Source organism: Boleophthalmus pectinirostris, unplaced genomic scaffold (genome assembly GCF_026225935.1).
Source record: "Boleophthalmus pectinirostris isolate CB_2022bp ecotype Guang Dong unplaced genomic scaffold, ASM2622593v1 HiC_scaffold_22, whole genome shotgun sequence".
In the NCBI taxonomy this organism is placed as follows: domain Eukaryota; kingdom Metazoa; phylum Chordata; class Actinopteri; order Gobiiformes; family Gobiidae; genus Boleophthalmus; species Boleophthalmus pectinirostris.
This window is the reverse complement of record NW_026571190.1, coordinates 13,529,966-13,674,144: the sequence shown is the minus strand read 5'-3', so window position 1 is coordinate 13,674,144 and position 144,179 is coordinate 13,529,966. Positions and strand designations below refer to the sequence as shown.

At 36.9% G+C, this 144,179-nt stretch overlaps 2 protein-coding genes across 2 annotated transcripts; one reads left to right on the top strand and one right to left on the bottom strand.

Moving 5' to 3' along the window:
• Window positions 1–3,002: 3,002 nt before the first annotated feature.
• On the bottom strand, window positions 3,003–34,049 carry LOC110156001 (MORN repeat-containing protein 4-like). The gene is made up of 5 exons (XM_020920181.2): window positions 33,914–34,049; window positions 32,960–33,031; window positions 17,281–17,395; window positions 15,638–15,747; window positions 3,003–10,740 (listed from the first exon to the last, which is right to left on the bottom strand). Exons 2-5 carry the CDS (start codon window positions 33,024–33,026, stop codon window positions 10,595–10,597), a joined length of 438 nt encoding a protein of 145 aa, XP_020775840.1. The 5' UTR covers window positions 33,027–33,031; window positions 33,914–34,049; the 3' UTR covers window positions 3,003–10,594.
• Window positions 34,050–39,425: 5,376 nt separating this feature from the next.
• lcor (ligand dependent nuclear receptor corepressor) lies at window positions 39,426–130,260 on the top strand. The gene is made up of 7 exons (XM_055158390.1): window positions 39,426–39,534; window positions 91,081–91,146; window positions 96,248–96,327; window positions 103,013–103,127; window positions 111,586–111,942; window positions 117,720–117,816; window positions 126,829–130,260. Exons 1-7 carry the CDS (start codon window positions 39,438–39,440, stop codon window positions 127,988–127,990), a joined length of 1,974 nt encoding a protein of 657 aa, XP_055014365.1. The 5' UTR covers window positions 39,426–39,437; the 3' UTR covers window positions 127,991–130,260.
• Window positions 130,261–144,179: the final 13,919 nt, after the last annotated feature.

Sequence of the window (144,179 nt, the reverse complement as noted above, 5' to 3'; positions counted from 1 at the left end):
CCTTCACCAGAAAAGTTACGCAGTGTACCTTTATATTTTATAAGGTAAATGCCTGAGCGATGAATCTCATAGTAATACACTTAAGTTTGACATTAAGCCCCTGTGTCTTTGTATAAATATTACTTTGCCAATTAAAGGCACACTGTGTATTTTTTCTGATAGAGGGTTCATCACCTGCTTGGATGTGATTGTTTTGCCTGGAATGTTCCTCAGTATGGCATCAAACTCATCTATTTTGCATTGATCCTGTTACAGGTGTTTTTATTGCTTAAAAATACTATGCATACCTGTATCTTGACCTATAGTTTCATTTCCGCTTATCTTAACGGAGACGGATGAGTTTAATGCGTCACTGCGGAACATTCCAAGCAAAGCAATGAAGACAAGCAGCCGGCGGACCCTCCACAAGAAAAGTTCAAATAAAAATATCCTCGTGTTCATTTCATTTCCTGCATGAACAAAGCGTGAGAGAGTGGACACTTGTTGAGATGATGCTCCTCTGATACGTTCATAAATTCTCTATGGAAACAGACACCAGGAAGTACATACTCTTACATGACCCTTATGACGAGCTTTAGGACAATACAAATACACAAAATCAACTTAAATTCAAATGATTTGGAATATAATCATGTCATAGTCATGGTTTTCTACAGTGAGCCGGCCTCTGAAATCTTGTTTTCTAGATAGGTCTTCTTCATCTTCTAAATGATTGTAAGCTGTAAATGAATTTCTGCTTGAAAGAATTAAAGTTGTGATAATATTTCATTTGTTTAACGTCCCAGCCCTTATGTTGTTCTATAGGCTTTACCGCTGTACAGCTTTACACGGCATAGGGGTTGAGGCAAATTGCAGGAAGTCGGTCTGGTTGCCATGGGATACGGTTAAAGTCCAACCGAAACACATTAAAGCTATTTTAGACAGAGAGGCGAGAGAGAGGGACGCCGAGAAAGAGAGAGAGAGAAACAGGGAGGGAGAGAAATGAGGAGGGTGCGTGAGAGAGAGAGAAGAGAATTTGATGTAGAAGAGAAGGAGAGAGGGAGAGAAAGAAGAAAGTGAGAGGGGGGAGAGAAAAGAGAGGAAGAGAGAAGGGGGAGTTGCAAAGAAGAGAAGGAGGAGGCAGAGAAGAGAGGAAGAGAGAGGAGATGGAGAGACGGAGAGGGACGAGAAGAGAGGGAGAGAAAGGAGAGGGAGGAGGTAGAGAAGAGAGAGGGAAGAGAGGTGGAAAGAGAGGGGGACAAAGCAAAGAGGGAGAGAGAGGAGATGGAGAGAGGGAGAGGGCAAAGAAGAGAAAAGGAGGGAGGAGGCAGAGAAGATGGAGAGAAGGAGAGGGCAAAGAAGAGAGGGAGAGAGGAGGTGGAGAGAGGGAGGGGACAGAGAAGAGAGGAAGAGAGAAGAAGGGGGAGAGAGGGAGGTTGAAAAGAAGAGAGAGGAGATGGAGAGAGGGAGAGGGAAAAGAAGAGAGGGAGAGAGAGAACATGGAGAGAGGGAGAGGGCAAAGAAGAAAGGGAGAGAAAGGAGGAGGAGAGAGGGGGGGCATAGAAGAGAGGGGAAAGAGAGAGAGGGACAAAGGAGAGAGGAAGAGAGAGGAGGCAGAGAAGAGGGAGAGGGGAGGGAAGGGGCAAAGAAGAGAGGGAGAGAGAAGATGAGAGAGGAGGAGGAGGAGAGAGGGGGCATAGAAGAGGGAGAGAGAGGAAGAAGGCAGAGAAGAGGGAGAGGAGAGGGAGCAATGAAGAGAGGGAGAAGAGAAGAGAGGGAGAGAGGAGGAGGAAAAAGAGAGAGGGGGGCATAGAAGAAAGGGAGAGAGAGGAAGAGAGGGAGGGGCAAAGAAGAGAGGAAGAGAGAAGAGAGAGAGAGAGAGAGGAGGAGGAGAAAGAGTGGGGACAGGGAAGAGAGGGAGAGGAGAAATAAAGAATGAGAGATAGACGGAGATGAAAAGAGGGAGAAGGGAGAGAGAAAGGAAAGGAAATGGAGAGAGAGGAGAAAAGGGGGAGAAAGAGAAAGAGAGATGCTACATGTTCTATTCACACTGTTCCTCTGTACCATTCATCTTTGCTTGTGCTTTAATTAATGTGTAGTGCTAAAGTGATGGAAAAAACGCTCACACGCATCGGTCCATTTCATGCATTTCCTGTTTTATTCTTCTTCACTGGACTTATTTACAACATTTTTTTTTTTTTAGTTTATTCATTTATTTCTTTATTTGACGGCACAAACAGTTGTATGGCTTTGACACAGGCTGCAGGTTTAAAGGTGCTCAATGGGACCAACCCCAAAAACTTCAAATCTCCACTACTCTCAAGAAAGAAACTTAAAAAAACAATGAATGACATCTTTTCTCATGAACTTAAAACAAGAGCAAAAGTTCATATATTTTTTGACAAATTACATAACCGTTATGTCTGTCTCAACAAGGTGTTCTGAGTGTAAATTCTGAATAAACACAAATAAATCTGCAATAAAGGGGGGTTTAAAAATCGCTATCTTGCTTGAATCGATCATTTGGTCTTGTCAGGTGTATCTTTTCTGGTGGAGGGTACGACACCTGCTGGAATGTTCCACAGTATGGCATTAAAAGCAGAGCCACTAGGTCAAGCTTGCAGTATAACAATGGATGTCTTATTTTCTGATCTATGTTATAATATCTCGTCACAAACATACCTTGAGTTGCGTCTTGTTTCATTCAATATATGACCTTGAAATGCTATACTGTGGAATATTTCACACAAAGCAATAAATAAAGGAGACAAGCACAGCCCCCACCAGAAAAGTTACACAGTGCATCTTTACGGAGGCTCGGGCCCTTTGACCTTTGATCCTGGATTTGATTTAAGTAGTTTTTCCTTCAATGTCCCAAAAGGAACTTATAAGACAGAAATATTTCCCAGCATGCAACACAACACTGATGAAGCAATTACTTCATTGTACAACAATAAAATGTAATATTTCAGGCACTCTCTCTGTTTAGTTATGAAGAATATACCAAATAAAAGGGATATCTATTAGCTTTAAATAGTTTTATTTTCATAAATTTATATGAAGAAACCTGTAGAGTTTCTTTCACATGTTCTTTCCTTATTCAGAAATATTAGTTGCTAAAGTAACTGCAAGTAGAAACTGTAATTATTTCCAACTCAAAACAAACAAATGGATTAATAAAAAAGGTTGTAGTTTTGAAACTATTTAAAGACCTGTCTGATTACAGTAAATAAAAGGACACACACTTTAGACTACATAATATAAAGAGTATTTTTAAAAAAATACACGAATAAGCCAGAGGTGAGTGTTAAACAGTCTGTGTCACTGCTGATTCGTTTAAAGGCATCAAGCGTTAAATAAAAACAAAAAAACACAAACACACAGATAGGAGTGAATGATAGTGACAAAAATACCATGGTAGTGTTTTTGTAATCTCTTCATGAAGAAAATCTGATAATTTTATATTATAAGAAATGTGCTCAAACCTGTATGTAATATCTTGGAGCTTATAATGCATGTCAAAAATATGCAAATTTTTTAATATGATCACAATTCATGTCAGATTCTTTTGAGAGTTTACACTTCACTGTGATTGGTTGAATCCACCTGTCACTCACTCAGAGCCCGACATAGAAGTGGGTGGGAAAAGTGTCAGTGTTTTAACCAGTGGTGGAAAGTAACAAAGTGCAACTAGTAAAGTACAGAACGTAAGTCACAATTGTAGGCATAAGTACATTTTGCAGTGATTCTTTTTACTTTTGCTTCACCACATTTGAAAGCAGGTATCTGTACTTTCTACTCCGTGACATTTTTGAACAGGGCTGAAAAGTAAAAGTATTTTTTATTATTGTTTAAACCCTCAACCTTTTCAGCAGGATTAATTTTTAACATGTATTTTTAACAGGCAGAAGTAGAAGTTTTTTTTGTATTTTTTTGTTCTGATATCTATATTTGTACAGAAGTAGCAAAATTGAGTTATTCTTCCACCACTATTTTTAACGTAGAGCTGCAATCAATAAAGAAGCATCAATATGAAGATATCACCCAAAGAAACATATTAACAGGAATGAGAAAAAAGATTAGATGTTTATCACCATATTGCCCAGCCCTTGAAAGAACTGTCAAATGAAACACAAACGTGCGGTCGATTTTTAGATTAAACCACAACTTCCTTAATTTTCAACTGACACCATTCTCCTTACAATAATATACTTTTTGCCAAACAACAATTTTGACATCATCAACAGTGAAATTTAAAACACGCCTAATGTTAACATGCATGGAATCAAATTAACAATGTAAAGGTCATAGCATTTTTGGTCATTCCATCTATTTCCATTTTAAATATGTTTTTTTTTCCCTAAAATCTTTAAAATTCTTTCAACTTTTTACAATTTTCAAAATATTTATGGCACTTACGACACAGACACAAGCAGCACTTACAGAGACAAGGTGCACCAAAAATTCACAAAATCAAAAATAATTTCACAAAATCACAAAAGTAACGTTAGCAAAAAGAGGAAACTGGTGTTAATCTCAAATGCATTTTTTAAAATAATTTCACAGTGAAACATTTACAGAAAAAATGTCAAAGTCACATTAAGTTTTAAGTGCAGTTTAAGGTGCGTTAAAGGGATTTTTACATGAAGTGATGAAGAACGGTACGGATAAGTACAACTACACAATAAAGCCACAGTCTTGAAATGAACGGAGGACCTGAATGCATCGTGATACATTCACAGTAACAGGTCTTCTTCTGGATTAAGTGCAGTAAAAGTAAATGTTTTCGTGGTTTAAAGTGGTCAGGACCAGATGACTCTATAATAGATCTGTGCAGGTTTTAGATTGATGGGTGAAAGAGCATCGAAAGGAAACCCACTGAGACACAGGGAGAACATGCAGACTTACAAATTAGTCAGGGAGTTGAACCCAAGACCATGTGGATGTAAAGCGACTCTGTGCCACATATAACTGCAACAAACCAAAAATGTTTGACAGTTTAACTAGCGGAGTGCACTGCAAGGCTAGTCAAGGCGCGGTGTCTCAGAGCTGGCAGTCACTTTCATTAAAATCAGAAAACATAAAATAAAGAACCTATCAGAATTAAAATGAATTAAAATAATTATTCATTTTTATTTGTAGAATATTTCAGGTTGTGGCATTGTTTTCTTACGTTTCAGACTTTGCGTTAGCGTTAGCATTAGCATTGAGACACGAACATCTGTCTTTCTAAACACAGAAGTATCCTTTGATTTGATTAGTGTTATTATTTTAACATGCTGTCAGTGACATCCACCCACAGCTCCCTGCTCACGGCCTTATCCTTAAATATTTATTAATTTTAACATGAATCTGCAAAAAACCCATAGAGATAAAATTAGACAGGAAGTAGTGCGGCTAACAGTGAGGCTACCGACCGCTAAATCCACAGAGCCTTGGAATTACAATGCATGTTTTCAGGTAATAAACAAATGAGATACGAGGGAATTTCAAAAACAATAGCCCACAAAAATGATAAATCATTTTGAAAAACAGCATTCCAATGGCAAAACTGTAGTCCAATGTTGCCATTAACCATTTTAGCTTTCAAAAATCTTTAACTCTAGCTTTCAAAACAACATTTGATCTCAATTGTAAAACCCTTCAAAGTAATCTCTTGTGAATTCCTTTGTGCTCAAACTGATTTGAATATTTTCCTTTCAGTCTAAAATTGCACGTCATTTTGAAATTGCCTGACGTGATGGTAAATGCACTCTTTAGTGTGTCTCTGCCCCTCCCCCTTCACTTTTGTGTCAAGTGTGGAGCTAGTATGTGCCAATTTGAGTATTTCTGTAACAATGAGCAGTATAGTGCTAGTAGTATTGGTACCACTTTATAACAACAAACACCTCATAGTCCTAATAAAGTATGAACACAGAAGACTTAATTTATAATGAATAAATAGTTTATCAAGGATGATTCAGGCATCGTAACTACTTAAAGGCGCTGTATCTGATTTTTACTGTCTTAAAATGTGAAAAACAAGACATTTTTTTGCTAAAATGGGGGGGGGGGCCTTTAAGTCTTTATTCATGCTTTATTGCAGCTACTAAAAGTGTAGTTGTTATAAAGTGTTACAGAAGTATTTGTAGATTAAGTAGTAGTAGTATTCCCATAGTACTGAATCTGGACGGAGCGCGGCCGTTTGGCACTGAGGTTGGCACTGAGTAAAAGGCAAAGATTAAAAATACAAGTTGAATTATTGATGAAGGCAGATGATCCAGTGAGCAGATAGGAGAGGTTTGTACCAAAGATATTTAGATCCTCTTTTGTTCAATATTTCATACATTGTGAATAGGCCTGTGTTATTTAACATTAGATAGGCTGCTGTTACTATGGAGAATGATCAGTAAAATAATGTCTGATTTGTTCTAATATGTGTTTCTATGGCAGTGGTATTTACTGTAAACTTTTCAATTTAGACAGATCATGTATTTTGATGTAGATGGCAATACTGTTCCAGAGGTTATGGAGGTAGTTTTTAAAGACAGAACAATTTGGGGGAGAAAAAAGTGTGATTTTCAATTTTTACAGACAAATTTTGCAAAATAGAAAGATAAATGCTTGTCCATGGTATATTTTTATTTTATGTTTTACATTTGAAGTATAAGGAGGTGGACTAAGGAAGTGTGATGTCACCTGTAGCATTCGGCTTTTGTATTTCCATGGTGACAGCTTATGGGTCAAATCTGTGGAGGGGCGAACTCACTCTCAGTAAGAATACAAGTTTTTAAAGGTATTTTTTTTAGCAAGAAAATACTCACAATTAAAGTTGCACTTCGTAACTTTTTCACACCATCTGCTTGAACATGTCATTGCTTTGCCAGAAATATTCCACAGTATAGCATTAAACTTATCTATCTTCATTAAGACAAGCAGATGACGCAACCAGGCCAAGTGACAGGTCAAATCTGCGGAGTGGCGACTTTGATCACAATAAGAATGTTTTTCAAAGTGTCTTTTAGCAATAAAAACTGCCATATGCAATAAGCTTAATGTCATACTGTGGAATATTTTAGTTATGTACCCACCACCAGAAAAGCTGCAGTGGGCCTTTAAATAAATGCTAGACAGACATTTCAGGCAAGGTAATAGCATCTCATCATCAGACAAGCTAATGGCCAGAAAAGTTACACAGTGCACCTTAAAATAAATAGAAGCATGACATGTCCCTCAAATCTATAATACTGCGGCTCAATGCTCTCTCAGCGCCTTCCCTTTAATAGACTGAGCCTTTATAAATCTTAATTAACAGATCCACAGTCTACTTCTTTTTCTTTAATCAACTTTTAATTTCTTTCTTTCAAATAAACACTTTTTTCAGCTCCTTTCTCTCACACATCTGAATATAATTACTCCTTTGAATCTAGACCTTAATTAATTAGTTACAAAAGTATTTTCTTACAGCCGTCAAGTGAGAAACTTGTGTCTGCAGTATTGTCTTTACCTTTATAAGTACAGGCTTTTCATAGTATACAAGATGAGAATTAGACAAGGCTGGTTGAAAATGCATAAGTATTCGTCAAAATGCTCTCCAGTAAATGCATGCGGATAGCTGTTTGTGTCTATTAGGGCTGCCAAAAATGAATACCTAGAAATTAATCCTAAAACTAGTACTGAAACTAGATAAATAAATAAATAAATACTGATACTGGGGAAAACAAATGCAAAGCAAAAAATAGGACAACATTTGCCCTCCTGAACAGATTTAGAGTGCCCTGATCTAATAGTAATAAGAAACTATATTTTGTTATGAAATTTACACTAAAATGTGAAAAATGTGAGTTTTTATCATCATTGTAGTTAGTGCTGTCATGCGATTAAAAAAATTGAGAGATTAATTAATTATGATCTGTAATTAATTAATCTAATTAATCTCATTTTAATCTCACCTAAAAATTACTGAGAAAAGCCTTCAATTTGAGTTATTTTCATTTAAATTCATTATTACATTATTGTGGCAGATCAAAAGACTGATATAGATTAAAAAAAGTGACTTTATAAAGTCATTTATTGTTTAACAAATCTCTCCAAATTGGCTGTTGAGCCCAAGTCTCCATGAATAAGAAACTGTTTGCTGTAAAGCAGCAAAGATGAGGAAATGAGGAAAAATGAACATAATAACTTTTGTCTACTTAAAGACAATAAAAAGTCCAGTCTTTCCTTAACCATATTAAAAATATTACTGATAGAGAAATGCTTTATATATGAGATCACTGGTTTTAGTTCTTGTTTTAGACCTGCTTTAGTCCCACTTTAGTCCTAGTTTAGTCCTGGAATGGATTAATCCTGGTTTTAGTCCTGGTGTTAGTTCTGGTTTAGTCCTGGTTTAGACCTGGTTTTAGTCTTGGTGTTAGTTCTGGTTTAGAGGCGCACAGGACGAAGCACGGTTTACGCAGCCTATGCGAGAAAACACGATCCACACGCAGGCTCACGGGAGAGCACGTCGGTTTTCTGCGCAGTGTCTACGGAAGGAAATGTGGTCCGCGCGTTCTCAGGTTAATGACGATGATGAAGGTGTGTGTTTGTTTGTGTGTGTTTATGTTTGTGTGTGTTTGTGTGCGTGTCCCCTCATGTGGCAGGTCACTATAGGACAGTAGTGCAGACATCATGAGCCTATGCAGGTTGTTTTCACCAGTGACATTTAAGTTGTAGGCGATATTATATTTGTTATTTTGTTTTATATTTCACGTCGGGAGAATAATTTCCAAGACACGAATGCGTTTTTACCTGTGCACTGCTGCCTCTGTTCTACTGGCTCTTCGACCTCGTCCATTGTGCGACTGACGCCGCCAACGTTAACATGACCTTTACATCGCTCTTACTGCGCGCGTTTTGTGTGGGTTTCCGGCAATGAGTGGAAATACCGAAATAAAAAAATTTATAAATGTGTTTTTTTTGCGTGTGTGTGTTGTTGTCCCAACAACACATAAAAACAGGTTTTATAATAAAGCAACTCGCATACAGAAACAGTAAAATTAGAGATTAAAAATGAGATTAACGCGATTAAAAAACATAACGCGCTAAATATGACTGTAATTAATTCATCGCAATTAACGCGATAATTTGACACCCCTAATTGTAGTATTGACACTTGTATAGTTTTCTAGTATTGAAATCAAGTTAAAATTTTTTGCATCATGACAACACTAGTGTCTATTGAACAAGACAAGATTTCTCTCTATCAATCAATCACTAACTTATATTTGTCCAAAGAGGACATTTAAACCATATTAAAGTATCAGCATTACTATTACTTGTCTTTGAAGATATAAATGCATTATCTCTCCCCTCCTTCAATGTCTGCTTATGCTATGAGTCACAACTCTTCACCGCAGCAGTAAAACAGCCACCTAAGCCTCTTTCTTCCTATTTGTTACACCTAAATGTCTAATGATGTTAAAATACAAATTATTCCTTGAACTTGCAGAAGATAAAAAAGATTAATCTAATTCAAACAGAAATGACTACCTACAGTACAGTAAACTGTGTATTTCAAAAATTGTCTTACAGATTTGTTCCGGTTCTATGTCATTTTAGTTTTGATTATTTCTTTGTTAACTGAGATTTAAACTCACAACAATCGATGGGTTTTGGAGAGATGAAGGACTGGGACATTTATCAAACACAGTGAAACTCCAATTAAAACCGATTATTCTGTCTTTTCAATGGTCAAAAGTTCTCAAACAGTATTTGATACAAAACCTCCAGTCTTACTCACTGGAAAACAATTGTTATTTGTTCCATAAAATTGGACCCTGAAAAAGTTTAGCACCAATCTGACACGGCATGGCTGATCCAGAGTCAGTCTTCTGGGTTCACGCTGTGGCTGTGGTTCACAAGAAAACCGACAAACAGGTAATGAAAAATAAATAACATGGGTGCACTACAAAATGAATATGTGGTAAAATGGACTTCAATTCACAATATATATCTTGACTTGAGAAGTTGAGTTGTATCATACATGTATGTCATACTATATTACTATACATAGATCATTCGCTTGTTTGGTGAGTTTTTCAAATTGTACTATGGCTTAGATCAATGTAATTATCCTCCATCAGTATTTTCTCTTATATCAAGTAACTTATTTATCTTGCATGCTTATTGTCTCCCTTGGAATACTGTAGAAATTGGGTATATAAATATCCCACATGATTTTATTTAGTCTAAATCAAATTCTAGATCATATTCAGTCATTCATAATTGTGTAACATCAGTATTTTTTTTTCAGTGTCAAAACCATATCAGTGATCAATCAATTATGCTTGAAATGAGATTTAAATAAATGTATAAATCTTGAAAGCTAGAAATATCATATCAACAGGTTAATTATTCTAATTCTAATCAAGATTATTTTGAATTCAAGTCATTTTAATTACTGTAAATATTCATTTTTCATAGTGTGGTTCAAACCCAGGGCATATAGGAGGAGATGAGAGATCCAGGTGCATTGTGGGAGTTGTAGTTGTTCACATGGCTAAGACTCGTGGATTGGCTGCAGCAGCCTGAGCTCTCTGGACTACAGCGGGGCAGGAGGTGAGGGGCCCAGATGCACTGTGGGAGTTGTAGTTGTTCACATGGCTAGGACTCGTGCTTTGGCTGCAGCGGCCTGAGCTCTCTGGACTACAGTGGGGCAGGCCTCTCGTCGGGTCAGCTCACTGGACTCAAACAGACCCTCGTGGACCCCGGCTGGACCAGAGTCACAGAAAGTCAACGCTCCTGCAGGAAAACAAAAACTGATAAGAATGTAAATATGTACAAGATTTTCTATAATGCATGAAAAAAGCTTGAAATTTAGTTGGTGCCTTCACAAAATAATTGTGGATGATGACACTATGTAAGTTTTAGATGAAGAGTTCAAAACCTTTTATTCTCCAGGAGATGTTGTTTTGCCTGCAATGTTCCACAAAATGACAAAAATCTCCATGAAAACAAGCAGGTGAGGCCACAAATCCAAGTATTTTTGGCAATAAAAATGCATAATGGATGAATAAATAAAAGTTATTTAAGTTTATTATACCATACTGCTGAACATTCCAGGCAAAGCAATAACATTTTCATGAGACAATACAAGTAATGTCCACGTTTTCTGATGGAGGTACCAATAACTTTTCTGGCTGTGTGTCCACCACCTGCTTGTCTCCATGGAGATGCTATTACTTTGCCTGGAATGTTCCACAGTATGGCATTCAACCTTTGTTTCTATTGCATGGTTTGTATGGCACTCATTACATCAGGGGTCTCCAAACTGTAGCTTAGGAGCTACCGGTAGCTCTCCACCACCTCCAGAGAAGCTCGCCAAGGGATTTTTGACTTGCACGTATTGCGCAGATTAAGTAAAATCTAATGAATGCCTATTACCATTGCACATGTATCATTTATAAATAGATGTAACATCTAACTGTACTTCATCTAAGGTTTGCCGTGGCTCATATATATACTTAGTTTCTTGTGACCGCTAAAACTAGTAGCTCTCTGTCATTTTTGTTTTGTAATGATAGGTCACCGGAGAAAAAAGGTTAGAGACCCCTGCATTACATTATGACTTCTTTCAATGCAAGTTACTGAAATGTCCATTATCTACTTGATTATTTTGTTTTCCACAAATGAGCATAAACCCCTTGACAAGTTTCTACTACTCTTTACAAACTCTCTAATGCCTCTCTCTCCTTCTATCTGCCCATCTCCTTTATCCACTCTTTCTCTCGACTGTCCTATATTCTATTGTCTCTCTCTCTCCCTCACAACCCCTTTCTCCATTTCTCTCTCTCTTTGAAGAAGAAAGTGAAGATATCTCTATTTTTACAGCCATCTTCTGGTTGTCACAACGACACATAGTTCATCTCTTCTCTGACAGATTTACCAGAAAAAGGGTAAAAACGTGTTGATTACCGTCAGCGCAAGGAGGACACCGCGGGGGTGAGCAACCAAAAAAAAAACCCTCACAATTAACACTTGACTATGTTTAAAGTAATTACAGCATTTAGAAGCAGAACAAAGACGCAGCTCCACAGGACGCTAAATACCTGTACAGAGAAAGACTTTGTCATTCAAATTACAATTAAGATTTCAAAGGGACCATTATAGTCCTCAGTTTAAACCCAGGCCAGATTAGATTGCTTTTTGAACCTATTATTCCTTCACCTCTCATACTCAGTGGTAAGCTGTGGTTTCTTTGGCTAATTTTCTAATATTCTAAATGAAATTGACTGTTACATCACAATATGTTCTGTTACCCACTGCTGCACAAAGTCTTTGCTTTTAAAATAATTTTACATTTAGTGTAAAACGTGTTTCTGTTAGAGTTCTCTTTGCAGGGGGTCCAAAATGTTGCAGGTTCCATACTGACAGGCACAAGAAAACAGGAGCACACTCCAGTTGAGTCTTCCCTACAGTGGCTCCCATTTGCACTTAGAATACATTTCAAAATTGTATTGATGTTTTTTAAATGTTTGAATTGGCTGGCTCCACAGCATTAACTGTGCCCAAGTCCAGGCTTGTGTCTAGGGGAGAACCGTGGAAAGGCCTGCTCCTTCGCTCAGTCTGTGAATCAGTTTAAAATGAAGTTAAAAACACACGTATTTGCTTTGGATTTGACCATCATTTACAGCCACTATCTTTAATTTTATGGGTTTGTTTTATAACATCTAGCACTGTAATGTTTTAGTGTTCTGTGATTTAAATGTTAACATTTTCACTTTGTGTTCTGTTCGGTCAACTGACGTTTTAAATTTGACATTAATATAAACAATCCCTCTTAAATAAAATCACAACTGTAGGCTGCTAGTTATTTAAAGGTTGTATAGAGGATTTTCCAAGGAACGAAAAATCCAGCGACTGTTTGTCCTTTTTCAAATGTTGCGCATGCGTGAACCCCCCCCCAACTGTTGCGTTGGTGGAGTAAACAGCGTCTGTGCGTCTGTGGACTGCGTGACAGGCGTACGTAAACCACGTAATGGTAGCGCGCAGGCAAGTCAGTTACGCTAGAAACGTAGGGAGTTTGATTGACAGCCTATCAGCTAACAGATAACGAGGCAGTCTCGTTATCTATTGGCAAATGTTTAGCTGGCCCCACCACGTCCAGAGTTGATGAATTTTTATTCTCTTTTTTTGGTCATCATAATTACAAGGCTACTGCATCTTTATAATGCTATCATTGACAATTTGAAACAAAAAAAATCCTCCATACAACCTTTAACACCTTAAGAGGATCACAGAAGCACACTCACTGATAATACACTTTAATTTAGCCTTTTTTTAATTGTCAAAGCATCTAAAATGGTATGTGTCTATTGCTGTATTCCTGACATTTAGGAGGCCAGTTATACAGTATGTTCATTGTTTATTTATTTGGCTCCCTATTAACTGCCACCAAATTGACTGCCAGTGTTGTAATATGTCACAGTTAAAAGTTTGTCCTGTGTCCATGGCTCTGTTTGAGCGATATTCCTGAGCATTTTTACTAATCGCAACATTAGTGTTGCCATGGTAACTGAGCCGCCCAGAGCAACACAAAGTCACTGAAAACTGTCAGTGGATAACCACCGGTGCTTTGGTTCCATCAGTGATAGATTTAAGTGAAGTTGAGGAGGCAGATGTTTCTGCTGTTGTGGTGTAGGCCTTTCTAAGACTTTAGGTTGAATGGATTTACACATTCGATTTTGGATTTCACTGTTTGTTAGTTGGCGCTAAATGAGAATGGACTGTAAAATAAAACCAAAAAAGTGCATCACTTGAATCAAGGCAATTAAGTGACACTAGGTCACTATGGTTGTTTACATTTTCTCAAAGAAGTTTAATGTAGGCAACAATTAAAATGTACTTATATAATACACATCTATATATCTCCAGAGGCAGGGCTCTGCTATGTGAGCAACTGATTTTCTAAAAAAAATAAAAAATAATAATAATAATAAAATACCTGTCTAGAATTATACTTTTTAATCATATGACAAATTTCAAACTTGACTGAACACAGGCTCTGAGGGTTCACACTGGCCCAAGTGCACCTCTCTCGGAGCGAATGCTCTTTCACATCCACTTAATTTGTGGCAATGTGAAAACGGTCCTCTGTGTTATTTGTTACTTGTCAACAAACAAGAATGGACCATGGTTTCTCTAATTCTCTAATGGACTTGTCAATCACAGCCATCAGTACTGCAGGATAGAATAGTGGTTCTAAGCTGTACGTCTTTTTTAAGTATATGAATGTTGTTCTTTGTCATTGTAGAAGTAGAAGACTGCTTTTATTTTATTGTGTTCAGGTTTGGGCTCTATTCTTTTCCATTGTAAAGCAGGAATAGTGCTTTTGAGGAGGTCTCATTCTTTCTTTGTTCACAGACTTTCTTAAAACCTTCAAACCTTTGCACAGTGGCCTACATTATAATTAATACAGACTAGTAAATTGCTTATATATTCTATAGTTAGAATTTGCATGAAGTTCACCTCTATCCAAAACAAGCCCCTAAATCATGGTCAGAGCGGGGGATTGGTGAGTGATGATGATGATTAGAGAAGAAGGCTGCATCTCAAGTGATTTTGATGGAAGTTCACTGTGGAGGTCTGTTTCCTGGTTACGGACACATTAGAAAGACAAAAAATTCAAATGAAGATGAGCAGGAGGGGGGAGGGGCCCAATCAGAAAGACTGCAGTAATTCTATAGAAAAAATACAGCGTTTAAAGTCAATATGTATGTCTGTGTTATTGTTAAATTAAACTAGAATTTGTCTTAATCAAGATGTTTTTTGTTACTTTTAATTTTAAAAAGTGGGGAAGATTTACATGTGAAAGTGAAATGATACATTCATGTAATAAACGTAATATAATGTAATAATTTGTGTTACCCCAGTACAGATGTAAGGCAACTCTTGTGTCCACTGTGTGCATCTACAAAGCATTTTATTGCACGTGAACCAACAAGTAAGCCTGGTGCGTTGTTAGCATGCTAAGTGTTGTTAGCATTACTATGACAGCAAAACTCAGATTTCAGTGTCGCTTATAAACTCATTGCGAACAATAATTAGGATGCTCGGATACTTCTATTTTTCACATTTGTGGAATTATATTGCTAAAACTCACTTTGTTGTGTAGCCAGTTCGTGTTGCGCATTCCAAACACGATTAATAATACTACACATCCATTCGGGTGTCTTGCCTGTAGACTGTAGACTATAGACATAGCTAACTTGCTAGCCACTGGGTTTCAAATCGAAGTGGCGCTTCCGGCTCCATCGACTCTTTGACGTTACATTGGAATATTGTCAGCCCTCTCTCTGTAACTGCTGCAGTGAGCTTCATCATTTTGGTCCTAAAATGTTCATATTAACCCAATCTAGATGATCCTGGTGTTTTATTTTGCTATTTTTGTCCGTAAATAAATTTCTAATTCCAAATTTGCTCCTATAACTGCTAGCCTTGTGAGCTTCATTTGACTGGAGGCGAATGCTGTGGGTGATGCCACACTCCCTTGGTCCACTTCTTTATACATGTTATGGTGTGAACAGAGCATGTATGAAAGGGGCTCATTACTGTGTTCTGGAATTTTGCACCCGGTAATTTCCTGGGATCTATGTATGATTACATATGTATGTACATATGTAAAAGCACACATTCTCACCATATCCATCCACAGATCCTCCTTTGAATTCTCCTTCAAACTTCATGCCATCGAATCGAGTGAAGACACCAACGCCTTGAAATTTCCCCTGCACAAACTCGCCTTCGTATCTGCAATAAGAAATACTCAAAATGAACCACTGTGGTGGAGGAGAGAGGAATGCTTTTAGTTTCAACAAGTCTTGTCCTTGGCATTGACCCAATAAAATGCAAGGAATCTCAATTGTAAGAAAAGCAAATACATTTATATGGTTAAATAATGTGATTTTTTTTTTACTTAATTGAAGATGTTTTGAAGGGTTCAAGAGTCTCTGAAGTAATTTTCCTTTTATAAAAATTTACTCAAAGGAAAAAAAAATCTACAAGATCTAACCATGAAAATCATAAAATGTACACTCAAAAAAAAGCTGGAAAAAAGTTCAGATGGAAATAACAAATATATAAATTGATCTGTTTAATTGTTATTGCTGCTTTTTTTTTTACTACTCTTACTTTTTATTAGTTGTAGTCATTTTTGTGTCTATTCTAAGGAAATTTAATCTTATTTCACATTTTGTTTGTCCAATTACATTAACTCAAATATCATGTGAATGAAACAAAACACAGCTCCAGGTATGTTTTTGATGAGGAAACATTATAACACATCAGAAAATAGTGAAAAATGGGCCTTTTAACTCATATATTCAGTTTGTAGTGTACACTGTTAAAAGTTTGATCTTGTGTCCACTGTGTCCTTTGAGTGTGTATTTGATAAAAAAAGAAAATGACTTCAAAACATGTTAAACTACTTCAAAATGTCTTCAACCAAGGCTGAAAACATGGCAGCACTAAACGCACATCAAAAGGTGCAAATGCGATTGAAAACAGCGAGATGAAGACAAGAGTTATTTACGTCTTGTATTAATTGTTCAAAACTTAAATGTTTTTTTTTACAAGTTTATTCTCTGAAGGCGGCACCTGTCACCACTTTTTGGCACCTTTTTTAACTCTGAGTCTGACGCTAAAGAAGAAACAAAACATGATTTCATCGCTAAGAGGGAGGTGTTTACTGGAGGAGAAAGTTTGGAGAAGAATTAGAAAGAAATGCTAATTTACAAGCATGTTCAAACAAAGAAAGAGGTTATGTTCATTTTACAGAAAGTGCTGTCAAAATTTCAGATGCGGGCAGGGGCTATGCACGTTACTTTTAAAATGTTTATTATAGGACTTGGGTCCAAATGTAGTTTATTAATCTTGTGACAGAACAATTGGCAATCTAAATCTAGCAAATTTCAATGTTATTTTCATGCTATGAAGGTCTCGTGCAAAAATAGTTTCACCATTTTGGCTGGCAGAGCATGGTCACAGAGATATTGTCCATAAACAATCTACTGTAGAAAACAGACCTGCACTCCGGGTCAGTCCTATATTACGCAAAATTAACTCTTTTGATCTTTAAGCCATGTTAGAATGTTGTCACCTCCTCAAAAACATACGTGGAGTTGCGTTTTGTTTCATTCACATGTGTTTGGCTAACCCTAGCATGATTAGTCTGTCTACATCTCCAAATCTCAATATGCTCTGTTCCACCTTGTGATATGAAGTGGTATTTTTCAAGTCAACAGCTCCTTTGACTGTTAGTTAAAAAAAATGTGTATCTCAAACCTGGATCCATCTGGAAAGAGCAGAATGCCGCAGCCGTTGAAGAGGCCGTTCTCAAACTGTCCAGTGAAACAGGTCCCATCACTGAAGGTCAGCTGACCCAGACCATGACGCAGACCTGAGGGGCAGAGGACAAGTTTAGTCAGACAATTATAGGAAAATTAGTGAAGTGCAATGAAGAGCTTATAGAGAGTTTTGAGAAGTAACTGAATACATGTATCAAAAATACATATTCTGAATACTAATTTTGAGTAACTGTATTCCGGTACAGGTAAAAGGTAGCAGTTAAAATCTACTACTACATGACATCACAAGGTGGAACAGAGCATTTTGGAACAGAAAATGCGAAACTGCACATTGTTAAAGGAAATAAGATTGAAGCTCATGATTTGATTGTTATCACCACATTTCCCCAGTCCTATTATACATTTTGTTAATCACATCCTAAAAGTAGCCACGTGCTAATGCAAACATTATTTGTATAGCACATTTCAGAAATAATTTTACATTTTCATTTCATTTTGGAGATTAACATTTAGCTATAAAAATCAGTGGAGGTAAAATTTGGACAACTGGAACTAGATTGAATTGTAAAACAAATAAAAGTGATACATTAGATAAAAAACTATGAATAATAAAATAATAAAAATGCTGCAGGATATTAATGCTTGCATGCATGTATTCTGACAGACAGAACTGGCAACCAAAGAAAATAACTATTACAAATAACAGTCCAAAACAGAAAGATATATTTAGGATAAGAGGATAAAACAGTACTCAAGCCCATTCTTATGTGGTCGACAGGTAATCCCTAGAGGCCCCAAATGTCCAAATGTATTGTTTCAAAATGTGACATGCATGAAAATAGAGCAATAACAAAAATATAGACCAAAAATGTACATAAAAAGTTGACATGATGAAAACTGAGCTATTGTTTGTTGAAAATTCAGTTTGTCATTTGTTTGAAAAGTGATATAGCTGTTTTCGTAGAGACGCAAAGTTAAAACATACAAGAATTTCAAATGTACAACAACAAAAGAATATATAGGCCAGTGAAATCTGTCAAAAATACGTCAAAATATGACTTTACAGCTTCACAAAAAGAGCTGCATTGACAGGTATAAAAATACAAGATTTTTTTTCCTTTTCTTTAATTTACCTTGACAGCTTTAAATTTATGGTTAAAAACACTTGTCTGTGTAGTCCCTCATTCTTCCAGCTATGGGTCCATAGTAAAACAAGCTTGAATCTGTAAAGTTATCTTACCAGATTTGTTTCAGAAATGATGAAGCTACTTGGAGTGGCAAAATGTTGACTCTAAAGAACACAGAAGAAGAATTCAAATTTTTTATTTATTTTTTAAAAATATAAATAAAGTAAGTAAAATATCCAATAAAATATCCAATTTCTAAAATGAGTAAGTAGCCAGGCTGGGTATCATTAAGAAGTTGCCGATACAATACATATCTTGATACAGTGCACTTTCGATTCAATAAGATTTATTTCAAATCGATTCAATATGATTCAATATAAAATAATGGCCTAATGATGGCTGTGATACTAAAAGTCTTTGTCAAACCACTTCTTGAGCAAAGTTCATATGAGACACACCCATTTCAATCATGAAAACAGTGAATATGAAACAAAATAACCAAAAAATACTCTTACTTGATATATCGATACAGGAGTCCCCGATATTGACACTGTATCATCACATTAAATGATACGATATATCGATATTTTGATATCTTTGCACACCGCTAGTAGACAAATATCAAAGGACTTTACATTTACACTGTTTTATCTTGAGATCCCTAACTGAAAATTTAATTAACAAAGAAAAACAAAATCCTCCTCCTTCCCCCCAAAAGACATCTCACTTCTACCTACTGAAGAACAGATTTTGCGTTTTTCTCTGTTTCTTTGCGAAGGCGTCAAATGAAACAAATGAATCAGGATGTGAGCTGAGGTGTCAGAGGAACAGCAGAGGCTTCAAAAATTACATGAAATAATTACCAAATGACAGCACCCCACTGTGAGCAGGTGAAAAAGACCTGCTTAAACTCACCGTGTGGAATTCAGAAGGTGCATTTGACAAAAGGCAAATTGGCAAATCATTACTAAGTGAAATTATTTTGTCAATTAAAAATGTTAATAATTATCATTGGTGCTAAAAGCTGAGTTTCCTGTTCACTTCCATCAAAGAGAGAGGTGAGACTGAGATGCAGAGGGTTTTTTTGTGTTATGAGGGGAAAAAAAATCCATGTTCATTCCTACCCAGTTAAAGGGCCTGTAACAGATTTTTTATAGATAGTACAGATAGGCTATCTGAGCAGCTCTTGAGGTCAAAATAAATCAGCTTTGGCCTGTCTGCACCTAATTATAAAGCGTTTTATTGTCTGATAATCAGGAAGTGTAGGTTAGTATGCTAGTTGTTGTTAGCTTTACCGTGAGGGAAAAACTCTGGTCTGGTCTCTGAGAACTGTGAAAAATTAGGATGGATAAGGTAAGTGAGAAATAACTTTGGACCACTTGAACTAGTTCTGTTTTTCAGCTTTTTAAGAGAAGAATCAAGTACAGCGCCTTTAATAAAGATTGCAAATGAGATGCTGTAATGTTCTCTGTGTCTTGTATTTATTTTAATCTATTTAAATTATTTATTGCTATTTCATTGTTTTGCTCGATTTTACTGTTTTTCTTCTTTTAATGTTTTTTCTATTCATACCTTTTGTATTTATTGTCTGTGTCTCACTGCAACACTTTGAATGTCAAATACAGGTTCCCTAATCTTATGTTACCTCATTGTAAATTCCTTATTGAAATAAAAGATTGTCCCTTATGACAGTGATTATGACATTTTGTCTTTTAGCTGAAAAGGTCTAGTTTAAAATGTTCACAAAATGTCATGTATTGGAGCAGAGCAGGTCATTCTTGTCTCCTTTGGTCCCCTCTGGTCTCTTCTGGCCTCTCGGTATCAGATCACTTGACTCAGGCTCAAAGTAAATCCTCTAAACCTGTGTGAAACCCTCGGTCTTTGCACACCGCCCCATGTGCACATCGTTCTCTGTGCACACCACCCTGCTGCTTTCTCTGTAAACTGCAGCACTGCGTCTCAAAATGTGCAACGGGGACAATGGAGGTGTGATTCTGAGCTGTATAGGAGTCAAGTCTTGGTTTAGTCCTGCTTTCTCATTTAAGGTCTTAAGGGCGCTCTAACAGATTCTTACTGTCTTAAAAATGTGAAAAGCAGAACTATAATTCATTTTAAATGGTTTGCAGTGGTCCAATGCTCACTTCCCTAATGCATTCTGAGCATCCTAATTATTCACTGCCATGAGTTTATAAGTGCTTTTTACTGTCAGCTTTAGATGCAGGGAGTACACAGCTGACTTATTCTGACCTTCTTGTATCTGGGGCAAGACTAATTTTGCTCAAATGAAAAAAAAAGGATACAGGCAATTTAAAGCACACACACACACACACACACATATATATGTTTTTTTTGTTGTTGTTTTTTTAATTTTATTGCACTGTTTGCATCTTCACAAACCTGAATCTTACTTGGCTTGGAGGAGGACCTGCTCATCTCCATGGAAACGCTGTTCTTTTGGCTGTAATATTCCACAGTATGGCATAAAATGTATCACTGAGAACGAACCAAATTATGGTTTTAACCTTTTATTTCTATGGAACCCTGAGGCTGATGTGCCTCGCAGTGTCTCATCACAAGTGTAACACGGTTTTGATTGAAATTTGTCTTTATAAAATTTTTCCTGATTTGATTTGATCCAGTTTCTTTCTTTTTTTTTTTTTCCTTTTTAAAACCAAATTCAACAATACCGTACGTACAGGGCAACCATGGCACAGTGCTGCTCTGAGCTAATAAAGTAAATTAGGCAGTCCATCTGTCAGTGTGGGCTTACCGCTCTGTCTCCTAATCTCACCGGGGTTTTCACACCAGATTTGGACTACAGATTTGGCCCAAACCACTCCCCCCACCCTCCTCCTCCTCGCTCTCTTTCTCTCTCTCTCCCCGCAGCACCACAAGACTCTGAATATCCTCACTATTCCACGCTTTCAAATGAGCGCTATGGCATTAACTCGATACGGATGGACAAGTGAGCCAATCTGGGCTTAAATCCAACCAAAAACTGACAATTTGGCTGCATATAAAAGAGGCGGGACTGGGAAAAGCCCATGCAGGAATTTTAATAGATTCAACACATGAGAGTGTCAGAAAACAACAACAGTAATTTATTCATTTATTAGGTTTGTTATTTTTGTTATATTTATTTCTCCACACACATCACATGCACTGACAAGCCTCTACATGCTATTTGTTCATGATTATTGTTGTAACTTTCGTCTTGAATTTTTTGTGTGTCTTGTGTGTTCTATATTTAATTATTTACAACCCCCCCCCCAAAAAACAAAACAAAAACAAAACTGAAATAAGAAATAATATCTCATGATTGTTTACGTCTAAAACCTTGCCACACTTTTTGTTTCTCAAAAAAGGAATGCTGTTCTAGCACATGCACTGGATACATTGGTGCCACTAGTGCATTTATTCATCTGGTGACAGACATTTATAGTCACACCTGCATCTCTTTTTAAGGTTGTAAATGGACCTGTGCAGTTGTCATTGTTTTTTGTATTGTCTACTGTCTATTGACAGGGCGCTCATGAAAAAGACAGTCTGCTACTCTTGGAAATAAAGAATCAAGATAAATGAAGAAAATGAAAATACTCTTTGGCAGCACAGTGGCTGAGTAGCTAGCACTCACACTTCACAGCAAGAAGGGTTTTGCCTGGACCTTTCTGTGTGGAATTTGCATATTCTGCCTGTGTCTGGATGTGTTTCCTCTGGGCATTCCTGTTTCCCCTATCAACCCCAAAACTCCAAATCCAGTGAAGGTAGTCCAACAACACGATCATACCCCAGGTGTAGCACCGTGGTGCTCAGTGTACATGATGAGGTGCCCCCATGGGTCAAATGCAGAGGACATATTTCCCTTCGCGTACAGTAAAGTGTACCTTAACCTCTTTTTGCAGTGACACACAAGTTCTACAAGTTCCTTTTTGAGCTATCGTGGAGCCAGTTGTTTTGTTCTTTTTTTAAAGGCTTTGTTGCTTAATTGTTTCAATCAAAAAATCTGGCAACCCTGTTTCTCAGAGACACAAATATCTGCTTGGGAAGGGGCATGTCTTCTGCATGATTCAATGGAAATAGACATAAAAACCTCCAAAATAAAAAAAATTAAAATTTATGATAGTGGTATTTTTTGGCAATAAAAAGTTACACTGTTTAACAAAAATAACTTTTTCTCATATAGTTCTACTCAAAAAACAAACAAACAAGTGAATATTTACTGTCATGAGAAGCTGATTTTTCAAGGTCACCCTAAACACACGTTGTCCTTCCTATTTGGCTGGGTTAGACCCCACCCCCCGTTGAACTACATACAGTGGGTTACAGTAGGTACAGTTACAGTGAGGGGAGAGAGGGGGCAGTGGGATTGGGATTGTCTTCCTCAGACCGTCTGTAATCTGGCCCAATCCTGTGCCGGGGTCATGGTCTTGGGCTAATTACGGTTTAGCTGAATTTGTGATGGCGATCGATGGCGGTAATGCGTCCATGTTAAGAGACCGCAGTAGTAAACGTCCGGAGTGTTTGTGTGCACTTCCTGTAAGAGGATCTGGGCGGGCGGGACTGATCACTGCTGAATTATTGATGGAGACACACACATATACACACACCCCTGTATTTGTGTGCAAACAGTGATGCTGCAGCAGCACTGGACCATGGGTCAAACAAAATACAAGTACCAGTATGTCAGTGAAGAGCTTAGGTCAATAGAATAGAACCAGTTTGGTTTAGGCTTGTACAATATAATACAAAAATATTACAATATTCACAAAAATATCACAATATTGACAATCACTGTAATCAATATTGCAACCACACAAAAGCTCTCCATCTGACCGAAATGTACAGTTTTTTGTTTTGTAAAAAGAAACTGAGCTAAGTATATATATCGCTCCAATACACAGTATATATTGTAAAAGCTTATATTGTCCAAAAAACAGGAAGTGCACATTAGTATGCTAGTTGTTGGTAGCTTTACCATGACGGTAACACTCAGCTCTGATCCCTGAAAGTTGTTAAATGCGCTTACAAACTCACCATGAATAACTAAGATGCTCAAAATACATAAGGCAAGTGAGGAATAAATTTGGACCACTGCAAACCTTTACAATTACTAGTTTTGTTTTTCATATTTTTAAAATGGTAAAAATTAAGCCCTTATTTCACAAATACTAGCTTTTACTTACAACATTTTGCTCAACAAAAATGTATTTAAAATTGATACACTATAATTTCATGGCTAACATGAAATAACACACCTGCACAGGTATAACAAACCCCAACCAGGCTGTGTGTGTACCAAAACCCATAGTTACAGAGATTCAGTACTCACAAACCTTTATATGGGCTCAAACTGGGAATCTTCTGGTTCTAGGGTTAATGCTTGCACTAAACATAAAAACTCTGATCTATACAGCTTACAATTAATTGATGTTATTTAAATTCAATTCTCACTTCTTTTCACAGCAAAGTATCAAATGATGGGGCGAAGTCAGCAGTGATAATTTAACTTCTTTAAACTTGAAATAATGTATAGGTAAAAGATGTTAAGCGCTGTGTTCCCAGAGGAAAGCTGCTTGAGGCTAATGAAACAGACGGAGGATGCTACTGTTTATTTAACACACCCCAATTCCCCAAAGATCCCCACGCAAACAGAAAGACTGAATCCTAATAACTTAAGATTTTAGTTTTCTTATAAAAGCAGATGTTAAGGGTAAGGGCTAGATAGTACTTTGTATATAAAGTTTTTTGGTCTCAAGAAAACTTAAGAAATGGTTAATAATAATCTAGCAATACCAGCACCGAATCAGAAATAAATCGGATAACTAGCTAGAACTAAACCAATTTATTTCAGCCAACAAAATGTAAGCCTATGACTAATGCTTTACCATATAGCTCAGCTCCACTGATCTGAAGTTTAGCGGTTCAAATACTGCTCTCGATAGAAACATCACTGGTTGAGCAGTCAGATGCAGTGACCCACAGGTTGGCAGTGCAATTCCATCTCCCACAGAGGAATGCTGTTGCTGTGTCCTTGGGCAAGACACTTAACCCATCTTGCCCCCAGTGTCTGCGCACACTGGAGTTATGAATGTGTATGTAAATGGGTGAATGGTTCCTTGATGTAAAGCGCTTTGAGTTCCTTGAAAAGTGCTATATAAAAATGTGACCTATATGTCAATCTAATATCAAAGACACAATTCTAATGCATTATATGTATTCTTTGCTCACAATCCCACATGCAACACATCAAAACTGGGACTAAATCTGAAACTAAACCAGAACTACACTAGGACTAACCAGGACCCAGCCAATACTATGGCTGTGCTGTACTTTGACATTGCAATTTAAATTTGCACAATTACCACTGTAATTAATTAAAGAATCAGATGCCCTCTGCATTATTATCTGATCTATGTTATAATCTCGTTTCCTCATCACAAACACCACAACACCTGGAGTTGTGTTTTGTTTTATTCAGACATGATTAAAACACAAACCCTCTATATTTAGGCGAGTTCTTCTCTTGCTATGTCATGTGGTAATACAGGCTGTTATGTTGAAACTAAACACAATCTGATCCACCGCTCACACCCAGCCCCAACAACGTCAGCAAAACGACAATAAGAGGCTACGTTCACAACATGTACATATGGCATCAGCGCTGCTCCTGTAACAAACATGGCAGAACACCGGAGCAGCTCCGTCGCACCCACAAGCTTATTTACGCACTATTAACCTGTGGGTTTCCGTCCTCAGATTTGCCCAAAACAAAAACAAGCCTCTTACCTTCTCCAGAGGACTGAAGCAGAGTGTTGCCTCTATTCAATGTCCTGTTGGTTCTGTCTCCAAAAGTGTATTGCCAAGTGCACCACCTCGTTGTAAAACTAGTCTTAATCTCACTTTCCACTTAAATCTGAAAGTTACGACGAGTCCATATTAGCACCAGGGACTAGGGCAGGGTATCATTAAGAAGTTGCCGATACGATACATACCTCGATACACAGGCCACGATACGATACATATCTCGATACAGTGCGCTTTCGATTCGATATGATATATTTCAAATGGATTCGATACAGTTCAATAAAAAATAAAGGCTAAATCATGGCTGTGATACTAAAAGTCTTTGTTAAACCACTTCTTGTGCAAAGTTCATATGAAACACAAACATTTTAATCATCAAAACAGTGTCAAAATGTCAAATGTCTCACATAAACAAGTTTCCTTTCACTCCACAAGCAACAAAACTGTAGCTGTAACAAAATAATTTAGTAAAACACACGTAAAAATACTCTTGGTGATATATCGATACAGTAGCCCATGATATCGATACTGTATCATCACATTAAACGATACGATATAGCGATATTCCGATATGTTTGCACACCCCTACCAGGGACCCAGGTAGATTTACTGTAAGACCTTTGTGCGCTACGCCTAGGAGAAACCTTTCTGCCAAGAAATGATTGGGCAGAGGGTGACAGAGCAGTGATCAAGTGCCCCGGGTCCTGGAGGTGGGTTTATGTCTGTGTGTCTGCTGCTCAGGGTCTGATGAGTGGTGTCTCTCCCTTGCGCTCTCCAGTGTGGAGGTTTAGGCAAAAGTAACTAGTTGCCACTACCCAATGTGTGAATCAAAATAAGTGCTGTAGGATATCACCGCAGCCAGATAACTAGCTAGAACTACCAATTAATTTCAACCAACAAAATGTAAGCCTACGACTAATGCTTTACCATATAGCTCAGCTCCACTGATCCGAAGTTTAACGGTTCAAATACTGCTCTTGATAGAAACATCACTGGTTGAGCAGTCAGATCCACTGACCCACAGGTTGGCGGTGTAGTTCCATCTCCCACAAAGGAATGCTGTTGCTGTATCCTTGGGCAAGAAACATCTTGCCCCCAGTGTCTGCGCACACTGGAGTTATGAATGTGTATGTAAATGGGTGAATGGTTCCTTGATGTAAAGCGCTTTGAGTTCCTTGAAAAGTGCTATATAAAAATGTGACCATATATGTCAATCTAATATCAAAGACACAATTCTAATGCATTATATGTATTCTTTGCTCACAATCCCACATGCAACGCATCAAAACTGGGACTAAATCTGAAACTAAACCAGGACTAGAATAGGACTAACCAGGACCCAGCTAAGACTTAAGACTAGGGCTGTGCTGTACTTTGACATTGCAAATTAAATTTGCACAATTACCACTGCAATTAATTAACGAATCAGATGCCCTCTGCATTAAAGGCCCCATACTATACTATTATCTGATCTATGTTATAATGTCGTTTCCTCATCACAAACCCTGTATATTTAGGCTGAGTTCTTCTCTCAAACAGAAGTGGGGTGGGCGTTTGGCCAACACTATAAATATATATTAAAAAAAAAAAAAAAAAAAAAAAAAAAAAAATATATATATATATATATATATATATATATATATATATATATATATATATTATATATATATATATATATATATATATATATAGTATTATAAATTTTGATCACTATTGGCTGAACTACATCTTAACTGAATATAAATTGGTCTTATAATTCATCAGTCCCCTGTTCTACCCTTGCACTGTGTTTGGTTATCACAGTCAGAGCACAAAGCACAGTCAAAAGCAAAGTTTTCATAGCAACACAACCTGATCCACCACTCACAACCAGCCCCAATAACAGGCCCAAACAACCAGCCCCAACCACAACCTGATCCACCGCTCACACCCAGCCCCAACAACGTCAGCAAAACTACAATACAAGGCTACGTTCACAACATGTACATATGGCATCAGCGCCACTCTTGTAACTGACATGGCAGAACGCCGGAGCAGCCCCTTCGCACCCACAAGGGAGCAAGAGTAACTAGTTGCCACTAGCCAGTGTGTGAATCAAAATAAGTGTCATAGGATATCACCGCAGCCAGATGTACTCACTTCAGCTTAATGCTTCTTTTCTTGCTTGGCAAAAGGGTCCCGCTGAAGAGAAGACATATTACTCCCTAAACACTGTTCTTCAAACACACTTTGACTTTGAAGTTGAACTAGCCATAATATACTCTGTTGTATTTGACATTGTTGTTATCCATATTCATTAGCCTTTAATAGATCCATGGTTGGGACTGAGTGGGAGAGAGCTGTCAGGCTGAATCTCAGTAGTCAGGTATGTGATCACATTTATAATGACCAAACGCTTGATTTGAGTTTGCACCCACCCTGCACCCCTAAGACATACTTCAGGGCTGTAATGTAAAGTAATGAGCAGAAGCAACGTACTAACGTCAAATTTTCTGAAAACTTCAAGGTCTCCCATAGACCTCCATTGAGTTTGCTCTGGTCCAGTGAACTTAAAAGGCTAATGTATGAAACAAATAAAGTGACGTGCACATTTAACATGATAAAAATATGTCTATGCAGATACACGTTCGATTTTAAACAAAATATGAAACATACAGCCTAATACAAAATAACAATTTTATACATTCTACATCAAATTAGGGAGTGCGGTGCACTTGAGCCCTCTATTGACCAACCGCCACTGATGACATCACAAGGTGGAACAGAGCATTTTGAGCACACAAGACAAAATTACTCAAACGTGTGTGAATTAAACAAAACACAAAACCTGTTATGTTGTTGAAGAGGTAACAACATTCTAACATGACTAAAAGCTCACAAGAGTCAATTCTGCATACCAATATAGGACTTTAAAATCCAAAATATCTTTATATGGGGAAACATGGCAAACCGTACAGGCTAGTTTACCATGTTTACTCTCAAACGTTAACAAATGAATTTAAAATGACACTATGAACTGAATACTCATTTGAAATCCTGAATTTCAAAGTCTAATTTCATTACTATTTGATTTTTTTTTTTTTTTTACTGCTGCACTACACACACTCCAGTGGTTTAACTTTTTGCACATATGCGATTGATAGGTGGTTGTGTTGCCTTCCAATTACAGCCTTTTTGTCACCAAATGTCTCTGCTCTCTCTCCCCATTTCATGCTACTGGTGTCCTAAAATGTAAGAAAATAAATCAAAATGAAGCAGTGTCCTGCCTGCAATTTCATAAAGGACTAAATAAATGTCACAAAGCAGAAGAGCCATTTTCATAAAAGTAAGTCTTAGGGAAAAGGTTAGCAACCGCTGATAAAGGTATGAATAAAGTGCAGGTCCAGAATAACTGTGACATTCTGAGCGTTTGTTTTAGCGTTTGACTTCAGGAGGATTTAATTAAAGTGCTCTGTTTCTCACTCACACCGATCACTCATTTTCTCATCTGAGTTCAGCTCCAGGAGGTAAAAATAGAGCCAAATCTCCAGTGGATCACAGCCAAACCACTTTAACACCTATCACTAATGTAACCATGTGGGTAATTTGTATTCACGTTTTACGGCTTTCAAAAGTGTTGTTATAATGAATAGCTGTGATGTTGCTAATGCTAACCAACCAGAGTTAAGTATGGAAGAGAAAAGTATGTGTTTTTCTTGTAGTTGAAACTTTTTTTTTTTTTTTTTTTTTATAACACTACTCACTATATATTTTTGTAAACCTATGTCATTTGTTTACCTGGGATCCAGAATACACACTTCTCCAATACCTTACAAAAATGTGAGTCTGACCACTGGTAAATCTCCCTGAGTTCAGATGGGCATGAGTGACAGGTGGATTAGCCAATCAGTATCATGAATGCCCTGTCCATCAAAACAAATATGGTTGTTCATGAGAATGAAAAGAAAGGAAACAATCAAAGTGGACTGAAAAACAATAGGGATGCCCTGATCCATCTTTTTGGGTTTCGATACTGAGACTTTGACTTCAAGTACCTGCTGATACCTGATATTAACTGATACTAGTGTAGGGACAGAAAATGGCACTTATTTTCTTAAAACACAGACTTCTGTCATTTTTCCTTTAACTCAATATTCATCAGGTTTGTATGAATAAAAATTCAAACCTAAGCCAAAATCTCAGTCTTATTACATTTAATTAAAAGATATCAGCTGAACCAATATCATACAATACAATATTTCTGAAAAATCAGTGAGTGAAGCACTAAACTCTAATAGTCAGAAGTGAGATAAATTTTATTTTGTTGTAAGTGATAGGTGAACATTGACCAATGACCTATTTCGTGTAACATGAGTCACTGAAATAAACAAATGTGATTGCACATTCATGCTTAGTTCTGGCTTGAGGTATGACAGAGGGAGTGGGGAGGGAGATATTATTTTGGATGTACAAGGCAAAATACTTGTTAGGAAAAAAGCAATTAGGTTTAAAAAAAAAAAAAAAGTGCAATCCTAGCCTTTAAGATACAGTACAAAGGATTTCATTTGACTTTAGATGTTACCTCTAAAGTGCTTTCCATTATTAAGTCAAAATGCTTCAAAACAATCCACCTATTGTTAAAATCCAGCATCTTACTCCACTTACTGTTGTTCCATATGTCTGAGCAATAGTATTTGAGCCAAACCTGGTGTTTCTGCTCAATTCTCCTCTTGATTGTTGACTGAGAAGTGAGATTTCTTTTGTGCGGTGAAGCATATGGTCCCTGCTTTTGCTTCATGACTTTGCCGCATCTTTCTGCATATTAGTTCATTAAACACAATCTGTTTCAAAAGAATAGGCTGGTTTTAAACAGATTGTCACTCCCACTGGCTCTCCGCTGCTAAGGGTCTTTAACATAGTCTCTCATGAAATCACCTGTCACACCTTTTATATTGCATGTTTCTGTAAATCAGGTGCTAATAGCATCTCTCTGCGTTTGAAATAAGGTGAAAATAAGAAATGAAAACAAAAAAGAAAAAAGTTTTGTTGAATAGAAGTTCAGCATGAGTCACTTTTGTTGCCGACAGCGATTGTAGAAAACTTTAACTTGTAGTCAAAGATCGAGGTAGCCACGAGCAAAGAGCTACAGTGAATGAAAAACTGCATTTGTATGATAAAAAAGACTACGGTAAACATAGCACAATATACATTCATATATAATATGATATATATATATAATATACAATAATGGCCTTTATACACACATTACAATAGAAGGGTGATTTATTCCATTGAAAAAAGCATTAAGTGCTCTGTAGAACATGGTTTACCTCAAGGTAAAGAACTTCGTGCCATTTCATTTTAATCCCAAATTAGACTTCATTTAGTCCTGAGATAGACCTGGTTTACGTCCTTAGTTAGGCCTGATTTAGCATGAGTTTAGTCCTAAATTAGACTTGGGTTAGTCCTAAGATAAACCTGTTTTAGACTTAAACTGATTAAACAGATTTAGATCTTGTTTAGTCCTGGGTTAGATCTGGTTTAGTCCTGGGTTAGACCTAGTTTAGCCCCAGGTTAGATCTGATTTAGTCCCAGATTAGACCTGGTTTAGTAGTGATGAGGCTCGCTGATACTCAAATACTAACTTGATACTACCTATAATCAGTACTATACTCAATTTAACAGGTGTCAATATTGAAAAAATACATTAACAAGACAAAATTTGACCTCTCTGAAACAGATTTAGTATTCACATCAAGATTGAATATGGAGTATTTTCTCAAAATTGAATTTGAAATTTTAGTATTGTGCCAACAGTAAGTGAACTATGAACACTCATTTGAACAGGTATCAATATTGAAAACAATTACATATATAGGATAAAACTCAACCTTTTCTGAATAGTTTGAGAATTATCCCTCCATTATATAAAAAGTATGTCAAAATTAGTATGAAAAGATTTGGCCTTTTCTTAGTAATAAAGTCAAGTTTAAACATTTAGTTCAGTTAAGACATTTCTGATAATCGGTTTATTGTTGAATTTTCTATACAACACATACAGTATAGCATAATCCAATCACACATGTAGCATCTTTAAATTATTCATTATGATCTAAAGTGATAAAATATGCTGAACAATGCCACCCTCCACTTCACACAAGCGCCTTTTCTTATAAACAAAAATCAGATGAGTTGTGTAGGAGACAAAAGTTATTGTTTTTTTACCCACACTTCAGAAGCTGCTGAAGTTTAAGGTCAAACTTTATAAAGACTAAGTCACAACAATGAAAAGCAATGTCACCACACTCATCTACATACATTGTAAATAACTAGAGAAGTCAAGATTAAATGGTTGATCAATTAGCAAAATCATATGGATAAAAAGGGAAAAAAAAGTCATACTGCTGATCTACATGGGATACTAGAAGACTGGTAATGCATTGGATAAAACTTACGGCTTTCACTGCTGTTTGGTCATAGTGTCAATAATTGTGAATAATGGTTAAAATTTCTTCACATAATTTATTGCTATACTCTCCATACTCAACTTATTTCTGAGGTTGTGGATTTTGCTCATATAAATACAATCTCTCCCACTTCTGTAATCTTGCAGTTTCAGATACAACAGTGTTATTCCACACAAACTTCACCGCAGCAGCAAAACAACCAACCTTTTCAGTGACTCAATCACCTCCCCTTCGCCATCAGGGTCTACGCCCACAGAATGTGCTTTTCAGTTTATATTTTATCATACATGATGCTGCCCCTTACTTTCTTCATACTTCATATTTATGCCAGATGCTCTTCCTCATGTTACCCTGTACACTACATTATCTGGGTTATTTGATGTTTTTTCATTTCAATGAATTTTTGTTTCTGTAAAATTAGAAAAATAAACACTTAATTAGATGTTTATGACATGTAATACTTTAAAGTTGCAGTAATTGAATCCCATATGTGTTAACATTACATTTTATAACATCTATTTAGATGATTATATATAATAAGGTTGTAAACTTTGGTAATTGCTTAAACACATATGGCACAGTTAAGGGCAAAGAAAGCAAACTAAATCATAACTTACAACAACATATTTTTGTCTTCAATTTAAAATTTTATTATTAGCAATTCTTTTTGTCAGATTTGTTTATCTGCTTTTTATATGTTTTTTGGCTACTTCCAGTAGCCTTCCTCAGTCTGTCTGACAAAAACATTTGCTAATTCTCAGAATGTTTAAAATGTCATGTTTATTTATTATGCTGTTTTGATAAAACATGGGTGCATCTATATTATAAGTTAAAAGTACTTATAATTACCATCAACTGTATTTAAATACAAATTATCGCAACAATTATGAGTCATAATATGAACAAAGATATGTCCATGATGCTAGGAAGTAAAATTGCATTACCCAACTTTTCTCTTAATTATATCAGAAATTCATCAAATAAATGTGATTGTGATTGCAAATAAATGATAGGTTACACTGAAAAGTTCCTGTACTTTTCATTTTGAGTCAGCTCTAACTCCAGCTTTTTTTTACTGTACGAATTTATTCAAGAGCATTATTTCGTCTGCTTCCAAAACAACAACTTTGCCATGTTACCAATTTTTCTATCACACGCTCCCTTCGCTGTATAACTGAAGACGTTTGTATCAGCCACAATCTCAGTGCCACAGTTGATCACACATTTACAGCCTCCTCGCATTGAAATGTATTCATGTATGGATAAAAGTGAGCCGTACCTTCCTTCCATTCCCCATGATACTCCTCTCCGTTGGAGTAAGTGAATGATCCACGAGTCAGGGTCATGGGTCCTGTTCAACACAAAAAACATACGTTATAGCAGGCATAACAACGGTATGGTGTGTGTATGTTTAGATACACATAAAGAGGAGTTCAGCTGGTGAAAAGGATGCTATTCATTTATCTACTTTTTTATGGGATTCAGTATAGTATGGAATTAGGACTGTTGCCACTACTGTTTGAACAACTATTACATTTTTGAATAGCAAAAAGTCCTGAAAATATACCCTAAGAAGAAGCTAAAACATTCTGAAACAATGCTCATTCAGTCCCAGTTTAGTCCTACTTTTGTTGTTTTGTATGTTCAATGCATGTTTTATTACTATTATGTATAGCCTATATAAATGTATACATGTATATAAGAAATAATAATAAAAAAATCTAGACAAGCAAATTTATAAATGTGTGTGTAACCATACTGGTAAGATTTATTTTTTAAAGTTAAATTAGGTAGCATCACACAAATAATCATCTCAATTCTAAATTCTATATATTGCAACAGGAAAAAGACAAGTAAAAAAAATAAAAGCAACAACTATAGTACCCATTTTGACAATAATTTGTCAGTATCATCTACTAACAGTGGCCTAGTTCAATGTCAAGTTGACTTGACAGCTAACACGTGAAACGATTATTGTTTTGACAAAATTATGATCATGACAATACATAAATATTGCGTGTTATTCCTGGGCTTGAGTCATCTCAGTCAAATACTGTAAAAGTCATTGTTAAAATGTGTTATTCAGTTTATTTGATAGAAAAGATGCTCGTGGCCGCTGTCAGATGATGGAGAGGAGGAGATGTAATGTTGCCACAGTAACGACTCTGCCTTTTCCCTTTCATCCCACCGGCATGACGCTAACAGCCCTCAAAACGCTCACAAAACGTTTTACCTGTTATTTTCAGTCGCCAGCCCGCTCCCTTCCTCCCCGCATTCCCATAAACGCCACCACGGACCAACTATTTCTGCTCTTCTCAGCGATTATTTAGCCTTTTCGGTAACAGCTAGCCGTCCAAACATAACTTCCGGGTTGTCGAAATAAGATGGGACGCTCTCATTGGTTACTGTAGTTCCAGGTGCACGTAAGAGCAGTTCTGATAGGCTGTTGAAATCCGCTGTCCAGTCTTATAGCAGAAGACATGTTTGAAAGGGCACCAGGTTCAACGACTTAATTAGCCGGAGTGCTCCCCGCCTTACGGCACTCACCCTCGGCTTTTTATGAGTGCTCCACTGTCTCTGTAGGATTATAAAAACCACACCAGGGTGGCTTTTAATGATAGCGTGTCATTTCATGTTTCAATTTGGTGATTAGTCCTGCGTTTTGGCGAGTTTTATGGAAGTTGATTTATGGAACTGCCGTGCGCTAAAACAGCTGCACGGAGGCGACGATGGTTTGTAATGTGTTCAAATGGATTCTGAGGCAATAACCGTTTAATTCACTAAAAACCGACAGAAAAAAAGAGAAAAAGTGAAGGTGACCTATAAAGATTGGTTTGAACTCAGGTTTTCCTGTCACTTCTCAGAGGAAAGCTGTCAGTTTTCATCTGAGCAAATTAAAATTCACTAGCATAAATGTTACGCACACATGATGCAGAACGTCAAGAAATAATGGTTTGTAAGTGTGAAAGTTACCTATTCTCTTGCCATTTTGAATGAGCCTTTCAAACATCCTGGCATAGAATAATAAATAGGTAAGTCTGTTATTTCTTTATGATAAAACTTTTTAAGTAGCATGGTGTGGTCAATATCGAGTCTTAACATGATGAAGTAGCCTACATGTTCATGCCCATGTAAGGAAGAAGCAGCCCATGGCATAATATGCCAGACATGTGACTACTGCAGGCCATATTGGTTCTACTCCTAATCCAGAATGCTATCTGTATTTTTAATACACTGATATTAGTGTAGTCCCCTTATCCTGTGTTGCATCTTAAGCCCCTCCAAATGTTTGCTTCAGTTATGCATGTACGATGAAGGATCTCAGTGGTCACCTGTCATTTACAAATAAATTATCTAGTTTATTTATGTGTGCCCCTGATGGGCTAATCCACCTGTCAGTTACGCTGATCTGAAACCAGGAAGATTCCTCTGTCACATCATTGTGAAGTATTGAAAAAGTATGTATTAAAAATCTCATAAAGTGGATGTTTTAAATCCAAAAAGCACATTTAAAATCCAAAATTTGGCTAAATGCTTTCATTACTTCAGAAAAAAATGATAATGAATTGAAAATGATTCTATTCTAGTCATTAGTTTCCACATATGTGATTAGCACTGTGCAAGCTTTCAAACTTCTAACATCATTTTTAAAATTATGTTAAAAACATAATTAATTTAAGTTTGGTGAATTTACTTTGAAACTAGGGGGTAGGTTGTCCCTCTTGAGCTGTATAGGGTTGTTAAGAGATGATGGCATTTGCAACAGCAGCTGTTCTATTTTTTCTTCTTTTTTTGCCTCAATTCTATCTGTCTTGGGCCCATGACTCTCAACAACTCTACTAAGTACGTTACTCTCTCTACAGGAAAATCAGCTGTATTTGACCCATCCACAAACATCCTGGCATATCCTACTGGGAGCCATTGGTGACTGCAGTGCCGCAGACTAGAGCTGACCCTTCTCCGGATTTGAGCAAGGATTCTGGTCAAGAGTTATTATTAGCTGAAGGACGTTTAGGTAAGTTTGGCAACATTTCGCAAAAAGACGAACAACACAATCAAATGAGCATCTTTGAACTTGAGCCTTATAGCGTAAAAACCTCATACATAATGCAATCTGTTTATTAGATCACCCATAACAGCAACACATCTATTAATCCTATATGGTTTTGATCCATTTTGACAAATGCATTGGATTGTCACACAGTAGATTTTAATCATTGGTTTATGTACAATGGTGTTATTGAAATGGGTAGAAATCATATATGTGCAACAGCCTAAATACCATAAAGCCTATACGATTACTGTGTGTAGCTGCATCAAGCTGATTAATCCTTTATGGAATGCAAAATATACCAAATTTAGGGGAGCGCCACTAATCTACTTGGCTGGCATGTAAACAACATAAAAGATGTTTGTTACCTAAATGTTAAAAAGGGGTTATGTGTATGGTGTAGGGTTGAAAAAAATCGTATTTAGATTTTTCTGATAAGCATTGCGATTGAGAGTAGATTTACTAATTGTGTTTCAATAGTTCAAAGGTCATATTTTAAACATGTTCGGGAGCATTAACATTTGAACATTTGAGAAAATATCAACTGCTAAACATTGCTAAACTGCTAAGAACATTTTTGTTGAGGTGTTAACTAGAGCCCGACCGATATGAATTTTGCTGTGGCCGATATGAAACCGATATAATGGGAGTTGGAGCTGCCGATAGCCGATATAATCACCGATATATTTAGTGATGTAAAAATTCACTGTAAATGTTGAATTGTTTAAAAAACTTAGGTTTGGCTCTGGTGGATTTTAAATTGGGTTTATTTAGGCAACATTTATTGTTATTCTGCCTCTTTACATCATATTTACAGACAGTAGGTTGGCTTAATGGCATTTTTGCATCACATTCTAGACACTAGTGATGGGTATTCCAGTTCTTTTTAGAGAACCGGCTCTTTTGGCTCGGCTCACTAAAAGCTGCTGGTTCTTTTGGCTCCCAAGTGGCTCTTCAGATTGTTTTGTTGCAAGCAGGTCTAAAGCACGTCTAAAGCAGGACTGAATCAGGACCGAACCAGGTCTAAACCAGGACTGAAAAAGGACTAAACCGGGACTTATTTATTTTATGCTAAACTACAGTCAAATATGCTCTTTTTTTTTTTTTTTTTTTTTTTATCCTACGTACACGCAAATTTCTCAAAGTTTCGTTTTTAGCCGCTGCCGCTGTCAAACCACGAATCTGCACGCGGCGTGAATTGAAAAAAAGTGAGAGAAAGAGAAAACACGGCTCCCAATAAGGATCAGGCTCCCGTCGTTCCCTTCAAAGAGCCGGTTCTAAGAGTCATTTCATTCGCGACGGACCCATAACTAGTAAAGAAAGTAGCGCTATTAGCCTTTAGCCGTAAATACGTGCGCGCCGCGGTAATTAATTATATGCGCAAATGTCTTAATTCACACCTCTATTCACAGCTCATTTACATATCAGTGCAGGTCCAGTAGCAAATATACGGCCAATATAGTCACTTTAGAACAGACCAATAGAAAACAGTCTGTTTATGTGCGGGAGCTACAGCAGCTAACCCATAACAAATGACAAAAACTAGCTTCAAAGTCGACATATTTCCAACACTCACCGCTCATACAGGCTCCTCCTCACATCACAAATCTGCACTAATAAATGTCCTTTTAATCCAGACTCAAACCGATTGTCCGTAAAAAGAATATAATCTCAGTGTTTGGATATGTGTCTGCAGGTGTAAACAAACACACGTGAGTGACGCGACTCTGTGGTGTGTTCAGGGACAGTATGGACACACACAGACAAATGACTCCGTAGATAAATACTGATGTGGAGCCACATATTAGGACATTTATCTGTCTATAAATTGGATTAAATGAACAGAATGTAGAGTCTAAGCTTTATAACGAGGTATAACATGCCCACGTGAAATATCGGCCCCTATCAGCAAGCATATCGGCCGATAGCCGATATGCCTAAAGTTGCCCATATCAGCCGATAATATCGGCCAACCGATATATCGGTCGGGCTCTAGTGTTAACTACATGGTTTTTGCTTAATACAATGTGTTTGTGTAAATTATGTTTCTTTAATAATTGCAGCTGCTGCCACTTGCTAATTATGACCATTCAAATTGAGACTGTGATTAAATTACAATATATCGTGCAGTCCTACTATATATTGTAATTTAATCACAGTCTCAATATTGTGGGAGACATAATGCAAATAGAAAGTATTTCTAATAGTACTTTTGATCATACTTACTTTTTTTTTCTTTTCCATTTGATCCATGCATCAATTCTGAGGGGTCAACCTGTCAGGAGAAGTGGGCGACTGCATTCTAGCACCGGGCACCCTTTTCCACATCTGAGCCTGGCTCTTGGTGAGAGTGGCAGACTGGGCAATCTTATGGCCAGTAACGTGAGGAATTACATACATTTTTAATGAGTTCTAAAGTGTTATTGTATGTTTACAGAGCAGGTTTTGAGTTGATGTGGACTACTGGAAGCAACTCCTCAATAGCAATCAAACCTGTACAATATGGAATTATTGTTGAGAATTGTTACATACTGCCATATCAGGCTTCTCTAGAAAAAACTAACTCTGCACATTTCATCCACTTACCACCAAAAACCATGATCTAATAAGTTAAAATCAGTTAGTAGAGATTCAAATGTGATAGTAATTTTGTTTTCTGTGAAGCCCTGTTTTGGGCTAGTCTCGTGAGTCACAGTGTCTCTTTGTGCATAGATGGAAGTAAATGAGCTGGAACAATGCTGCTTCTGAGTTCCAGCATGTTAAAATCCTTCTAATGACCTTTGACCCACATCCAGATCTGAGCCTGGGTTGGGTCCATATAAAACAAGGATAAACCAGGACAATAAGGTTAAACCAAGACTACACTAGGACTAAACTGGAACTAACTCAAGTTAAACTGTCACTAATGGATTAACTGAGGATTAAAGGACGACTATACCAGGACTAAACCAAGACAAGACCAGCACTTGACCAGCACTTGACCAGGACTTGACTAAGACTAGACCTGGACTAGACAGTGTTAAATTTAGACTAAACTGGGACCAAACCACAACTAAATCAAGACTAAAGGATGTAACAGAGACTAAAGGAGGATTTGACTAAACCCAGGTATACAGAAAAAACTATTCAGATTTATTAATGGAGTCTATGGGGAGTGTCTAATATTATATGATACTACTACTATGTTAGTATTAACATATACAAATACAACAAAACTGGATGGAAAAGCATTGGATGTTGAAAAATCCCTTTAAAAGATTTCAGTAATTGAGAACTAAACTAGGATTTGACTAAACAAGGAAAACTAATCTCTTATTACAGAGACTTGAGGTCATAATAAAATAGTAGCCTAGTATTGGTGAAACTGTCATTCCACAATTAAACAAATTAATCTAATTAAATGGCACAAAAGGAGCAGTTTCAGTGTAAGACCTGTAATTAAATTAAGATAAATGCCCTCTTGTGCAGGTCTGTCCCGGGTCGGACCCTCTCCTGTCCTGTCACATCTCTCCAGCCGCTGCTCTGACGCTGGTGGGTGGGTGGGCTGAACGCTAAACGGGGGGCTTCGGTCTGCGTAAAGGGGGATGCTGCAGCCCCGTGCGCTCATATCTCACTCCACCCAGCCGTACAATAACACGCGCCGGTGACGTGCGCGCGGGGAAGCACCCAGCAGTATGTGCGCGCCCACGGGAGGGGCCGATAGAAAATGGCGAGTCTGTGCAAAAGGCAGCAATGCACGATAGAGAGGCGCGGCTTTCGGCAGGAACTTGACTCTTGGAGGCACAAACTCATTCACTGTGTAGGTAAGCCCGCTCTGCCTTGTGCGTGTGCGCGTGTGTGGGGGGTCCCCGGTGCTCGCGGGGAGCCCTGTCCGCTGTATTTTGGCTGTTTTTTGTCCGGACTTGAGCAGCTATAGGAATAAGGTCCAGTGGTAAAGCTATAGGCGCATACAGCTATAGAGCGGAGCTGTCATGTTTGGTTACGCCCGCCTCCCGCAGGACCGGGGCCGGGAAATTAGGTCTGGACCATCGCCTTGGGACATGTCCCGTTCACTGTCAAGTCCACTGTCCCGGATGAGTTCAAGATTTAGTTAAAACAAGTAAATTTGCGTTGGCAATGTCAAGCGAGATCCATGGCTGTATCTGACCAGCGTGCTCAGAGGGGATGGGCTTCTATTATTGTGGCACAGTGTTCCATAAACATACGCAATGGCAAAGTCTGTAGACTTTAACAATCAGCTCATACTTTTTCTGCGGTCATGTAGCGGCACTTTATTTGACCAATTAATACGTTTGTCATTTACGGCGATGTCATTATTTTGATGTAAATGATGGACTCTTTCGATCGTGTTATAATGTGTGCATTTGAGTTTGAAAAGGCAGCATTAAACATTTTATATCGCTTTTACACTTGTCAGATGACAGATGCACCTCTTTATGGATTTAAAGACGGCAGCCTAAATTTGAAGTATCGCGTTGTCGTTATGCGTAAAAGGGTTACGGCCCTAAAACCTAAACTCAAACGCCATTGATTTCATTACAATCTATGTAACCGGAGTGATTTGGCGATAGGCGCACGCTAAACTGCACATCGGGGTTGCATTGATATGTCAAAGGGCTGTAACTTTATTGGCATCGTGATTTTGTAACGATTTGGGTTCGGCCAAAAAGCAGGAAGGACCGCGGTGCCATCTCTGTACATTATCCCATAGCTGTTTATTTATTGTAAGCAGTGCGCGTCACGTGGTCGCATGGAGCTGCGCTGGAGCCAATCAGAGATGTCGCTATAGGCCGGCCCGTGCTCGTGCCAGTGTCTGTGGTGTGTGTGTACGCGCGCGCCTCAGGGTTTAGTTTTTTTGGTTGAAGCGAAAAAAGCGGAGGGGGTAGGGCAGTAATGTATGGAGTATGGCTGGAGCTATGCGGGAGCGCGCTCTGGATATGGGCTGAGAGTTTGAGAGCGCGCATTGCTGCATTGAGGGGGAAAGGCACCGGGGAGGCAGCAGGTTGTGTTTTGGGTTAAACATCGCGAGGTTTGGGAGGTGATTGGAGGAGAGAAGGAGGAGGGAGACTTGTTGAAACGCGCATCACAAGGAGCGCTCGGTGTCTGTTTGGAGCGCGCGCAGTGTCAGTCTTTGTCTCGTGTCATTGTGCCCCCCTCTTGTGTGTACAGTAAAGTATCTCCGCTGCCTCCCCAGAGCACACGCCCCCTTGTCCAAATCCAGTCATCTTTTGTGGCGCGTTTCATTAGCTCGCTTTAATCCGGTTACATCGCTCCATCTCGATGTTATGTCGAGATTATGGAGCACTCTTCGCCCATGAGCCGCTAACCTCCGCGTGCGCTCCTGTACACGTTTCCACAGTCACATTTAGGGCCCTAAACCGCTACAGATAACCAGGGCTCTGAAAGGAAACACTCCCAAAAGGAAGGCGTTCACCTGCCACGTTACAGTTGTGCAATTTGGACTTTTGGTACAGCATTTGCACATTGATCCTTCAGTCATGGTTTTAATAAGATCAGAACACTTTTGGTAAATTAGTTATTGTTCTTGCTCTCCCAGGTAAGCGTGATTACTATAATACATTTTCTTGCCTGTAATCTATTGACCTATATTGATTTGGTTGACTTGATCAGATTTTTAGTAATAAAATTATATTAGTCCGATAATATTGAACTCAAATCAAATGAAAAATCAGACATGTTTCCTTTACACCGTTAGCTGATTTCAGATGTTTACCGGTAGTTTTATGTTATTAGTAGCTGTTTCATTATTGGCCTTTACTTGCGCTGGTGGATCATTTTTCTTTTTTTATATATATAGCTTGGCTTTGCTCCAACAAAGATGGCAGCATCAACACAAAAGTCACATGACCAAACAATGGATTTTACATTTTCTTTTGTTTCTCTGTGGTTATTGATCAGGCAACCTACTTTTACATTTGAATCTTTTTTGACCCAGTTTTTGTAAATATATTATTCTAAATACTACACACACATTTTATTTGAATTTATTTAGTCTATTTAACACAACTGAGCTTCAAATAAGCTTGCATTTCAAAATTTGGGAAAATCATCTTTTGATCCTAAATAATATTGAAACTGTTTTGACAACCATTTTTTCATAACAACAAATTTAGCTGTGAAAGTATTTACCAGAATTACTTAAAATGGAGGCATATTTTTTACACCAGGGGTGTCCAAACTTTTTTCATCAAGGGCCACATATCTAAACACAGGGCCAATTGAGGGCCATAGACTGGTGCTCAGTACAGTGAATAATTGAAATATGTGCATGTTTAACATGTTAGAATGATCCATCAGTCTTTATTCATGCTAAGATCCTCAAAACCACACACAAAATATGAAATATCAGCTTTATCAAGGTAGATTTTCCAAAAACTTGCAGTAAAAAGTTATGTTTTAATTGATGCAAGGTAATTTGGGCCAATTTTCCAGGAAGCCTGAGGGCCAAGAAAAATTTGTCTGAGGGCCGCATTTGGCCCCCGGGCCATAGTTTGGACATGCCTGTTTTACACTATTCCTGCACCAATTAATGATTTTGATGCATGTTGTCAAAAGCAAAGCGCTTCCACAATTACAAATATCACTAGCTTCTTTGCATTAGTTTGTTTGTCTTTCAGATTTAACCCATGGATTTAGTCATCATTGAACTTTGGCTGCAGATTTAAGCATGCTCAAGTCGCCCTATCTGTCACTCTTAATCTTGCTTTTATCTCCTCCGTATACAGTTTATCCATCGCCGTGGTCTATATGTTATAAGGCTGTTTTGGGATGCGTTGCTTCGTCCAGATGTTGCGCGTTGGCTGCCCTCTCACCTACTTACCCACCCGAGCGCTTTATATGCAGGGGACAGCGCTGGCCTGGTTTCCTTATATGTGACCAATGAAAAACTGAGAATGCGCCAGGCATTTTAGTGAAAGAAGTCGTGATGTGTGTTTGGTAATCTGTGATCGGAGCAGAGGGGGAGTAGGAGACAGATTTAGACAGGATACAGTAGCATAAGGAGGACTGTCACAACCTTTTTACAAGAAGAAGATTTAGATCAATGGTTTTCAGTCAGCGCCATATGGTCGGACTCAGACTTAGGCTTTAAAAACTACAGTATATGGTAAAATTGACCTGGTACCATATGAATACTGGCTAAAATCTTTTCAAATTCAGAAAATTTTGTATGACATAGTTTTAAGTGCTGACAATATTCTACTTCAATTTGTCAAGAAAATAGAAAAACAGTAAGGCCCACTTCTTCACTAATTCCATACCTATGGGTAAGTGGATTATTAAAATGTTGGGCCTTCAGAAATTTTCAACAATACCTTACATTTTGTTCAAAAATAAAAATGTTATTACATTTAAGAATTTTGATCACAGAATCTTTTGGTCACTGATGTTTAGAGTCAAGTTGAAACACCCAAATATCAGTAATCATTTTGTTGTGCATAAGTGAGTTTTTTGGCAGTTAAGGAATCTTGAAATTTGTTAGTGCTCAGATTTGACTTCAAAGAGATTGTTCTAAAACTACTCAGAGAAGGTCAAATTTTGTCCTATTTATGTAATTTCTTCCAGTATTGATACTTGTTCTTATCTAGATACAAATTTTAGTATTAATTAATAGATTTTGACACACTTACGCAATATGTTCTCAGACATATATTGTGGATATTCGTGCCCTCTCTTTGCCCCTTCCCGATTATTATAACCCAGGTTCCATTTTCCTTAGTTGCACCTCTCCACATCTCTACATAAGGCGGCGAACAATACCAGATAAGAACATGTGCGTATGAGCCCTGTAGCAATAGCAGCAGTGGTTAATGATGGTAAAATCAATGAAAAAAGCGTGATTATGTTAAACGCGCACTAAGCCTTCTATTATGTGTTTTAAATCCACTGTATGGGGGCCACGGGGATAGCTCCGATTTCACTCGCAAATCATCGCATTTTTTTTATTTGTATTTCATGCAAATGAGCAGCTTTGAATGTTGTGTGAAAACTGGACCATGGTTTAATCTGTCAGCGGATCAAAAACTAAGGCTGAATATAAGGTTAAAGAGGGGATATTACACGTCTTTGGGGTATTACTTGTTAACATTTTGATTTTTGATTGTTTTGAAAATCTTATATTCGCCAAACACTGCATATTCAAATGTTTTATTTTTGACACTCCCCTTGCTCCCCTTCACAGCGGTATCACAACACAAACAGCATGCATCCTTTTAATGAAACTACTGCACATCACACCAAGTTTGTGAAGTTGTAGTGCATTGTTTTACATCCCGTTCTTGTATATTCATGAAAAATGGCTGTACAGGAGCATGGGTGACATAGGCTTGTGGGCAGGCGTATTGCTAGCCATAAGGAAGTTTGAATAGGGCCTGGATTACTCAAACATTCATGGATGACATAGAAAACCTTTTCAGGCATGCTTTGAATACGACTACAGGAGACTAGTGTTTCTCAACATGTGGACCTGGGTGAGTTTGACAGGAATTGTTTGAATTGCTCCCAACATCCTGTGTTAGGGGAATGAATTGGTGACTGGAAGATAAAGCAAAAAATGTATCACGATTCATATTGATCACCGTTTTCAATTTGATTTGATTAATTATACAGCCCTACTTGAAGTGTCCCTTGTACTGATTGAATGTGATACAAATCTGTCTATTAATTAAGCAACCTCTAGTGTGTACCCCACCTAAAATCCGTTGTTGTTTGGAAATTATATTTTGAATGACATATTTCTCCTAGTTTTTTCTGATTTCTGTTTAGCGTATGCCTGCTTTAATGTGCAGTGATTGGCAATGAACTATATTTGACATCTATAACATAGAATGCAGGTAGCAGGTGCAGGATTGTGGTAACATTATTTTGTCAAATTTCTGTAATGACTGGGTCATCACTGTCACTCCATATTACTACTGAAAATCATATCTCTTGGCCCTGGCGGATATTGAATTGAGGTAAGATAAGGAAAATGCTTGGCTTACTGTTGCTAATATGTTGATTTTGTGGTGTGGTAGGTTAGATATAATGGGATAATGGAACTTGTCATTAATATTAATGATCAGATTCAACATTAGTGTTCCCATTTGCATATTTTTTGGGGGAAATGCCATGTAATTGATTCAACATTTTTTGGCCCCTGTCCCTGTTTGTGCGTGTCAGCACCTCTCTATTCTATATTAATATTAGCAATCCTTACTTGCTGTTATAGTTCCACTTAAAATTCACTCAGATCTCTATGTATAAGTCATTTTAAATACATTGTATTGAAGTCATTTAAATACATTGCTTATTGTTTATTGTATTCGCATGTACTCAAATGTAGATGTAACAAAATAAATTGTAGTAGTCCGAGATTTGAAGAGAAGAGGCATGACGCTGGAGTTCTAACACAGGAGAAGTTCAGTGACCATCAGTAGAGGACCCAGCAAGACATGAACCCCCAAAAGTGCTGTCCATTCCAGTCTAGTGCTGTCCAGTCTGGCTATGCCTCCATTGTAGGGAGTATTTTTTAGTCAAATAAAGGTTGAGATATGATTACTGAAGGCTTCTATATATAGAATATTTACAAATAATCTGGTATTATTGTTTTATTAATGTCACTGTCTCTGTTATAAAACACCTGTCTGTATTTATAAGTTAACAGTTATCAAAATATGATTTATGATTATTTAAATAGTCAACTAATCACAGTTATCTAGATTAATCTTTGTAGCCCTACTCAAATATATGTTCACCCTCATGTCATGTTATATTATTTCCATGTTGTCAATGTAGCTAACCCATTCGTTGACGCAATAATAACGTAGCTTGTGTTGCTAATGCTAAAGCAGGTTGGCTGTGGTCGGGTTGAGCGCGGGGGATAATTAGGCCACTCAGTAATCATTTATTCAGAAGGAGACATCTGCATTTGTGATGAGTCCACAGGAGACAATGCATCTATTAACACACTCAGGCGCTGTCTGCCATGTCCATCAATGCAAAACACATTTTAGTCTCTTTAGCAGGCTGCACTCACATTGGTCTGCTTTAGTCTTTGTTTAGACCTGGTGTGGTTATTATTTAGTCCTGATTGAGTCATGGTCTTGGTAATCCTGTTTTTTTTATCAACAGATTGATTATAATCGATAGATGATACTTTATTGATCCCGACGAAATTTTCATTGCATATGGTCAACATTTTCTGTGGTAGTAGTGAAATAAAAAGAATTACAAAATCAGTTCATATATTTATTATCTAAACACTATTACTGATTTTCAGAGTAAAATAATTGAATTTTCTAGATATGCATAATTGCTGTTGTTGATAAGATGATTTTGTGGTGTGGTTGCTTGGGATAATGGTTCTTGTATATTCAATATAAATGAACATTTGTGAACTTTCTTTTGAATATGTTTTGGTGAAAATACATAATTACCTAATTTATATCACAACATTTACTTTAAAACTGACCTTGAGGACCGGTCAGAATTCTATGGAGGAATTTGCTGTTTAATTGTCAGATTGTCAGTTTGGGGATTTTTGTTTATGGTCAGTATTTCTGTATTTACTGCACTATCCACATGAAAGAAAAACTGGCACAAAGTTCAGCATCTTCTTTGACAGCACAAATACACACTTTTTTTTTTTACACAATATCTTCAGAAAGTGGTTCCATTATTCAACCTCGAAGATGTGATGTGATTGAAAAAGACTTAAAGCCATAATATTAATATGTCAAGTTGGTAGACGTAATCTCGAACAAATAATAACTTATGGTCCAACATTTGTGGATTTGTGGATGTTTGATGTTTCCCATAAAGGCCTCTGTCGTATATCAAAAATTATGATATCAGATTCTAGTATGTGAATGCTATTGCTCCTCATTTGAGAGTGTGGCATCAGCACTTTCTGCTATTTCAAATCCAATACCAATTTGTAAACGATACTGCCTTCTCAAAATGCCAAATTCCTGCCATCATTAGAAGAGAATTGCCCATATTTTAGTGACACTCCACCATCTTGTCTCTGCCTCCCTCCATCTCTCCTTCTCATTTTACAAACGCACTCTAAAAAGGTTAACATTATTAGTCTACGGCAATTAAAGGCACACCGCTGGCACGTTTTAGCTCGAGCGCGCAGAGGCTAAATTGGCGTCTAAAGGGTTGTGCTGCGAGGGTGAGGTGATTGCTTAGCTAACCGGTAGCGCAGCAGGAACCAGCGGCTAATGGTCCCAACTAAAAAAAAAGCTTTTAAACCGCAAAGAAACCGTCTAGACATTACAGTTGTTTTTCTCATGTAAAACCAACTGAGAAAAAACTTGGCAAAGGAAAGGTAAATAGTCAATTAGAAGTTTTTCATTGGAGGAACATAATACATAAGGCTGTTAATGTTTGTTTATAGTGACTGACCATATGTTGGTCCATTGTGAAATACACTCAGCAGAATGCAGTAGTTTCCATTAATGTTGTTGCAGCTGAAGTGCAAGTTTGCATTTTTGTTTTGGAGATTTTCTAATCCTCACGACCAAATACATGGCAGATAAACATGGAACTAAACTAGGACTACACCCGGACTACACCAGGACTACTGTAATAATTATTATAGATGTTAGATACATCTGTTCACAAAATTTCCTATTGAGTGATGTCCCAGTACCCCATTAAACATAAATGTAAACAATAAATAAAAACAGACCCGGTGATGTGTTTACAATTGCATGCTGTATGGGAAGTGGTTGTTTACAGTTTTTGCTATCTCTGTACTAGTACAATCTCTCTCTTTTGTTTGTTCTTCTTCTTACTCTCACCCTGTCACTCTTTTTCCAGTCTTTCTCTTTTATGTCAATCATCTTCTCTATCTCCTTCTCTCTCCTCCTTTCTCCTCCCTCATCTCTCCCATTTCTATCTCTCTCTTCCTCCTTCCTCCTCTCTCACTTTCTTTTGTCCTTCCTCCTCTCTCTCTCCACTCTCATCCCTCATCTCCCCTGTTTTCAGATCTGTCTCTCCTCTCTCTCTCCTCTTTTCTTTCACCCTTTCTCTCCGTCTTATTTCTTTTCCTTTATTTCCTATACAGCTCACAGATGGACTTCCCCGGAGACTTCTTTCTCATCTTCTTAATTCTTCACTCCTTTTGAGCGCTGAAACAAAACGGCGTGGCACTTTAATGGCGAGGGGCAGAGAGGGAGCGAGAGTGGCAGAAGTCCAGTCTTTTAGTGCCAACAAACCGCTCGTAAATATACACCATAGCTCCACTGCGCATCTAAATGAATGAGCCCAAGCCAGAAGCAGGTCCAATGGGGGCTTGGTGGCTCTTTGGGGGGGTGTGAGGAGTGAAAAAATTGCATTGGCACTGAATTACAAAACGCCAGAAGGTGCGGCTGTCTATTTTGCACAGTTGGGATGTAAATGTATAATATATGGCCCTTATAGGGATTTGTGAAAAACAGAATTGAATGAGCTACAGCCAGGGTTCAGTGCAGTCTTTTGTATGAGAGAGTCTGTTAGGGGTAGTGTTGTCTACAGTGAATAATTGTCACACACGCCCAGCTTGGAGCAGCAGACAGGAGCAGTGATCAAGGCTTTGTATTTATGTATGTCTATGTCTACACTGTAAAAGTCTGTAAAATCTGAAGTCAGATATTGGCAGTGCGAGATATAAGGACTGCTAGATCACTTTTTTACTTGTATTGTGTCCATTTTCAATTTTTTCCAACTTTTTTCTTATTATAAACAAATAATCAATCTTAAAAGACCTGTCTCTGATTTATATTTGACCAAAACTGATCTTGCGCCTGTACAGATATATTGCGTAAGGTTCATAATAAGTATGCGGTTAGCATGCTAGTTGTTGTTAGCATCACTTTGGCGGCAAAAGCTTTGGTCTCTAAAAGTTGTGTAAGTTCATTTTGGTAAATAATTAGGTTGTTCAGAATGTATAATATAAGTGAGGAGTTTTTTATTATTCTAAAGATGTAGAATAATATGCGTCCTTACTCTGAGCAGGCTTGCATGTTCACACATCTAATTTGTATTTTTCACTTTTTTGTCTTCACTGAAATGTCAACGTATGGTACAAAATGTATCTCTACGGAGAGTGTTCAGAAGTTTTATGTGGCGTTGCTTCATAATTTAATACCTAGTTAAATGCAAGTCTCTTCACTCTATTTTCCAAACTGACTTACCTTTTTGTCTAAGACTCCACTTATCTTTATCGTATCAGGCCTCCTCCTTTGTTCCTCTCCCTTTGTCCCTATAGTTTTCTGCTAATGATAAAATTACACTTTACTTTACCTCCACTCCTCTATATACGTGCCATGTAAAAGGCCTATTCTCACTCTCAGAAGGAGGCCAATGGTAGTTTATACAGTGTTTAGAATCCCTCCAGAGCTCATATTAAATATTGTTACACTGTATGGGGAGGATCTCATTATTGGGTGTGAATTTAAAAGATTGCTGAGGTGTTAAAAACCTGGCAAACAGCAGGTAGTAGTAAGCTAAAATTAAACAAAAGCTAATGAAGCTAATATAAGAGCAGTGATAATATGTGCGAGCAGGTGTGGCTGGCATGTGGTGGATGTTAAAGTTGGTTAAAGCTTTTATCTTTGTTCAGATGGATATGATTATGAATGAGCGGAGAAGAAGGTCAAATGGATCACAAAATGTAAAAAAAAAAAAAAAAAGAATAAATGTACCAATGCTCCTATTTGTTATTTTATTTTTGCTAATTTTCCAGCCTCTAGCAATGTTTATATTCATGTTTATATTATTATTATTAAAATTGCCTGCCGTGTTATTTTTATGATCCCATTCAAAGTAATACAATCTCTATGGAGACCAAGTAGGTGGCAGACCCTCCACCAGAAAAGTTACATAGCACACCTTTAAAATCCACAGAATGTATGAAATATTAATTATTTTGTTTATTTTAGTATTATTATTATTACTTTTATTATTTTATTAGAACAACTCAGTTATATTGCAATTCAATCCTTTAATTGCAATATGCCTTTAAACACAATCACTATGTTCTCCTATCTGTTTATAGCCTTAACTTGTCATAAGCGATTTTCGTGCTGCATTTGAGGACCATAAAAGTGTGGGTCATGTGAGCGCTGTAAAAAAGACACATACGCCGCTCCTTTGTCTTTTCCTGTTCACATATAGTAAGTCTATCTGCAGTATGTATATATAAAGTCTATGGGGGCGATCTGATCCGAAGAGGTCACCGCAAACAGAAATCAGTCGTCATTCGAGCCCTGTGTTAAACTTAGATCCAGTTTCAGCTTCAGGACCAGATTGGGATAAAAACAGGATGGAGGGGTAGGGGAAAGGGAGGAGGGCAAGAGGAGGGGGCGGGAGGACTTTGGAACAGAGGACACCATCATAAAATCAAGGGCTGAGAAAATCGCGCAATATGAACTAACACTGCATTATAACTACAATTTAAAGTTGTCCTAAGAGCTTTTAATCATTTTATAGTTGCTTGCCCTTCTCATTTACTCACCCAAAGTTGTGTTTGGAATGATTCGTGCTTATTTTCAAGATGCCATTTTGCCAATTAACTCCAGTTTTCTCCTGGTATACGCCCACTGCTCTGTACCAATTTTCATTTCTTTATCTGTGATACGTGTAGTATGCTTTGTTTTGAACTAATGCTTGTTTACCTTAAATATGAAATGTTGGAAAGCTATTTTTTAGTTGCTTTTGTTCTGATCAGTAATTAAAATGAGTTGGGATTTGTTTTTGCAATGTTTGGTGAATAGAGTACATCATAAGATTTCATTGCATTAATTTGACTCATGTAACCTAAAATGCCACCCAAAAAAGTAGTGTGTTGCCCTGTTTTGACTATATTAGATCTGGATTAATTTTCCTTAGTCTTGTTTTTGTTGTTATTTTGTCCTAGTTCAGAATTTCTTGACTGTTTTTGTTATTGAATATATATAAAGTAAATCTTAAGCCCTGTACTATAATTCTACTTTTTCTACATATTCTTGGAAAGTCTGCCATTCTCTCAGACAGTGTTTTGTGTGAGAAGTTATAGAGGACAGATTTTGTTGTGCGTTGTGTCATGTGAAGTGGATTTGAACAGAACTTTCCATATTTGCACGCCACATTTAAACTCTTAAGTGATGAGGTGGTATTTTATTGCTTTATACTGAGGCTTAATTGATTTTTGAGTTCATGGTTGAAGTGAATTGAATAGTAGCGTTTAAGATAAAGAGTTGTTTTGTGTGATGTGATTTTTGAAGTTTTCATTTTGTGTGGTTTATTTCCAATATTCAATGTGGTATTTTATCAGATATTTCTTTGATCATTCAGAACATGATTTTTGCCATTGGTGTCATGTTGTCTTTTCAAATGCTACTAGACTCTATTTAAACCTGGTTCACATAAAAACAGCGTTATTTAAAACACAAAAAGTTGAAAAGGCAGACTTTTATTTTCACATACATACACACATACAACATCGACATTCATTATGGTACATTACTACTGCTACTACTGCTACTACTACAACTTACACCATGTACTAGTTGCTCTACTTTTGCTTTCATATTCAGCCTCATATTTCACACATATTACAGATAATATTGTCTAATAATAAATGCACAAGAAATATTGCCACATCCCATGATCTCTGGTATTTGTTTACAATGGAGGGATTGACAAAAACAGGCTTTAAAACATGTAGTGGGTCATGTGTCTCATATGATCTCAATTTGACATTTTTCATGCTCCGTTCCTTTAAGAGAAGCAGTAAATAAAGTCCAAAGCGAGATGACTGGGAGTATGTACTTTGTATGTGAGTGCTGGGGGGAGACTGAAGAGCATAGTAAATAAATTCATGCAGATAATACAGTAGGATTGTCAAAAAATCATTACCCCAAATGCATATCAGAACTAGATACTCATTTGACAGAAATATAGGAAAAATGTTATAAATAGTTTGAATTTCAGTATTTTATCTTTCCTAAATATGTTTTACAACACTACAACATAGCATATTAGGGTTGTCACAAATATCGAAAAATCTGATACTAATTGATGCTAAAACTAGTATTGAATTAGATTAGAGCCAGTATCAATACTGAAAAAAACAATCACATAACTGGATAAAATGCGACCTTTTTCTACATGGTACAATAAGCAAATACTATTATTTTGTGTTGAAAATTACAATAATGTCTAAAAAGAGCTTTTCAAATCATAATTTGGGTATCATAATTGATATCAAGAAGTCTGTTCTTTAGAATTGAAATCAAGTTTGCATATACAATATTTGACTTCTAGACATGATTTTGTCCTGTTTTAGTCAGACCTGTTTCTGTTCTTGTTTAGACTTGGCTTGGACATGCTTTGGACCTGGTTTAGAGCTGGTGTAGACCTAGTTTAGTACTGGTTTAGACTGGGTTTAGATCTTCTTTAGAACTGTTTTAGTCCTGGTTTTGTTGTGGTTATTTCAAATTTGATACCTTAGTTTTTGCTGGAGAACATTGCAGAGATGTTCAAATTGACAGTCGATGATAGTTTGATCTCTGAATGGAGTGCGCATTTCCTCCCTGTGGCAGAGTGGTTACCCTGTCTCTGGTCTCTCAGTAAGGAGGTTGTGGGTTAGACTTCTGATCAGTGGAGGAAGCTATGCCTCTTTATTTGCCCAAACGTATCTTAAGGCAGTTTGTATAGGTCCTCAAATCACAAACATACACATCAGGTTGACCTACTGCAGCCTGTGGAGAACAAAATTCCTGATCAATTATGAAAAACTGGGGCCCTTCTTTAAAGTTTAACTAGCATTTATTTTTTAATCACTTTGTTGTTTTATGAATTTAAAAGCATGTTTAGCCTCAAGGCACCATTAACATCTGACCTCCATCTGAAACTGTACACAACAAAGAACCATGTGACTCCATAGACAAAGGATAGGATTAGGAATGAGCAGAGGGAGAGCTCATGTTAGTTGAGTTTGGTTTGGAAAGAAAGGTTTCACATTGAGATGTCTTATAGTGTATGTATAGTGAATATATGGTAAAGAGATAAAGATAGAGAATATATGATACAGAGGAAGAACATTGAATATATGGTACAGAGTAGGGAGCATGAATACCTGCTCGGGTTCCATTGTGATTTTATTCCTCTGTCTGCAATGTTTCACACTGTGGCATCTAACTTATATATCCTGTTTTTAACAAACTACAAACTTAAATTTTCAAAAATACCTTACACTTAAAGACCCCCCCTCTACACAGATCTGCCCTGTAACTTATTCTGGTGGCCTGGTTAAATGCCATACTGGGGGATTTTTCCAGATAAAGCAATAACATCTTCAAGGAGATGAGCAGGTGTCGGAAACTTCCACCAGAAAAATTACACAACTGCACGACCAATACTAACATTTCCTACAGGCCATATTTTGAATCCCACCCCCAATACCATAGAAATGAAAGAAGTGGCTATGCTATCTTAAACATTTGAATAGAATAATCACAACGTATTTTAGTAATTTGGCCTTCATGCAAAACGCCTTGATAATGCAGGTAGTGCTGGTTCACATCTCATGAATAGGAGGTTAACACTGGCTCTTCCACCCCATTATCTGACATTGTTGTGAGTGAAGGGCAAAGCGTGAGTTGAACCTAAATTTGTTTTGGATGTGTCCCTCCTCTGGCCTCGTATGTCTCGTGGCCATGACGCACTCGTCTTTTGAATTGCAAATGATCGTTTACATTGTTTCCATGTCATTTGTTGTGCAAAGTCCTCCGGGTTCTACCTCTCTCTATTGTTCTGAGAGGCAGCCATCTGTCCGCCGCCGCTGCCACACTGAGGAACTACATTACCCAGAGTGCACCTGTGGGATCCAACGCCTACATAAAACACAAACAGAATATGATGCAAGTAATTGTGTAGAGGAATTTTATTGTTTTGGGATTTTTAAAAAAAACTTAGTTAGTTTAGTTTTTTGGTCACTTAATTTTCACTCATTAGATTAGAATCAAACTGAAAAGGGTTTTTTACACAAAAGGAGAAAAAGATAATCAAACTAGTTCTCTCTACTTTTTTAATCATACAGCTGCACCAAAACAATGCATTTTAAATCCAGGAGCTCATGAGCTGATAATGTAAAACTGAAATGGCTGACAATATTCCTAGTACCTTTAAATATAAACATTATTAATTAATTAATTAAACATATTCAATGCATTTATTCAGTATTTTTGTATTCATTTTGTTTTAGTTTTTCTCTTTGCTTACATGGAATAATGTTTTACAACTATGCTTTGCATCAACTTGTTCCACTTTTGTTAGTTAAGATCCCCGATTTTAGTTTACACAATTGTTCCTTTGTTGGTCTAAACCAGGGGTCTCCAACCTGTAGCTCGGGAGCTACCAGTAGCTCTCCACCCCCTTCCAAGTAGCTCACCAAGGGATTTCTGAATTATACCATTGTGCTGAATAACCAAAAATTGGTTAATTGCATGCCTATAAATATTCCAAATGTATCATTTTGAAGCCCAACTTTGTGCCCAAGGCTTGCCCTTTTTGTTATAATCGTGTCAAAATCTAAATTGAAGATGACGTCACTATTTTATTTAGAGATTACAAACAATTTCTATTATTATTATTTCTTAATTACATATTTTGGAATTTGTGATGGACAGTATTATTAGGTGAAAATTGCTCTTGCACTTCTGTCTACTTCTAAGATATGACGAGCACAATCTAATTTCAAACTTTCCCCTTTCTTTTACATGGTCTTATCTGAAATCTGAAACCGTGCTCACTTCACAAGCTAAAACCCAAAGTGTCTTTAAGTCAAACTTGATCAAATCTCAGGCTTAAATCTAAGTGAGCACAAAGCCTGTCTTTATTTGAACTTGGAGGAATTCACTTTGACTGCACAAGGAGTGGCTCTGGTAAACACTGCTCCAGGTGTAGACAGATTGGGATCAGGTTTAGACCAGGTTTAGACCAAGTCTGCACAAGGTTTAGATCAGGTTTAGACCAGGTTTAGACCAGGTTTAGACCAGGTTTTGACCATGTTTATTCCAGTTTTAGACCAGGTTGAGACCAGGTAGACCAGGTTTTCAGCAGTGCTATGATTTGGGAGTGTTCCAGATGATAACCAAAAATAGTGAAGCAAATCCACAAGCAAACTGAGTACTAACGGCACCAGAAAAGTTACACAGTGCACCTTTAATATTAATTTAATATTATTAATAAATTATATGCTAAATGTGAAGGCAGAATTAATAACTAATGATTATAATTATATGGTAGATGTTGAGGTAACACAAAAAAAATACAGGTTGACAAAATATAAATTTACACTGAAATAAAATAAATAAAAATTGGACATTGGCATTGCCCTACCACGTCAATAAGATTCAATTCTGGATTGCAAAACTAATACACTACTGTGAATTAAAAACACATGTTAGGTTTGCAATAAAGTAATTGCTTAAATAGCATGAGTGGTAGGTATGCATTTATGTTTTTTCCCATTTTTTTACAATAAAAAAATTAAAAATGTCAGAACTAAAATGCTAAGATCATGTTTATACATTCTTGATTTAAAGATTTTCGAGATTAATAACTTTAAACAACTTTCTTTCCAAACACTCCACTCCCACGCACAATTTGTCTCAAAACGTTTCACGCGCCATTGTCAACCATCATTATATCACGTTAACAGCCGCAATCAGCCCTGTAAACGTATCTTAAAGCGTAGAATAATTAACGTTGTAAAAATACGATTTCTAAGTGACAGGTCTGAGCGAGCTGTCAGAAATTATGACACGAGCTCGGTCTCCCTGTACGCCTCCATTCGTCTGAGTGTGTAGGCGCGCGTATAGAAGGAGGCTCTTCGCTCAAATGAAAATACTGAAGAGATTCAAGATTGAAAGCGGAGGAGAGACGAAGGATTGGTCTTAGTCTCGTCTCCGGTTTAAGAGATGTTGAGAGAGCAGAGAAATCAAAGACAGGTTTTAATGTAGCCGTGAAGAGGCCGAATGAGTGGAGGGAGGTGAGGGCAAGAGAAGGAGATGAGATTGTTATAAGCTCAATATTCAAATAGATTTTTTCTTTTTTTTTATTTATTTATTTTTTTATTTAGTTGTTTTTCATCAGTGGTTGCCATAGATATTTATGACTCAACCATACAACCATATACAGCTGTTGTGTCCTTGGTGTCTGGCTTGGCAATATTTTTCTTTCTATTGATCAATCACGATTTACGATTCAGTTTTATTTTCTCATATTAAAAACAACAAAAAAAAGCAGGGCCTGCTCTCTGCACACTGCTCCGTAGATCTGACCTGTAAACTAGCCTAGTGGAAGTGGAATCAATGATTGGTAAATGACAGTGTGTGGAAATATCTAGGCAAAGGAATCTGTGAGTTTCAGTTTGATGTTATTTGCAATATTTTTGGGACTTTTTTCCCATCCAGAAGATATGATATTTTAAGTTGTTAATCGCTAAGACACCTGTCCTCATTTTTTATTCTGAAACCTAAGGATAACATTTTCATGGACGCAAAGAAAATGCTGAAGAATATATGGATGATAAACAAATTTAAGCCACTCATATAATAACTTAAGAGACGAAACACTTTAGTAGTTACTTTGCATCCGTAATGAATCATACAAGTTCATAATTCAAACTTTTATGGGTTAAATCTTATCATATAGCCAGAAAATGGCCACAAATTGCCCAGTGCTGCAAAAAAATGTACACACTATCAATTCTGACCCCCAAAAAATATAGTTCCAGCTTTCATATATTGAGCGATAAGTCAATATTGTAATTATTGTGACAGGTCTAATTACTAGGACATAAATGAAACTAAATGAAAATTAAGTGTTTTGATGAAAATAAACAAATTTAGCTTTGGGTTTCAGAATGATGAAAAGTTAGGGCAGTTTCCATAGCAATTAAAAATCAAAAACAAAATATTATATCTTTAGAAGTGTGAAAAGTCCTCAAAATGGTGCCCTGAAGCTGAATTTCTTGAATTTCCTTGAGTGTCTGGTATCCATGTTGAGTGTTTGGGACAGGCCCAGTTGTGCATGTGTCTCCCTGTGTTAGCCCTGAGCCCTGACTGAACTGAAGGTCACTGTTCTGCTTGGCCCATGGGACAAATGTCAACTGTATTTTTATCACCCGCTCAGACTCCGCCCTCTCGCGCTCTTCAAGGGATTCTGGTCTTCCTCCGCCGCATACGGCCATTTTCAAATCCTACGTCATCTTTGCACACTGACGTTTTCAGATTGTACAATGTGGCGATGTTTTTCTCTCAGAAAGGGTGCAGGAGCAATAGCAATTCTGTATCAGTTATATGTTATGTTCAAAAGAGTTACTCCTCTAAAATCTACTAATGTTAGACTTAATTATTTTTGTTTAATGTCATGGTCCAAACATTCATGAGTTCAGCTTTTTATTATATGCAACATTTTGAGGACTTATCCCTACCCTATCCAAAGATATAATATTTTGCTTTAAATTGTTAATCACTATGGCAACAGTCCTGATTTGTAATGACTAACTCAAGGATCATCAACAGAAAATTGTTGGCCTGCTGTTTTCAAATCATCAGTACATGGTTAAGTTAATAAGATTGATGAAATTGTGGTTGGATTATTCAAATCTATTCTGTTCTTTGTTCATTTAAAAAAAGCTAAGCAAATGTGAGAAAAAAATAAACCAGTTCTAGCAAAACAAGCTATTGACCAGCTAAACATAACTGGCCTTGTGTTTTGTTTCTTTCCTAGAATTTGAGTAACCCTTTATTATTAGTCTGTCTACATCTCCAATGCTCAAAATCATTCCACCTTCTGAATAATAAAATAATAATAATAATGCATCAGTTTTATACTGCACTTTTTTTGGACCCTCAGAGACGCTGTACAAAGCGTTATTCATTCACTCCATACCTGGTGGTGGTAAGCTACTACTCTAGCCACAGCTGCCCTGGGGCAGAATGACGGAAGCGAGGCTGCCAATCTGCACCACCAGCCCCTTTGACCTCCACCATCACTCACACACCATTTTCATACTAGGCAATGAGGGTGAAGTGCCTTGCCTAAGGACACAACAACAGTTTTTTATGACTGGCACCCCCCTGTGTCACCTGATTTTCCCAGTGATCTCCCATCCAAGTACTAACCAGGCTCGGCCCTGCTTAGCTTCTGAGATCTGATGGGATCAGGCTTTGACAAGCCGGTATGGCAACGTGATCATGAAACGGTAGTTTAGCATTACCTTTTACCTTTAGTTCAGTAGAGATTGGCAATTCCAGAGCTGAAATTATCCAAATAATTCTAGTGAAGGCGTATGGAGTTTAAAAACACAGTGGAACACTTCCTGTGTTACCACATGACATCACAAGGTGGAACAGTGGCTTGTATATTAAACATATGGGAAACAACATTATAAAATAGATGAGAAAATAGTATGGGCCCTTTAAATAATTAAAGTATTTGCGATATGCTATTGTGACCATTCAGACTGCAATTTCAATGTAATTGTGTTGGGTCTTGCAGTCTTACTTTCCATATAAAATACAATGATGTTACTGTACCATGACAATATCGCACCAAATTGTCCGTGGTTACATCATCAGATTGTACAGTATTTTGTGTCTTCTGCACATGGGAGGTAGTGATATGGGGAAAGAGCTGAGGTGAGCACAGCAGAACGCAGTCTCAGCATAAACCCAGAGGTAACACAAGCCCATGTCCCCTCCTCCAACGCCTTATCATCACCGCTAAAAAGAACACTCCACAAACGTTTCCTGGTTCAAAGGTCGCGGCTGAAAAACAACTCAAAAACTAAGAAATTTGGTTTAGTTTGACTTTTCTTAGTTACAGAAATGTGTTTGATGTATTAATCTTGTTTTATGGCATGGTATTTTGGACTTTAAATGATGGCCTCAACTAAATTATCATCTCGGTAAGAAAAAGCACTTCAGAGGCATCTGATTGTCTCCATGGAGATGTTGCTTTGCTTGGAATGTTCCACGCTATGGTATTAAATGTATTTATCTCTGCAGATCCAAGCAGGTGATGCCAAGTAGCATCACCTGGTAAGATCTATGGAGAGGCATACAGGTCAGCTCAATGGAGAGGCAACCCTGTTCACAGTAAAAATGCAAGTTTGTCAAAGAATTTATTTTGTTAGCTTTAAAAACACCATTAATTGATGTGCCTTTGTGTTTTGTTTCATTCACATATTTAACACACAAACCCTGCATATTTTGGTGTGTTCTTTTCTCAGACATATGTGAATGAAACAAAACACAACTTTGCTTGGAATGTGAAACTTTCCAAACAAAGCAATAAAATCTCCATTGAGACAAACACACAAGAAACGTTACATAGTGCATCTTTAATACATTTTACACATCACACACATTTTATCATCATGTTGGGATATTATGGCTGCAGAGCATTTAACTTCAAAGCCTCAAATGAATGGAACTACTTCCCCTCCTCAATCTGATCAATTACACTGATCCGCCTGTTTTAAGGTGTCAGTCTCCAGATACTTACAAATATCCTGCTCCTGTTTTTGATAAAAAAAATTTTTTTTTGTTTTATGTACTTTCTGCTGTACATAGAGTTGCTTTTCAATAATTCATAAATATAGGTGTGGGGATGATAAATTCAGAGAGATTTGTATTGTATAGTGTGAATGTTGTCTGTGTGTTGTGTTTGACTTCTGTTTTTTTTGTTTTTTTAAATGCTAATTTTGTTAATGTATTTAGGACCCCCTTACAAACGAGATGGGGCTTCCCTTATAAATAACATATTAGTTTGGGGACATGCCACATTTAGGATGGTGTCAACTTGCTCAATGTGATGATCAATGTGTAAATCTGCTGCTCCTTAGATCAAAACTCTTGCTCAAAATGCAGAGTTTGTGGTTAATCTGGAACAAAATCATGAAATTGATGATAAATTTGAACCAGACAATACAACCACTGTGTTTCTGTATTTGAAGATCTGTGGAATGAGTTAAAATGAATGAATGAGTTGAAGGCAGAAAGATAAAGGAGCAGAGCAGAACAACCCCCTAGAATTCTAAGTATAGACTATAAGCCAATTGGCCAAAGACGTATGCACTATGACTTCACAATTTTAGGAAAAATAAATAAAATAAAAGAATAAGAATAGTTTATCTGGCTCCAGTGACTATCTCTCCCTTGCTTTGTCCAGATTTGAAGACTTAATGTGAAAATCTTTTTTATTGCTTCTTTTATCTGCTGCTGTCCCATATTTTTAAGGCCGTTTTGAACAACAGTGGAGCCTTTGTGCTTTGGGAAAAGTCCACTCAGATTTATTGTGTTGACTCAAGTGAGCAGGTGGAACCAAGTCTACCAGATCTGAAACCAGATCGAAAATTGATTTTACGAGATAGTGCTTTGAAATGACAACAATTAAACCTGTATGATTGATAATATTATGTTTTACTGATGCAAAAGTGAATGTAATTTGTACTGACAGAAAATGTTGTATGTTGTATGTTTGTAAGGCCCAGTGATTGAAGAAACATTAACCTTGACCAATACACACAGAGCATCAAGACATATAATAAAGTATATTGATTTTGTTGACCCATTCACTAACAAAGATTAGAGAAACTGTAGAATTAATTTTCAATTTCATTTATTTACAAAACAGTGCACAGCAATTCACAAACTGAAAATGCATCAAGGCACAGTAATGAAATACATAAATTTAAATTAAGGTTGTTGAAAGTATCAAAAATTGATACAAACCAATACTAAAACTAGTATTGAAACTCATTTGAGCAGTTATCAATGATAGAGTATAGTATGAAATGAAAAGGACATACTTGAACAACTGAGGGATTACACCGATATAAGGCCACATGGTATTATAAAAGAAAGCACTATTATTTAATGTTGAAAATCAAATTCTCTTGTCTAAAGAAATGGTCTTTTTTATTATCATTGTGGTATCGGAATCAGTATTGAGTATGTAGTCTATTTCTTAGTATCAAAATCCAGTTTAAAATTTGACAACACTACAAGTTTCATTTCAATATGCATAGTACTATACCAAGAATGTGGATGTTGTATTTTTCAGTGTCCCCGCCCCCTGTCCTCTTCCTGCTCCTTTGTCTCTGTGCAGTTTGGGGTTTGGTTAATGACTGACGGACATTTTGTGTTGTGAGGTGTGTCCCTGTTTATCTGCAGCTCTTTGGACCAGGACTTTGAACCCCTGACGGTTTTGGGCAGGTCTCTGAAAAAAACACTTCAAGGATTCAGCAGTAAAACATGAACTTTTACGCTGTGTAAAGATGTGACCACCGGTTGGCTTTCAGTTCCGAACACGCCCAGATACTTATTTGTGCAGCGATAATACAGTTTCCGCTAAACCAAATTTGGATATTCACAATGGAGCAATAGAAAAGCTTTTTAACCTAAGCTCCCACCTTAGAAAATATTTTGTTAGTACAATCTTTAAAGGTTCTACATTCCATGAAATTGACTCTTGTAAGCTTTAAGACATGTTATAATGTTTTTACCTCCTCAAAAACATACCTGGAGTAGTGTTTTGTTTCATTCACACTTGAGTAATCTTGCATTAATAGGCTCTCTACATCTCCAAAGATCAAAATGCTGTATGTGTTTGCTTTTAACTTAACATCTACCTTGCAATATGTAATACAGACCCTATAAATGACTAGAGCCCAAATCCAAATTGACTAGGGATAAAACATTAATTAAATGTACACTATGTAAATTTTCTGGTGGAAGGTCTGCCATTTGCTTGTCTCCTTGGAAATATTATTGTTTTGCCCACTGTGTGGTATCGATCTCATATGCTCTCCATGGTAAGAATTCACATTTTAGAGCAAGAAAAACAACTGTAACTGAACAAATACAAAATAGATTAGTATAATGCCATACTGTTGAACATTCCAGTCCTGGCGACTGAAACTAGACCAAACAAGAATGAAACCAGGACTACAGTGAGAAAGACTACTAAGTATGGACTGAAGACTAAATCTCATGATGATGTATCGTACTACGGAACTATTGCTTCGTTATGATCAGAATGGAAGAGGCAAAGCATAAAATAAGAAACTGATTTGCTGTCCAAAATTGTTGATGCTTTGAATATCAGCACTTTTCAGTAATCTATGGTCATGTCACAGCAATGCTTTTTCATATTTGGAAAGAACTTTATGAATAATTTGGAACAGTTAAATCCGTGTCTAAACGTTATCACATTTTTCTGTCCATTTAGATTAAACCCCTAAATTTCTCTTCAATGAAATAAATTGCCCATGAATAAAAGTCACACTGATGTCATGAGATTTGGTGAAGAGAAATATTTTTGCGGTGGCATGATTTGAATCGGCTTTTGAAATCTCTCCAGATAATTTATAATAGTATTAGGGTTAAATCATGGTTTGATATGAAGGATTATGTGCAATAATGAAGCAAAATACAAAACTGACTCCAATGCAGACTTCTCCATTCTCCCAGACTAGCAAAGTTAAAGCAACACCAATTAACTTTTAGGAGGAAATAGAAAAGAAAATGATTTATTTTATTTATTTTTTCATTTTAAAAAAACAATTCTTCAGACTTCTCAGTTGAAAGTATTTTTTATTCCATACTTTGGAATATTATAGCTGAAGGAAAAACAAAAACATGGATTTATTTGAGTTCCAGTTTGAGTTGAGTTGAGTTTTTTTTTTTTTGCTAAAAAGTTGCATGGTAGGAAGCAGGTAATAAGGGACATCTCACCAGTAAAATAGTTGTGTCCTTGAGCAAGACACACACATTTCTAAATATAGAAATACACCCTATGAATAAGTGGTTGGTGATGGTTTCACTTGTCAGAATTACAGACAGTTGAATGTTGTGTGCAAACAAATGCACAGTTTAGTGAATTTAATTAACAGTGTTTACGAACATGTCCATATGTAGTCCATATGTCAGACCTCAGAGCTGAAGACACGTGTACCACTTTAGGCCAGCTCACCACTGTTTTTACTGCTCCAAAATGGCTCCTTATCTCTTTGTGAGTTAGCGCTAGCGTTTCTAAGTGTGTGTGTGTGTGTGTGTGTGCGTGTGTGTGTTCGCGCTAGCATGCAGGTATAGCCCTCTTGAACTCTATTGTTTTGAAGGAAACCTCACGCTCCACTTCTCCTCTGCTCTATACAAAAATAGACCAGGAAGTGTCCAGTGTCGCTCAGAGGAAACTGGTTTAGGTGCTCTCAGACGTGGATTTAAAGATATTTTCTGCACCCAGAGGTCATGTACTTTATATACTAACTTGTCGTTTTTTTAAAACATTGCCTGTTTTGTACCATTATATAGTATTGTGCAACTCTGCCTATTGTTTACATGTTTACTAAACTCCCTTAGATTAGAGCTGATATCTTTTTTTTTTAAATTATATTATATTTTGAAAAATCTGTATATTCTTGATATTGATCCTAGATGTAGTCCTAATTTTATGTATGAATTTAAAGGTGCACTATATAACTTTTCTAGTGGGGGACCCATTGCTTATTTGCCTGGCATTAATCACATTTATCTGCAATGAAAATAATTTAGTTCTTTTTGTTTTAGTCCAACTTTACATCTCCTGGGCACCTGAGTCATTATGTGCGCCAGATTTTAGCCCTAGTTCCTTCCTAATTTAGGCCCAGTTTAGACATGGCTTCGACATGGTTTCATATTGCTGTGAACCCCACAATCTGTTATTGTTCTGTCCCCTCTAATATGTTGATGTGCATGGTTAGTCCTGGTTTAGACCTTATTTAGTTCAAGTTTTGACTTGGTTTAAAACGGCTATAAACCTTAAAATCTACTATTATCCCCTCTCCTCATTGTAGTTCTGATTTATTTCTGGTTTAGCTCTGGTTTAGTACAGATTTAGTCCTGGTTTAGACCTCATTTTATCCTGGTGTAGTCCTGATTTCCCACTGTACATTCCTGCCATAGCCTTGTGCTCATTTAGTCCTGGTTTAGTACTCATGTGATCCTGGTATAGTCCTATTTGCACTTGTTTAATCCTTGTTTAGTCTTTATTTACTCCTGAATTAGTCCTTGCTTAGTCTTGATTTAGTCCCAATTTAATCTGGATTTAGACCTGGTTTGGTCCTGGTTGAATCCTGGTTTAGTCGTAGTTTAGTTTAGTCCTGGTTTAGTCTTTTTAAGTCCTAATTTAGTCCTGATTTAGTCCTGGTTTAGTCCTGCTTATTCCTGCTGTATTCTTGCCATAAACCTGCTTTGTGTTTTCTTGGTCCTTTCTCCTCTCCTCTCGGATCTTTAAGTGTTGGCCTTATAGGGTTGCCTTGGTGACTAAATGGTGCTAGTTTCACACATATATATATATATATATATGGTCCATACAGTCTGCCTCTATTATGTTATACAGTCTATACCTCTGTGTGGATGTCTATGTATCTATGTATATGTGAATAAGAGCCTGTGGTTAATTAAAAACAGCCTTCAAAATCACCATTAAAGAACATTCACGCTGTTCAAGTACATAGCTATCAACAGTTATTAAATTGTTACTTCTAGGTATGGAGCATTTAAGGAGGGAAAGGAAAGAAAAAAAAAATCTATAAGTGATTCTTATTATGGACTTGCTAAATAACAATATGCAGTACTCAGTAATTATGATAGAAACACACAGGAACCATATAAACTGCCATTATGCACTATGTTGAAAGCTACTGATCTGCTGCTGTGAGTAGACAAGATTGCAGCAAAAGCAGAGGGTGATACAGGTGAACATAAAGCCCAGACCAGTTCACCTGTCCACAGCTTTACGGCCTGCTCTTGAAGAATATACATACACGTACAAATGATACTTTTTTGTATTTAATGTCAGGTTTTTACAACTTTAATTTGTTATTAATTGTATTTGAGCTTTTATTTTGAAATTGATTGATTGATTCATTCATTCATTTTTATTTCGAGTTTGTGCCAAGAGAGAAACAATAATCATATATACTACATACACATTGTAAACAGCAGAAAAGCACATTTCTCGAAAAGGAGTGGAAAGAAGAAAAACTTATATGAACCCACCCCTATTCATGACATAGTTTCAAAATTTTGTGGTTGTTTCTGTACATTGATCATGGAACTTTACAAATATTTACATATAGCAAAATAAATTACATATTATGCATACAAAATATAATTTTGTATGCATTTTGTACTGTACACATATGTATACACATACACATGTACATGCATACACATACCATACATATATATATATATATATATATATATATATATATATATATATATATATATATATATATATATATATACATACACATACATATATATACATAAATACATATGTATATCCATAAATAAACACACACTGATAGAGACATACACATACATATATATACACCCATGTACTGTTTTTTTTTTTTTTTTTAGATCACCCAGTGCTGTCACTCACCCTTATACCCCGAAAGCAAAAATTCTTTATAATTCCTTTTAAAGCTGTGAATATTTGGGCACTGCTTCAGGTTTTTTCCCAGCCCATTCCACAAACTGACGCCACACACAGATACACACATGCTTTTCCTGGTGCTTCTCACTGATTTTGTTTTAAACTTAACCCTTCCCCTTAATTCATAATGTACTTCTTGTGTACTGAACAGTTTTTGGAGATTTAACAGCAGCATAGTTTTGTTTGCTTTGTACAAAAGCAAAGCAGTGTAGAATTACACTAAATCAAACAATTTTAATAATTTTGATTTGAAAAACAAATTGTTTGTATGATTCATATAACCAACCTTATGCACTATTCTCACAGCACGTTTTTGCAATTTGAAAAGGGGAAGAAGTAATGTTTGGTAGTTATTGCCCCAAATTTCAATACAATATGTCAGGTATGGAAGTATGAGAGAGCAATACAATATGTAAAGAGCCTTTTGATTAAGAATGTGTTTCCCTTTGTTGATTACGGCAATACTTTTTAAGACCTTAGATTGTATGTATCTGATGTGTGGTTTCCAGCTTAGCTTTTCATCAATCGTTATACCTAAAAATTTATTTTCAGAAACCCACTCAATTTTAACCCCATCAACATGGATTGAAAGTTCTGAATTTCTTTTATAATTACCAAAAAATATAGCTTTTGTTTTCTTTAAATTTAAGGATAACTTATTGGAATCCATCCATAATTTGATTTTAGTTAATTCCGTATTCATCATTGTAATAAGTTGATTATAATTGTCACTGGCAAGAAATATATTGGTGTCATCTGCAAATAAAATTATTTTTAATGTGTCAGATGTTTTAAATATATCATTTATGTACAAATTAAATAATTTAGGTCCCAAAATTTAGCCTTGTGGCACTCCACAAGCAATAGTCCTAAATCCGGAAGTATATCCATTTATTTCCACAAACTGTTGTCTTCCTGTCAGATAGCTTTCAATCCAGTTTAGAGCAATGCCCCTTATGCCATACAGTTTAAGTTTTTTGAGTAGTATTGAGTGGTTTAAAGTGTCAAAAGCTTTCTTTAAATCAATGAAAACCCCCACAACATACTTTTTATTATCTAGTGCATTTGTTATCTCCTCCACAGTGTCCATAAGTGCCATTGTTGTTGAACTTTTGGTTCTGAACCCATACTGACTCTCGCTAATTATTTTATGTTTATCTAAAAATGATTCTAATCTATTATTGTATAATTTTTCAAGAATTTTTGAAAATTGAGAAAGTAAAGACACCGGTCTATAATTAGTGAATACATGTCTATCTCCATTTTTGTAGATCCAATTTTCATCTTGTCTGGGAATGATCCCTTTAGAAATGATAGATTAAAAATATATGTAAGGGGTTTAACAATGCTATTAATAACATATTTAACTATAGTCATATCAATATCATAAAAATCAGTTGACAATTTATTTTGAAATTAATTTACAATGGTTATAATTTCAAGTTCGTTTGCAGGAGAGAGAAAAATTGTATTTGGAGATCTTTCGATAAATGTTTTGTCTTGTATTGTGGTGCTTATTTCTGGAATTTTTTCTGCTATTTCAGGACCTATTTTTACAAAGAAATCATTGAAGTTGTTAACAATGCTTGGCATGTCATCTATCACACCATTCTCATTGACAAAATAATCAGGGTATGAGTGCTTTTTAGAGCCTTCTTTAATTATGCTGTTCAACATACCCCACTTTTTTTTTACATTATTTTTTATTATTTTCAAGCAATTTATTATAATATAATTTTCTACTGTTCCTTATAATATCTGTCAACTTATTCTCATATAATTTGTACCTTCTTTCTGAATCCTTCGTTTTCAATTTTATGAATTATATCTATAAAGATAATTTTTCTTTTTACAAGCATTCTGTGACCCCTTTGTTAACCAAGGACAATTTAATTTTCTTTTTTTGGTTCTACGTTGTTGAACGGGACAGCGAGCAATCTTTGTATTATGTCATACAGCTTTCTTTCAGGGTTTCTCTAAATAAAAAAAAAATCTCTACATTTTTCAATTTAAAAAGTGTAATTAATTTTTGCTTAGATGAAGGACAGTATTTTTGCTTTTTATGTATTTTTTCTTCTTAAAATGATTACTTTATGACTCTGCCACCTAGTTCCCTCCAAAAATCTGATATTTATTGTTAGTTCAATAGTAATTATTGGGACAGAGTGTTACTCCAGATGTTTTTGAGGTGCAATTATCATGGAAAAATTATATTAAAACCCAACTATGCAATTTTTTAACGAAAAACAAATTTAAAGAAAATCGTGAATTTTTGGATCATTTTGCATGTTTTAATTTCATTGGGGAAAAAACAAAAAAAACTTCTTCCTTCTGCCTCGCTTCTCCACAAACCTGATGTTCACTTGGCCTGGAGGAGGGCACTTTATGCTTGTTTCCATAGAAATTCTTCATATGCCATAAAGCATAACTTGGTGAAGAATGTTCCAAAGTATGGTTTTACTTTTTTATATAAGGCGGGTGATGTTCCACCCCAGAAAGTTACACTGTACCTTTAATTAAAAAGTAGTAAAGTGGTATTAAGTGCTTGTTGCTAATGCTTTAAATTCCTAAAGACCGATAGTGTTGTGCTGAAGGAACAGATGGAACCTTGTCTTGAGAGTAAAAGAGGAGCCCACGGTGAAATAAAGCTGCAGTTTTTTGGCCTTTTTTGTGGTGAGCTGAAAATGTACGTAAGAGAAAAAGCGTCATATGATTTTCACATGTATGGTACCCGCTAAGAGAATCCCTCACAAAGGACTCATGACTATAGATATGTACAAGGAGAGAGGGAGGGAGGGAGAGAGGGGGAGAGAGAAAAGAAGATGAAGGGAGAGAGTACTAATGAGAGGGATAGGCGTTTGATGGAGAGCGAGAAATGTAGGAAAGACAGGGAGCGGAGAGAGATGGAAGATAGAGAGTACCAAAAGGAGTGATTCACAGATAGAGAGAGAGAGAATTAAGGCTGAAGGGAGAGTGCCAAGATCACAGTGAGAGGTAGAGAGGAAAAGCTGAAGAGAAGGAAGAGAGAAAACAAGAAGTGAGAGGGAGATGAGGGATAGAGAGCAAGGAAGAAAAAAAGGAGAGAGAACCAAGGCGAAGGAAAGGGAGAGGGTAGAATCAGGTGGGGGAGAAATAGAGAGTGGCATGATGTGCTAAGAGGGAGGAAGAGCAAGAAAGATGGGGAGAAGAGAGAGAGTCAGGAGTAGAGAAAGAGGAAAAAGGGAGAGAAAGAAAGTGAGGGCAAGGAAGAGAGGAAAAGGAGGGAGAGAGTACCGAGAGAAAGGAGAGAGAGAGAGAGAAAGAGGGAGAGAGAAAGGTTTAATATCTGAAATCCCCCTTAAACAAACAAACAGTATATTAAAGTGGCCAATAAGTAGAAGTTTATGAAACATATTGCAGCCTACAAGATTCCCCAGGCAGTAGTTTCTTATTTTTAGTAGGCTTGCCTGTCTACAGATAAAGGTTAACATGATTGTTTTGAGGGAAATGGGAAATGAAATCTGCATTTGACCCATCCATTGTTGTCATTTGGTCCTTTCACCTGTCAGGTGACAGCCAGGATCTTGGGCAGGAGAACCTAGATGAAGGATGATGAAAGGTGAAATAGGAGAGCACCCCAAAAACAGGAAGAACAAGCAAACTCCATATAGAAAAACATTATACTATCCAGGAACTGAGATCTCTCTCTCTCTCTCTCTCTCTCTCTCTCTCTCTCTCTCTCTCTCTCTCTCTCTCTCTCTCTCTCTCTCTCTCTCTCTCTCTCTCTCTCTCTCTCTCTCTCTGTGTGTGTGTGTGTTTGTCACAGAGGTTTTTTTTTGGTTTAGTTTAGTCTAGGTTTAGTGCTTTAGTCCTGGTTTAGTCCTGGTTTAATGCTGGTTCAGTCATGGTTTAGTCATGGTTTAGTCATGGTTTTGTTCTGGTGTAGTTCTCATTCACAGAAGTATGGTGCTATTGCTGTGGTAATTGTATGATCTTATTCTTTACATTTGGTTGATAGAGTAGTTGTCTTTACAAAGATGTATGAGTTTACAACCGCTGTGTGACTGACAGGTGGATTAACCAATCAGAAAAGTGCATGGTCTGTTTGTGTCAAAAAAAAACATGGCAACTTATGAGAAAAAAATTTCGACATCAACAATTGAAGCACCAAACTGTTATTTATCTCAGGTTAAGGAAATTATATATTTTCTTTTGAATGATCTGAGGATTTTTGAGAGAGATGTCTTCTGCATTTGAGAGACATGTTATGCAAATAGAAAAGGGACTGGCTGGTCAGGCAACCATTTTGGCATGCCCCTGTTGCTGTGCTTGAAAATAAGAAGTAAGTTACAATAAAAAACATGAAATATGTAATCAAAATAATTATTAATGTATTATTATAAAGGAAATAAAATCTTGTTTTTTATGACCTATATGTGGTGGACTCCGTGTCTTGCTCCCACCCTTAAATTAAACATGTTTCCTAACCCTAACGAAGTGGCCCTTCACCTTGTGCTTATCAACCCCCTGATGTCTCCTTTCCTTGCCCCTCCCCCATGTGTCCTAGCCTTATAGCTCCTTGCCTCCTGTCTCCTAGCTGCCTGCGGTGACTGTGACTTTAATGGAAGTGAAATATAGGTCAAGTGGGGAGCAGTGGAGATTGTTTAGCTCGATCAGCGAATGGACCAAGTTTGAAAACGTTTTGAAAAAAGTAGCAGATTGTTGGTTTTTCAAGCGATAGCTGGGATCAGGGTCAGGGTTCGTTTAATCTGTAACACATCTGTTTTTCTCCAGCTCCAAATGTCTATCCAGGATTTTAAGTTTATTCAGTGTTTATTCTCAAAGCAGCTGTCTCCTGGACTTTGAAGTGATACGGATTGTCTGTTTTAAAGGTGCACTGTATAACATTTTTGATGGAGGGTCCACCATCTGCTTGTGTCCATGGAGATTTTATAGCTTTGCCTGGATTGTTTTACAGTATAGCTTTAACCTTATCTATCTTCATGGGGACAAGCAAGTAAGAGCAAGAACGAGAGCCATAACGCTAAAGAGCTAAAGAGCTTATGTTTACACAATCACATTTTGTGATCAGGCCCATATTATGATATTGTTAAATCTATATTTTCTTTACAAACGAATCGTGCTTTGTTTCATTTACACATGTTTAACACACAAATCCTGCATATGAGTTTTTCTCTCAAACCAGAAACACTCTGTTCCACCTTGTGATGTCATGTTGCAATACACAAAGTGTGTTTTTAAAGTCCATACATCTTAACCAGAAACATTTGGATAATTTCAACCCTAAAACTGTCAAACTTTACCTAAAACTAAAGGTGAAAGGTAGCTGTTGAAAACTACTGCTTTATGACATCACAAGGTAGAACAGACCATTTTGAGTTTTGGAGATGTAGACAGATTAATAATAAAGGATTACTCAAACATGTGTTAATGAAACAAAACACAACTCCAGGGCTGTTTTTGATGAGGTAACATTCTAACATGTCTTAAACCTCACAAAATTCAATTGTGTGTAATGTAGGACCTTAAAATATATTCTTTATTTAACCAGGATTGTAACAGATCAGATGTTCTCATTTTCAGTCCATGGCCCTTGCACCTCTTGCTGTGAGGTGAGAGTGCTAACTGCAGTACCACCATGCCTTTGGTAAATTATTTTTGAAGAGTAATGTAGAGTTAATTTGCGAATTACAACTTTACTTCAATTTATGGATCTCACTAGAGATTAAGGAAATCTCTGTTTTTGGCTGCAATCATAGACTGTATAAAGAAGTGGACTAAGGGAGCGTGACATCACCCAGCTCGCGAGGCTAGCAGTTATAGGGGATTTTGGAACCGAGTTTCATGTTACAAATAGGAATTTATCTATGAACAATATAGAGAAATAAAAACTCCAAGATCTTGTAGAATGGGCTAATATAAACATTTTAAGGCCAAAATAACTAGGCTCACTGCAGCAGTTACAGAGAGAGGGGTGACAAGAGACAGAGTGGATGGAGCCGGATATTTCTAGTTTTATTTTTGTCATAAATGAAAATGGTTTAATAATAAAAATAAATAAAATAATCGATGTGCCCTTTAACTCTCCGCATCCAAAAATGTTGATTCACTTCCAACATTTTCTTTACATTTACATAATGCATGCTTCTACTAAACCCTTAACACCAGTATGCAGTAGATGCTAGAATCGATTTGGAGGCACAAAGCGTTGGAGAGCCATGGTTTCACATGTGTCTTGTTTCTTGTGCAGCTCAAGTGTTTTGGATCTTATCAGAGCTGGTGATTGTGCAGCTGAAACAAAAGGCCGTGATGTTTGTGAGAGCTTTTTCCCATCGCCGCTCCTCATCACAAATGCTTTTCCGGTCACAAGTTTGCCACTTTAAGAAGGAGCCATGAAATCTCCACTTAGACCATAATGTTTTTCTCATGTACAAAACAAGAGGACAGTTTGCAGTCAAACTTAGAATAAGACAATGTGTTTATTTAGCTTTTGTGTGTGAATAGATTGGGGTGACAAAGCAAACAAAATGGCAACTAGAATAAAATAAAACTGCAGTCTTTTTATTTGTATTTTGAGTGATGGCAAAAAGTGCTTACTTCACAACTGTAGTCACTGAAAGGCAGTGAAAATAGGTTTGTTGTTAAAAAAAATGTTTTTTAATCTGTAAAACGCAATTGTTAGCTCAAATGTAAATATATGAAATTATTTATGACATAGTTGAAGATCCTGTACCTGTATTAAAAATGTGAAACAATATTTTTATACAATTTGTAGTAGTCCAAAATTATTCCCACTTACCTTACGAATTCTGAGCATCCTAATTATTCACCATGGTGAGTATAGAAGTGCTTTTTACAACTTTGAAAGACCAGAGGGAAGTTTTGCCATAAGGTATGATATGAGGAAGATATTTGTAGGACAGGAGGGCCACCAGAACTCAAGTAAGCAGGAACAGCCCTATTCATATGTTGGTACAGGTTCAAGGGGTATGACGCCTGCGTGCCTCCAGTACCACAACTCATGCTCATTGAGTTGTGGCTTACAGTAACATGTAGCATGCAAATCACATAGTTACTGATTATTGGACAAGAAAACACTTCATAATTTGATATAGATAGCACGCAGCAAACTTATTTTTATGTTCAGGAAAAGCGGCTTAAACAATTTATCTGTACTGGGGCAAGGCAAAAATCTGGTACAGAGCCTTTAATGGTGCACCAATGAACACTATTTTAAAAAGTTAATTCTGTTAATTTATTATTTTCAAGTAACTAAAAATATTCCAACTAAGATTTTTTAGTGAATGAAATTGAATTTATCAACAGAGTAGTTAACAGTGGCTTAAAAATTTCATTGAAAAATCACTGAAAATGTCCTTAACTACACTCCAAATTTGCATCATTTGTACAACTTAAACAAAATATGGTCGAAGATAAGTAACAATTTTTTCCCTTCTCATACAGATTCACAGTGCCTCATTTCATACACTGTCCTATCAGCTTTGTGTATTTTAATGTAAAGCAACATTTCTTATTTTCTCCATTAAAGATGCTGAGAGTATAAAAAAGCACTCAACTCCTCCTTGATGAGTTGATATTGTTGTGACCCGTTCACTATTTTCCCATTTGATCTAAGTTCGCTCATTTCTGCAGAGAAAACCTTTTTTTGCTACACACTTTGCGATTGTGCATTTTCCTTTTCTTGGGAAGGTAATTGCGATGGTCCAATCCGAGTACCATAATTACAGTCTAAGTATGAATCTCCGAGCCCGCTATGGGAAGCTAGCCAAACAACAACTAAAAGGTTTTCTGCGTTCTGATTCTAACGAGGAGATGACACTTTATTGACAGAAGAACTTAATACAACTATTGATTGATATGTAAAAAAAAAAGAAAAGAAAAAAGGATATGGTATACACAGTTTCACTCAAGATTAGCAATAGGTACTTAAGTCGTAAAAGTCGCAGTATGTAACTTTATTGCACTGAAAAATATGCGTCCTTACTGTGATGGCGCTTGGATCTCTTGCACCTCCCCCAAACTGCTAGTTTCCGTGGAAATATTGTTCCTTTGGCTACGAACTTCCATGGTATTGCATTAAAATATATCTGTTGCCATGTAGTATGTTCTGAAGTATGTTATTAACTATAAAAAGTTTTATTTTAAAAAGAAAGCCAGTTATGTGGTTGTTTTTACCTGGTTCTTATCCAACAACATTTCTGATTGTCTTAAATTGCCTGTCCCTGGCATTGCTTCCTTCTGGCTCTAATTCAGCAAAACACCTTTAAGTGTATATTCAGTATCTTTCACTCTTCCCATTAATAGCTGCTTTTACAATACACTGAAGTCAAAGAAGAAATAAGTTGGTTGCTAGTTCTTTTACTGTAGTTTGGTTTCATGTATTTATGTTGCCCTGTAAAACATTTTGAGTAAGTTTATTTTTACACACAGTTAAATCCATTTTTCCTACTTATTTTTTCTTGTTTGCTTTTCTCTTGTATCAAAACCCATTGATTTTTGTGTGTTAATCTCGTCTCCATCCCTGCGCTCCGGTAAACAGTCCAACCCTGCTCTAATCATTATTAATTAAGGCAAATTGCGGACGCCATAATAGTTTTCTCTCGCTGGTCTTTAACAAACGGACTGCGATGTTGTTACTGTTTCCACGGAGACAAACCAGCTCACTTGACTCTGTTTTTGTCAGTGTGTGTGTGTGTGTGTGTGTGTGTGTGTGTTTTTTTTTTTGTGTGTAATTCCTATAAGGATGTGCTGTTTCAGGTATAGTGAAAAGTGTGGTGATTCCAAATGAACTTTTACTGAAACAACCACCACATCTACTTTATACTGACTACAGTTTCAATAGCTCAGTGATACTGAAATCAACAAAAAAATTTTGTTTCTTGAATGCCCTATATTACACAAAATTGACTTGACATGTTAGAATGTTGTTACCTCCTCAAAAACATTCCCGGAGTTGTGTTAGTTTGTGTCAACAGCATTCTCTTTTATATTGTTTATTATAGTAAACAAGCACTATAACTACGATTGTAACAATAAAATAACAATAAACAAAAAGGATAAATGGAGGGTTACATCTTAGCAAGGTTGTAGGTTCAATCTTTCTTTCACAGTGATATTGTTTTTTGTCCTCGCATCAATCCCATCGCCCTTCATAGTATTGTAGTAATGGTAATTGCTTGTTTTAGTGAATTGGTGAATACAGCTTGTTTTGAGAGTTTGTACAAATAGAAGAAAATAGTATGGTATTTAGGTATTACTTGAAAGTATGTGAACAATGTGTCAACCTAGAGGCTCACTGGCTGTAAAAGACTATATATTTTTCCATCAAAAAGACTGATAAATATATAGTCTTTAAGTTTCTTAAGTTAAGCAAAATTGTGTTGCCCAGTACAGATATATTGTATAAAGCAGCTCTTGAGGTTAAAGTGAGTCTGCTGTGTATTATCTCATAATCAGGAAGTGTGCGATGACATACTAGTTGTTGTAAAAAAGCGCTTATAAACTCATCGCTGTGAATAATTAGGATGCCGGAATGCATTTGGTTTGTGAAGAATAACAGACCACTGCAAACCATTTGAAAATGAACACTTTCTGTTTTTCACAGTAAAAAGTAGTTAAAGCGTCTCTAAAGGTGCACTCTTTTACTTTTCTGGTGAAATGGTGGAATGTTCCACAGTTTGCCATTTGAACATAGAGGCTTCATGCAGGGCTAGTGGCAAAAATCTAGCCTCCAACCTTACCAATAAACCTACCAAGCCACATTGGACCTATTATGCATAATTTAATTTTTAACCATGTTACTGTCATTTCTCTTTCTCATTTATACTCTTGATTTTGTATTTAGCATGATTCATGCATGTTTGTACTTTTTGTTCTTCTCTATTCAAGACCTTCTCCAATTTTATTTTCTTAATCAATGTTACAAGTAAGATTTGGAAGAGTAACTTAGTCATTTTGATATAAATGGAAAAAAAATCTGCTACTCGCTAGTGTGATCTGTAGCTATGCTTTGGAAGTGCCAACATCTTTATGACTCTTTGATGTGATGATGTTTGTGGCGACGTCAATTTCCATTTAACATGGAAATTTGCAGACTTGTTTTATATCAGTATTGTGATTTAAAATGTACCAATTATAACATGATGATCCATGGGTGTCATAGATTATAATTATATAGCAGACTAGCCAGAATTGAACTACCACCCTTCCAACACTAAGAAGCTACTTCAGTTTTGAACTCTAATGTAGACTCTTGAACTTTCTTGTTATCCACCAAATTGAATACTTTGAAAAATCTGTTAGCTAACTCGCTTACAAAACTCCTACGTCCTATTTAAAGTCACCATTCATTTCAGTGACCTTCAGTGCAGTGAAAGCCCTATACAGACTGGAACATGTGCCTTAGAAACATATGGCACTTCAACTTGAAAGAACCAAAGACACTGAGCACTTGGAAATAAGGTATCAAAATGAAACAGGTTCTTTGGAAAGTAGCATCAGATAAAATTGTCTGTTTTTTATCATCTCGTGGCACCTTTTTAACATTGACCCTCCCTTTAGTGTAAATATATATGCACAGGTTTAATTTATTTTTTTTCCTCATAAAAGAGAGAGGTTAAGGTATGTTCAAGGCCAATGCGTTTTGTGTGTTCTTTTATGCCTATAACATCTCTTCATATTTTCTATAAGTTGAATAGTCTTTGTACACCAGGTGTCCTTCTTCAAAATAGGTTTCAACATTAATTTCCTGAACATAAACAATAAAGACTTCATTGACATTTAATCATCAAAAGTAGCCAAATTTCTTCCTCTTAAGTTTGAACCCTGCTCCAGACTACTTGTTTTTACTAATAGAAGATTGGCTGTGAACCTCTCAATTGAAAAAGATACAAGCTGATCATTGACAAACTAAAATTACTGAATCGATTAAAATTTTATCATTTGCACTCTCCTATAGTAGTTCACTAGTACGTCCTGCTTCCTGCTTGTCAGCCAATCAAAACCTGCTACATTAAAGGTGCAATGTGTAACTTTTCTTGTGGAAGGTCCATTATCTGCTCATTGCTCTACCTGGAAAGTTCCACAGTATGCTCTACCTTACATTTATTCAGTTGGAGGTGGTTTTACAACTCAAAAATGCAAGCATTGTGACAAAAACAGGCATTCTGACTGTGAGTGGGGTTGCCTCTCCACAGATCTGACCTGTAACTTGGTATGGTTTGGTCTCCAGATTTGGTATCCAGATTTGGTCTGAAGATAGAAAGGTTTAATACGATACTGTGAAACATTAAAGACAAAGCAATAACATTTTGACAGACCCTCCACCAGAAAAGTTACACAATGTACCTTTAAACTGATATAGCATAATTATTTAACTGTGTCAGCAGAAGAGCCATCAGCCTCCTTAGCCTCTAGACATTTTCATTTGCCAGGATCTAAGCAAAAAGTTTAATTTGATTTAATCTTAACTCTGTCATGTGTATGTATTTGTAGAATTAGCTCAATGATATTATTTTGTAATGTTTACAGCTAATACTTTATATCAACTACTCTGTAATTAGCTTTAATAAAGCTTTTTAGAATGTCAAAGAAGCTAGTGTAATTTTGACTTGTTCTGTGGCCTTCTTTGGTTTTTCTGAGCTTCTATAATAGGATTTGTGGAGAAAATCTGACAAACCAAAGTTGACAGTCCGATCGTAGCCTGCTCAAATCTGCTTCAGTCACAGCTGTTAGGGTTCTCACTTACATTACTGTCCTTCCTTCCATAGAAAATATAAACAATATGTAGACTTGTCAATAATAAATAATGTTATAATAATTCATAAATAATGTTATAATAATTTGATTAGTGATTTGTGAATTAGACAAAAGTCCTGATTTACGGTCTAAGCTTGAATTAGTCCTGGTTACTCGCTTGCTGAAAGTGGTTGAAGTGGCTGTGGCCAGTGCAAATAGATGAGGTGAAAAATGAGAGACCGCTGTATATGTTGTATGTTTTATTTATCAGGATGTACACTATCAGCATGCTAGTTGTTGTTTCCATTTCCTCTCTGGAAGTTGTAACAAGAGCCTATAAACTCATTCTGGTGAATAATTGGGTTGTGAGTGAGGAATAACTTTGTAGTTCTGTTTGTCACATTTTAAGACAGTAAAAATTAAGTACAGTGTCTTTAATTATCCCTCAACTTTAGCCACGTTGGCTATAATCTTTGCATATTTACATTTTTAATATTCATTAATATGTACTGTCCCTTTACAAATAAAGAAAATAAGAACTATTACTTAAAGGTGCACTGTGTAACATTTTAGTGGATTATTACAATTCAGATCTGTGGAGAGTTGCCCCTGTTCGCAGAAGGAATTACTGTATTTATGAGCAATAGCTATGCCTATAATGAATAAATGCTAGATGGATATATTTAAAGTCATACCATAGATCATTCCAGTCAAAACAATAACATCTCCATAGAGACAATCATGTGGCAGGCCCTTCACAAGAAAAGATGTGCAATGCACCTTTAAGTATGTGACCATCCAAACCCTTTAATAACGGCCTTCTTACTGCTCTTATTGTTGATAATTGTACGTTCTACACTTTACCACCCCCCACTGGAGCGATTAGATTTTGGTGAGTTTTCAAACCCTCACATGTGCTGGAGTCATGCCTTGGCTGTTGTTTTCTGTCTAAATCATGTCTTAATTGGCACAAACTGAAAGAATTGCCCATTGCCAGAGCTGTACCGTAATACCTCTAATAATGGATCCCCGCCTGTTTCTCTTACCTTTAATTACTTTCATTTTGTGTCTTGTTAGCGCACCGTTCCCACACCTCCCTCTCTCCACCTCTGTCAAACAGCAGCAAGTGTTAGATTTCACAATTAAAAAATAAAAGAACGACTCATTTAGGTTTAATTGTCGCATTTGTGGATGTAATTATCAAAAATGTCCCTTTTGGAGGTCAAATAAGCAAAGTAAGCTTATGTTTTTACATTTTATGTAATACTATTTGTGTAACAGTTTCACAAATGGATAAAGCATAAAAGGCTAGTGTAATGTATAGGTGTCACATGAAAAAAATAAAAATAAAAATTGTTTTATATGGCAAAGGTTGCAAGCTGGATTCCTGATCTGATTTAGTACTTACTGTCATTGTGTCTTGGAGCACAGTCACAGTTTTTTTTGTGGTTATTTGTGACTGGCAGGACATCTGAAATGAACACACTTATTTTAAGACTAGGATTATTAACAAGTCTAACAAATCTAATGTCAAATTAGTGACTATAGGGGACAAAGGAGGGAGGACGCTACAGAAACCAATCATCCAGATTTTCCAGATTTTCTCAAAGGACATTGTAATCAAACAGTCTTACTTTTGAAACCTGCATATCGCAAATCAAATCAACACTTGTCAGAAAACTTGCAATTCAATTTTTCTCTCAAAATTGTCCTGCTCTAATTCTCACCTATTTCTTTTTTTATCCACTCCATTTTATTGTACAAAGTGTTGTTGGTGGCAGCCAAGTTGAGCAATGCAGGTGTCACGGACAGGAAGCCGCTTGGATGCAGTGCTCTGCTGTTTCCTGCTTTAGGCTCTAATGAAATAATGAGATAATGAGGAAGTAATTGGACTGATTCTGCTCCTATCGCCATGACGTCAGTAGCAGAAAACTCACTTCTCCTCTGAGTTTAAACTTCGACTGTAAAGAATCTGCTGCCATTTTAATCGCGTGAGAAAGACGGACAATCAGAGCTGATGTTAACATGTTTTAAAGAGGTTCAAGGAAGTTCAGATCTTATCCACTGATGAAAGTATTGCATTGATGCCATAGCGATTCATAACCGTGTTAAAAGTACTCAAAAACATTACCTATAAACTGAAGCTATGCTAGGTGTTCTCAGTATGTAGGTGCTAGTATCTATTAGATTTGTTTTAGTCCTAGGTCTGGTGTAGTCCTGGTTTAGTCCTGGTTTAATGCAGTTCCTTTGGTAAGTTTCCAGTCTGATCTAATATATTTGTGTTTATGTGAATAGCCTCATAATTATTACATTATTATTTTTGTCTCTGGGAATTAAACACTATAGATTTTCCATAATTTACCTCTAAATCTTCTCTAAGATGCATGGTGATAACACATATGTTAATTAATTTATATATTTGTCTCCATTACTCTAATAAAACCCCACATTATCACATGAAACAACATGGTAATTTCTGAACCACATTGTCCTAAATGTGCTTTGATATTTTGGCGTTTACACTTTCTATATAACCCATAGGACTGGCTCCGCCCACTGTTACCCATGATGCCGTGCAGTATAGCGTTATGCAGCCCAAATTGTGCCCCCGGAGAACATGTACATTTGCATTAGCCGTCATCTTCTGTACGCTTCATCTGAGCTGCTATGGATTCAAACCATCACTCCGCGTTTGATGTTAGGGCTCGGGGAAGCGGCCAATCAGAATGCTCGACCTAGTTACCACCCCCATCCTTCCTGGAATACGCTCCGAGTCAAAGAGTGGCTTATAAGACCAAAAAATCCATCACATACAACGTAAACCAAGCCAGATAGGAGTTTTTGTATGGTGTGTCCATGGTAACAAGGATAGAAATGTCCCATAGGAATAAGCAGTAACATTGATTTTGAAATATGATATTAAAATATTTATTGATTTGACATTTGGTAAAAATATCATTGCATATTTTAAGGCAAGATATTTTTTAGATTTAATGATACCTTATTTACTATTCATGTTCATAAGTGCATAATCACTCATTCGGAAGTGGGATAAAACCTGGAACTAAACCAAAACTAGAGCAGAACTAAGTCTTCATCTGGACTAAACTGGACAGAAAGGCTAGATATTTTCATTCATATTGTGCTCCATAATTCTCTCCAATTCAGTGGCTTTCAGAGTACTTCATACTTACCCAATCACACAATCAAAATTAGGACTATTTCAAATAAACCTGAATCTAATCCAGGACTAGAACAGGTCTAATGCAGGTCCAAACTGGGCTAAAACCAGGATCAGACCAGGACAAGAAACCAGTGAGGTCTCACATAAGGAAATGAACCCACCAATAATATTACTTGACCTATATAGGCCTACTGCTAATCTAATGTTCTGGTTCAGTAGAAAAAGTGGCAACAACAAAGAAAACAAAAAATAGAATATCCTGAAAAATACAGATGATCCATATTTTCCAAATTCTCCATGGATAGTGGGCTATTCATGGTTGTAAATATAGAACTGAGTCGTCCAATCAGATAGCTGGATGTAGTTACCGCCTCTCATTCACTTCCTGGTTTGACTTCAAAGCAGAGAAGACTAAAATACACATGAAATCCCTCTTAGACAATGACGCTGAGAGTTTGAATGGTCTGAGTCACACGTAAACGGGAGAGAAGAGAGAAAGGGAGAGAGATAGAGTGGGGGAGAAAGCGAGAGAAGTAAGGGAGAGAGAGAGAGAGAGGGAATCCAACCTATGAACCTGTACAGAAAGAATATACATGTTTTTTGACTCTTGATATGTAATTAACAGTTGTTGGTTTTTTTGTAATTACGTATATGTATTTGTCAAACTGACTGGAGCAGTAAATGTTATCACAATGTAAAATGCTATTTGCGCAGCCTTACTTTGAACAAAGTTGAAATTGTTTATTTGACAGTCATCAGATTAATTCTTTCAAATTTCATGTTAGTATATTGTGCAGGAGATTGACAGTTATAAAACTATAATAGAAATCTAATTTGCTCCTGAAACTAAAAGACTTCTAATCATGTTTAGTGATTTGACAAGACATCATTCAAACTGTTCTAAAGTAAATCTAAGTTAAATGGTGGCTTGAAAAATGTGAATGTTTATTACTGTCATATCCATTGTTGTTCTCCAATAGTATATATGTTTATATAGTGTCACCATGCTTGGATATAGGAAGCTCTCAAGATTTCTGCTATGCTAAGTGATCGTACCAGTCTTTTTGGTTGTACTTGTATAGATATATTGTAAAAAGAGCTCTTAGGGTCAAAATAAGACTGCTACTAATTATGAAGGAATATTTTTTGTCTGTGAACCAGGCAGACTGTTAATCCAAAAGTGTAAGTCTAAGAATTTTGAAACATTTGAATCTGAGCAGTTAAACATCCTGTATTACACAAAATACATTTTTGTGAGCTTTAAGCCATGTTTCAATATTGTTATCTTGTCAAAAACATATCCAGAATTGTGTTTTATTTCAATCACACAGGTTTGAGTAACTCTTTAGTATTGTCTATCTACATCTCCAAAGCTCAAAATGCTCCACTCCACCTTGTGATGTCATGAAGCGGAACTTTTCAAGTTTACAGCTACCTTTTACATTTAGTTCAGTAGAGATTGTCACTTCCAGGGATGAAATTATCCAAATAATTTTAGTCCAAGTAATTCTAGATTTATAAAACACAGAAAGTTGCATTTATTTGTACCATGAGCAGTACAGATGTAACATTTTGAGAACTACTGCTTATATTTGAATGCATTCAGACCCATTTCATTTGTTTCTAATGCTTTTGCTTTGCCTTATTTTACATTATCCAGTCCATTGTGTTGTTATCCATAGTCCTCACTGATAGGATCCCATCTCTCTCTCTTCTCTTTGTATTGACTTTATTAATGCACTGCCAGAGGTGCCGGCGACTTTTAGTAAACAAGCTTTTATTCTTGTATTTGTTCTTTCAAAGAGCTCCAACGCCATAGAAAACACGCTACTTTCTCTGCCCAATCCTCCCAACAAGAAAGACACACACACTATCTTTGATGATTTAGTTCACTTTCCAATCTCATTTTAAATCATAAAAATGACTGAAAATGTGTCACAGGCATTGCCAAGGTTATGGTTGGTTTGAACAGAGCTTTTGTTATTGTTTTTTTGTTTTGTTTTGTTTTGTTTTGAAGAAGTAGATTTGATTAACACTGTGAGTGTTTCAGACAAAAATGAAAAGGTAGAGTGTGCATTGTAATTATATGAGATGAGGTCTCAATATACCACTGCAGCATTTGCATGAAAACCCTTAAGATGAAGGACTTGTATCTACATTGTGGAGACAAAAAACAAAAAAAAAACAACAAAAAAAACTGATTTTTATGATCTACGAATCTTTTCTTTTTAGATCAACAACATGATTTAAAGTTCAGATATGGGTTAAAACAGGTTATGTTTGGTGTTTAGATAAAGGTTAGGCAAGTAGTGACGGTAGTTAATGTTAGGATCAGTCTTAGGAGCAGGATCAGATTTAAAAGTAAGTTACTAATAAATCATCATGTGAGTAGACCCAAGTTTGTTCATGTAAAAATCCCCTTTAAATGTGTGTTCTGCTTTGGTGACAGGGAGCTTTATAATGTGAAGAGAATAGATTAAAGCCACTCTGTCTCTGAGCTGACGATCATGTGACTTTATCATATAGGGAAATGCCTTAAAAACTTCTCGGTATAAATACATTTTCAGTTTCAATAGTCATTTGTAAATCAGGATTCCATTGTGAGCAGTGCTATGGCTTCAATTCTGATGTAAAATTGTGATAAATATTTACCACAGCTGTTATCTAATTACTGCAATTGACTCGATTTTTCTGATAAAACAAACTTTCTGAGTACATTTTTAAACCTCATACTTGTAAGTTAGTATTATTCTAGCTATGTATAATTGTACTTATTCTAGCTATGTATAATTCAAAAATCATATGAGATTTTGAGTACAGCACAAGTGTCCCACAATGCACAGCTGTCTTTGCTTTGCAACTTTGCCTCTCTATCGCAAACACACATAACAGCATGGATAGGTAGCTTTAAACTGTTTCATTAATCAAGTTTTGTATTTATCCTGCGTACTTTATGTTTTTTGTCAGCAGTACTTGTGATTAAGCAGTCGACTAAAAAGGGGTGTGGCAAAAGCGCTCAAAACTAGATCTGACTTAAAGTGCGCTCACAAGACTACAACTGCATGGAAGTTCATGCTAAAACAACTATGCATTAATGTAATAGGAATACATGTACTATATACTTTACATATAAATACCTGAAAAATACCTACACCTATATCTACAGCTAACTCACTCACTTCTCACTTCACTCCTGTTGTCCCATATGAAAAAATAAATAAATAAAATGGCAAATACAAATTTTGTTCGACTAAGACAGGTCAGGACAAGATCAGGTAATCGATTAAAGATCTAAGTGCCTACAGCCCTAACTACTACTGTTATTGTGTCCACTCTGTTTTCTGCCATGTCCCCTTGTCTTGTCTCACTTCCTGTCTCACTTCCTGTCCCTGTGAAGCCTGTTAGACTTAATGAGGTATTGATTTGATCAGGCCCAGCTCTTCAGAGGCTCCTGCTCAATTATTAATACTCTGCTCTGGACTATATTTAGAGCACTGACTTTGGTTTGTGGCTTCCTTTGAGTGTCTTGAAGAATTTTTAAGAAATTTGTGGGTGAAATGTTGTCTGAGGTGAGAAGGAAATATGGATATAAAGTAGTTTTAACTTTGAGAAGAGACTAGATCTGGGCATTATGGCAAAAATGTAAGAGTTTTTTCCTCATATTCATCAATCGTTATTTTAAATTAATTGTAATTTTCTTATTAAAAATCTATTTCATTTCTTGAACATAAACAGAATTTTTAAAAACTCAAATTTCCTATGCAAAATCTAAACTTTGCTCCAAATCGTGTGCTTTTACTGACAGAGGATTGACTGTGGAGCTGTCCAAAAGACTTAAGCTGATATTTAGAACAAACATTTGAGTAATTGCACGACTAGAACATTCAGTGCATCAATATATTCATCTAAAAAAAATTTAATTGAGTAAAATATTTGTGCATGATTTTATCCACAATGCTTTAGACCTGGTTGCTTACTGGTTTTAGCTTAGTTTAGTTCTAGTTTACATTTAGGTCACGGTTTTCATTTGACTTAACTGCTTGTTTGAATGGGTACTAGAATCATATCATTTTGAAGTAGTGTTGTCCCAAAACTCAAATTTCAAACCCAGATTTCAAGGAATAGACTTAATACTCAATACTGATTCAGTTACCATAATGCTAAATAACAACATTAAAAACTCTTTCTGTAGACAATAGAATGTAATATTCAGCATCAATTTAGGGTGCTTTCTTTAACATTACCATGTGGTCTTATATTTGTGTAATGCCTCAGTTGTCCAGGTAGATTACATAGTGGTCCATGGGCATGTGGTCTTGTTCTGTTCACAGCAAGATCTTTCTAGAGCTTTCCAGGAAAGGTTCCCTTATATCCTGTGATTGTGACTTTTTAGTACCCATACCTGCTCAAATGAGTATGTGATTTCTAAAAAAATGTTTATAGTATGTGATTTTCGATACTTCTGACAACTCTATTTTGATGTAACACCACTCATAATACATGTGCCTCTTTAACCTGCAGTGCAGATGTGGAAAGTGCTGTTTTTCCCTCTGATTTGAATGAATTTTTGAGCAGCTCGGAGACACTCGCTCTGTGGCGTTGGGACGTTGTGTGTTTTTCCGTCACATTTATTTCGTGCTGTGACCGTGGATTTCCCTGAGCTCCTTTCGGGAAGAAAAGCAGATAAGGAGGCTCTGATCAGGGTTTAAAGACAAACATGGAAACTGCTCCACTGTGGAGAATGAATATCATGTTTGAAGTGCATATTCTAGCTTCTAAATTACTTATATGCAATCTACTCTACTCTTAATGCTATTACTGTGCTTACTCTAAGGCTACACAGTTTTGGAAAAATATAGAATTGCAACCTTTCAGAACATGTGTTGTAACTGCAATTGGAGTTGTGGTTTATGTTTAAAGGTCCTATATTACGCAAAATTGACTCCACTGAGCTTTAAGCTATGTTAGAATGTTGTTACCTCATCAATAACATACCCAGAGTTGTGTTTTGTTTCATTCTCACATGTTTGAGTAATCCTGCATTATTAGTCTACATCTCCAAAGCTCAAAATGCTCTGTTCCACCTTGTGATGTCATGAAGCAGTAGCTTTCAGCAAATTTTTACTTGTTGTTTGGTAGAGATCTGCAATTCTAGAAATGATTCAAGTGAAGCTGTATGGAGTTTAGCGCTCCAGGTATATTTGTGATGAGGAAACAACATTATATACATAGATCAAAAAATAAATAATATGGGCCCTTTAAAAAGTAGCATTCAAGACATTAACATTCGCGAGAAGACTAAAATATAAACTGATAAACTAATACACGTGAATTTCATAACATACTGTAGAGGCAATTCAAGAAAAAATGTCTATAAAAAGACAACACATTTTGCTCATCTTGTTTATCATGTCTTTGTTATGCAATTACAGTACATTCTATGTTTTAAAACAGAACTTCCTGAATGAAAAGTTCAGTAAGGTAATGATAAGACTTAAGTGTTTATTTGATATTTGGAGTACAGATTGACAGCCACCGCCCCATTCTATTCAATGTGCTGCTTTATTACTGTAATTGTAACACAATGAGTTGCATAATTGATGTAATGTATAGACCACAATATACTTGTGGAAACTCCCTCATTACTAATAGTGCATCTTAATAAAGGAATAATAAATACTGTAATCTACCAAGTGCCAATATGTATTGGTATTATTCCATATTTGAGATGTAGATAGCAATTCTGTGGTCTGTTATCCCTCTGTATTTTTATTCAAATGACCAGATTCTTGCACACCAAATCTAAAAGACTGACGTACATCGCCTGTGCTGAAACAGAACGGAGCTGGAGGGACGTGGAGGAAAAAAAAATCTTTGAAGCTTCTTATTTTTGATTATCAAAGGAGTCTTTGTAGGCCGCATGAATTTTGCATGTTTAGGTTTAAGGCAACTTTGTGGTATGCGTGTGGGCGAAAATTCTTAATGTATGTTTCTATATACATTTCCAACGCGCTAATTTGAGAAGAGAAAAAACAACATTGCCTGGCTGTCAAAATGCGTGAATTAATCAATGACGGGGTTAAATCTATATGTAGAGACGTAATAACCAAATTAAAACAGGAGCTATGGAGAAGCCAGGCACGGAGCGCTCGAGCTGACGTGAACCTTGCACATGACTGGACTTTAGACTTTGAGGTTTTTAAGGAATAACTGGATTTAATTTGTTTTTGGATCTGAGCCAGAGCAGCATGAGGATAATGAGGCCTCATACATACATACATATATGTGTGTGTGTATAGTGAGAGAGAGGGAATGAGAAGATTGGTTGAAATCCAGTGGCTTTTGTTGTTGCTACATAAATAAATTGTGCAGATTGAGGGGCAAAATACTGGCTTTCTGCAAACGGTAAACAAGCAAAAAAGTTAATGTGATTCAGAAAGCTGTTTATTCAGTGAGAAACAATGAGAAATGTGTATTGTGTGTCTGAAACTATAGAAGAGCTGCATAATATATGGGCAAGTTCATATCATGGCAGTAGCAACTGAAGTTGTTGCTAAATTACAACAAACTCAATAAATCATAATGTTTTTTTTTTTTTTGTTTTTTTTTTATAAATGAGTTTTGATTTAATTCAGGTTGTAGTCATGATGTTCATAATTTAGTCCTGATCCAGTCTTGTTTTAGTCCTGGTTTAATCTAAATTCTACGTATAGAACTGGACTGATTTAGTCCTAGTTATGTCTTTATGAGACTTTGGTTAGGCCTGGTTCAGACCTTAGTGGTTTAGACCTGGTTTAGACCTAGTTTAATCCTGACCTGGTTTTCTCTTGGTTTAGTCCCAGTTCATACCTGGTTTAGTCCTGTTTTTGCTCTGAAGCTCTGTGCTGAAGTGGCAAAAAGAGGATGCTCATAAACTTGGTCCTAAAACACGTGTAAATGTTTATTTTTGACCTATGTGTTAAGGTTAGGGTTAGGATTAGGGTAGGTTAGGAACAGTTCAAAAATTGGTTCAGTTTGGGGTTTAGGGACATGGTATGCTAATCAGTATCAGTCAATCTGTAGTCATAAAATTACACAACTGCTTGACTCTTGTTTACTTTATAAATATTAATTTTAACTCATGCTCACTACAGAGTTGCTGCCTGAGCCTGTTTACAAATAAGATGGTGGATTTTAATGTTCAATTCATGATTTTTAAAATTACAATCTCTATACATAGGCATTTCAATCATTTGATTAGTTCAGCTTCCTATTTTATGTATCATTTTGAGGAGTATTGAAAATATATAATGTTTTGTTTTAATCGCTATGGCAACAGTCCTAATTTTTCATCATTCCGAAACCAATTAATTACAAAAAAATGATTGAAACTCAATGTAAACTCCACATATTTGTTGTAGACTTGATCTTGGACACACCTTGTTCCGTGGCTGCCCTCAGAGCTGTTTTTTTAACCTCTTTGTGTGGATAATGAATGTAGTGGAGGAATAGTGTGTGTTTTTGGGGGATGGGTCCAATGATATTTATGTTTCGCTGTATGTGGTTACTAGGCAACAGCAGCGCAGTGTTTACAGTTAATATGGAGAGAGTGACACGAGATGTGATAAAGCTGCATTTGGCTCGAACTCTGTGCTTAAACAAGAGAAACAAGAGTCTGCAGTGTGCCTCCTATTGTGCACAGATATACCCCTTAGAACAGCATGAAACACGTCAAAATCAGTGCAAATTATGTACATATTTTTTCCTTATTTTATTCGTATTTTAAATAGCCCATATTACACTATTTTCTCATCTATGTTATATAATGTTGTTTCCTCATCATAAACATACCTCTAGTTGTGTTTCATTTCATTCACACACGTTTAACACACGTACCTGCATATTTAGACTGAGTTCTTCTCTCAAACTGAAAAAGCACTGGCGAAGGGCCTATTAGTATCGCAAAGCGATGCTCCGAGTGGCCAAAAAATGAAATGGTGCGATGTGACTTGCCAATAGTGACCAGGGACCCTCACCATCACGTAGCAATGCGTCTGAGGTTTCCGAAAATATGTAGTTTGTCGGCCAAAAAAAAGTGGAACATTGTTCTCGTATCGGTTGGTTATTCTCCTAACAGACTCACCCATTTTTCACCCACTGAACAATGATGAAAAGTCCTGAAATTTTGCCATCTGGTAAAACTCACGCTTCTCTAACTTTTGGCTATTTTTATTTTCCAAAAATAAATAAAATGGCTCGTTAGCGCCCCCAAACGACCCAAAATGCATTAGGGAATACGAATGACACAAAAAAAAATTTGCATGTACAATCATAAAATTTGACACAGAAGTCAATCATGTCAAGACAAGGAAAAAATATTATTACGCCAACACCCTGCACTCCACTAGGGGGCAGTAATATTGGCTTAAATTTGGCTAAGCTTTTACGAACTCCTCCGATGGCGTTTACCCGAACGAGCTCAAGACGTGGAACATCAAAAGTTATCCACATTTTTCACACATGTCTTACGGTTTCTGAGCAGTGAAGCAACAAATAATGCACACAATTTTGGAGATTTACAAATTGCTCCCATTTGCTCAAACGAACGATTTCAATGAAATTTGAAACAGTTGTTAAACTCTCTGCCCTGAAGCTACTTAATGTGAAAATTATTAATTTGGCGCATTATCGCCCCCTATAGATTGAAACAAAATTTAATATAGAAGAAAATCATTTGTTCCCAAATAGTTGTTCAAAAGTTTCTGAAATTTAGCACAAAATTCCATTTTGGCATCCTGATCCAAAAGTCAGTAACACCCATGTTATATTTTTTATGGCGTTGCCATAGCGATGACATAAACTCTCCATTGGTAAACAACAACACAACTACAAATTCTGGCACAAACTTTGGCCGATTTCATTCAAATTTTAATCGCGGGTTCACACCCCAACCCTGAACAGATTTATATAAGAAAATCTCAGGTGGGCGCAATAGCGCCCCCTAGGGAAATTGCACAGTAGTGCCAAAATTTACTTTGTCGTAGACATATAAAATTTGGTACACAGATTCATGACATGGTCTCGATCAAAAAAGTCTAGGATGACCCCATGCCATTTCCCCATCGTGTTGCCATGGTGACAGGCTAAACATCTGACCTCGCCAATAGGACGGCCAACAAAAACTTTGGCATAGCCAAACCAAATTTGGTACACAGATGCATCATGGGAATAGGAACAAAAAAGTATATTACGTGGTTGCTAGGCAACCAACAGGAAGTCGGCCATATTGGATTGATCCGGCGACCTGGCGACGAAGGCACAAATTCCTGTCCTCATACTTGAACGAACTCGTCATATGGCGTTTGACCCAGACTCACCAGAATCATTCTGTATCATCTAGACAAGTGGGACATAAAAATTTGTTAAAAGCTTTTTAAAAGGTCAAACGGTGTTGCCGTGGCAACGGTGCAAATTTCGGGTTTGTTTTTGGGGCTCACCATCAAACCTCGACGCCTGATAATTTGCACAAACTTTGGCCAATTTCACTCATATTTTAACCGTGGGTTCACACCCCGACCCTGAACAGATTGATGTAAGAAAATACAAAAATGGGTGCAATAGCACCCCCTAGAAAATTTGTATGTAAAAATAAGGTTTTATTTGTCACAGATATACAACATTTGGTACCCACATTTGTGACATGGTCTCGATTAAAAAACTCAATGATGCTCACACCCCATTTACATTGTGTTGCCATGGCAACAAGCCAAAATTGTATCCTTGCCAATGGGACGACCTGACACAAACGTTGGCGTAGCCAAACCAAATTTGGTATCCAGATGCATCATGGCAATAAGAACAAAAATGTATATTGTGACCACGCCCCTTTACAAACCGGAAGTCGGCCATCTTAGGATATTTTCTTTTGCCAAATTTTGAAAATTGCAGGGTTAAATTAAGATTTATAGGGCTAGGGTTGGGGCTATGGTTAGGATTACGATTAGGGTAAGGTTTAATCTTAGGCTTATTACGGTCAGTGTGAGGTGCGGCGTTTGCGGGGCGCGGTGTTTGCGGGCTGCGGCGTTTGCGGGGCGCAGCGCAAGCACGCGTGAGGGCCGATCATTGCCGCCTGCGGTTATATTTTCTTTTTCTTTCTTTTTTCAGTTGTTTTTTAAAGATATACTGTGTTACGTTTCTGCATGTAGATGGTTTGTTTTGGCCAGACTGTTCCACAATATACCATTAGACATATCTTTCACCATGGAGACAAGAAGGTCATGCCACTAGACCAAGGTACACTGAAATAAAAACAGCTGTAATGAAATAAATACAAGACAGATTAGTTTAATGCTATACTGTGAACCATTCTAAGGGTAGCAAAAGCATATCCCTGCAGGCCCCCAACAGAAAGTTCCATTACCTTTACCTTTACATTTATGTGACCACTATAACTGACCAATTCTTGGGTTTCAGCTTCCTGTTACATGCAACATTTTGAGGAATTTACCCATTCAAAAAATATAATCATTTTAAATTGTTAATCATTATAACAATGGTACTACTACTGATAACTGATACCTACATTTAGGTAGGTTTGTATTCTTTAGGCCTATCTGTTTGTGTCTAACTTGTTTCAATACATCATAATATTCATTGACTCATTTGGCATGTTTTGGGTTCTTTTGCCCTTCCAAACCTGTACTTTGAATTTAGTGGCATGAAGCTTCCCTGTGGTTGGTGGTATTTGATAAATATTTTAGTGCTGGACCTTCTGCTTAGTTTTCTCTATTTGGACAACAATTTGTGACGTAAAGACAAATGCATTTAAAACCCTCTTTCCGTCACTTGTTACTCTATTAGAACGTTATATTCATGATTTTCCTTTTTCTTGTTGTTGCAGGATTTGAAAGCATCTTGGAAGGTTTGTTTGGGCCTGGACTAGTCAAAGATATCACTCTTTTTCAAGGTAAGTGATCTGATTATTCTAAAACTAATCGGCAAAGGCTCAGATTTATCCCATTAATGTGATTTTTCATTATTGATACTTGTTGAAATTATTGTCTAGTTTTGATACAAGTCTTAGGATTGGTTGGTATTGGGGTAATTCTTTTTTCGTCAGACAGCCAGGTAACAGGAGGTCTGTAGGTTACAATTAAAGTGCTCATATTATACTATTTTCTGATCCATCTTATAATCTTCTCATCAGAAACATACATGAAGTTGTGCTTCATACACACATATTTAACACACACACCCTGCTCAAACATGTGTGAATGAAACAAAACACAACTCCAGGTATGTTTGTGACATATTCTAAGATGGCTTAAACGTGCACCATGTAACTTTTTGGTTAGGGGTCTGTCACCTGCTTGTTTCTATGGATACATCATTGCTGTGTCTGGAATGTTTCACAGTTTGACATTAAACAGCTATGCCTTACATTTATTCAATTACGGGTGGATTTAAAGCTCAAAAATACCTAGAAAAACAGGCATTCTGACTGTGAGCAGGGTTGCCTCTGCACAAATCTGCCCTGTGACTTGGTCTGGTTTGGTCTCCATAAAGATAGAAAGGTTTAGTACCATACTGTGAAACATTCCAGACAAAGCCATAACATCTCCATGGAGAAAAGTATTTAACAGAAATGCACCTTTAAAGCTCACGAGTCAATTTTGCGTAATCTTGGACCTTTAAATATTTTGTCAATAATAAAGTAAACATTTTTAAAGGGCAGCGAAAATAGCTGACCAATAACAAAAAATGTTAAGTGTGTCAAGTGTGTGTATCTTTAAAACAAGGAGCCAGGAGTTGGAAAGTAGTGAAATGAAATTAGTTGGTATTAGAGAAGAGGATGCACTAGATTAGGTTAGATGGAGCAGAGCGTTCACTGAATTGCTATAATTTTACCATTGAAGCGGTAAAATTGGCTTCTTAAACCATTAACTAAGTAAACATCTCTATTATGATAAGTATATTATGTGGTACAAGTGAGTCTCCCTGTGTCTTCTGCAGAGAAAGGAGGTCAGCACGGCATCCCCAGTCATGTGACCCCTCCCCCAACAACTTAAGGCATTTTTAGAATATTTCTGGATCACGGGCGTCATTTTCACTCATGCATTACATATATGTATACATGCTCCTATAGACACACACAGGAACATACGATATAACGCTTGTAACAACATTGTAAAAATATGAATTAGACGACTGAATGGTTCTTAAGAAAAGGAAGGAAAATGAGCAGTTAAATATTAAGATTACAATGGAAATTTAATGAGTATTAAGTAGAACATTGGCTGTGGTGCACACTCAAATTCTGATTATTAACAGATCTTTTATGTTCTAAGACCATTAAAATGATATGTAAGCAGCAAAATCACCTGATTTCTTTCTGAGAATTATGGCGACAAAGTTGTCCTGTACATGACATAAAAAGTATGAAGGTCTACAGTACAACCCTCTACAAATTTCTAATCAAAATCTTTCTCTTAAGAAAAAAAAATAATAAGGAGCATTTAAAAACATGGCAAAAGCTATAGCTATGAATAATGTCTGTCGTGCAATTATTATGTAATGTAGTTGATTAAATTATGTGTATTGTGCTCATTAGTTACCCACACTCAAAATACTGATAAATAAATAAGTAATAAAATGACTTCCTATACCCAAAATTAAGTTCTGATTTCTACCTATTGTTTTCCTCGTTACAGCCTGGTTTGTAGTTTGATTCTCAACAAAGTATATCCTGGTTAAATCCAGCGCTAGTCCTCCTGATGAGTAGATTTGTTTAGACTAGGTTAAGTTTTGGTTTGGTCAAGAAGGTTAAGAGATACACTTTGAATGCTGAGGAAGTTTGTTGTCTATATTTGGACTGGCCTATTGTGCATTTTTGTATCTTGAATTTATCAGGGTTCTTGTTTTTGTAGATGTTTCTTCTTATGAATTACTGGTGAGATTTACCCCCTATAACATTAAAATGGGAGGAGAACACTAGCTGGTTGATGGTTTGATCCTAGCTTCTTCTGGTTAAGAGCCCTTGAGTAAGAAGCTAACCCAGCTCACACATGACAACAGTGCCTGAGTGTGAGGGTGAATGAACACTCCATGTTAAGTGCTTCAAGTGGCTTATGGGTAATGAGAAACAGGTGCTTGACCACTACACCCAAAGGTACCACATAACAGGTGTAGTACACTTTAAAATAGGGTTTGTATTTAGGCTTGGTCTTTAGAGACGTACAAGTTTGACAGTCAATCTAACAAAATATAATTATCAAATATTATGTGTATGTATGTGTATTTACTTTTATGTTATAGATTTCTGACAGATCTGTAATATGGTATTATTAAAAAAATGGTCAAAACCAATTCAAGATAGCTACAAGTCTACTCTTTGTGAAGTCAAATATGAATAGGCTTTTGTCTGGAAGGGCATCTGATATACACTGGTTTAGAGAAGCAACCACATGATTTCTGCAATTTTTCCATTTTGGGCCAAATAATAGTTAATGGATTTAATGAAAAAGCAGAGGTCTTAAATTCCAAGTGCTTTTGTCTTCGTGTCAATTATATGTGTCTAAAAACATGTGTAATGATGTTAGCAGCGGGAGAGGAGCTAACTGCTGCTAACACCTCTTAGTGTTAATGGAAGTGTCACAAAGGTACCACTCACCTTTGACCTTTCACCCCTGACCCTCAGACACAGGAGGACTTCTGCTCCTTTGTGGTAATTAACATGTCATCTGCAGGTGATACATATTTGATTTGATTAGAAAATCTTAGTTTTCTGGAGCAAGATTAATTGTTTCTTGGCTTTTTACTGAAACAATGTAAGATTTTTGCATGTCTTATAATTCACTGAAAACAACTGTCACACACTGCATGAGTTATCGACGACATTAAGGTTTTTTAATTGCTTTGGCATATTTTCTGTATGTTTTCATAAATCTGGAAAATATGTTGAACAAATCTTATCACGCACAACCGAATGTGTTGGAAAAAGTCAATTTTGTGAACAAAATGTGAAACAAAAAGACAACGAACACTTTGCAGTTCAAATACAAACAGTTATCAGGTTTATAAACCAATGGAACCATCATCCAGACTATTCGGAGAATGCTCCCACACTTTTAGACATGCGGTGTGAGGAAGTCAGAGGCCTATAGGACCTGTGTCACACTGGTTCTGATGGTTTGAGAGTGAGGAAAATGCTGTGAGTTCATCTACAATATTACACAATCATTTAGAAAAAAAAAAAAAAAAAAAAAAGCACAATTTTCAAATCTGTCCTTTTGGTTGTTATCTGAACTGTGTCTGACTTCGACCTTGAAGTCTCTGAATAAAAGGCCGAATGAAACCACTACAGAAGTCTTTTACATTGTGTTTCTAGTGCTTCTGTCTCTGGCTATAAAATCTTTTCATATTGTGATTCTTTCTGTATGTTCAGTATTGGCCTTTGCATTATGTCTTTTGTCTTTGGAGTTTGGTAAGAGTGTGCAGTGTTTAAGTACACACAGACTATAGCATGTGCAGAGAGAGTTTTACAGTTGCAGTTGGTGTTTAAATAGTTAATCTTTGTGTTTTAGGTTCTGCAAAAAATGTTTTGAAGTTTTAATCTGAGACTTAAAGCTTGAAAAATTCATATAAGGTTGTACCAAAATGAATTACTAAGTATTTGCCACTTGAGCATAAACCCCATGTTGGTAAAACAGAGATCATCTTATCAGGTACAGTTGAGATTACAGAATGGACAGCAGTGGGTACCAGGTGAAGACCCCAGGGGACTTTGATGGTATCATGGATAACGCCTTAAGTGTAAGACTTATTGTATGACTTCATGTGCGAATCATATCATGCCATCATTAAGTATAAATAATCATGATTTCTACAAGTGGCAAGGTTTCGAAATTTTGACTGATTGAACAAAACTGTAAGAGGAAACCCGGACTAATTTGTGACTTAAATAAATATAAAATTGATCTAAACTGGACCAAAGTAGATCCAGTTCTGGAATAAACTATCTCCAATGTGGAGGCTTACACCAAGTCTCAACGAAAATTTTAGAACTACAGAAGGTCCTAACTAGAACTATACTATACTCAAATCATTCCACACGCATTCTTCAGTAACATAATCTTCTTCTCTGTGAAAAGTAAAATTTGTTTGCAGTAAACTGTACCCACGTTGTCATGGTAACTGCTGACATACAGGGGCCAGGCTTTGTTGTGCCGCTGTGACCGAAGACAGAAGATGAAGGCTATTCACTGATAGATACATTAAGCTTTTTCACTCTATTCAGTCTACGGGAGGTTGTACTGTGGATTGGTAATTGGGAAGTTGTGGAAAACAAAACAAAACATCAGTGTAAAAGGTTCTAGCTTCAATTTCCTTTTGTGTTTTTTTAGGACAATACTTCATCTGATATACTATATTATTTTATAACTTATATATTGGATAACTAGATATTGTCTAGTTGTTGTGGTTGGCCTAAATATTGTATTTAGGCCAACCACCTGACTAAAGGGCAGTAGATGGAGATGATGAGATCTGCGTATAGATATCATTTTTTTAATTATATCTTTTATATAGAGAGCAGTGCACAAAATGAATCCATATTAGTGGGACGAGGGCCAAAATTAATGACAGTTTGCACATAAAAATATTTTTCTGCAAAGACGTGTTTAAATTGCCTTAGAATATTAGGAACTAGACATGATCTTGTCACATTCACAGCCAAATATATATAACTTTTAAATATTGTCTATTTTTAAAAGCTGTGTATAAAGTCTTATTTCTGCATTTTTAATGTTATTTTATAGTACATTCAAATGTTATACAATATTTGAATCTCAACCAGGACACTTACAGATCTGTTTTCACACATTTCCAGTGGACTGCCGTATTATTGTTTGAATATTGTCTTTTATTTGCCTTGTCTTCTATTCATTTATGTGTTTACTCTGGTCGACCTTGTTGCTCCAGATATAAAGCTGTATTGGATTCTGTTGGAAGTTGTTGGACATTCTCTATATGTTTATGTGAGTTTTAATAGTGCATGTTGTTTGTTTCAGATTGCGAGCCTGAGGAGGTGTCTGACTGGTCCCTGGATGAAAACTGTCTCTTCTGCTGCCTGAGACCAGACAAAGTCAAGGTAACACACACACATACACATTTTTACACACTACAGTTTGTTCAACAAAAGTGCAGAATTGTTTGTATTTAACCATCTATAATTTTGAAGGTTTTGGTTTATTATTTTTGTAAGACTTTAATCTCTTTATTTCTGCATTTAGTTTTGATTTAATAAAAAAGCAAGTATCTGTTATATTTATGGATAAATCAATTATACTTATTTATTTAGAGTTGTTCCAAGTGAACATAGTTTTATTAATATTAATTTCATTTTCTTATTTATTATTATCATATCAGTTTTTCTCAGTTGTTATGGCACATTTTTCTGATTATAACATGTTTGTTTTTCCAAAGAGCAAATGCTTTAGTGCATTAGTTCAACAGTGTGCTGTTTCTTAGTTTGAATGATGGTCAAAAGCTGAAAGCAGAGAGAGAGAGAGAGAGAGAGAGAGGCACGGCAATAGTGCCAGTGTAGAAGGTTGTTCCATAAACGTCATGGTCGACAGAAACTATAATAAACTATAATCACACGTGTTGAACCTGGAGAATGACATCAGAGATGTGTCATTTGCGCTAATCATGTGATTCACAAGAGGAAAAAAGTTCAGGGTGAAAAGACTACTGGTAAGAGTAACATGGTATTATTATATTGTAATCATTGTATTGTTGTGTGCTTGGCACACTATTTCCAACATAAACCTCATATTTACTTGACGCATTATCTGAAAACATGTTGTAGCACTTTGATGGTCACTGAGAGAAATACTTCAGTTTGTGAAATTAGTTTACGATTTAGATTTTGGGAACCCTGTGTTTCATAATTTTAATATAGACCTCTTTTTTTACATCCAGTGACACTGGATGAAGATGATGAATACCTGAAGCATACATTCTTTTCATTCGTTTTGTTGCCATTTTTGTTTCTCTTTGTTTCTTCTACCCTCCTCCGGCTTCTTCTTTGCTTGTTATTTCTTTGAGCTATGACCCTGAAACAGCGCCTCTTAATGACTGTGAGGTGCATATAAAAAAGACCTGATGTGGTGTGAATTAGCCCCCCCCCCACACACACACACGTTCCAACACATGCTCCAACGCTCGTCTGATTGGTCAAAGTGCCGAACTCCTCGCCTGGATCGTTGGCAAGAGCGGGCGGAAGCAGCCGAGGGGAGGAAGAAAAGGCTCAAATCAGCTTCGACATTCCATGACCCCAAGAACAGTCAGGCCTCAGGTCACGCAGAGACATGAGACAGATCTCGCAGAAACCAATCTCGCAGAGACTGATCTCAAAGAGACTGATCTCTCAGAGACCGATCACGCAGAGACCGATCTCTCAGAGACCGATCATGCAGAGACGATCTCGCAGAGACCAATCTTGCAGAGATAAATCACGTGCTCCTGGGCAGCAGAGCATTACGTTTTTCCTAAAAATAAAAAAAACTTATCAGGTATCATCAGCTGTCAGTCAGCTGCCAGTGCATGTGTTTGACAGCACTGCATTTCCCATCATGCCTTTAGGCTTTGTAGGCCATAAAAGCAGCTGCTTTTTTCCGCCTTCACCCGTCTTGCCAGGCACCTGTTACCGGTGCCTACGTAGTGATATTGTAGGACTCCCCGCCTGCTGCCCTCTTCCCCTCCTGGCTCATCTTAAACTCACCGTATGATTCCACTGCTGCTGTCTGATTTGTTGACAGGCAATAATAGCTTGTGCGTTTGACTGTGCGGTCGATTGCATTGTTCACAACAGATGTTACAGTTACTGGCCTTAAAGACATACCAACAATAGACTGAGAGATTCATATAGAAGCTAATGGATGAGTAGCTTACAATGAACAATGGGTTTAACACAAAAGGCTAAGATGTATGATCCCCAACTAGAGGACCACAAACCAAAAGCAGACCCAAAATAGTGGATTGGTTTATAAATCGTAGGTTGGTTTATAAATGTATAATAAAACATAGAATTTGGTATTAGTGACTTGTCATATTTGATGACCAGGAAAAGAAAACCCAAATTGTTCTTAAAAAATTTAATTTTGCTTAAAAAAGTTAGTTACCAACCTGTGTAGTTGCTTGTTTATTGATCCAGTATTTTATAACTGAAGTGACACAAAAACTGGCACTAAACAATAATACATTTATAATAATTAAATGAATGAATGAATTATTTAATTAATTGAAATTAGATGTGTGATTGATTATTTTCATTGTCACACTAAACACATCCAGGAGCTTTTACCTCTTTACCAGTCTGCCCCAGGACAGCTGTGGCTATAGAAGTAGCTTACCACCACCAAGTAAAGGCAGTGAATGAATATTGTAATGCTCTGAGTTTGTAAAGGCGCTTTATAAATCCATTGCATTTCTATTATTATTATGACAGCCAAGCTAATGGGATTACATGAGAAGCACTGCTCCAGACTTCAATGTACAGAAAACAATATTGTCTGACTGGTTAGACTAACATTGTCATTGTCCGATTCTAAATGTTTAACTGTGCTTTTGTGTGACAACCTAAATATAGTGGGAATTGGTGTTTTTCAGATTCTTGAATGTGGTGTTGTCATAATCTCAGACGGGGGGAAAAGCCAGATGTTTCTATTGATTACTTTGTACTTTGCTATTAAGGACCTCATTTATCAAGCGTTTGCTCATATGCTAAACAGCTAACTACGCTAAAAGTGGAGCAAAAACACAACGCAGTTTCACACAGAGATGCTGAAGAAGACAGTGCAATTTTTTTGTTTTCTGTGAGTGAATGAATCTGCAAAACAGGTGTTTTTGCAAACATGCGCAAAATTTGAAGCAGAGGAAATTCAAATGAAGTTGTTTAGCGGGTGCTGCCAGAATGATCAAACTATGAGAGCAAAAACTGTGTGAAAATATAGTACATTAGAGAGCAATTTTTTTACACAGGATAGCTGCTGCAATTTGTGCACAAATAGCTATAGTGCATTTAATAGTGATTCTAAATGCGTTAAAATGATTGATAAAGACATATAAGATAATAACATGTTGTTTTCAAAGCAGCAATACTAAAATATAATCTCTTTACCTGCGACACTTTGGCCCTGACTCCTACAAGTCTTCCACTGCTGCGGAGCATTCCACAGCCGCTGTCCATCAAAGTGGACTTTCACGTGTCTGTCCCACGTCCTAAAGCAGAGACTGTAGGGTTCAATCACGGTGTATAGTGATCCTGGATGAGACAGGGCACATCTGTCATGCCACTTTTAAGCCCAAAAAAGAATACTTGAATTACTGAAACATGAATGAATCACTCAAAATACAACAGGTTTTGTTGATTGTTGAGCAGGTTTTGTTGATTTTGTACAATATGTCTCTTTGACCAATATTAATTTTAGCTTTCCCCCATCTGCATTAAATTTCATTGTAATATATTGTGTTCTCATCTGAAACAGAAATGGATAAAATTATTGATTTGATGTCCATGAAGTTAAGACTAAGATAAGATATGGGTTTCTTCTTTTATTCTATCAGCATAAACATAGTGCTTAATGCTCCGGCTGTTTACTGCTGCTGAAAATGAGAATAGAAAGAAAAAGAACAATCTATTGGTCTGTGTTTGTGAATGTGATAAAGGCTTATTCTGTTTTATTCAGCTGATCAAAACAAACATGTTTATATGAGTGGGAAACGGCTAAGCTAATGCCCTAGAGTCCGGTACATAGCTCATTAGCGGTGGCTACTACAGTCTGACAGGGACCAGACAAAAAGGGACTGGAGTTTTCTCAATCAGATCTTTCTTTATGTTAATACAAATGAATATTCTACAAGGAGAGACAAAAGACAGTGGTGCCATGTTTTGTTTTGTTTTTTTCTTTTGTGATTGAATAGTTCTTAATAATTGTTATGAACAGTGAATGGTTACACTTTGCTGACTAAACTGGAGTCAGTCAAGACCAGTAGTATTAATTTTCACTGTTCTCTTATATCTGAATTTATATATAAGTGGATTTTTTAATCTGCTTTTTCCCCATTCAAAAGATGTATATTTTTGACATTGTTTATCATTATTGCAAAGATCCTAACTCATGAAGTTTCAGTCAAGTGCCAGAAAAAGAGAGTGTCCTTTGATTAGCCAATCAAATCACTTTACGATGACTTCTGTTTTATCTGTGCTACCGTCAATGTCTTATCAAGTCCTTGGTTAGAGCTTGTATTGAAAGCTACATATACGCACTGACAAGGATGTATACATAAATATTATACATATACAAAACTGAGCATTTCAATTCACATTTATGCAGAGTTTGTAGGGGTATGCGCCTCAGTCTTCTGTTATTAGCAGATGGCTTTTAATAGTTGTGACAGAATTTAAGCGTTTCTCGCTCTTCCAGGCAAATTATACTCAACTACAAAAGACAAAAGACACAAATCAGCTGCAATTATCCAAGTAATGTAACGTTCTCTGCATACTACAAAATATCCTGTATCGTTATTGGGTCATACTGTGAATGAAAACACTAATAATGTTGTTTAGATCTCTGCAAAAATGTTCTGAAATACACGACTCTTATTAGCCTTTATGCTTATTTTAGCAGTTCAAATTATTGTATTGCTGTCATTCTAATTAGATAATTTTTCCACATTCTTAAACCCTAAGCTAACTCATTTGAAGTTAGCTTAGGAAATACAAAAATGATTTGATGATATTGTGGTATAAAATCAGTATCAAATATCATGCCTTTCCTTAATATCAAAATCATGGCTGTGATAACACTAATTCCTTGTTCATATCAGGGACGTTTCACCTTTTGTTTTGCATCTAAAGATCACTGCCGTGTGTCTAGCTACTTGATAAGAAGAGAGAGAAGGGGATGGGGGGCAGAGCCTGGTTTTGTACTTGACCTTTCACCCCCAGTCTGAGGCGTGCCATCTGCCCATTCACAAACATGCCCCTCCCCCACGCTAACGGCTAATGCTAAGGGCTCATTTTACATACATGTAAATATATGGACATGCTAAAAGACAGCATTCACAACAGAGGGGGAGGACTTAAACGTATTCAGTCTAGGTCTCTTGTTTGTGATGGCAAATTGAAAGGGCACAAGGACCATATTATGATTTGTTTTTGTTCCCAATTCATCTGCTGTGCATTTTAAAAGCCAAAAAAACTAAATCATATGACTCTCACCAAAAATCCAGGTGTAAATTACGTGTAACCTAGGACCAAGTCAGATATAAACAAGTACTCTTCATGAATAATGACCCAGGACTAAACATGGGTTAAACCAGAATTAAACCAGGTCTATGCTAAAGGTCAATATTAGGACAAATCAGTCTAACTCAGGGTACACCAAGACTATAAACCGTTGGTCTAAAGTGGGAATAAACTAGGTCTGAACTATAGGTCCAACAAAGGTCTAAATCAGGACTAAACCACAACTAAATCAAGACTATTGATACTTAGCAGCTGATATCATCAACATTCCCTTGTCTCCCTTCCCTCTGTCCATACCTGCTGTTGTCAGGATTGCCATCTTGATCTTACAATGTTTGTATTAATCCTCTATTTGACATTTCTCTATTTTGACACATCCACTAGCGTTAGCAACAGGTTTGATTGACAGCTTTGCTAAGCACCCGTTTCCCGTGTGCAGAAAGGGGTGTTACCTTCAACAGCATTGGCTCGGATTGGTTCTTTGAATACTCATGTTCGGCTCCAAGTTCACCCCAGGCTTGAATTGAGAATTCTGATATCTGATGTCTTTAATCCATTTTGTATTTCGTTGTTTTCAGACTTTCAGATAGATCTTAAAACTTTTTATGCAGTGTTTGCTAATGTGTGTATTGTGTCACTAGTAACTGCTGAATTTTCCGCCATACACATACGTGTACATACTGCACACCCAGAACATGATGTCACTGCAAAGTATCAAAAAAACATTGGCATAAACAAGGACTAAACCAGTTCTGAACTCCTCTTTTCTATTTCCAAATCAATATGAAACTCTGATTTATAAACCAATAGACTTGATAGGCTCTTACAGCTCTAGACCTTGAGCACTAGAAGGAGGCGTGTGATTGGCCAGTTGGTTTCAAAAGAAGAGGCGCCTTAAACAATGGAGTTTCAGTGAAGTGCCAGAAAAAGAGAGAAGTGCAACCTTGTTCTGGTTTTAAGTGTTTTGGCTGATGGCTTCTTTACCGTTATCTAAGGGATCGTTAATGTGTTGTCAAGTCCTTTGTTAGAGCTTTATTGAAAGTTATGTTTATACACTGACAAGGATTTATACATAAACATTATATATATTTAAAGAGAAACTGAGCTTTTCAATTGACATTTATGCAGGGTTTACTATATTCATGGTCACAGTTAGTGCACATTTTATTGTCCACATAGGAAATTCTGTCCTTTGTGGTGTATAGTTTTCTATGTGAAGGCATCTCAGCAGGAAAAATTGTTAGTGTTACTTGCTTTAATCATTAAACATGAATTGTCAGAGCACCTGAGAAAAGTGCTAACGTCTCTGACACCACCATATATGATGTACATGTAGGTGGAATTTGGTGTAACAGTGCTATCAGAAATAGGCCTGGGCAATATTTTGCAATCAGATCTCTTTTGCAATTATCTCTCAAATGTTATTCTTTTGGAGTTGTTTACAATATGTTCTTTGACCAGATTCTTTCTTTTTAAGCATGTATCGCAAATGTAATCCCGGTTGCATGTGTCTCCTCCTCAGGACCACAGTGTGGACGGCCCCGGGGCCCAGCTGCTCTCTCCCTGTGAGGACTCCAGAATCAGCCGACTGGAGAGACAGGCCCAAGACTTCCTCAATGCTGTGTTCCACAGAAAAGGTACTGCTCTGTCTCTCTTGTGGGGTCATTAGGGGAAATACATGTTTATATTTATTATTGTGTATTATTGGGTATAAGGTATTCAAAAACAGTTTCCAATATGCTAACTTGATTAAATGTGTTTTAAAAACACACCATGTAGCTTTTCTATCACATGGACTAAACAGCATCTACGTTGTAATGGACAAATACAAAATGATAAAGTTTACATAATTTAACAGAGTGCATTTCAAAGACTAAATATTTTGTTCATGGGATCTAAGTAATCACTTTAGTATGTAGAGCCTCATTTTCAACACTTTACTGAACATTCATTGAGTAGGATTTTGAACCTGATTTTTTTGTCTTTCTGGGACAATTTCAAATGAATCCAAAGTTGAGGTCAAATTTATGTCTTAAAACCCTATTTTTCCTCTTAATCAGTGAATATACCTCATTAGTGCATTGCCTCTGGTCATATTTAAACCTTCTGTATGTGAGTGTGGAACTGGTCTCTCCTGGTCTGAAATTTGGTCTTTCCCCAAAGGAAATCAGAAAATCAGATTTGACAGTGACAGAATACTCAGGCTATGACTCCTCCTCTGGTGCTCCTAATGTTACTATTTTTGTGATTGGAGGAAATGTGGAGCAGACTGGTACATTTAGGGCACAGAGACACAGAGAAGACACTTTTAATTGATAACACATTTTGAAATGTGATGTATTGCTGAAGAAAATAGGGATGATTTGTGATAATACTGAAACAAAATCATACCACTGACACAAAAACCCTACAGTGCCATTAACCCCAAAAGACTGGTCTAAATGGACAATATTGTTGCAATAAATTGCAATAAATAAGTAGCAAAATGAACCAGTTTGTATTCATAATGAGTCATAGAAGTTATTTCCTCAGCTTAAATATAACCACAGAACTACAGAACATTAACAAAAACATTCCCCTTAGTGCAAAATTAGTATCCACAATAAATACTGACTGACAAAAATCCATCTGTCACTTATAAAGAGATTCACATAGTATTGTGACAGGTAAGAAGACACAGATATCCCCACTTCTATGTTGTTTCTCAAAGTTAGTTGTTCCTTAATGTAAAATTAAGTCAGATATTTTGGGGTTAAACAGGTGTGTCTTTCAAATGCAGAACAAATTTCCTCTCAGATAGTGCATCAGACAATTCAGAGAATTGTCATAGAAAACAGAAAATCCATTTGTGATTGATTTCAAACTACACAGGAAGTCAGTTTTCTATGGTGAAATCTGATATTTTTAAATTATTTACATGATTTTACAGCACATACAGTGTTTCTTTTGTTGTTGTTGTTGTTGTTGTTGTTGTTTGTTTGTTTTAATTTGTATTTTTTACCACAAGAAGAATAGGCTCAAGCAATGCTTATATTTTGCCTATTCTATTCAGTGATACTTGTACAGGATACTGAAACAGCTTTACATTAACAAATTGACAAGCAAAACAAAAAGTCAGCATAGACAAAAGCTCTCACTTTTACATGTTTTATAATCAGTGATAATTTTATCTCTGAGTCATTTTTTCACCTTAAGAATAATTTATTTATTTATTTATTTTTAACCTGGCTTATGGTTAATGTCTCTGTAATTACTGTTCCACATGAAACAAAAGCCTGCATGTGTTCTCTAGTAAGTAATAAACAAGACCATTTATGCATTTCTGATAATTTTCCAACATTTGTGGATCATAAATACAGATTCAGACGTCCATAGACCTAGATAGGTCCCTCACACCAACTAATTTCAAATTCTCTTTATGTAATTATATACAAATAAGATATTAAAGAGAATTTATTGCTATACTTAAGAACATTCCAGGCAAAACTATAACATCTGGTGGCAAGCAAGGCTGACCCTCCACCAGAAAAATTACATCATGTAACTTTAACTCTTTTCTTCTATATATATTTACATATTATTTTAGTAATAGTTGTAGAGTAGTAACAGTTTCAGTGAGTAGTTATGACACATTTCTAGATACATCAGACACTGGATCACATAGAAGACAAACTTTAGTTCTTTTTATGTCCTGCTGGTTTAAAATACGGCCAAACACTTTCCGGAGAGATCATTCTTCCTCACAGTAAATAGGTCAGAGAAAAGAGGTCATCCGTTGTCTTCGTCTAAACTTGTGCGTTCATTTGAAACCAGCTAAAACTTAGTCAAACTAGGACACAGCCTGCAGCCTGCACCCAAACTGGAGGAAGTGGGACCAAACATGAGAAAGAAGGTCTAAAGTGTAAAATTAAGAGATCTGTTAGCTGAAAGCTCTTTTTGTCCAGATTTAGAGGCTGGTAGTTATAAAGACAAGCAGGTCATTACCATCATTATCACAATAGAAAAGATTTATATCAGGGAATGTTAAAGGCACTGTAATGTAAAAACTAGTTAAATTTAAATGGTTTGCAGTAGTTCAACGTTGTTCTTCACTTATGAATTGTGTGCATCTTAATTATTCACCGCTTTGTAAGTTTATAAGCACTTTTCAGAACTTTCAAACACCAAATGGAGTTTTGCCGCAGTAGTAAAGCTAACAACAACTAGAATGCTAGCAGCACACTTCCTGTTTATCAGACAATAACATTTTGAATTTGATACAGTGGGTACACAATAGACTTATAGACTAGTAAACTGTACTGGAGCAAGACAAATTTAGCTCAAATACATGGGCGGAAAAAAATCAGGTACAGGGCTTTTAAATAAGACATTGTCTGCTATAGCTTTTGTCTGCTATGTAGTTTTAACCTTTCCTACCCATGAGTCATTATGTTATGTTGGACATTTTAATTTGCATTATTGATCTAATACAACTTCATAAAAGAAACAAGTCAGCTGTCAACAAAATCAGACCATGCTCACACACTCCTATCTATGGGTTTGTGATTTTCAACAATAATACTTTATACTTTAATTGTACCTCTAGAAGCCTACAATCAGCATATAGTTTTTTTTTATTTTTATCCACTTAAAATGTATTTAACAATGTATGTTAAAAATAATAATCTGCATATATTTAACAAATTGAAAGAATAATTGCTGACTATTCAACCTCTAAAATAATTTCTGTAGCTACTCAGAACTGGAACCTATTAGAGTCCCAGTTGAGACATTTTTTAGTCATGTTTAATTCTTGCTTAGACCTGGTTAAGTTCTGGTTTAGTCCTTCCCACCTTTTGCACAGGATTGTCTTCCCACTCTTTATTATGGCCCAGACAAACCTCTCTGTTGGGTGGCCTTTTTAAGATCACAAATAGCACCAAATCAATAAGACTCAAGCATCATATTTAGTGCTCTTTGTTGAACCCAGTCCTCCTACGTTTGGTGTTACATTCTCAGTGGAAGGATACAGACTTTTCTTGTCTTCAGACTGTAAAAGAAACATAAACCTGGATGTTCTTTTAGAAAAATCTCATACACTAGTTTCAAAAGTTTGCAGACAAGATGTGTTATTTAAAAGGGTTCACAAACTCTCTGCTGCTTTACTTAAAACATGTTGTCAACACTGCTGCAAAGCTCAAGTTTGTTTATGAGCCTGAAATCAATCAAAATCTGGATCAGTTTAGAAAGTGTAATTGTATTTTACATGATTGTTTACTTGATTTAGTTTTAGACTTATAGCAGGAAGTAAACAGACTTATAGCAGGAAGTAAATCAACTAAATGGTCAGATCATGATTCATTACTTTTCTGTCTAATGCAGCCCTGTACTCAAATATCGAGTTTATTTTCATAGTGGGCAGCCTCTGCAGGCTCTGAGTGAGTGACTGGTAGATTTAACCAATCATCGTAAAGTGTAAGCTCTCAGAAGAAGCAGATGTCTTAAAGTTTGGTTGTAGGTAATACAATCTAAATCATGATCTGACCTTTCAGGCATATCACATAACCCCAAATAAACATTGTAAAATTTAGACAAAATCTATATTAAATTTAGTCCTCACAAAATGTATGTAACTTTTCTGAGGAGTGTTTCACCACCTGAGTTTTTTCATGCAGATGTTATACTTTACCCAGAATGCTTCTTTCAGCCACTTGATGAACATTCTAGGCAAAGCAATAACAAAAGGAGACTAGCAGTTGGTAGACCCTCCATCAGAATAGTTACATAATGATCCTTTAAATATTTGCTTTCAAATTGTTTTAACACTGTTTTGCAAGGCTTGGCAAAATGAACATAAAAAACTTGCTTGTTATATTTATCACTTAACCCCAATTTTGATCTCCACAACCCAGAATGAATTGCTTGTGTGGATTGTATATGTTGTTTTGGCACGGCTAGCTCAGGATTAGCGTTTTGGGCTAATGTATTCTTGCGCAGGAGGATTTAAGGATGTAATAAAAGTCTTTTTCCGGCTCAAATATCTGGGGCAGTGCCAGATTAATGCATTCGTAACAAAAGATGGAGTTTGGATGAACAAATGAATCAATGAGATCAATGTCTGTGTTAGTTTAGCCACAGCGCAGAGGGAGTTAGCATGCTCTGGATACAATATACCTCATAACTAATTGCATCTGTGCATTTGGGTCAATTCATTTCAGATATTTTAGGTCATTTTCAGGATTTATATGAGTGAGAAAGCAGTCATACCACTGAGCCACAAAACTTCACCATGTGTTTTAGATGGCCAAGATTCTAATTGAAAATTCTTGTGTTGATTAAAGGTCCCATAGTATGCAAAATTGACTCTTGTGAGCTTTAAACTGTGTTAGAATGTTGTTAGATCATCAAAAACATTCATGGAGTTGTGTTTCACTTCATTCACATATGTATTAGTAATCCTGCATCATTAGTTTGCCTACATCTCTTTTTCACCTTGTGATGTCATGTACTGTATTGGTAGTTTTCAAGTTAACAGCTGCCTTTTATCTTTATTTCAGAGGAGATTGACAATTCCAGGTGAAGTTGTATGGAGTTTAAAAACACAGTGGAGCACTTCCTAATACAACATGACATCACAAGGTTGACCAGAGTGTTTCCGAGAGAGAGAGAGAAGAGCTGAGCCTAAATATGCAGGATTCCTGTGTTAAATATGTGTGAATTAAACAAAACTCAACTCCAGGTATGTTTGTGATAGAGATGCGCGGATGGTGGTTACAGCCGCGGACTCCGCGGCTAAACCGCGGGTCGGGCGGATGACATGACGAAAAATAATATTTTAATTAAATTCGGGTGGGTGGCGGTTTCACTACTCAAATAAAAAACTCTGAACTGAGCGGATGGCGGGCGGGTGCGGTTTTGAAAACTGGTCAAAACTGTGGTTGCAAATGGATAGCGGGTGGATGATGAGTTTTGCGATGCGGTTGCGGATGAAAAAGTAATAATTAATCTCTTTTTAATCTCACCTAAAAATTGCTGAGAAAAGCCTTCAATTTGATTTAAATTCATTATTACATTATTGTGGCAGATCAAAAGACTGATATAGAACAAAAAAAAAGTGACTTTATAAAGTCATTTATTGTTTAACAAATCTCTCCAAATTGGCTGTAGAGCCCAAGTCTCCATGAATAAGAAACTGTTTGCTGTAAAGTAGCAAAGACTAGGAAATCTGAACATAACTTTTGTCTACTTAAAGACAATAAAAAGTCCAGTCTTTCCTTAACCATATTAAAAATATTATTGATAGAGAAATGTTTTATATATGAGATCACTGGTTTTAGTCCTTGTTTTAGTCTGGATTAGACCTGCTTTAGTCCTACTTTAGTCCTAGTTTAGTCCTGGATTGGGTTAGTCCCGGTTTTAGTCTTGGTGTTAGTTCTGGTTTAGAGGGGCACAGGAGGAAGCGCGGTTTACGCTGCGCATGGGAGCACGTCGGTGTCCGCGCAGTAACTACGGAAAGAAACGTGGTCCGCGCATTCTCAGGTTAATGATGATGATGGAGGTGTGTGTTTGTGTGTATTTGTGTATTTGTGTGTGTTTGTGTGCGTGTCCCCTCATGTGGCAGGTCACTATAGGACAGTAGTGCAGACATCATGAGCCTATGCAGGTTGTTTTCACCAGTGACATTTAAGTTGTAGGCGATTTTATATTTGTTATTTTCTTTTATATTTCACGTCGGGAGAATAATTTCCAAGACACAAATGCGTTTTTACCTGTGCACTGCTGCCTCTGTTCTACTGGCTCTTCGACCTCGTCCATTGTGCGACTGACGCCGCCAACGTGAACATGACGTTTACATCGCTCTTATTGCACGCGTTTTGTGTGGGTTTCCGGCAATGAGTGGAATTACCGAAATAAAAAAATTATAAATGTGTTTTGTGTGTGTGTGTGTGTTGTCCCAACAACACATAAAAACAGATTTTATAATAAAGCAACTCACATACAGAAACAGTAAAATTAGAGATTAAAAATGAGATTAACGCGATTAAAAAACATAACGCGTTAAATATGACTGTAGTTAATTAATCGCAATTAACGCGATAATTTGACACCCCTAATTATAACACAGATCAGAAAGAGCGTAATACAGACCTACTAATAAGACAAAAGAAAGTTCAATAAAAAAAATCAAGCTCTATCTATATTTTTGTTATACAGTGGTCCCTCGTTTATTGTGGGGGTTATGTTCTTAAATAACCCAGGATAGGTGAAATCCAGAAAGTAGTCAACTTTATATTTTACAATTATTAGTATTATATGTTTTAAGGCTGTAAAACCCCTCACCACACACTTTATACACTTTTATCAGACAGGACAGGTGCAGCCCTTTTTGCATCCTTCTTAAAATTTATTACTGCTGTCATCCTGGTGTTATTTTCCTCCTTCTTTATGTAACGAACCAAAGATTCATTTATTCCGTAATGGAGCCCTACAGTGCAGAGTCCTGCAAAAGATTATATCAATCTTTTGCGCTGCATACGCCACATACTGAACCAATACTAAACCAGGACTAAAACAGCAGTAAACCAGGACTAAATCAGGGGTGAAACAGGACCCACTGTCAGGGCGGGCTTGAAGGTGACCGCAGGAGAAAGGACTGGCTCAACTCTGCACCTCATGGAGGTAAACGCGTTCGTAACTAGATTGCATTTTGGGACACCTTGCTGCGCGGGCTCGTGGTTCTCTCTCTTAAGTCCTGGTTTCAGCAGCTATTTGCGGCTACCCGACCCGGGGCAGGACTCTGCTACAGCGTGTAACTTCTGCCTTCCTTCAGCGTGTCCAGAAGTCCAACTTTTTGTGTGATGGTTCTTCCTCTTCCTTTTGGGTATGACCGCAGGAGCCTTTGTCAGTGCAGAACGTTTTGTCGACATTATGGGTTTTGTCAGGGAGAAAACTTGCAAACATACAACGCTTTAGAATCACACTGCTAGAGATGAAACATTTATGTAAATTTAGCAGCTAAACGCATCTGTACTGTACAGGAGACAGGAGTCCTTTAGCCAATCAGGACACAGGGGGAGGAACGCAATGTGCGTTCATACACTGTAAAAAAAAGACATGTAAAATTGCACAAAAAAAAAAAAATCTGCAAAACAGCGAGACCGCGAAAAGTGAACCGCGATATAGCGAGGGACGACTGTATCACCCAGGGTTAACATGAAATCTGTATAATTATAATACATATTACCACGTCACGCATCTTTTATACGCAGCAAATGGGAGTGCATTAGCGTTGGTATATCATCTCATGTTGCTCACATGATATCAGGATTAAGAGCCATTTTTGGATTATTCCTCAGCACATTTGGGATTATATTTGGAGGATCACAGGATCAAAGAACTTAATGGGGCAATGAGAGACCACATTCCTAGACTGAAAACTACATCTATGGAAATATACAGTGTAGTACTGTATAGTTATATACAGTATAGTTTGATAGAAAAAGCTCAAATATTTTACATATACTTTTAAAGGTACTACTGGTAGAACATGGAGTGGTGTAGAGACATTAGTTTTATGCAAGGAATGTTTGTCTCACTTCTACACTATAGTAGTAGAAGAGATAGTAGTATTTGTCTAGTAAGACTATTAAACAATACAACACAAGAATTCCAAAAAAAGTAAGTGTATCAACAGCAAACTTTTATGCAACAACAAACAAATTACTACTATATTACGTTAATACTCTTTTACCATCACTGCACTATAAGACAAACGTTGGAGGTAAATTGGCGTAAACCAGGACTAAAACAATGCTAAACTCGGATACCAATGCGGAAAACCAGCTAATGCTATATGCAAAGAATACATCCTAATTTGTTTGTTGTTTCGTTTTCTACTAAAGCAAATGTCTAGAAATAATAATGAATTTTAACTGCAGATATCCATGAGGACCTGTTTATACCTGCAGGTAGAATTGGTTTGTAGTTGGCTTCCATGCATATGTTGTACAAAGAAAAAATACAGGTGTAGGATTATACCATCAGTGTTACCGCAACCATATTATATTATGCCTGCTCTGTTCCTAATCCCTTGTGTTTTGTTTTTTTTCTCTGCAGACCTCCCAAGTTTCTCAGACCCTCACATTCCTCTAGTGGCTCGTGAGATTATGCAGCGAATGATCCGCCAGTTCGCTGCCGAATATACCTCAAAAACTACTCAGGACGACCTGCCGCTGCCCAACGGCACCATGAAGGACCAAAGCCTGTCCCCTTCCTCCTCCGCCTCCTCCTCTAGCCCCTCCCCCGCACCTGGCCCCGCCCTCAGCCCCAACGGCACCACCTCAGACGGGCCACAGGGGGGTGCTGCTGCCTCTGCACAGAACCCCGTCCTCAGTAAACTCCTCTTGGACCAGGACGCACCGCTCGACCTGACCGTGAAAAAGAGCCCGGTAGAGCCCCCGCCTGGTCAGCAGGGTAAGTGCATGGAAACTCCACCTGATTTTTACAGTCTTGAAAATGTGAAGAGCAGAACTATCAGACTTAAGGACTTTTCATATCTCTCAGAGATCAATGACGAGTTTTGCCTGTGATGCCGTGCTAGCATGCTAGCAACCAGCAATGCGCACTTCCTGATTATCAGACAATAAAATTCTTTCTAATTAGATGCAAACAGTATCTAACAGCTTATACAATATATCTGATCTGGGGCAAGACAAATTTTGCTCAAATATGATGCTGTTACACCACCTGTCAAATCAGGTACTCTCAAAGTACCTGTTTAGAACTTTTAATATTTCTTATTTTATTGTTATGCATGCAACGTTATACATGTGATGATTTTCCATTTAATTTTGGCGAGAAAGGTTATGGTTTATTATATTATTATATTATCTTATTATATATTATTTATATATGTTTAGTGTAAAGTAAGATTCTCTTCACAGTGTACATTGTCAGTAACTCTAGGAGCATTTACATTTGAGAGAAGACTGAAATATGAACTGGTAAACTAATACAAGAATTCCATACAAAACAATGTTTGTTGTGATCTAAACAAGGTACATAATTTTTCTATAAAAATCCAGAATCATTTGTTCTATGCAGAGAACTAAATAAATGCAGTCTTTACAGTTTGATAATTGCCATGCATAGGCCAAAACCAGAATGTTGGCCACTGACCACTTCTAACCACTTCTGCTTGTTTTTTCCACAAGCATTTGCATCTGAAAACCTAGAAAGCTATTTCCGTATATCATTTTTCCTGCTATCCTATCGGGCTGTTTATCTGCAGAGGAAGACTTCTATTATCAAACATATCAGTATTATTCTGAGTGAACTTCCTAACTGCTCTCTCCTCGTGTTTATAACTGTCCTCACGCTGATATTTGACCAGACAACAAGATGTGGGAGGGTAGAGGGAGTGCATTTACATAGCTGACAGGGCAAAAGCAAAGATAATAGGTATATTAGTTATACATTAAATAGAGCAAAATACAGCAGCAACCTTACCCTCATTTAAAGCAAAGCATTATTGTGTAACTGTTTCTATGGAATTGTACGGGTGACAGAGGTACGTCGTGTCGCTTTAAATATAAGACATTAATCCTTCTAGCTACTTTACACCTTTGTTAAAATCTTCATAAATCTGCCCTCTTTTTAAAGGTGCACTATGTAACCTTTCTGGCAAAGGGTCCGCTGCTTGTCTCCATGGAGATGTTATTGCTTGGCCTGGAATGTTCCATGGTATGACATTAAACATATCCATCTAGCATTTAGTCAATATGGGTGTTTCTACAGTTCTTCCTGTGTTAGTCACACAGGAAGAGTTCGGAGTAGAGCCACTGCTCCTCCACATAGAGAGAAGCCAGTTGAGGTGGCTCGGGCATCTGTTCTGGATGCCTCCTGGGTACCTCCCTCGGAAGGTGTTCCGGGCATGTCCCACTGGCAGGAGGCTCTGGGACCCAGGACACGATGGAAGGACTATGTCTCTTGGCTGGCCTGGGAATGCCTCGGGTCCCGCCGGAGTAGCTGGAGGAAGTGTCTGGGATGAAGGAAGTCTGGGAGTCTCTCCTTAGACTGCTGCCCGTGCAACCTGGCCTCAGATAAGGGGAAGAAAATGGATGGATTAATGGATGGGTGTTTCTACTGCTTAAAAACAAAATAGTTATTTCTGTTAATAGGGGAAACTGTCCACAGAGCTGAATTGTCATGTAGCATAGCGCTGTAACCTGCTTGTTTCCATTATGATAAATGGGTTTAATTTATACTGTGTCTAGACAAAGCAATAACATTTCCATGGAGACAAATAGGTAGCGGACCCTCTACGGAAAAAGTTGTGCAGTGTACCTTTAAGCTTTCACAGTAAAATACTGAAATATCTCTATCTCCTTTAATCACCACTGAACAGCAGGGGGCAGGATTCTAATGCCAATGTTCTGACCCTATGACCGGTCTAACACCAGCTTTTGTGAATCTCCTTACTCTAAGCCTCCTCAATTTTCACAAAAAGATTTTGCCTTTACATTTGATCATGTACTTTATCTTCACTGGTGCACTGTCCTCTGCATGGGAACATTACGAACTGAACTGAACATGACCTGCTCAAAACCAATAATCCCTCCCTTGAGCTATATTATCTAATGTTTTAAATGTCTTTTTAAATATTGTATATCGTATTTCACATAGCCTTTCAAATGTGTTATTTTTGTCCATTATTAAAATCCTAGACTGCACAGATATCATTATTTTCAAGACAGCTAAAACTGAATTAATGCCTATAAATAACATGTTGAATAATAGGGATTAAAACTGAAATCTGAAGTCAAGCGAGAATATGATATATTTGTTTTAGGGGAACAAATAGTGGAGTAGGAGGAGAAGCTGAGGAGTTGTGCACTATAGTTAATATTTTACATTTTATTTTATGGTGTAAGTTGAGATAAGTAAGTTACAAATAGTTTTTCTTTGTTTTGTTTTTTTTATTACTGATACTAATTATGTAACCCACATAATCTTTGTACCCCTACCTTAATCATAAGGTTATAAGGCTGCTGTGGTGAAGAATGGGCAAAAGAAGATTCTAACTAAAGTGGCAGGTTGGAGAGGAAAGTGCATTTATATGGCTTGATAGACAGGTGACAGAATACAGGAATTAGATATATATATTAGATAATATAGTCTTGATGGTTGCATTTACATAACTTTAAAATGTGTTTTCCCCTGGGGTCCTTCTCCAAATCTTGAGACGGGATTTTAGCCAGGATTACCTAGCTGGGGGACTAACCTCTCTGCACATAAAACTACCCAGTAAAATTCCATATTCAGAAATGGGAAGAATATTCAAATTAATTAGGGAAAGGAAAGTTATGCAATTCTTGTAAATGCATGTGAAACAAAGGAGCTCATTGGTCACCTATCATTTAGAAACAAAATTTCTCTCACCTCAGTTTAGTGCTTTGTTCATTGGTTCTGCAGAAATCTGCAATGTTTTTCAGTTCCCTGTGATATTACAGGGGACTGTATCAAAACAGGCGTATCTGTTTTGTTTATTATGTTGTTTATTATTTGTTTATCCTCATTGGTTAATTCACCTGTCAGTCACACCCCTTAGAACTTGCTAAGATTCACTGGTGACCAGACTCACGTTGTTGTGAAGTATTGAAGAAGTGGTTGTTCTAGATCCCAGGCAACCTTCTACCAATTTAATTTCAAATACCATGAAGATAACATTATTTTTTTCCAATTAAATTACAAATGTGTCCCTGTGCTTGCTACACATTGACACCAGAGCTAACATCAAATTTGACTAATGGCATCAGACTTTATATTTAAAAACAGCAGCATAGCAGCCAAAGGTTGAGAAGCTAACTACCCTCCATATGTTTTTTACACTTTTTTTGGGGGCTCATTAAAATTGATTCTACCTATCGCTGCATAAATCTCCGTTGTACACAGAGTGAGCTTTTGATAGCGCGAGAAGGGAGTTTCCGATCTGGACATGTTACATTAAACCTAGCTTAAAGACGCAGAGATGCTAATTAGCTCCTTCATTAGCTTGGGCCCAGACCTCGTTAGCCGCACTCGCTACATTGGGGCATTTTTATCATAGTCATTAAAAACATTCTGCGACTCAGTGCATTTTGATCAAACATGAAGATTGTTGAGGGAAAATCATTTAATCATCTAATGGCATTTTGTAACCAACTGTGATGGATAGAAACCACGTACTCAAGCATAAGGAGATGCTACTATATGAGTGCTAGTAATGATAAGAAATGTAGTGGTACTTGTAGTAGTAGAGCAGGCATAACTAGATCAGCTGAATATTTCAGTGTTAAAGGTCCTATATTACACAAAATCGACTCTTGTGAGCTTTAAACCATGCTCAAATGTTGTTACCGTCTCAAAAACATACTCAGAGTTGTGTTTTGTTTCATTCACATGTTAGTCAGTCTGCATCTCTAAAGATTAAAATGCTCTGCTTCACTTTCTTGTGATGTCATGATGAAGTGATAGTTTTCAAGTTAACAACTACGATCCTTTTACATTTTGTTTAATAGAGACTGACAATTCAAAAAATAATTATCCTGATTCTAGTGAGTTTACAAAACACAGTGGAGGACTTCCTATATTACCATATGACATCACAAGGTGGAGTATTTGAGAGATGAAGTATTTGAGAGTTGTGAGTTAAAAGTGTGAATGAAACAAAAGACAGTTCCAGGTATCTTTGTGATGAGAAAACAACGTCATAGCATAGAATCAGAAATCAGCGTAATACGGGCCCTTTAATATCGGTATCAGGTATTTGCATTATGTATATATATATAAAAAGGAAGACCAGACCATGCCCTTACATAGAGAGCCTATTTATTTGAGTACTATCAGTGCACTGTTTTTGTGGCGTTTATTGCTGTGATCTTTGCCCTTATTTGGAACACGTGACGGTTGAATGCACATGGGACCGCCTCCGGATTTGTTCTGTCAGTGTTAAGCAGTTTTTTTTCCTCCATTTTATCATCACCTCGTGTTTGCTTTTGGTCCGATTAAACAACAAAAAGCCTCAAAGATTAGTGATCCCTTGGTCAGTATATAGGACCACAGCTTTGGTAAGAGGGTCGAAAGGTCAACTGCACTTTAGGGATTACACCAGTAAAACACATACTATGCCATTAATTTAAATACTCCATACACTGGCACTCTCGCTGGACTTTAGGATGGAAAGTGCTCTAAAAAGCTCTGAAAATCTGCATATTCTCAATTTCAATGTAAACGAGGATGTTATGTGGTCATTAAGACTAAATACAGACTTCAGGAATTATAAAGCTAAAGCAGGAAAATAGTTCAGATTAAGCCTATGGGAAAAAATAATTTAGAGCGAGAGTAAATGATTAAGAGTAAATACTACTATGACAACAGCTGTGACTAGAAATATGAATACTGGCTTGAAATATAACAATCCTTTTTGTACTTGGAAATATGCACTGATTGGAAAAATGATACTGGTCTTCATTTCTTCAAATTCATTTTTGTTTTCATCTAATAGACCAGTTTGTTTATTTACATTGACATTTTTTGACTACTTGTCTGTAGCCATCATCAGAAGAATCACGGACAGCTGATAAAATAGACATGGATAAATAATGTGAAGTCATATACAAAATACAAAATAGAAAGAAAAACAAAACAAAAACATACATCAAAATGTAAAAAACAAACACCTTGAACATGTGCATGGAGTAAAACGCAGAAAAGCAGAACAAGAACAAACTAAGTCTCCCACCTCAGGCAATTGCAAAAGGGAGAACAATGTTATGGATAGGGATGAAGCCAAAGTGATTGGGACAGAGGACAATAAACATTATCACTGGATAAAAGAGGCAATAAAAATCTGTAAGTGTGCCCATAGTATAATAAACCGAGACAAGGGAACATTCTTGCTTTCACACACTTGGGATACCATTTTGAAGAAGTCAGACTACAGATGGCACTGTAGTTGTCTTTCCTCCCATGTCATGCACTCAGATGGGGGGTAACAGCCAGATTTCCCTATTGATTACATTGTATTCTGTCATTTAATATCCAAACGGTGAATTCCCCAGACCCACAGTATTACAACAAAGGTCTACATTGTAATTATATTCACTTTAGTTGTCCCCATCTGTGTTAAATATTATTAATCTAGAATGCTGTGATGTCATCTGAAACCCTTCCTATGTGCCTGACATGTTATTTTGTATCTGTTCATTCAGATGGCGTCCTGGACCTCTCCACGAAGAAGACCCAGAGCACAGGGAGCAGTCGGCCCTACTCCGGGGTCAGTCCTGGCCCAGTGCCTGTGCTCAAGGGGTAAGAATCACACACACAACATGATTTACATTATACCAGGTATCTGCTAAGTGTATACCAGGAAATCATCTGGGTACGGTCAATTAGAGTAACATTTGAATAGCCACAACGTACAAAAAAGAAGGCAGTTGCGATACTAAAAGTGCAATTTCACTACTAAAGCCTTCCTATATACTGTATAATAATATATATTACACAATGGCAGTAAAAACATGTGATACAATATAATTACATTTTCTACACAAGGTTGGAGAGGCAAAGGCACAGACACAGAAATGGTTTTATAAAGCTAATAGGAATAATTATTAAAGGTGCTCTAGTTATAACTTGTAACTTGTCTCTATGGTACTATGGAGATGTTTTTGCGTTGTCATAATATTCAGCAGTATGGCATTAACCTTATCTATCTCCATGGAGACAGATGACACTCCAGGCCCAGGTTATAGGTCAGATCTGTGGAAACTGTATGAATGCATGTTTTTTTTAGGTAATTTTGACCAATGAAAATGCCTGCAATTGAATACATGCAAGAGAGATAGTTTAATGCCATACTGTGGAATATTTCAAGCAAAGCAATGCAACTTAAATGCAAACCAGAATATGTCCCACCGGAAAAGTGACATAGTGCACATTTAAATGTCCCGTAATGAATGAATGGGAGAGTGAATTGTTATTTTTCTTGGGATGCCAACGCTCTTTATTTGCTGGTACAGTCCCCTACAATTTGAAAATAATTTTACTTTTACCATCACACCCATGCATTTCTTATATAATATTCTAAAGATGTGTAAAAATCAAACATATATTGAAGACGCCACAGTTTCTATCAATATTATATTGGCTCTACTTCCACTGGGATCCAAAGATCTAAAATAGCGCTGGTTTCTAAGGAAAAAGTACTAAAAACCAATAGTTATGTCATACACTTCACCTCCTCAAATCCTCCCTTGCATGCCTCCTTCCTTCCTTGTCTCGTCTCCTTATTGATGCGTCCTTGCAGAATTCAGTGCAGTTTGATTGACTAGTAGCAGGAGGTCAGTTGCAGTATTTTTATTTATTTATTTTCATTTTGTTACGTGTTTTACTAAGACGATGCAGTAAATTCGATCGCCTGGCTCTGTCCTGAAGCTACAACGACTCCTCCTACCTCAGCTCTCAAACAGATAACTTGCAAGATCAATACACAGATATACTCAGGGTCTATTGGCTGCGGCTAGAGCCGTATATTCAGTATTCAAGGCAAAACGTCAATAAAAACAGGTAATATTTATAAGTTTGATAAAATGGTAAAGTAATTATCTACTGTTTTTCTTCAGGCAGTGAGCCCAGCCCTAAGATATGTTTAAGGTAGAAAAATGCCTATAGATTGTACCTTGGATCAAAATGACCTGTATTTTTCTTGTTTCATCTGCATGGGCCCAATAATAGACATAATACCCAAGATATAGGCCTGTCACGATACATATATTTTGAAGCACGATAATATTGCTATAAAGTGAAAAAATCGATAAATTAAAATATTGAAAATACTTGATGCCACTGACACAAAACAGTATAATTCCAGTAAACTAGTGTTTAAACATACAGTATCATTAAAGGGAATGAACTATAATAAATAAATAGCAGAATGAACCTATAATTAGCCAATTAGAAGATATTTATTTAACCTTCTACAGCTAAAATCTTACCTTATTACATAAAAATGGCAAAAACAAAAGCAAAGAAGTTGTACACAATAAATATTGAGCCCCAAAATATATAGTTCCAGCTTTCTTATATTGAACTATAAATCGCATTTAGATAGTGTTTAGACCAATCTGTTAATGTTTCTAATAAATATATTCTGTTACTTTTTCAGTGTTATTTAATTTAAGTTGATCCAATGCAATTGTTTTTAGTACTTATATAGATATAAAGAATAAATATCTCATTTTGATCAGTATTTATTTGTAACAGATTATTTGTTATCAGAATCGAAATGGAAAAAGGTGAATTATGTAGCTATAACGTTATATGAGCCTATTGGTGGCTTTAGTCTATAATTTGATCATGTGGACCAGTTTTCCTAATTATCTTACTTTCAACAAAAAACCTCAAAGAAAATCCATTCATGTTGAACCTAATCATTTATTTCACACCAAAAATCTCTAAATAAACAATTATACTTTGACCTGTCCCACATCTCTATTTGACATGACTGACCCACCAAACAGAACATTGATGTCATCTGAACCCAAAGCCAACGGTCCTTTAGAATCCATCTGCAGTGATTTCAGTTCAAACCTCTGGCTGTGTTACTTGAGTGTCATGTATCGATGAAGCTGCAGTAGCCGAATCACTTATCGACGCTATGTTCCCTCCTCCTGTCATGTTGAGATCTTTAGACCTGAGCCTGCGTCAGAGGGGATCAACAACCAGCACTAATTACACCTGATATACATACACTGCAAACACGGGGGGCGCTAACAATATTTGGTTAGTTGATAATTATTAGGATTCAGCTCTCAAATATAAGAATATCCAAAATCATTATTTGCTGGGGATTGGTAGGCCTGTCACAATAATTACTATATCGAATTATCATTCAGTATATGAAGCCTGAAACAGTCATTTTTGGGGGTCAGTATTTATCGTGTGTACATTTTCTTTTCAATAATTCAATTCAAAGGGGAGCTTTTAATTATAGGGAAATTTTACCTATTTATGTAATACGGTGAAATTTGAGCTTTGAGAGTTGAATTAATGAGTTCTATAGCTAATAATTTATGGTTTATTCTGCTATTTATTTGTTGCAGATTGGCAGGTTCGCTTCCGTCAATCAGTGTCCAGGCAGCTGTAGTAGAATACCACAGACTGTCGAGTGAATTAATAATGCAATGTAGAACACGGTTGTTGGCTCGAAAGGCGTTATATAAGTCCAATACATAATAAAGTCTTTTCAACTGACAACAATCATGCCTAGATTATAATGGCAGCACTTTCCAAAGCTATTGTGAAAAAAATTATTTCACTTTTGTTTATTTGTATTCTATTATACTGACAGGGACGACATTGATCTGTGTACCAGTTTCATGTGGATAGGTCAAGTATTTACAAAGAGATTTAACCGTAAACCAGGTCAAAAAATCTGACAGTGACAATTTTAGAAGCTATCAAAGCCATTTCAAGTCATTTATACTAAAATTACACAGTACAACAGTTGGATTTCACAAAGCCAGTCCTACGGGGATGATAATCTATTAAACAATGTGAATGAAACGTTTCTGTGGAGATATCCCTGCTTAATGGAAATAAATCAGTTTAAAGCCATAGTGTGAAATATCGCTTTTTTTGTCCGAATTGATTTACCCACAAAATAGCGAAATAAAAACACCAGGATCATTTTAAGACAAAAATGAGGAGCCTGACAGCTGCAGTTACAGAGACAGGGGCAACGTTTTTTGAATACAAAGTGAATTGGAGCTGGTGTCGATGGAGCCAATTTATATATACAGTGTATGGGAGCAGAGTGATATTTAAACACGTGGTGAATTATCATTGTTTAACATCTTATCCAGTCTGTGTGATGCTGGCTTGTGGAGGAGGTTAGCTGCCGCTGCGCTGTTAGTAAAAGTCCTTGTATAGCGCAGACGCTGCCTCTGTTTGGGGACTCCTCCTCTCCTCCCCCCTCCGTCAGTGCTTAATATTGTATGAGTGGATCATTAGAGACACCCAGGGCCTCACAGACCCTCAGGCGGAGGCCCCAACTCATCCTCAGGGGCCCCAAGTCAGCCGCTGAATTCTCAATATAGCCCCGAGTGTTTGTGGAGCCGCAGGTAAAAAAAAAACAAAACAAAAAAAACTCAAACTCCCACAATGCACTGCAGAACAATAGATTCATATTCTTTGTTTATTAGTGGTTTTCAGATTCGAGAAAGTGATGATGTCAAGAGACAGTTTTTCCTATTGATTATATTATACTTTGTCATTTAATATCAAAGGTAAATTCAGAAATGTTGAACCTGCTCAATTCTATCAGTTTCTACTCTAGAACAAACTCAGAATTTGAAGAATATTAATTTTAGCTGCGCCCCATCTTTATTAAATATGTTTAATTTTATAATGATGTCATCTGTAACCCAGGACTTAAGTGTTGTATTCCAGAAAATGTATGAGGATAAATTAGGGACAATTACAAGGCATTATATGATATTCCATTTGGCAGAGACATTAACTTATGACCTAAAGATTGACTGTTAAACCCCACTGCTGGCATTGTATACTGCTGTTGTTGTGCTATTGGGCATTACACTTAGCTCACCATGTGTATGTGTCATCTATACACTCAGTCTGTCTGCAGTGTCCCTAGCGTCACCTAGTGTAGCGCTCTCCGTTAGCCTAGCTCTGCTCTCGTTAACCCTGTATTGTTTTCGCCCAGTACCCGACCGCCCACTGGGATAATCTGTCTCAGAGCCCCCACAGCGGACTCCCCACCTCGGATAAGTCCCCCAGTCTCTCCCCCTTCCCTGTCCAGCGTGTCATGTGCTGAGTTGACAAGCTATTTTCTTTTTTTTTTTTTTTTTTTTCTTCTCTATTTCTATACTAAGGAATAGACTTGATAATCAATACCAATTCTGATACCACAATGAAAATAAAAAACGCACTTTCTTCAGACAGTAGAAAGAGATTTTCAACATGAAACCGTAGTACTTTCTTTTATTTTACCATTTGGTCTTATCTGTGTAATCCTTCAGTTGTCCAGGATGGTTTCATGGTGGTCCAACGGTCTATGTGCTCTTATATTTGTTCTGATGCAACTCAAGATCATTCTAAAGCTATTCAGGAAAGATTCATTTCTGTCCTGTGGATGTAACTTTTTTAGTATTTATACTTGCTCAATTGAGTTTGATACTAAAAACAGTGTGAGGGGCTGAAATGTTGAGATATTTGTTTGTCAGAAAGTATTTTATGGCAAAGACCAAACATATCTCCAATTTACATTTGATCTTGCCTATAAAGGGAGCACTGATAAAGAAGCTACAAAGTCTGGGTTTTTTATACACTGTACATAGACCTGGTGGAATAAAAAAGGGCGGTAAGTGGAATTTTTGTATCTATCAAGAAATGTGACAGTGACTGTAAAGAACCCCATTAAAAAGATCAGAGATTAACAATGCCATTCCCGAACAAGTTTCCAAAGACAAGTGATTTTCTGTCATTAAAGTGAGCACCCTCTAACAGCTTCAGTTGCTATAGTTACTCGTGAGGGCTATAGGCTCTCTGAAGTCTATAAGCCCGGTACATTCTCAGGTGGGTACTGTGTCCAATTCAAACGATGTTTAATTTGTACAAGCCTCAAATGAAAATACCAAAGTGAATATGCCTTCTGTTAAATAACAAAGAAAATTCAGAGCAAATAGCTGCAACTAAACAATTGTTGAATAAAATGGCATCCAAGTTGTTTTTCAGATTTTATGATGTGGGCGGTAAAGAGACACATTTTTTATTGATCATATTGTCTTTCATTAAAGGTCCTATATTACACAAAATGGATTCCTTTGAGCTTTAAACCATGTTAGAATGTTGTTACTTCCTCAAAACCATACCTGAAGATGTGTTTTGTTTCACTCACACATGTTTGAGTAACCCTTCATTATTAGCCTGTCTACATAAAGCTTAGAATGCTCTGTTGCATCTTGAGATAGTGATGGTAGTAGTGATAGTAACAGACATCTTTTACCTTTGCTTTATTTAGTTCAGTAGAGATGACCAATTCCAAGGCTGAAATTATCCAAATGATTCTGTGTATAGAATTTAAAAACACAGTGGAGCACTTCCTGTATCGCCCCATGACATCACAGAGTGTTTTTTGTTTGAGAGAAGAATTGCCTAAAATGCAGGGTCTGTGTGTGAATAAAGCAAAATACAACTCCAGGTATATTTTTGATGAGGAAGCAGCATTATAAGATACATCAGAAAAATGTGCAATATGGGCTGTTTAATATTCACAAATATAGAACAATGACCTGAGCCTACAGCTTGCCATATTACAATAAAAATCTGTATTATAACATTATTAATTTTAGCAAATAGTTACATGGGCTGTAAACAGACTTGGAACATGCTGTCTGCTTTGAAAATAAGGTTGGTTACAGAGATAGTGTTGTTATTAAATAAAATGTATTTCAGTTGCCTGAGATCCAGAAAACACACTTCTTATGAAGATGTGAGTCTGGTCACAAGTGAATCTCCCTGTTTTTGGATGGCTATGACTTGACATGTGGATTAGCCAATCAGGGACACACATGGTCCATCAAAACAAAACAAATATGGCTGCTAACGAGGAAAAATCCAGGCTTTTCCTGAGCCTTCATGCTTCAAATGCAGAACAATCAAACATGCAAAAAAAAAAAAAAAAAACTGTGGGGAAAAAAAGGGGGTACCAGTTAGTAAAAGAACAGCAGATTAAACTACATTCATAAGAAACAAAGAAATGGATAGCTGTCTAACTGTAACATGTGTAACTAAAAAATATAGACAGATCATGAACTGATTTCTGGTGTGCATGTAAACATACAAGCTTCAAATGCAGATCAATACGACTGCGATTATTCATAAATCAAAATACAGCTCTGAGTGATCTAATGTTGTATAAAATTAATAAAAGCTCATAAAAGTTAAAGTTACAAAACATGTCTCCTTTAACACATGCATGTATGAAGGGTTTATATGTGAAATTGTTTGTGTTGCCTCCACGTCTCCGTCCTTCAGCTGCGGCTCTGCGCTGCTCTAGGTGAATTATTGATCACCTCCGTTCACTGTTTATCTCAGGACACACTCTGGCCTCATCAGACAAATGAACTATTCACAAAGCAGATGTTTCAACAAAGATGTCTGCCGTAATTGTTTTATTCCAGTCTTTCTTGTAAACCACACTCCTTTTTGTTATGTCCTGAATACATGAATGACCCTATGAGCATCAGGGCTGCAAGATTAAGCGGAATTTGAATGGACACAATAAGCAAATAGTACCATAATTATGCATAAAAACAGCCCACCCTGTAATTTAAATCCACAAAACATGTTCTTAAATGTGATTCTTGTATTAGTTTGCCAGTTAAATTGTGAGCTCCAATGATATTTAGTCAGTCCAACAGAATAGTTAAAACGTCTTTAAAATGTATTTGTTTCCAAGTATTAGATTAATGTGACATGTAAAATTATCCACAAAAGTGCAGAATGTTTTACCCTTTTTTTCAAAGCATTTTTCCACTTAAATTTTTAATCAGCTCTAAGAGAGAGTTCAGGCTACAGACCTCCCTCTAGAGGACCCGGCCCGCAGGCCCACAGAGGACCCTCCTGTGACTTACCTCCATCCACAAGCACTAAAAGTAAACAAACAACAGTCATGCCACAAGATCATGGTCTAGGATGTTCTGACTGCTTCTTTCGCATAACATTACAAAAGTTGACATAGTTTTATGCTAAAGATAAGCCCAAACTCTTTTCTTAACCTTAACCAGTACAAATTTGTGCCTAATTTTAACCAGACACAAGGCATACAGAAACACATTCACAGACATACTACATCTAGTATGTTTATGTTACCTGTATTTATACCATTGTGCCTTTCATGTTGACAGTTTAATATATCTTATGTTTGTGACAATTTTTAAACTGCTAATTTCCCTCTGTGAGCAGGTTAGAACAGAGACAACACAAAGTTAATTTCAAAGTAGGAAACCTTTAGAATATGTTTGAAATTAAATGGACAAGTGATAATAACAATAAATGAGCTTTGAATAGTCAACTTAGGCAACACTGAAAGTAATTCATTTGCACGTTCAGTGTTGCCTAATGAAAAAGTAGCGACATGTGGGTGGAGCTGCATCTTGGTGGAGGTTTGTGGGTAGGGTCTGCTGGGTGGAGGTCGGCAGCCAGACTCTCTTGCTTTATAACATATATTCTCAATATTGAAATGCATACAAAACAGCATTCACAGTATTATCAATATTTTAGAAACTGCCCACCTCTAATCCACTCCTTTCATTTCTATAAAATCTTGATTTTAAACCCTTTGCTCCAGTTTAAATAGTTAATAGTTTATGGCTGATATTTACCTGTTTGAGCATCTCAACACTTCACACCTTACCACTTTTATCAGCAGTGCTTTGGCTATTTCTAAGCCAATACATTTTTATTATAATGTAGAACAACAAGAACAATTATGAACATTGGTTATTTACAAATGATCAAGGCTAATTTGGTTGCCTGGATACCAAGGTTTCACTGCATTGTATTTGACGTATAATGCAAAAGAAAGGCTAACCAGTAAATGAATACACCATGTGACTCTGGTGAAAAGAACTGGTTGTAAATTGTATTTCTAATGAAAGTAACTACAAGTGCATTCTATTGTCACTGAATATGTAGAGTCATGTTGGACAAAAGCTATTTAGAATAGTCAATGGCAATCTGTGAGAATGAAACGCAAGTTTATTTACAAAGCACAATTTGTACAAAACATATTTCAAATTGAGGTATGCATTAATATCAAAATACAAACAAATAAAAAGAGTACAGTGATATTTGATTAATTATAAACCACTAGAGACAGTACCGACAATTAAAGGCAAGGCCAGGCAAGTTTATTTGTATAACACAAATTGTACTTAAAGTCATAAACATAAATAATCATAAAATTAACATGAAAAGAGAGTGCAGAATAAAATTCGTTCAGTCATATGCACAGCTACACAGAAATGTTTTGAGCTACAAGCAGGTGGCGGACTCCTCACCAGAACAAGCACATGCCTTTTAGCCACCTCTTCCTGCTTGTTTTCATGGAAATGTAACCAAGCAGGAGGCTATAATTTTCCACAGTATGGCATTAAACTGTCTATCTCCATACAGAATGTTCCAAATTATGGTTTTAACTTTCTATTCCCATTAAACATTATAAGACTGCTGACCAAAAGCCACAAACATTGAATATGGTTGCAAACTAATCTTTTCTTGTGTTTTTTTTTTCAGTCGCTCTCTGAAAGTGGAAGATGTGGAGGAGGAGGACGGGCTGTTGCCACGGAGCCTTCATGACCCCTTCGCCCCCAACAACACCAACAACCACCACCACTCGTTCAAACCTCCGCCTCTCGCCCGTTCGCTGCGCATCAGAGAAGAGCTCCTCAATCAAAAGCACTGCCTCCTCAACCAACCCTCCGCCCTCTCCCTCTCCAGCCTCGAGACCGCAGCGCTGCTCAATCACTCCAGCCAACCCTCATCTCTTCTGGGTGCGAAGGGCTCCTATTGGGGGAGCAAGGCCCATCTGGAGAGCCTGATGAAACTGAAGCAAGCGAGCGGCGTTCTGAGTCTCAGCGATCTCAAGGATTTACCAAGCTTTTTGGAAAACCACCACCATCACCAACAGAATCAGAATCACCACCACCATCACCACCAGGGGGCGTACTACAAGAGCGCCCTCCACTCGCACCACCACAATCAGCTGTCCAAAAGCCATCATGGAGAAAGTAAGCGCGAGCAAGGCCACTCCCCGCCGGTCGATTTGAAGATCCCCCAAGTTCGTGGAATGGATTTGTCCTGGGATTCGCACGCTTCCGAGCTGTACGGGTACGGGTCATTGGGGGTTGGAGGAGCGGGGGGTCATGGAGACAACAGCCTAAGCCGAAAGCTGCGAGCCATCTTACCCAAGCAGAATCGCCGAAGCCTGGGGAGTCTTCTGGACGGGGCGTCAGATTACTGGACCGCCGATTTGGATCACAACGCATCCGGGCCGGCCTACTCGACATCCGACGTGGAAGGGGACCCCAACTCCAAACAACCTCGGAAGAAGCGCGGAAGGTATCGTCAGTACAACAGCGAAATCCTGGAGGAAGCGATCGCTGTGGTTATGAGCGGCAAAATGAGCGTATCCAAGGCCCAAAACATGTATGGGATCCCGCATAGCACCCTAGAGTACAAGGTGAAAGAGCGCATGGGAACACTCAAGAACCCTCCAAAGAAGAAGCTGAAGCTGATGATGAAGATGGAGGGGGGAGGAGACGGCTTCGCAAATCCCGAGTCGGAGAACACGCCGCTGGCTACACCTCGCGAGGAAGTTCCCCCGTCTATGGCCGCCGTGGAGCTCAAGGACAATGTCAAGATGGAGATGGAAGACAGTTTCAAACCAATCGACTAAAAAAATGACTTAAACACATGTAAACCTCAGTCAGAATAATTTTAAATGGATGGGGCTTTATTTGTGCCAATTTCCTTTGCAGTATCTGGGTGAGCACAAATGCAGGGATTATAAAAGAGAGGAGGATGTTTCAAATATAACCCATTGGAGACTAATCGGATGGTTTTTAACTGTGGTGAAGAAACACTCTGAGCGTTTGTTGAGCTTTCATTTGAATGGGCTTAACAAATGCAGCTAAAGACATGAGTTACATGACAATTATGAGAATCTTTAAGCATGCTGATAATCCCCCTTGCCCAAAAACTGACCCCTTCTTAATGAACTTGATACACTTGAACTGATGCTGCTTATTAGATGCAGTTTGGGCTTTGGACCAATCCAATTTAGGGGGGGAATTGGGGATTATAACTCTGTCCTTAAAAAAAACCCTCCTCTAAGCCCCCTAAATCTTTCCTACTCTCTCTGCTGGGAAACTAGCAGACAATTGGTAAGTGAACCATCTCCTGTATTTCTCACCAGGGTTGTGAATGAGAAAACCCATCTTCTATTACCAGGTAGCCATGATGCTTTAATTGCAAAGCTTTTCTTTTCCTCCTTAAAGATATTCTGCTAATCTTTGTGTGGACGAAAGCAACATTGACCCGTCCTTTTTTGAATGAGAAACGTCACACATTCAGGGATGCATGTATGTGAGTTTCGTATAGATACTACTGACTACTTCTTGTTTTTCTCTACGACTATTTTCCTTCTTGATCTTTTCAGTTTTTGGATTTGTTTTGCTTTCTTTTGCACTACACTTTGGGTCTCGCAGACCAGGTTACCTCGGCATCGTTGCCCTATTGCATCATGCACTTATATTGGTCTGTCTCCGAAGCCCTAGTCACTACACTGCAATGGGTTTGGGGTGCACACTTCCTCCTAGCTCGCCGATTCATACTTAGACCCTCTTTTTGCCAAGGGATAATTTGGGGAGTGGTCTAACTACGCATCAGCGTTGTATGCGGGGTCACCTACTATTCTGTTTCTCAGATTTTATTCCCATAAGCCATAAATTTATGTCAACAAAAATATACCTATCAAAATGGCCACTTACTTCTGAGTACAGACTTTGTATATATGCATCTTCAATTACCTTACCCACAGTTTTTACTATTGGTTCTTCCATAATCACTGAACCTAGTTGTTGTGGAGTATCAGATATTCAACATTTTAACTTTAGCAAATTCTCCTTGTATCTACATTAGTTCAATAAAAATTGTAGATCGCCACATATGTAAAAGTAATATTGTTATTTTGTTTTCCAGGCTCCTTTTGTAGGCTGTATATTTGCTTGCTCAATACATAGGCAAAATTACCAAAATGAAATAGTCAAAGCAAGTCATAAAAATCTTATAATACCCCCATGACATTTAACACCACTCATCTGTACTTCGTGTCATAAAGAAAAGTGCAAATACAGCATAGTGGGTGACCTTTTAAGGTGGAATGCTACCTCAGACCTCCATATTGGTCTCACGGCTGATCCTCGAATGCGGAGCCGCCTTTAGTTCGCTGCGTGGGATGTATTCAAGCCTTCTGGGATCAGACTGTGAAACTCTGCTGCTATCAGTACATTAGGTCCTAGCTTAGCTTCAGCTAGCCCTAAAACTAACAAGATGTTTATCTTTAGCTAACAACAACACATTGCAGATGATGATTTGTTTTTCTTTTTCTAATCAAACTGAGGTGGTGTATAACTCCTCTCCCTCTAAGACAGTTGTTCAGGCAGTTTACAACAATATGTGCATTTGAAACAAGCCGATCTCCCAAAATGTGTATTAATCCACGTGGCTTTTCCAGTTATTTGTAGATGCTAATGTTCTTAGCATAACTGAGCTGCACATCTACATCATCCATCATCAATTAACCAAAAAATTCAAATGTCAGTTTTAAACAGTAAAGATATTAGGCAATGGTTGAATTTTCTTGCTTGCAAACAATATACAAATTCACGTACAACTTTGTGAAAAAATAATAATAAAATTGTCATACTTAATCATGATGCATGAAATGTAACAAATACAAGATTGGATTAGAGATTTCAATTAAAAAAGAAGAAAAACTTTTAAATTTTAAATAAAAATAACCAATGGTGTTTTGAGCCAACCATTCAAACAAACAAAAATGATTAGTTTAAACTTATGAAGTATAATTATGTAGACAGTGCTAAAACCAAATGACAAGAAAAGCCACTTGGTTTAAATATTTTGAGGGACTGGGTTGTGAGCAGTTGGGGTACAGTTCTGGGAGGTGGGTGGGTGATGCGTTGGGGAGGGAGGGCTAGTTAGCGGTGGGGGATAGTGAGATTAATATATTATAAATTATTATGATGACTGAAGATGTACAAGCCAATCCGTTGGTTTTCTCCTCACTTAAACTCAGGGTCAAAACTGAGACACTGGCTGACACAGGAGGACACAATCCTCGCTATAACAAACAAACAAAGCTGCAGCTAATGCTAAAACTGCAGCACGAAATACAGAAACTACTGAAAAGTCAACACAATTCAAAATAATGGCGCTAAATGTTAACAATAGCACTTTGCAGAAGAGTTTGGGGTGTGCAGGTAGTGTAGCTCTATGTGAAAAAGAAACAAAGCTTTAGTGGACTTTCAGAGAACTGCAAATCCACTCAAACTTCCTCTTGATTTGGGACAGAAACACGTGGGCGAGTTTTGGTCTGGTCTCACTGTCTTCCCTCCGTCAGCTCAGAGGAGAGCTTTAGTTTGTGGTCATAATGTTGCTCTTCGTTCAAACACTGCCTGGTGCTCACCCAGTCTGTGAGATATGTACCTCTGTAGAAATGACCATGAATCACTCCTATTCAAATGTATTGTACATTTTTATTATTTATTTGATTTTCCTTTTCTTTAAATGGCATGCACCACTTTGTTGTTGGCTGAACTTTGGCTTGGTCCAAATGACTTAAGCCTCTTTACAATTAATCTGAGTGTTTGAATAATCATTAATGTTAGCATACAATCCCCTGTGGTTCCCTTTGGCTCAATTGGCCAAATGCATTTCCAATGGGAACTCTCTGAAGAAAGAGCCAAAGTCCAAAACAATGGCGTCTTAAGCATGAAATGCGTCCAACACTTTGATAATGCTGAGCATTGAAGTGTCTAAAGAGTAGAGTTGGACCCAGCGATGGACAATGATCTGATAGTGAAAACAGGATCACGCAGCACTTCCAAACAGGCAACTTTAGCTGCTAATAATGATCTAATCTTAGCCCTAATAATGAATAATCATGAGATGAAACTAAAGCATGAATCGTTGCTTTTAAAACGAAATACTAATTGGCACTTAATGCACACGACTAAACAGCACTTAGCTGGTCGCCCCTAAGAGGGTTCGGACCAGGCCAAACGGTTCTTGAAAACACTTCTCTGTCTTCTTTCTCTGAACTAAATGATCTTTTTTGTTTGTTTGTTTTTAACACAGCACCCCCTTCAGCCAGGTGCGTGCAGGGTGCATGCCATTTCCATTTGATTTGACGTTGATTGTTTGTGGTTAACGCTCCCCCTGTCCAAAGCCCTCCTCCTGCTAACAGCAACCATGCTAACCTCATGATATCACTTTTAACACTGTATTGAATGTACCTCTCACTGATCACTATTTTCAGACTGTTCTTTTGGACATTTTTTATCTAAAGCCTTCAGTACTTCTATGTCTCAGGATGGGCTGCAATATTAGTCAGTTGGAAAACAGCACCTATTATCTACCTGTACTAGATTTATAACACAAATACTATATATTATATATTGAAATATACATTATATCTTAACTTTCTATACCTCAGTCTCAGACCTACTGACTCCAGTCCGTGCCTCGTACATGCATATATCCCTTAAACAGGAGGGATAGGCGATACTCTGGGAATATAGTCTACAACTCTTTCCTCTTTATAACATTTTGCTTTGTTGAGCCTCCCTTTTGAGAGGCTTCAAATATCTGACTGACTAATATTTGCTTGCCTACCTTCTTTTCAGGTAAAACAAAAATGTATAGAAAAAGCAACGTATTATATTAACATAAATCTATTGGGAATTTGTATGGATCAAATTTAGAAACAATCTTTTTACTCTGAACTTTTGGGTGTTTTGGTCGATTTAGTTACATCCCAGAGGGGAACTAAGCTAGGCCAACCCCACCCATCACTATTTACACAACATTTTAGTCGTAACTTAAAACTTTTACTTGCGATATGGGATTACGTTGCTTTTGTTTTTGCCACATTTTTGATTTGCCACACCTTGTAAAAGAGGAGGAGAGGAGATGGGGGCAGGTGGATAAGTTAACCAAACCTTACTGTCTGACAATGCATTCCACTTGCAAGAAAATGTCTATATCATAGCTCTATATATGTACTATTTATTATTATGATTTCTTCATTTTTGCTTGTCCCCATTGAAAGACTGTCAAAGCGATCTACTAAAATCTTGAACTGCAACTATTGTAACCTCACTTTGCGGAGATTTGTGATGATACATGCTTGGTTTTTCTCCTCTGTACGGCATGTTGAAACACACTGTATTCCGCCATTTTTAAAGAACTGTATTACGATTGCCATTCTCCTCTGTCGCCAAGCTGCAAAATGGTTGTCAGAAATACCTCAGGTCCGACCATTTTGAAAGCAGCCGATTATACACCTATACACTCAACAAAGGAAGAATCAGGACTTTTTCTCCAGATTTGTAACGATATATTGGTTGTTTTTTGGTGTTTTGTTGCCAGGTTTTTAGTGGTAATATCCTCGTTCTCTCTAGCACATATTTTCTCAGACATTGGGAGTCAGGTAGCCTCGCTGGTGTAGGCGTATATATACAGTATGTGTATAATTATGAAGTGGAGTCTGCGTCTCTTATAGAAGAAAGAGGTGGGAGTGTTTGGTGGAGCTGCAGCTTTGATTTTGACATCGCGACACACCGGCGCTGCCTCTGTGAAAAATATTTATGACATTTTTGGATTTTTAAACACATGTTCAAATTCATTTTCTGTCCGTCCATCAGGCTTGTTTCAAACACACATTCACTGACATTTTAATACCTGCAAATCATTTTGACATTTAGTTATACAAAATATCCCACATCATTGTCATCTATACCGTGTTGCAGTGGACTACATTTCCCACAATTCCCCTGACACCATCTGACTGAGTTTACAAGACTTGCTCTGGAAGGTATACCATTATTGAATTACTGAGTTCATTTGTAAACGTGTTTGGGCTGAAAAGACACAACTGCATTTTCTTTTTACAATTTCATTTTCAGTCTTTAAAAATTTCAAATCTAAAGTTTAAGGTTCCCTTCAACGTAATGTTGAGACAATGTATGTCAAGTTAACATAGCAGTTTCTGTTCCTGTATCAGAAATTTGACTACTTTTGGCTACAGAGGGAGAACCACTGTTTTTGTTGACAATGTTAAGATTGTTGATTTGTCAAAATGGACAAATTTTCACTAAAACAAAAAGGTAATAAAAAAGTTTAAAAGTTCAATTTAAAGGCCACAACAAAAACAGTTACAATTGAGTAAATAGTGGAACAATTAGATTTTCCCAAAAGTCACAACCTCCATTTTGTGTTACTTGTAAATCTTATCTGCACACTCTGAAGTAATAATCTTGGTTTGCGTTTCTCTGTTGTTCTTCTCGACCTCTTAATGCTTTCACGGCTGCACGGTAAATGTCAAACCGTTTGTGGAGATGTGACAGAAATGCACAGAGTTAAGTGCAGATCCAAAAGGGCACACACACCTCTCCTCCAACAAGAAGCAGCAATAAGTACACCAACATGGCCCCATCTCGCAATTGGCTGCTGCTAAACCGTTTAAGTTAGGGGCCTTTAAATTGGAGCTCATTCGGTGCTCTCCACAATTTTTGACTCAAAATATCATGACCCTCTTGTGAAAATGTCCCTTGAAGATATGATAGAAATACTACTATTGAGCTGTCAGCACAAACTGGCCTCTATCAGTGCAATCTCAAGGTTACCTTATAAATCTAGTCTGTCACTACTCTTTGAAAACTCCTTTTGTCTATTCAAATACCTTTTTTCTTCATTCTTTGAAAAATACATCTAAAAAACAAGTGATATTGAGCTGTTCCTGTCTGTAAAATGCTTTTACTATGCTTTGTCATGTAGAACTGGCCTTAGCTAATTTGGGTGATTTATCCTTTAAGACAATGATTATGTTTAATTTGTACCAAAAAATACAAATGATCAAAGTTTTGATCACATCAATATACTGCACAACAATCAAAACTGACTGATATGAAACTAGCCAAGGCCAATTCAAAGCAATTTCAAACTACTAATTTGTTGGTAGAATGTATGCGTAAAAATCTACTTTAAATTCAAATCGTTACGCACAGCTCCAGTATTGGCGTATGCCTGTCTTTACCTTTTAGAATCTAGCCATACAATAATACATAATAGCCAATTCAATTTTTAAAATCCCTTATGTGAACCATTCAAACAATTTATTCTTTTAGAATATCTGGCTCACTTATTTGTTTCATTCAATTGATTCAATTGAAAAACATTGCAATTAAAAATCTATTCACCGTGGCTAACTACAGTGTCAAGGTTGTCTTTTCAACAAATATTTTACAAATTCATACATTTCATACATTCAACAAAAACTATAAGAATCTTTGAAAAAATATCCCTGCATACTTCTTGCAAATTCCTTTTCCATTACCTCCTCTTGATTGTCTTGTCATTCAAAATCCATGCCATATATTTATCTAGCCTCATCTCTTTTTATTTTTTATTTTATTGTCACTTTCCTTGATGAAACCGCAAATAAAAAAAACCCTCTTCCGTTTTCTCATCCTCCACCTTTGACCCCCAGATCTGTCATGTTGTTGCCCAGTGAAGCGTGCCTTTCTTGGGGCTGACACTTCGCCGATGATCCCTGGAGACGTGCCTCTTTTCTTGGGCATCTCTTGCATCTTATTTCTATTTCTCATGGGGGTTAAATTGCCTAAAACATACTCGGTCTTCTCTAAATCATTTGGTTTTCACAGAGGCGCTGCCCTTTAATGTTATAGGGGGATTCATTATCTTACTATATTTCTCGGAGCAAACACAACACTACATTGAGCATGTTTGACGCATGGTTAATATTTTAGCCATTGGTGAAAATTTTATGATAGCTCTCCTCAAAAGAGACTCAATATTTTAACGCTTGGGGTTTTTCATGTTGTATGATGTGTCAGATGCTAGTTTTTTGATGTTTCACAGCAAAAAGAAGTGATGGTTTTTAATGCGTTCAGGAAAAAAATGCAGAAAAAAATTCTTTGGAGAGAGGTTCATTGCCGTGGGCTCAGAGTCCTATAGTTGTAAATCAGGTCTTCTGCAGTGGATGCACGTTCTCAGTACAGTATGGTTGGGTTTGGTATGACATGCATTCAGAGGTGTTCAAAACTGGTTTCAAAATAGTCAAGAAAAAGCATATTTTGGCAGATATTAGTGGCTTAGATGATTAAGTAATGATACTAAAACGTGAAGCTTACATAGAGGTCAGTATTACATACTCAAGTAAAAATGACAACAGTGCAAATGGTCTAATTTCTTTGATATTGTTCATAGCACAAATTGTTTATATATTTGATTTTGTATTGAACCAAACTGGCATCTTAAATTCACTATCAACTATGGATTGGGTCAGGAAATTGTAATTTACTAAAAACAGTCCAAATGAAATGACAAAACCGTACTTTAACAGTATAGTGTATACTGACTTAATACTACTTTAGTACTTTTTCTAAAAATGCCTTTAGCTCGATCCCAGTTTTAATAATAATTTGACATTTTAATACTTCCAAATGGCATTTCCTATCCAAATTGCATTCACTATATAAAACGAATGCTTAAAACATGGAACGTAAAAAGCTAATAGACTAATGATTAGGTAAAAAAGTTTCCAGATTTTGTTCAAAAAGTAATACATTTATGCTGATCAGGGGTTTCAGTATTAGGACCTTTGCCATAGCGATTAACAATTCAAAATAAAATACTGAATCTTTTTCGGATGACCAAAAGTCCTCAAATAGTGCCTATAGCAAGAAACTGAAACCTAAACCTCTATGCATGGTTCGCTTTATTAAACCTGTACCATGCTTGCTATTGAAACGTGACTGTGTACATCTTTTCGACTACCACTTTGTTTCCTTTTCGCTGATGGAGAAGCCTACACTACAAGCAGAGGTATATTTATAAATCCACTTTTCTCGGGCGCCACCGATCAATATCCAGGTCAATCGCGCTCGCAAACTCTGGGCACAAGTTTAGTCAGCCAGGAAGTTTTGATAAAAAAAATATATAAAAGCAAACTCAGAATCGGAGTTTCTCTTCTGGTAAAAATTGTCCAGAAACTGCTAAAAGGGCCTTTCAGAGTCCCTATTTTTATTATTTTTAACAACTTCTGTAAATTTTTTTCAGCCAAATACTTTTTTCAGTGCTTTATTAACAGCAAGGATTGTAAATAAACTGTTAGCATGGGAGGTTAAGTACCATCGTCCTCCTATCTATCTAACTCTAACTTGGATCATTGCTCTGTTCCTTAAGCGCATTTTAAGGAGGTCCAGTGGCTCCAAGTAGATTCTATACGGTTTTCATTCAGTCTTTGATGATGTTTTCCATTTTTGGTGTTTCTTGATGTGCAAAAATGTAAAGAATAAAGAAAAAGAAAAAAAAACTTACAACACAGAATACCTCAGATAAAAGATTTTCATGTATTACAAACCTCCACGTCTTTTCATGCCCCGCCATCTTACTCCTGGGCACTTTTTAAAAAAAATGTTCCCTCAATATTCTTGATTCTTACTTTTGCCATCTGCGTAGCACCCAACGGAGGTTCATATTTATTTTGATTTAATTTATCGTATCCATTAATGTTATCCGTCCTTTGATGAGTGAACATTGTCCAATTTATAACCTTTTTGCAGCCCGCTATATCTTTTGAGATTGAACGTGAAAATACAGTTAAAGATGCACAAATTGAAGCTAATTACTGGTTAAAGTCTAAACAAGGCTAAAAATCCAAACAGGCATTACTTCTTATTTATTAAGTGAATTCTTCTAGTGTACCATGGGATTCGACTTGGGGGGAACAAAGTGGATTCTTGCCCCAGGCCCCCAAATTCCTGTTAAAGTGTACCACGTCAACTTACTTTTAGAACAATGCCACTAGTGTTCAGTTTAGGTATTACATCACTGCATTCAAAATATGTACACCTGATTTTGTTATGAGGAAATATTTTAAGTCTACAGATAGCCAAATTATACAATATAATGCCAATCATGTTGAAATAAATTGAAAATTGACTTAATCTGGCTTGGGCAATGGGAACTTGTAATTGGCTTGATAGCAATTGAGTACCAAAGTATTGCTTAATATGTTTGGAAAGAAACAATACAACTGGTATCAAACAAGATGGCCGCTTTCATCGCACCATAGCTTCACTTTGTTCATCTTAAACATTTTTTAAACAAAAAGTGGGTTTGCTCGAAGATTCATCTCATGCTTTAGTTTCCATCGCTACTCCTCATTGTTAAAAGCTGAATGTAAAAAACAAAAACACAACTAACCTCTAATTTAACTAGACATATTTAAGAATAAGAAATGCTCTATCTGTGCACATAGATGTTCCTATACAAGCCCCACACTGACATGACATGCATTTGTAAATACAGATCTCTAATGTCGTAAACTTTTATCTTGAAACGGAGAAGGATGCGCCTTTTCCAGTGATGATTCAGGGATCCAACAGAAGTCCAGTGCAGTATGTTAGACAAAATCACTCCAATCTGTTGCTTTCGATGTGTTGCTCTGCTTCCTTGATGTAGCATACGCAAAGGGGCAGGCGTTCTGTTGAGGAGGACAGGCATAGTGGTATAGGACTTAGTGTAGTGTAGTATTTTGAAGCCTGATTCTGTGAAATGGGGAGCGGGACGTTATGGGAGGGGCTTGGGGTTTAGGGGGGCGGGGTTTCTTTTCTAAGACCACACCCTAAAGACGTGTTGGTCGTAAGATTGACTTTGGGCCGTGGGCGGTGTACATAGTACTGCTTTACCCTCGGCCTCGCCTGTCTTTTCTCAGGCGGGGCAGGTGTATAGAGAAGGCACTGGAGCTGAGTTTGACTGTTTTAATGAAGGAGCAGAGAGGAGTGCCCCCCTGTGGCTCAGCGGGGAGCGGCAGGCAGTTTTGTGAACCCTCTCGATATTTTTGCATGCTGGTGTAAATACCCCTCAGTCCTTTTGTTTGAAGGCTGGTGATCCAAAAGCTTTGGATGTGTCCACAGGACAGACTGATGTTTTGAATATGAAATATTGCCCTGAGAAAAAATCCTTTTCCTGAGAAGAAGGAGCACCTAAGGTGTTTGTTTGTCATTGCAACAGCTTTCGTAGTGGTTTTTGGCTAACGCTCTTTTGCAATCATTTTCCTTGTGTAAAGTAACAATAAAGTGTGTATGAGTGAAGCGTGTGCTTGTGAAGAATAATGCAAAAAGCTCACTTAGTTTTCTTTCTTCTTGTTCTGCCATGTTTAAAACTCAAAACTGATCTGAAGCATTGTCTTCTGTGTCCGACACAGAGCCAAATTCCCCTCGGACCCTCAGGGACAGCACTGCTCCACTCGATTCAGGTACTACCCTCCGAGCAGTGGCATCCTAACAATACTCTCACTAGAATCAACTCTTGACAAACACTCTAAAGTACCTCCAAATCCAAATAGTCACTTTTACTGTTTTCTGTTGAGCTCCAGGTCTCACTCAGACCTGAAGTTGGGATACCTCTGGATCTTTTCTTAGCTTTTGAATGTCAACTCTCAGTTGTGGAGTCTTGTCTGTGAGACTCTTTTCGCCCGGTTGTGCTAAGCTTGCGAACGCTGCGGTGATAGTAAAGCCATGTTGAAGTTTCCGTCTTGGTTCATTCAAGTGCTATAACTGAACTCCTCACTGACCTGCTGCCAATAGTGTCACACACGGGAATGTGGAGGGCTTTAGTCCTCTGAAGCTTCAGGGAAAACCTCACAGCCTCACTCTGTTTGAACCAGGAAACTTTTGGACCTCTGCAGGACCGGGCCGGGCCAGGAGCACGCCGCAGTCTGTTAGCCCACTTTCATACCACCTGTGTTATTGTGCTGTGTGTGGGGCGCTCACTTGGACCCTATCCATGAGTTTCACAGTGATGAGAAATTAGGTCCGTTGCCATTGCAATTTAGAGTTCCTAACTTAAAATATTAAATCTTTTCGATGTGTCTTCAAAATGGTTCTTAGAAGAAAAAAAAATAGTCTATAACCCATGAAAAGGTCACTAAGGCATGCATTTCAACATATTTAATTGTGAGCTTTACCATTCAAAGTTAAGAGTGGTTAGTTTATTCCAAGACACTGATTTATAATGTTGTATAGATAAGATATTTTCTTCTAAAAATGCTGATATTTTAGCTTCTTTGGCAGAAATTAAACAATGCTAGCTCAGTTAGCTCAACTATCACATGACAAGGCTAAACCTAAAGCTAGTAACAATCAATTTATGGCAACAATCATTGAGGAATTCAAATGTCTTAAAGTATTAGCACTTAACTCTGCAGAAGCTGTTGGACATCTGAACCATGCACACTTGAATGCAAATTTTCTTTCCCAAATTAACAAAGACTCAGTACGCATCTTGGATTAACATAAATTAGTTTTTTTCTTAAAATATTTATGACGCTAATAATGAAAAAATCACAGACATGTTGTGGCTAAAGGGTACCAAGTGATCAAACCCCACTAGGTTGCTAATCACGTGGCTAGCATTGTTAGCTAACAGTTGTCAGCAGTGGTCCTGGCTCTGGCCTTGTCATTGGTTGTACTTTGGTCTCATTTTGCAACAGACACCATATCACTGAAGCAAATACGTAGGTTTGTTCGCTGAAAGTTTGGTTGGTTGGAATATTTCTGTCTCCAATGGTTGTGGAATCTGCCGGATTGTGGGTTTTTGCTTGTTGTAAAAAGACATTTTAGTTTTGAATTTTCTGAAGTGATTCTGTTGATTACAAGTCTTTTCCTGTGTGGTCTATTGGTGAAACAGCAGTCCTCTGGGGGGCCTGCTGGGTCTGTTATTTTCCGACTGAAATAAATACCTCATTCCTTCGGCGCAGCGGGCTCCAGGGGGCGCTGTTGCTGATGCTCAGGACGCCACGCCCCTTTTTCACGGTTTGGTTCGCGACGGACTTTACCTCTTTTAAAAAACACTTTAAAAATCTACCGTACACTCACGCACACAGCACACAAACTTACGGTTCTCCAAAAAAAACCCTGATGGACCTCATTTTTCAATATCTGCTGTTTACAGTTTGACAAAATATGTATAATTTAAAATATTTTCTCATAATGTAGTTTTATTTATGTACAATATTTTTTTGGTTTTGTCTTATTTTGTACCTTGTGAGTTTATTCTTCTAGGCTTATATTATAAATGTCCGTGTAAATGAGCACTTAAAATCACAAAATTGCTTTTTGTTCAATTTGGCTGCACTATATGATTCTTTTTTCCCTCTTTTGAATGCAATCTGATTTTAAATATCGGGCTGATAATGAATTGAAAATGTTTGTGATTTATTTTGACGAAAAGATAAAAACTGATTTCACTTTTTATTTTATTGTTTTATTTATACTTAATTTTTTTGCATTGAACGACGCTGATTAGACCTGTCTTTGTGCATGTGTAAAATATTTTATGTTTTATTGGATTTGATAATAAAAAATAACATTGCCATTTTTGCCACACATTTCAGCTGTAATGTTGTGTAAGGTAGTATTCACTGGATGCTAGAACCTTCTTTTCAAAACCACTATTCTTCTAATAAATTTTGTTGTGAAAATAAAGAAAAAACTGTTTCTTGGGTCTTTTGTCGAGTTACAGTTAGTTTAGGTCAAGTTACAGGTCAGATCTGTGGAGAGGTGAATCCACACACAGTACGAATGCATGTCAGTATATTTTTCTAACAATAAAAATTCTGAACATTATTTATAATTGTTTTACTCTATTTTATTACATTAACCATATTCATTTTTTTGAGTAGTGAAGCCTTTTTAATCATGCAAAAATTATTACAGCTGTTAATAAGGCTCAACCGATACAGATTTTTTAGGTCCGATATGATACCAACTTAACAGACTTTGGGGTTGCTAATAGCCAATATAACAGCCTCATTAAAATCCACTGTGAATCTTCAGCTGTTTATAAAATTTGGGTTTGTTTAAGCTACATTTACTGTTGTTTTGCCTCTTTACAGTCATATTTACAGACAGTAAGTTGGCCTAATGGCATTTTTGACATTCTTCCTTGTAAACAAAGTAAGTAAACTACCACTTAGCCTTTAGTAGTTATCGTAAATGCGTGCACACCGTGGTAATTAATTATATGCGTAAATGTAGACAATTTACACTTCTATTCACAGCTCATCTACATATCAGTGCAGGTCCAGTAACATGTACAACCACTATATTCACTTTACACTAGGCCAATAGAAGAGAAAACAGGCTGTTTATGTGTGGTAGCTACAGCAGCTAATTGCAAAACAATGAGAAAAAACCAAAACTAGCCTTAAAACTGACACATTTGCAACACTCACCGTTCATACAGGCACCTCTCAGATCACAGGTCTTCACAAATAAGTGTCCTTTTAATCCTGACTCAAAACGATCATCTCAAAAAGAATATAATCCACCATGTTGACAACAGGTGCTTATGTCCTCTGTCCACTCACTCTCTGCTTCATACTCGCACTTTGATAAAAACTGCAGTAGTTTTGTTGCTGGCCTAAACTGCACTGAAGTAAACTTTTACTTATAGTCAGTATCGTGGATACAGACACAAGAACATTTAAAGCCAGTGCCTCAGTGTTGCACACTGGTGTAAATAAAGGCATGTGAGGGATGTGACTTTGGGGGTGCATTCAGGGGCAGTAAGGCACACATACAGAAAAATTTGTCCTCAGTTGAATATTGATGCTGCACCACATGTTAAGACATCTATCAACAAATTGGATTAAATGGACGCAACATAGAGAGTCTAAGCTTTATAATGAGGTATAACCCATATGAGGTATATGCCTATGTGGACTATCAACCCATATCAGTAAGATTTAAGCCGATAGCCTATATGTTTCTAAGTACCCATATTGGCCAGTATTGTCAGCCAACCCATATGTCGGTCGGACCCTAGCTGTTAATATAAGCTTCATAGGAAGAATATTTGAGTGACTGCTTTAGAAAAGACTAATCAAGTGTCTTATCATCTTGATTAAACACTTGATTAGTCATTTCTATGAATGGTCTTTAAAAACACAGAGGAGCACCTCTGGATCACCACCAGATGATGTCAAGAGGTGAAAGGTGAGTGTTCTGATCTTAGAATTATTGTGTGAAAGAAATTATCAGGTATGTTTTTGATGGTTAAACTACATTATATTGTCTATTTATTCCTAATTGTGGAACAAATTTTGCATGACTTTCACTTCAAATCTACAATGAAAGAACCAGCAACTGGTTCAAGGGCCCATATTACATTATGTTCATTTACATTATGTATGTCATAATGTTGTTTCCTTATCAAAAACATACCTGGAGTTGTGTTTTGTTTCATTTACACAAACGCTGCACATTTAGATGCCGTTCTTCACTCAGACTGGAAACACACTGTTCTACCTTGTGTTGTCATGTGGTAATACAGGAAGTGCTCCACTGTATTTTTAAACGCAATACCCCTTTACCAGAATCATATGGATAATTCATCATTTCAGTCCTGGAATTGCCAGTCCCTACTGAGCAAAATGTAAAAGTTATCTGTTAACTTCAAAACTACTGCATCATGAATCATACATTGGAACAGAGCATTTTGAGCTTTGGAGATGTAGACAGACTAATAATAAAGATGACTAAAACATGTGTGAATGAAGCAAAACACAACTCCAGGTATATTTTTGATGAGGTAACAACTTTTTAACATGGTTTTAAGCAGTTTTCAAATTGGATTTTAAATTTTTTTTCTCCCACCTACCTCAGTATCCAGTCCTTTGCAATACTTTACCATAATGTATTCTTTTTTGTGTTTTTTGATGGAGACTGGATTTTTTTTTCATAACAAAAGTTGAATCTGATCATTTATGAGTGTCCAGTTTCCTAACATAACATAATCCACTGTATTGTATGTAGTTGTTTCTTTTAACCTTTCAAACACTTCCCATCTCCCCCTGGATCTCTCATCATTTGGATCACATCCCTCTCTCGATCTCTGCCTCCTCCTTCCCCTTCCCTCTCTCTCTTTCTCTCTCCCCTCGTTCTCTCCCTCTCATTCCTCTAACCTCTTTTCTCCTTCTCTCCATGTCTTCATCGCTCTTTCTCTGGTTCACTCCTTCTTTTCTCTCTCTCTCTCTCTGTCTTCTAACCCCCCTTCACTCTCTCCTTCTGTCTATGTCTTTCTCTCTTACGCTGTTGCTCTCTCCTTCTTTCCCTTTTCCATTCTCGTCCTCTCTTCTCCCTCTCTCTCACCCATTCCCTCTTTCCTTCTCTACACCTCTTTCTCTCTTCTCCCTCTCTCTGTCCCGCCCCCTTCTCTCTCTCTGTCTCTCTTCCTCTCTCTCTCTTTCCCTCCCTCTCTCCTTCTCTTCCTCCTTCTCCTTCTCTCCTGCGCTGGGCCCTGGAGCAGAGTGGCCTGTGCGCTGGATGGAGGCAGAAAGACAAATAACTTTTCAGGGCACAGGAAGTGGGTCATCCTCCCATCAAATATTTATTCTCCGACTCTGCCTAAGGCTCCAAAAGGAAGGCCTCTATAAAATGTATATATACGTGTGTGGGTAATGTGTGTATGTGTTGTGTGTGTGTGTGTGTGTGTGTGCGCGCATTATATCTGCATCAGTGTGGGAGGCAGGTCATTTGCACACATACAGAGTTGTCGAAATTTCAATATGATATTTCTGGTTTGGTCTTAAAACTTATGAACTCATTTGACATTAACTTTTATAACTATGTAAAATTCAACTCAAAATATAAACTTTTCAAGTGTTTCTAGCTGGCTTCAATTGATTCTCTTATTTCCAGATTTGTTAGTTAAAAATACACTGAAAAAGAGTAAAAACGTTAAGATCAACTAAA

Bases quoted from the DNA above. Each gene is read 5' to 3' on its own strand.
- LOC110156001 (XM_020920181.2), bottom strand. From the start codon at position 33,026: ATGACCCTGACTCGTGGATCATTCACTTACTCCAACGGAGAGGAGTAT. The intron at 17,396-32,959 runs GTACGGCTCACT...TCTGCCCCTCAG, and splicing joins TCATGGGGAATGGAAGGAAG to GTCTGCGTCATGGTCTGGGT. The intron at 10,741-15,637 runs GTGAGAATGTGT...GTTTTCCTGCAG, and splicing joins AGGATCTGTGGATGGATATG to GAGCGTTGACTTTCTGTGAC.
- lcor (XM_055158390.1), top strand. From the start codon at position 39,438: ATGGCGAGTCTGTGCAAAAGGCAGCAATGCACGATAGAGAGGCGCGGC. The intron at 91,147-96,247 runs GTAAGTGATCTG...TGTTTGTTTCAG, and splicing joins AGATATCACTCTTTTTCAAG to ATTGCGAGCCTGAGGAGGTG. The intron at 96,328-103,012 runs GTAACACACACA...TCTCCTCCTCAG, and splicing joins TGAGACCAGACAAAGTCAAG to GACCACAGTGTGGACGGCCC.